At 38.2% G+C, this 116,386-nt stretch overlaps 11 protein-coding genes, 1 long non-coding RNA gene and 5 pseudogenes across 14 annotated transcripts; 6 read left to right on the forward strand and 11 right to left on the reverse strand.

Moving 5' to 3' along the window:
• The first annotated feature begins 7,294 nt into the window (after window positions 1-7,294).
• LOC121761388 lies at window positions 7,295-9,165 on the forward strand (annotated as a pseudogene).
• A 364-nt stretch (window positions 9,166-9,529) lies between these two features.
• LOC121762161 (cold-responsive protein kinase 1-like) lies at window positions 9,530-12,531 on the reverse strand. The gene is made up of 5 exons (XM_042157959.1): window positions 12,511-12,531; window positions 10,778-10,988; window positions 10,097-10,328; window positions 9,878-10,028; window positions 9,530-9,817 (listed from the first exon to the last, which is right to left on the reverse strand). Exons 1-5 carry the CDS (start codon window positions 12,529-12,531, stop codon window positions 9,530-9,532), a joined length of 903 nt encoding a protein of 300 aa, XP_042013893.1.
• A 3,295-nt stretch (window positions 12,532-15,826) lies between these two features.
• On the forward strand, window positions 15,827-22,715 carry LOC121762521 (general transcription factor 3C polypeptide 3-like). Of its 2 annotated transcripts, none has more exons than XM_042158421.1 (19): window positions 15,827-15,952; window positions 16,380-16,708; window positions 16,805-16,919; window positions 17,353-17,460; window positions 17,639-17,820; window positions 18,411-18,606; window positions 19,060-19,317; window positions 19,478-19,624; window positions 19,739-19,817; window positions 19,982-20,095; window positions 20,177-20,340; window positions 20,440-20,558; window positions 20,755-20,878; window positions 20,988-21,056; window positions 21,309-21,429; window positions 21,573-21,687; window positions 21,779-21,966; window positions 22,060-22,172; window positions 22,373-22,715. In XM_042158421.1, exons 2-19 carry the CDS (start codon window positions 16,395-16,397, stop codon window positions 22,637-22,639), a joined length of 2,793 nt encoding a protein of 930 aa, XP_042014355.1. In that variant the 5' UTR covers window positions 15,827-15,952; window positions 16,380-16,394; the 3' UTR covers window positions 22,640-22,715. The 2 variants fall into 2 exon arrangements, with proteins under 2 accessions (XP_042014355.1, XP_042014356.1); XM_042158422.1 differs by having other exon boundaries at window positions 15,934-15,952; window positions 16,377-16,708.
• Window positions 22,716-23,286: 571 nt separating this feature from the next.
• Window positions 23,287-27,104, forward strand: LOC121761331 (AT-hook motif nuclear-localized protein 10-like). The gene is made up of 6 exons (XM_042156984.1): window positions 23,287-23,510; window positions 24,021-24,534; window positions 25,299-25,351; window positions 25,698-25,829; window positions 26,391-26,552; window positions 26,651-27,104. The coding sequence occupies exons 2-6, from the start codon at window positions 24,036-24,038 to the stop codon at window positions 26,873-26,875; spliced, it is 1,071 nt and encodes a 356-aa protein (XP_042012918.1). The 5' UTR covers window positions 23,287-23,510; window positions 24,021-24,035; the 3' UTR covers window positions 26,876-27,104.
• A 6,494-nt stretch (window positions 27,105-33,598) lies between these two features.
• On the forward strand, window positions 33,599-35,041 carry LOC121761821 (probable inorganic phosphate transporter 1-9). The gene is made up of 2 exons (XM_042157498.1): window positions 33,599-34,177; window positions 34,255-35,041. Exons 1-2 carry the CDS (start codon window positions 33,687-33,689, stop codon window positions 35,039-35,041), a joined length of 1,278 nt encoding a protein of 425 aa, XP_042013432.1. The 5' UTR covers window positions 33,599-33,686.
• A 7,903-nt stretch (window positions 35,042-42,944) lies between these two features.
• Window positions 42,945-44,287, reverse strand: LOC121762162 (annotated as a pseudogene).
• A 1,747-nt stretch (window positions 44,288-46,034) lies between these two features.
• On the forward strand, window positions 46,035-47,672 carry LOC121762163 (annotated as a pseudogene).
• Window positions 47,673-53,418: 5,746 nt separating this feature from the next.
• LOC121762164 lies at window positions 53,419-58,853 on the forward strand (annotated as a pseudogene).
• Window positions 58,854-59,445: 592 nt separating this feature from the next.
• On the reverse strand, window positions 59,446-60,609 carry LOC121760225. Its single transcript, XR_006041842.1, has 2 exons — window positions 60,018-60,609; window positions 59,446-59,900 (listed from the first exon to the last, which is right to left on the reverse strand). It is a non-coding gene; the product is annotated as an uncharacterized LOC121760225 (long non-coding RNA).
• Window positions 60,610-66,302: 5,693 nt separating this feature from the next.
• LOC121760182 (RING-H2 finger protein ATL80-like) lies at window positions 66,303-67,104 on the reverse strand. Its single transcript, XM_042155809.1, has one exon. It carries the CDS (start codon window positions 66,958-66,960, stop codon window positions 66,448-66,450), a length of 513 nt encoding a protein of 170 aa, XP_042011743.1. The 5' UTR covers window positions 66,961-67,104; the 3' UTR covers window positions 66,303-66,447.
• A 10,846-nt stretch (window positions 67,105-77,950) lies between these two features.
• LOC121760457 (outer envelope pore protein 21, chloroplastic-like) lies at window positions 77,951-79,846 on the reverse strand. Its single transcript, XM_042156117.1, has 5 exons — window positions 79,631-79,846; window positions 78,938-79,012; window positions 78,493-78,645; window positions 78,306-78,404; window positions 77,951-78,183 (listed from the first exon to the last, which is right to left on the reverse strand). The coding sequence occupies exons 1-5, from the start codon at window positions 79,721-79,723 to the stop codon at window positions 78,100-78,102; spliced, it is 504 nt and encodes a 167-aa protein (XP_042012051.1). The 5' UTR covers window positions 79,724-79,846; the 3' UTR covers window positions 77,951-78,099.
• A 456-nt stretch (window positions 79,847-80,302) lies between these two features.
• LOC121762148 (dolichyl-diphosphooligosaccharide--protein glycosyltransferase subunit 1A-like) lies at window positions 80,303-84,188 on the reverse strand. Its single transcript, XM_042157946.1, has 10 exons — window positions 83,968-84,188; window positions 83,450-83,494; window positions 82,721-83,355; window positions 82,458-82,605; window positions 82,210-82,386; window positions 81,723-81,791; window positions 81,549-81,638; window positions 81,261-81,419; window positions 80,942-81,166; window positions 80,303-80,641 (listed from the first exon to the last, which is right to left on the reverse strand). The coding sequence occupies exons 1-10, from the start codon at window positions 84,070-84,072 to the stop codon at window positions 80,450-80,452; spliced, it is 1,845 nt and encodes a 614-aa protein (XP_042013880.1). The 5' UTR covers window positions 84,073-84,188; the 3' UTR covers window positions 80,303-80,449.
• Window positions 84,189-86,400: 2,212 nt separating this feature from the next.
• Window positions 86,401-89,391, reverse strand: LOC121762165. Its single transcript, XM_042157961.1, has 4 exons — window positions 88,284-89,391; window positions 87,011-88,196; window positions 86,606-86,681; window positions 86,401-86,559 (listed from the first exon to the last, which is right to left on the reverse strand). Exons 1-4 carry the CDS (start codon window positions 89,389-89,391, stop codon window positions 86,401-86,403), a joined length of 2,529 nt encoding a protein of 842 aa, XP_042013895.1.
• Window positions 89,392-89,625: 234 nt separating this feature from the next.
• LOC121762704 lies at window positions 89,626-94,045 on the reverse strand (annotated as a pseudogene).
• Window positions 94,046-94,316: 271 nt separating this feature from the next.
• Window positions 94,317-96,347, reverse strand: LOC121760070 (peptidyl-prolyl cis-trans isomerase FKBP18, chloroplastic-like). Of its 2 annotated transcripts, XM_042155672.1 has the most exons (7): window positions 96,179-96,344; window positions 95,736-95,891; window positions 95,278-95,348; window positions 95,126-95,212; window positions 94,896-95,045; window positions 94,756-94,815; window positions 94,317-94,579 (listed from the first exon to the last, which is right to left on the reverse strand). In XM_042155672.1, exons 1-7 carry the CDS (start codon window positions 96,258-96,260, stop codon window positions 94,517-94,519), a joined length of 669 nt encoding a protein of 222 aa, XP_042011606.1. In that variant the 5' UTR covers window positions 96,261-96,344; the 3' UTR covers window positions 94,317-94,516. The 2 variants fall into 2 exon arrangements, with proteins under 2 accessions (XP_042011606.1, XP_042011607.1); XM_042155673.1 differs by lacking the exon at window positions 95,278-95,348 and having other exon boundaries at window positions 95,126-95,277; window positions 96,179-96,347.
• Window positions 96,348-98,063: 1,716 nt separating this feature from the next.
• LOC121761244 (MLO-like protein 9) lies at window positions 98,064-101,255 on the reverse strand. The gene is made up of 15 exons (XM_042156875.1): window positions 101,133-101,255; window positions 100,611-100,668; window positions 100,279-100,535; window positions 100,072-100,188; window positions 99,899-99,956; window positions 99,704-99,795; window positions 99,560-99,634; window positions 99,401-99,489; window positions 99,267-99,316; window positions 99,159-99,199; window positions 98,910-99,083; window positions 98,810-98,845; window positions 98,652-98,719; window positions 98,513-98,573; window positions 98,064-98,436 (listed from the first exon to the last, which is right to left on the reverse strand). The coding sequence occupies exons 1-15, from the start codon at window positions 101,253-101,255 to the stop codon at window positions 98,152-98,154; spliced, it is 1,584 nt and encodes a 527-aa protein (XP_042012809.1). The 3' UTR covers window positions 98,064-98,151.
• Window positions 101,256-101,667: 412 nt separating this feature from the next.
• LOC121762581 (protein S-acyltransferase 21-like) lies at window positions 101,668-105,845 on the reverse strand. Its single transcript, XM_042158502.1, has 10 exons — window positions 105,501-105,845; window positions 104,890-105,003; window positions 104,677-104,803; window positions 104,344-104,552; window positions 104,054-104,122; window positions 103,811-103,882; window positions 103,577-103,705; window positions 103,391-103,471; window positions 103,066-103,272; window positions 101,668-102,625 (listed from the first exon to the last, which is right to left on the reverse strand). The coding sequence occupies exons 1-10, from the start codon at window positions 105,543-105,545 to the stop codon at window positions 101,756-101,758; spliced, it is 1,923 nt and encodes a 640-aa protein (XP_042014436.1). The 5' UTR covers window positions 105,546-105,845; the 3' UTR covers window positions 101,668-101,755.
• Window positions 105,846-116,386: the final 10,541 nt, after the last annotated feature.

The raw sequence follows: 116,386 nt of genomic DNA on the forward strand, positions 1-116,386 counted from the left end.
ATATAATTACGGACATTTAATATTGCCATTGATTGGTGTTTATAAGTATGAGGAATAACGACCTTTTGTTGTATGAGTATGCGGATTAACCGAAAGGTTGTAAAGTAAATTCTGAGATTATTGCTTCAATGGCCTTCCATTTCATTTTCCAAAATTTATTATACATTTATTCGTTACTCATTTCATACAAATACAATGGCGGAAATTATTATCATTCATTTTCCAAAATTTGATAACATTTACGTATCGCTTAGTTTTTAATTTTTGGGAAATTAAAAGGTTTTAAAATTTTTAATAATAGGTGAAGAAAGTGAAAAAGTTTTGAGGAGTTATCTTCTATTTTTTGGACTATAAATATATGACATTTGGTAATTTATCCACTCACATATTTTTTTTCATCACGTTTTTCACTCCCTCCATATTTTCCAAATCTCTTCATATTGTTTAACATGAAGTTATGATATTCTTTTTATTTTTTTTCTATTATTAAAGTTTATTTTAAAGTGATTAACAAAGTAAAATTGAACTAGGACGGAGGGAGGATTTTATTTATATTTAGCTCATTTGTTGGTCATAATGATTATATTTTAACGTTAAGGGTTTAGGATTTAGGTTTCAAGGTTTGAGTTTTTAGCGTATTAGGGTCACTATATTGCAATGTAATGAAGCTCGACTATGATAAAGTGTAGTACTGATTTAAATGGATACAAAATACAAAAAAGATTACACACAATTTTGTGACAATATTATTCTGCGTCGGCGTTTTTATACTTCAAAATACAATTTTAAAACCGTTTTGAGGTTTGAAAAGCTATCGTCCAATTTTAAAACTTGCAATACTACCAATTTATTTTCGGAATCAAAACTTGATCTTGTGTTAATCAATTAACAATTTAAAATCGTATGATAAAAAAATATTTCATCGTTTCACTCACTCACTCACTATCTTATTCTCTATCTCTATTGCACCGGTCACTTTTCTTACAAACTTTATTCGGCGGTTTCATCTTCCGATGAAACTTTATCCTACGTTTTCTATAAGCGTGATTGAATAGTTTTGATTTAACTCTCACTGTTTATGTAATTGCAGGAATTATAACACACTTCGGCAGTTATGGTGTTGAAGGCAATTGTTTATGTAAGTATAAGATTTGTAGTTTATTTTTTAGAATTGATATTAGCTTTCATTTCAACTATAAATATACAAATTAAAATAATGTGTCTTTTGAGATAATGAAATTTGATGTTGAATCGTCAATTTGTCGATGGTGAGGAAGAAATGGGCTGAGGCATAGGTTGCGGCAGCCGTAGATTGTAGAAGAAATGGGCTGAGGCATAGGTTGCGACAACCGTAGATTGTAGAAGAAATGAACGAATGAGTGAAGAAGAAGATTGACAATGTCTTTATACATGGTCACAATTTCTTTTATTTATTTAATTTGTAACTATTTTAGGTTTGTGCTTAGGGTTATAAGTTTCGGCTTGGTCTTGGATATAATTTTCATGCACAATTATTGAAGCAATATATTTTTTTTTATCAAAACATTAGGGAGGATGTGTGACTGTTTGAAAATTTAAATTGATATTTATATGGTTGATGGTACTTGTGATTCTTTCATATTAATATTAATGATTATTGTTGTGTAGTAGTATTAATTTTTTTTATTTTTATCTGAGTGTTTAGGTTGTCCATTAATACTAATATAGAACTGTGATTGTTATTGTGTTAAGAGATAAGAAAGTGGTTATTAGAAGCTTTGATTAATTTTACAAATAATGCAACTTTATATACTTAAATATGTGTATAGGTTTGGTAGATTTTTAAAGTTGTTTAATTTTATGTTTTGGATTATATATTTAAATTGTATTTACATATTTATTATTTTTAAATTTTATTCAATTTTAAGTAATTAGTTCAAATTATAAAATTATTATTTTTGTTTGGGATTATAATGTGTCATTATAAATATTTAAATGAAATTATAATGTGTAAGGTTTTTATTGTTGTTATAATAAATTAATAAGTTTCGGCTTAGGGTTATAAGTTTCGGCTTGGTCTTGGATATAATTTTCATGCACAATTATTGAAGCAATATATCTTTTTTACCAAAAAATTAGAGAGGATGTGTGACTGTTTGAAAATTTAAATTGATATTTATATGGTTGATGGTACTTGTAATTCTTTCATATTAATATTAATGATTATTGTTGTGTAGTAGTATTAATTTTTTTTATTTTTATCTGAGTGTTTAGGTTGTCCATTAATACTAATATAGAACTGTGATTGTTATTGTGTTAAGAGATAAGAAAGTGGTTATTAGAAGCTTTGATTAATTTTACAAATAATGCAACTTTATATACTTAAATATGTGTATAGGTTTGGTAGATTTTTAAAGTTGTTTAATTTTATGTTTTGGATTATATATTTAAATTGTATTTACATATCTATTATTTTTAAATTTTATTCAATTTTAAGTAATTAGTCCAAATTATAAATTTATTATTTTTGTTTGGGATTATAATGTGTCATTATAAATATTTAAATGAAATTACAATGTGTAAGGTTTTTATTGTTGTTATAATAAATTAATAATTTACGGGAGTGGAAGTGGAAAAGTTATAGACAATGTTAAGAGTTTCAAGAGACATAACAGTTATGATCAATTATTTTATTAAGCAAATAATTTGTTGATCCAAAACTAATTACAGTAATAAAACGTATGCCAACAAAAATGCCATTGTGGAGTATAAGGAGATTGTGGGGTATTTAGGAAATGCCATTTTAAATTTAAATATTATAATTTAGATCAAACTGATTATGTTAATTAATTTACACTACATCATCTTATCCGGCAATTTGTATAGACTATAAATATAAATATTGTCAATGCCCCTGTTACTAGAATATTTAATCTATTAAATTACGAAATGTATGATACGTACTAGAAAAACCAGTTTAAATTATACAGGAAAAGAAACGGTTGCATTTATAGAAGGAATGAAATGAGCGTTTTTGGCCTTTGACTTTCTATCTCTTCTGACCTCTATCACTATAATTTAATGATTTATGATGTTTTAATTTTATGACTTTTCACATCTTTATTTTATCTATATAAAAAGAATAGAATTGTAGGCCGATTACATACCAAACCTTTCTCCCTCTCTTTCTTATGCCCTATACATTTTAAGAGCACTGTATTACTCAAGCTCTATCAAGTTCGTTAGTGCTTAAAAGTTTTGAGATGCTTTTACACACTCGGAGGAAGTCGTCTACTTGAACAACGCATTTATCCGAGAGCATTAGTCGTTACACGAGTATCATGGAAAGATGGTTTTCCACAACTAGACTTATAGTTTGAATTTTTGGTATTTTTATTTTATAGATTATTTTGATGATATATATTCGAGGTCTCGTCACAAAATTGTTGCTAATGGTTATGGAAAGGTCAAATAAAGGTATTTCCTATTAATTATTGTTTTAGTGTTTAGACCAATAGTAATAATAATTGGTTTCTTGATTTGTTCATTTACTAATTGGTTTCTTGATTGTTCATTATTTTTTGTCATCGGTAATTCGTCCATCACTCTATTCAATTTTATATTTTGGTTAGCATGTTATCAAGTATCATATTATTTTTGTTGTTGACGATGATGTTGATCTTTAGGTATGTTTTAATATATATTTATGGATTATTTTGATTACATATATTCAGAATTTATCCCATAATCGTGGTTAATGATAAAATGAAGTTACTTATTGATTATTTTTTGCTATTTAGACCAATAGTAGTAATAATTGGTCTTATAAACAAAATCTCCAAATAGATTTACAAGTGTAATGAAATAAAGATTCAATTTTTCCCCTACTTTAATTACAATCTATCATTATAAACATGCATACAAAATTCTCAAGAATATTAACAAGGCAGGATCTTCCTTTGATTTGAATAAATTTTTAAAATACTAAAAAATAATATTTTTTTAATGCGAATACTAAAATTTAACATATATCAAAATCATATTTTGAGTTTAAATGTCCCACCATTGTTATAATTGAATTCACTAATTTAATCCAATTTGTTGTGAAATATAAAAAATCAAAAATATTCTATACAATATTTATATTAAACATAATTTTCTTTATTAATAAATTTATTGAATGAGTTTAAACAAATGATATTTTAACTTGGTTTTGCACATGTCAATCATGCCCCATTGCATATATATGTCAATAATTTTTTGTTTTCTTTCATTAAACAATAAAGTATATATCGAATACATATCTAAAACCCAAAAATAGAATAAGTGATCAACAAAGTAAAACTGAACTGGGGCGGAGGAGAATTTTATTAATATTTGGCTCATTTGTTGGTCATGATGAATATATTTTAAAGTTAAGGGTTTAGGATTTAGGTTTCAAAGTTTGGGTTTTTAGTGTAAAGGGTCGCTATATTGCAATGAAATGAATCTCGACTAGGAAGTGTCTCACCAGTGCAATATTAAATTATTGCAAAGTAAACTTGCTCCTGCAGTTATAACTCAACAGTTAATTCGTATTTTCACATAATTAAAATGCTTTTTAATTTTAAGTCTGATATTTAAATGTCAAGACTGTTTATTAAAATGTCAACACAAATATGTGTCGAAATTTTAATGTGATTGTATTGACATTTTTAAGAACAGTTAGCATTTAAACACACTCTTGTGGCTATGTGAGGTTAATGTGATTGAAAAAGTATAATCCAAAATAAGAGGATGTCGAATATTTTTTTGTTTATACATAATAAAATAAATACGGAGAAATTAAAATGACCCGTGTATCGCACGGGCGTGATACTAGTATATATAAAAGGTGAGTTTTGACCTTAATTGCAAATATTTATAAGTTTTGGATTGTTAGCTAAAATTGAGATATTTTGGTTGATCAATCAAAAAATGAATTCAATTTATGAATATGGCTATTACATTTTAATCACCAATTATAAAAATTATTTGAATCAATTCATCTAATTATATTTTATCCATATGATAGGCACGGTTACACTAATTAATTTGATAAATGTGGGATGAAAGTTTTCTTCATAAAGGTTTATAAATTTTTAGCCGTTATAATTTTTAATAATTTTGATTTAATCTCAATAATTCAACAATAAGCACTACATATTGATTAACCATGGAATTGGGGTTACACGAATTAGAAGATTTGTAACTTTGTAACCGCCACATGATTACACATTATTAGAAATTGTATTAATAATAATTTAATGTAAATTTCTACACACTATAACTTCTCTATATTTTTTTGTCTATACATCATTCACTATATCATTACTCACTGAATTTTCTGCAAAATGAATTTGTTTTCAATATGATACTTGCTCTTTATCAATAACATCTTTTTATATTTCTCCATTCCATACATTCTTTAAGTGTGATTATTATATTACTAATATTTGTTGTTATGTTCTTACCAGTGAGGATAGTTGAAACCATGGAAATGAAATTAATCTCTCTTAGTGATTTACAATCTATCATAACTTTATCAATCAAAGGTTGAAATCATGGAAGTATTCACCTTGCCAAATTCGGGAATTGGTAAGTATTTTATGAAATTATATAGCACTAAGTTGTATTCACATTATTCACGAACGAAAATATTTATCGAAATTGCAATATGGGGTCTGTAGTTGACTTTGGTCTGAAGTTCTTATCTACATATGAGAGCAAACTAGCTTGGTTGAAAAGATGGTGTCGACGCAGGATGATGAAAGTGTTGGAGACGATGAGTGGAGAAGATGAAAGCTTTTGAAGATAGATGGGGGGCGATGGGGCAGAGCTACATGAGCATAAATTATTTTGGATTCTATATGGTTGAAATTTTTATTTCTTGGTTGCATTCTGATTTATTATTATTTTTATTTCTATTATTAGTCGAATTTCTATTAGTGATATTATTGAATGTTATATGATTAGTAATTAAATGTAAAAGATGCCTTCTAATACATTCTTCTTATCTTCTACAGTATATAGTTTTGTTTTCTTTTTTGATAATTATATTTTAGTACATAATACTGTCATCATCAAATTATTTCGTTTCATAAAAAAACACTCGCCATTTTTCTGACAAAAGAAATACATGCATGCAGTCGCTTTTTAATTACCTTCGACATAATCTATAGAATTAAAATTATAAAATACTATACATACGTCAAATTTTAATTAATACTACTAGTTTATAAGAAAGATATAAATTTGCTATTGAATACACCTATATATATATATATATATATATTATATATATTAATTAAACAAAAGTTTAGTGCAACAATGTTCACCTCGAAAGGGTTTTCGAGAACATATATTGATATTAAATTTATAGAAGCCCGAAAAGTAAGGGGATTGGGAAATGAATTACTAGAAATTATGGAGTATTAAAAAACAAAATGATAGAGTGTGTGACCAAAAATGAAGTTTGTTTGATACCTAATTTATAGACATAATTTGCAAATCAGTTGGACAGTTGGAGTCTTCTGGAGTTTTCTTAGCACCATAGATAAAGTGCTTGTAAGACAGTTGGGATATATATACTTTTAAGAAAATAAAAGTATAGGTTTTTAATAATTTAATTATGGAATGTTTGATCCAGTTGTCGAAGATATAGTTAGTTAACTTATAGGATAGGACCACCTGAATTCACTATATATAGGATTTCTTATTGCAATTTGATCCAAAAGACCAAAACCACATTGTTATTAGACAAAATAATTATTTTTTTGGTTGTAATATATTACTAGTATGTTTTTGTTATCGTTGAAAAGATTCAAGATTAAATATGCACGAAGTTATATATTTATGATGATTATTATGGTAAAATTATGGATAAATTTTTGTTTTTTTTAATGTTTGGGCTTCAAAACAGTCTGCAATTGTGTTGGGCTTTACAACAGCCACACAGGCCTATAGTACATTCTAATATAATTGGGCCCAAAAGCCCAATTCTGTCCAAATTCAAATACTACAAGGTATCTAATTTTTTTTATAATGGCTCGATTTCAATATTAATTGCAGTTTAAATTCTAGGCTTATTGTGAACTATTGAGAATTAAACTTGGAGATGAAACAAACAAGTAGGATATCTGAATAAATCCTTAAAATGAGAATATCTGATGATTATTCTTATTCTTATTAGTATGCTGCTGCTCTATCACGTTATATCTCTTTGCAGCTGCCGGTCCATTTTATGAATTTCACATGTTACCCAAATTTCCACGATCCTATACTATAGTGCCAAATAATAACTATGTGTGGACGTGATGTGCAGTTGGAAATTGGAATCATTTTCTCGTCCAAATATGATTTGAAGATTCGTTTGATTAAATAATACTCCTACTACTCGTACATATAGATCTATACATACATAGATTAGCAATATTTGAGTTATGGAAACAAAATGGCAGAGAAAGGTATGAGTGTTTGTGTAACCGGCGCCGGAGGTTACGTGGCATCTTGGCTCATCAAGCTTCTTGTCTCTCAAGGCTACACCGTTCACGGCACCGTTAGAAATCCCGGTTACTTCTCTCTCTACATATACTACTTTTAATCGAAACCTAATTTTGTTGTAAGAGTCATTTATATGATTATATCTAATGCAGAGGATGACAAAAATGCCCATTTGCTGAGCTTTGAGAATGCAGCTGAAAAGCTGAGACTCTTCAAAGCAGACTTACTCGATTTTGACTCCATTCTCGCCGCAGTCAAAGGGTGTGATGGTCTTTTCCACGTCGCCAGCCCTACTCCTTCTGCATCGGTATCCAATCCTGAGGTACAATCCGTATTATTATTTGCAACATTAAGTAAATTTAAAGGAATCTTAACATATTAATTATTAGGTGGAAGTTGTTGAGCCGGCAGTGAAGGGCACTCTCAATGTCCTAAAAGCATGTTCCGCGGCAAACGTGTCTCGTGTCGTGGTTGTGTCGTCGTGTGTTGCGGTTGTGATGAACCCCAATTGGCCTAAGGGTAAAGTTTTGGATGAGAGTTGTTGGTCGGATACAGATTACTGCAGGAGAACTAATGTAAAAGCTTTTATTTCAAGCCTCCCTCTTTTCTGAATTTCATTAGATTTTGATCTACTCACTGTAAAACTTCAGCATGCTCCTTTTGATGATTATTAATATTCCTATCTTATTATATTCAATTGAATTAATTTTTGCGTGCAGAACTGGTATTACTACTCAAAAACAGCAGCCGAGTCCGAGGCTCGAAAATATGCAGAGACCAATGGGCTCGACTTGATCACCGTGTGCCCAAGCCTCGTCCTCGGCCCAATGCTGCAGCGTACACCAAATTCAACCAGTTTATTCCTCCTAAAGTTATTGAAAGGTAGTACATATTTTTCATACAATTTTTACACGTTTTGTTTGACTATACTAAGAAATAGTTGTCCAATTATATAATTGGCTCATGTAGGAATCTATTTTGTTAATTTGCCATTGCTGAACAATACTAGTCTATGGAAAGGGAGTCACAATATTTAGATGTATTTAACATCAATATTATTGGCAAGTATGAACCACCTTATTCTAATTTTACCATAATCTGATATGGATACAATTTGATTTGATAGAGGGGTATGAGGTAACAGAGAACCACGTACGTGCAATAGTAGATGTACGCGACGTGGCTGAAGCAATCAAACTAGTATACGAGACACCTCAAGCTCAAGGTCGATACCTATGCACTTCTCACATGAGGATTTGGTCCAAACAGTTAAGGAAATCTATCCTAACTATGACTATCCCAAGAGGTAATAAACTTCACTTATCACGCTTAAACTATGGTAAAGCACGATAAAAATTTGAATAATTTTTCCATTTTTTTGTAGGTTCAAAGAAGGTAAGGAGCTGCCGCAGTTGAGTTCGGAAAAACTGCAGGGACTTGGATGGAAATATAATCCATTGAAAGAAACTCTTGCTGATTCTGTTGAGAATTACAAGGAAAAAGGTCTTGTCAATTCATGACCAATAAGAAATTGTGCTGTTTAAACACGTTGTACGCTTGGTTTGAATAATTGTACTTGTATATCAAGTATTTGCATGGCGAAGAACATGTCAACAAAAATACATTCTTAGATAATGCAGACTATGAGATATTTGATTTTGGTGAGTATAGGTGTATATATGTTTACTATTACACTCTCTTGTTAAATGTCTGCGGTTTATATTGGTATGTGGTAGTCATTACACATTTTGTCCGTTAAATTGTGTGCTTTGACTCTGTAATACAATGTTTTGTCTTTCCTCTGGAAGATTAAGACATAGATTTGTGTTTAATCCGTTATGAGACAAATGAAAATGGTAGTTTAGCTAAAATTATCCAACACAAATCGCCAAACTAATACATGGAGTATATATTTATATACATCTTATCTAAACAATTATAAAGCATATAGTATATTATTGATACATGGTGAGCAAAGTAAATGAGAAAACTGCAAAACATGAAATTAATTTATTTATGAAAATATATTTTACTCTGAGGCAGATTCTTGTGTAGAAAGCAAGGCGCCATTATCAATTTGAACTCCAACTTCATAACTGAAAGACGACGTTCGAACAGCCCTCTGCAGCCCAACCGATCCATCACCGGCAAGCATGAAAATAACTTGAGACATGGCTGGCCTCGACGAAGGCGTTGACTGTACGCACAGCATAGCAATTTCCACCAATTTTTTCACTTCTTCCCCTTGATATTCGTTCGAGTTCAACGCTACATCAGCTAGGTTTTGGTGCATGTCTGTCTCGTATAACTTCCATGCCTGCATACATAATTAGGACCATGCTCAAATCTGATCATGTATTGTGTTTGAATATTTTACCTCTTTAAGTAAGTAATCAAAGGTGGAATCTGGGGTGACGTCAGTGGATTTTCTGCCTCTGATGATTTCGAGCATCACAATTCCGAAGCCATAGATGTCGACCTTCTCAGATAAATGCCCGCTGATGGCGTATTCCGGTGTTGTATACCCCCTAATCATGTATATATATTATACACACAAATAGACCAGATAGAGTGATGAGAATGAGGCAACACTTACAATGTGCCTGCAAACTTAGTACTGATATGTCTATGATTCTCAGGGAGAAGCCTCGCCAAACCAAAATCCTCAATCTTAGCTTGGAAGTGGTTGTTGAGTAGGATATTGCCCGGTTTGATGTCTCGATGTATGATGGTTGTGTGGTAATCCTCGTGCAAAAATGCAATCCCCTTTGCCGTCCCAAATATTATATCCACCCGTTGTTTCCAGCTCAACGATCCTCGATTTTGATCTGTTCAAGAAATATACAGAAAATATATCAAGTTAGGGTAAAGAGAGAGAATTAAAATACTTCATCCGTCTCGCTTATGGTGGGATGGAGGGAGTAGTACTATATAAGTTTCACGTACAACTTCACTTTTTAAGATCACGAAGTGACCCACTATTATTCAAGTTTCATTGGCTATTTCACTTATTATCAATAACTTTTAAGATGGAAACTCACGCTTCCCTCATCCCTTTGTAGCTGAGTCGTATTCCTTTTTGGATTGTCCCACATAGTTGAGTCATTTTTTATTTTTGGCAAAAAGAAACACATCTCTTTTCTCTTACTTTATTCTCCCAACTTTACTCTATTTCCTACTCCATTTAACTCACTTAACACGATTTTCTTAAATCAAGGAACGACGAGAGTATATTTACCATTAACGGACCTAACAGTACATCTGAGTCGAAACATACCGTATAAGAATATGTCAAGACTTTTGTTCTCCATGAACTCATAAACAAGAAGCAGGTCGGATCCCTTGGTGCAACATCCTAAGAGACGGACAAGGTTACGGTGATGAACATTACTAATAAGTCTTATTTCGCTCTCGAAGTCTGCCTTTGCTCTACTGTGTTTCATATCCAGCTTCTTCACTGCCACAATAGTCTCATTTTTCAATGTCGCCTACACAGACCACATTCCAAATAGGTGTAAAGCCGGATATCTCACGAACACACAACACACAATGCACATACTCATACACATGAACACAACATTGCATACGCATATGCAACATATATATTCGTACAAACACCTCAAAATACATTAAAAAAAAATTAGAAAAGTCAAACAAACATCAAATTTTGATTAATTTTTTGATATCAAACAAACAAGTTGAAATCGAACAAAGAAGTATAAATTGTACTTATTAGAATACTATTATAAATACAAATATAAAAAGCATGAATTCTGTACACCTTGTAGACGGCACCAAAAGCACCTTGTCCAATTTTATTTTGGTTACTGAAATTATTTTTTGCTTCTTTCAAATCAGTGTAGCTGTATGTATTCGGAAGCTGCAATTGGGTTGCCCCCAATATGTTGGCTGCACAAATTAACAACGGGGGAAGAGATTATGAAGATGAAAATATATACTCCCTCCGTCTCATTAAATATGAAACATTTGGTTTTCGGCACGAGATTTTATGTAGCGTTGTTTTGTGAATTAATGAAAAGAGAATGAGGTAAGAGAAAGGGAAAAAGTAGAGATGATGATATTTTTATTTATAATAGGACAACTTAAAGGAAAACGTCTCATCTTTAATGGTATTGAAGGAGTATAGGGTAGTTTAATTATCCAGAATTATGGTAATGAACCTATTAGAGCACCCACAATGGGGCGCCCGATGGCACGCCCGATGCGTGCCATCGTCCTCGGGCGCGCCCGATGGCTCCATTGTGGGTGCCCGCCCGATGGCACGCCCTACACCCACGCCCTAAGCTTCGGGCGCGGAAGAAGCGCGGATGATGGCCTATTGTCCGCGCCATCGAGCACCATTGTGGGCTCCGCGGACGATGGCACGCGTTTTATATTTTTTTTAAATGCTAAATTCAAAAAATTTGTATAAATACCCCCTACCTCGGCTTCATTTGTAACATTTCATTTCACGATTCCACTCTCGAAACTCACATTTACTACGAAATGGATTCAAGTCCCAATAGTCCGATGTTTAGTGGTGATGCGCGTTGGCCGGGTACAGAACCCGACGAATATCGGCCGTTCGACGCCAACACACAGTACAGATTCGTATGGTTTGTCTGACATGAAGCCGTCTCCAAACCGACCCGCCGCTGCCGCCCCTACCAAAAAGAAGCGGATCCGGCACCGCGCGAACAAGTTGCCACCTCCGGCAATGAATGAAGAGTACGCCCTCGGCCGTACGAACTACCAGCCGGATTAAACCCTCGTCTTGGCGAGGTGTACCAGAAGCAGCTCGCGTACTGGGAGCGCATCGCCGAGCGCTACAATGAGGCGAAGCCGCCGAGCGCGTACAAGCGCCAACGGGAGCAGCTCCGCAAGCACTGGGATCAGGTGAAGAAGCAAGTCAACCTGTTCGCATCGGAGTACGAGAAGTGCGCGAGGGAGCAGGGGAGCGGCGAGAGCTTGAGCGACGTGCGCGATAGAGCGTTGTTGTCGTACCAGTACCTGTACGGTGACTTCAAGCATTTGGGCATCTGGGCGCTCTTGAGGGACAAGCAGAAGTTCCAAGGCCGGATTCTGCACACCGGTGCGACAAAGAGGATGAAGATCACCGCCGCTGGTGGTTACACGAGCAGCGAAAGTGGAACTCGTCCGGTGGACCTCAACTGGACGTACACGGAGGAGGAGAGTTCTGTCACACCGATGTTCTCCCACCGTCCCATAGGCGTCAAGGCTTCAAAGAACAAGGGGAAGGCGACGGCGACATCATCCTCGACCGCCGCCACCCCATCGCCGCTCCCGGTCCCGACCCCGACAACGAACAATGGGCGCAAATTGTTCAGGTTTCATAAATCAGAGCTTTCTCACAGATTACGTATTATTTGGTTTCTCTAAAATGTGTTGTATTTGTGACCTTAGTAATCCATTAGAGATTGTTCCGGTATAGGCTGATAAAAATGCAAGGTTTATGCGAACGAAGTCGTGGCCATTGTGGGAGACTTGGAAGTGTATCTTCGGCAAAGATCGAGCCAGTGGTGGTGGGGCTGAGGACCTGCAAGCGGCTGCTGTCCGCCAGCGAGAAAAAGTCGCTGCTGCAAGCAACACACACGAGAATTCTGAGCTCCCGTTGTCTGAAGACTTCCCCATTCATGAAACTGATCCGGTCGAAGAGCATATGGAGCAGAACGACATCAGTTCAGGAAACAATGAGAGGGTCACGGCTACCACCAAATCTGGTGGAAGAAAACGCAAGAGCACCTCCTCTGATGATGCATTGTTGGACTTCCTAGGCAACCTACATGCCGACACTAACGCACGCTTGGAGGTTATCGCTGCAAGGATCGGCTACGAGTTTGATTTGGGGAAGGCTAGGCAAGAGGTGTTTGACAAGCTTGGGACCGTTGACGGCCTAACTCTTGATGAGAGGGTATGACCTCTGTGACATCCTCAGCAAAAATTATGTGTTCCATCGAGTGCCCCCAAGCAGCCCTGCATAAAAATGATGGCAAACTGTTAGGCACAACAATTATCATTTTACACACACTTGAGCATTTTGGAGAAGTGAATTTCTGACCTTAAACCACCGCCACCGATGGTCTGTACAATCGTCAGAGACAGGCGTGGGCTTATTGAGATGAACAGAGTGAAGACTTAGAACAGCACCCAGGACCTTGTTCACATAATAAGAGACAGTCCCACCCGATCACCAGAATTCAAAACCAACAGCCCTGTTTTTTTTATGGTGCGCAAGCGTCCCAACAAATATGGCAACCTGCTCTTCAATCCCCAAACACTTACCAACGGTCAGACCTCCACGATCTTTAAGAATTTGGCATAACTTTCTAAAAGTATGACAATCCATTCTAAGGTTGGAAATGCAGTCTGCGTTTGTGAGATTAATCAAGCGGCCCATCCGTTTCAATTGTTCTGGTACTTTTCTAATGATGCTAAAAAGTCGAGCATGGTCAAGGAGTTGTCGTTTCTTGCGTTCCGTGCGGGCACGCCTATATCTACGAATGAGAATAGTCGCCTCTACTCGATACATGACCATTAGGTCTTCCAGCATCATAGACAGTTGGGCATAGTTTGATGTATCAGGAGCCATTGTCTGTATATGGCGTTAGATGGGGAACGAATTTGGGAACCTTACACGGCAAGCATATATGTCACAACTACCGAAGATGAAGACTAAGCAATAGGGTATTTTATAGAGGAACAAACAAAAGAATTGATGTTTACCAAACAAAATGACAATCCAAAGCATAACCATGACACAGTAGAGGATTAGTGGGAAATCTATACAGCCATTCTTTCAAATATCACACATACATACAGAAAGTTGCATACCATCTTACTCAGCCATTGATAAAATTCTACAGATCTATACCTTGATGTTGGCACGAAATTAAATTCAAAGTAAATTTCGACATATAATAGCAGTGATAAGTTGTATTACCTCCTGTTGGATGAGTATTTTTAAGACTCCAGAGCTACACAAACATGCATTACCCATTGAAAATGGAAGAATTAGTGGAACGATTTAGCAATGCAAAATCGTAGGAGTTTAAGAAAAATGAATGGAAAGCTATTAAATCGGGATAAGCCAAAAAAATTCGGTGAAAATACCTACAATCGACGGAGGAACCCTGACCAAATGGTAAGCACCTCTGCGGATCTTGTGGAACGCCGTCAGCGACGATTGAAGAAACTCGGGATTGTACCTTTGATGCAACCTCGTAGACTTCTTCCAGTTTCACACACTCAGTTAGTGTGTTCTCCCCTCAGAGGCGACGAGGATCTTTTCCACGAGAAGCCCTAATTTGATATGGGAAATGAGAGATGGAAGGAGGGAACGAAATTGGCAGGGGTAAATGGGACATTTCCCCATCAAATCTTACTTTCCGTCCCGCATCCAGTTTCATATACTAGCCCCAACTAAATATTTTATTTTGCCCATTTCATTAAAGAACAGTACGGGCCTTGGGCAATTCCTTGGGCTTTCAAGTAATGAAACAATGAAGTTGAACGCCAGAACCGCATAAGAAATGGGCCATAATCTGCCTATTTCTAATAACCTGATCGTGCCCTAATTGGCTGTGTTTTGGCAGTTTCAAACAAGGCAGGGGCGTGCCACAAGTGAGTTCGGAGAAACTACAGGGACTTGGTTGGAAATAGGATGTTGAAAGAAACTCTTGCTGATTCTGTCGAGAATTGCAAACAAATTGGCCTTCTCTAAATTCTACTCACTTCAAATTATGTTGTCCTATTGTTGTACTCTAAAATGAATATTGTTAATTTTGCTTATCTACCTGTAAATTGTTTGAACCAAAAATATATTATATCTTTACTTACTAGCTCTATCTATAAAAAATAATTTTATTTTATTTTTGTCTAATTTTAGTAATTTTTTTTCTTTATTGAGGCGAGATTAATTCTTTATTAACAACAACCGTTTTTTTATCTATATCTCTCTTCTATTTTACTAATTCTGAATTAAAATTTTGTATCATCCATTTTCTCTATGTTGAAGTGAGATTCATTCACTATTAACAACCACCACTTTTTATCTATATCTCTCTTTCATTTTACTAATTTTGAATTAAGACTTATATCATCCACAATTGAGATTTTAATTTTTAAAAAAATGAAAATAGTACTACTATAATTTAATAATGACTTAGATTTTCTATTGCCGGGATATAAACTGCCAACATAAAAATAAATATTTGGGAATGAATATTTTTGGAATAAATAATTTTAGTGTGTCTGAGAAATCAAAATAAAAATATTTTCGGGCAATGAATACCCATTTTTGGGAATAATTTTTTATCATTGTAAATGATTAATAGAAAATGCTGGCTTGATTTGTTTATATTTGCTGGGTTGATTTTTTTTATATTTGGGTACCCTCACCGTCGTAATTCAGCTCTCTCTCTCTCTCTCTGTGGTGCGTTTCACATCTTTCTAAGTCGTGAATTCAGCTCCGGTTTTCTTTGCTATTGTTTTGATGTTCTATAATACTAGTATTGAATTGGTTGTAAAGTATGGATTAGTTGAATGATATACTCTTGTATCTGTGACTATGAATGAATATGCTGATTCTGAATTTGCAAGTGCCAAAGAGGCACCATTCAACCAAGATTTATTTGTTTAGTTAGCAGTTTGGTTTATATGTTAGCCTATTTATGGATTATCATTCAAACACGCACAGGATTAAGAAAAAAATCCAGTCTTTGATTTATATTTACCTATTCGCGGCTGATCCAAAATGGTACTGTAAGGAGCTGGGACGACATAGTTAGAGCTTGAATTCATTACAATTTATGAAATAATCTCAATCAAAATTAATCAGGCAGTATATATAATTGAAGCAGTTAAATTCCATACTTATGGAGGTTCACAGCAGCGGAACTCCTCCTTCGGCGGCTGAAAGTTGTTCGGCTCTGGACATGATAGAGGAGCTAGATTTGCGAGAGGATGAAGGGAAAGAGGAAGATGGAGAAACCAGCGAGGTTTCTGAAGATGGAGAATCAGAGAGAGAAGAAGACTACAATTTTCAATTCGAAGGCGAAATGGACCCCCTCTCTTTCGTCGAGGGCGAAGACTCCTCGCGTGTGCCGCTTTACGAGGTTTTCCAGCAGATCGAGGACCAATACAAGGCTTTGGCGGCGAAGAACCGCCCAGCTCCTCACGAGAATGAGAGGTATTTCGTTGCTTTTTTCTGCTTTTGTGTAATTTGATGTAAAACTCAGCAAAATTGATGTATTTATTGATTTTTGTATTTACACCGGGATCGCAGTGAAACACCGGCTAAGAGATTGAGACAAGAGGAGGAAAATGCTGGAGCGACCCGCGAGGAAATTGAGGAGGCTATGAACTTTGGTGTTAGGAAGAGGAGGAGGAGGTCGAGGAAGGTTAGTATGCGTCGTTTGTTATGGGTTCTAATTTGGTATCTTCATTTTAAAGTTCTTTGATTCATTTTCCTGTGGTAATTCCTTAGCCTGGTGTTGTATATATGGTTACTGGTAATTACAATATGTTGGTGGTTCAAGTTAAATTAAAGTCTGTGTGAATTTAATTAAATGTGAAATTATCAAGGAGCTATTATGTAGAAAATGTTTCTCTTATGCATTTGGAACTTTTATGGTTGGGTGTTCAATTAAATAGCTTTTGTAAGGTGTAGTAGTAATTTTGTTGGTTTTTTAGTGATGTCCTGACGATTACTCAATAATATTTTTATCTATCATTTGTTAATTATGATTTTTTTCTTTGTAATGTGCATTTTAGTTGTTTGAGGTCATTTAATTGTATGCGTTATTTACATATTGTGGTTGGTGCCAAACTTAGGAGAGGCGAAGAGGAAGGAGGAAGGGAACAAAGAACAAATTGAACCCTGAAGTGACTAGAAAACTTGGCGATGCTACACTTCATTATGCACAAGGTTACTTTGACAAGGTATGTCTACGTCACGAACAATTTTTTCTCATTTGTCTTCAGATGGCTTATGCAATACAAATAATTTTGTATGAGCAATGAATCTTTCCATGCCTATTGTCATTTCTATTATTGACATGTGGAACATCAACTCTATGCTGCAAATGCTTTTTCTAACTAGTCATGTTTTAAAATGTAGGCCATTTGTCTGTTGCATGAAGTAATTCGTCTTGCCCCAAATCTTTCAGATCCATATCATACACTTGGTCTGATATATTCTGCGACGGATGATAATAAGAAAGCAATGATTTTCTACATGATTGCTGCGCATTTGAATCCGAAGGATGCTTCTTTGTGGAAACTTCTTCTTGCGAAATCAATGTATGATTCCTCTTTGTTCTCTTCTTTATGTTATTAGGTAATACCACTTGATTGGACATGCATCATTTTGTTTTTAGGTTAGTTGTAGCATATGAAACATTCACTTTTATCTTGAGGTATATCCTTATGATGTCAGTCCTCTTTGTTTGCTTGTTTTTTTTTCGAGAAAACTCTTTGTTTGCTTGTTGTTTGTCTGTTTTTATCTTGAATTGGACTGAAATGCTGCCCTCTTGATGTACTTCTGATTATGTTATACTAATAAATTTAAATTTGCAATAGACCTGTAACTCATGTGTCCGTCCTGTATTAGCTTTGTCCCATTGCATAATTTTTTTTATCTTAAGATCAAGATGGCTCTTAGTTTAGATGTCGGACTTCTGTTAAGGTGGCTTTTAATGCCTAGTGAAATAAAAAATCTCACATCCATGTTGAAGAGAGAGCTAAATTTAATTGTTTGAACTTAATAAAACCATCACTTGATTACTGATTACTTCCATGTTTAGAATGTGTTCATAATGTGGCATCATTATACTAATTTGATGGACTGAAATGATACCAGAAAAATATTCTACACTTATTATCATTTGTAGAGAGCACGAAGACATAAAGCAGGCCTATTACTGCCTCAACAAAGCAATAGTAGCAGATCCAGAAGATATTGATCTTCATTCAACCCGTGCTTCGCTCTATGTTGAGCTCGAAAAGTATCAAAAAGCAGCTGAGTCCTATGAACAAATTGCTCGCCGCTGTCCCGATAACATTGAAGTTCTGCAGAAAGCGGCACAGGTTACATAATGCCCTTTAGATTGTTTGCCATCCCCTTGTAGACTTGTAGTGCATGTTTTGATTAGTAAATGAAGTACGGAGTATATTGCTTACCAATTCGCAGTTGAATATGTGTGGTGATTAGGTTTTTTATCCTACGATTCCTTGTGAGTTGTGAAACAAAACATCAAAGTTGAGAAATAGAAAATCTTGCCAATGGGCACCATGATGGAATGATGAACCGTATTAATAGTGTGCACATCCTCAGTAATATATGTGTCTCATCTGTTGGGAAACGTAATATGTTTAGATGTGTCTCGTTGATGTACACATCACTTGTTATGAGACTGATCTTTCCCTAGGATCAGCACAGTACACATTCTTAGGTTCCCCACTTTTGGTAACAACTTGAATGATTCAGGATTAATTAATATTTTCACTACTCGTATCGATAATTTTCATTCTCGGTTTCAGCTGTACCAAAAATGCAAGCAACATGAGCGAGCTGTCAGTATGCTGGAGGAAAGTCTCAAGCGTCATAAGGATGCTGCTAATATAGGTGTAGTTGATCTCTTGGTGTCAGTTCTGATGGATAACGATAAGTATGCCATAGCTCTTGAGCATATTGAACACACACAAAAGGTGTATAATACTGGAAAACAGATGCCACTAGGTTTAATAACAAAAGCTGGAATATGCCACATTCATCTTGGTCATAAGGAGAAAGCAGAGGTTGGTGTTGTAAATATGTCCTCCATTATTTTGGACTAGTTACCAGCCACATATTCCTTTCCTTCTATTATATTCTCAAACTTTCCTCGTTTGGATCTGTTTGCAGCTTTTGATTTAGTATTGTTTTCTTCAATCAACTCAGTGTTTGCTAAATTGACAGGCTTGCTTCAAAGTTTTGAATCAAGAGGCTGCAGCTAATAATCCTCACCTAATCATCGATGTCGCAGACTCACTCATGAGCGTCGGGAATCCTGAGTCTGCATTAACGTATTATTTGATGTTAGAGGAAGACTCGGAGAAGTATAATGTATGCGATGCAAAAAAGAATACAGTATAGTATTCTTACTTCATACAAGTACTTTAAATTTCCAGAATACTACCAGTGATTTATGGTGTGATATTCGAAATTCTGTGTGTTCAGGGCTACCTACACTTGAAAATTGCGAGGTGTTGTGTTTCTCTAAAGCAAAGAGGACAAGCAATTGAATATTATAAAAAAGGTGAATGTCGGATTCAGATTTATACACATGTTTGAAAGTGTGTGAACATGTTGCCTGACTCGATTCTTGATTGTGGAGCTTATAGATCATTTGAAAATGTTTTTCTGTTTTACTTTCCTCTTTTTTAGTTCGTTCAAATCTCTCACCATGTTTATCTCTTGCAGCTATTCGGAAACTTCATGATAGTGTTGATACACGGATGACATTATCGTCTATGCTTCTTGAAGAAGGAAGAGATGATGAAGCAATTTCTGTGCTTTCTCCTCCAGTAGAATCAGGTATCCGTACCTTTTGCAACATTTTTAATAAAATATCCCTGTTCTAGTTGTTGCTAGTAAGTGTTTCGTTCTTCATAGCAGATCCCGACTCAAAATCAGACCAACGGAAGTTGTGGCACCATAGTGGAAAGATCAAGTTAAAGCTTTCTCAGATCTATAAATCTAAAGGGTTGGTTGAGGCATTTGTGGACGTGCTTTTTCCAGTAATTCATGAGACATTGCTTGTCGAACAAAACCAACGGAAGGTACCCTGCTCTATATCATCCCACACCAACCAATACTCTCTATTTTATTTCTCAATTTCAGAATCTTATTGGCATACCAAACTTTTCTCATGGAATAAGGCCAGATCCCGTCCACGGCTGACTGGTAGTGTTCTTTCAGAAAGGACGGAAGTTCTAAAAGATCCTAACTCCGACAGAGTGCTTCTTAAACTTCCTCCTTTAGCTTCTTCTGCAGCTCTGTGAGCATTCTTAAAACCTCTCATACATCTGGATTTTCAAAATCTTAAAATGGTGTAGTACGATGGTTGTCATTCGGTTCCTTATCTAATACAAATAAGTTTTATTCGTTCTGGAATAATATTTCCAGATAGAAACAAGCATATGTTTTGATAGTATGTGCTCTTTTTAGAACTTTGCCTTCCATCTCCTGGTTAGGTCCAAAGCTGCCAGAGCAAAAAAGGTGCTCCAGAAAAAGGCTGCACTCAAGGAAGCGAAACGAGCTGAAGCATTGGCTGCTGGATGTGATTATAACAGTGATGATTCAGACGATGAATCTCAGGTGAGAAATGAGTACTTGTGATGTAATTTCAAGTGTACACTCCTTGCTGTTGCTGGTTCACGTATTTTAATGGCCTGGCTTTGAATATGATGTTTCGTGCACGGTGCAGCAAGTGTCTATGGAGTCTCCTTTGCCAGGCTTTCTGAATGAAGAGAGGAATCATCTGTTGATTGTAGATGTAAGTCTCTTTGCAATCCTTCTCTTATTGTTTGTCCCCCCCTCTATGCGTGTCTTTATGATTTTGTATACCTGTTATCTTATTGAACAGTCAAGTTCCCGTTAAACCATCCACACCCTCAACACGACCATGTACAAACGAACACAACACCTGTCCATTCTCCCATGACATTGCACAGGAACCACCTTTTATTAAACAAATCAAACTTCTTGATTACAGAGTGATAATTTTTGTAATTTACTATTTTTGTAGCTATGCAAGTCATTATCTTCATTGAGAAGGTATTCGAGAGCACTAGGGATTGTAAAAATCAGCTTAAAACTGGATGCATTACCTGTTCAAATAAAGAAGGAGCTTCGGACTATTGGAGCTCGTAAGTTTTGTTTGTTGAAATTTCCTCTTTTATAGTTTATACGCAATGCTCATCTTTGCCTGTACAAAATTTGTTGTGTTTTTCATAAAATAACAATAACTCTTAAAAGTTCTAATGTGTTTCGTGACCTTTCTCGCTTGTAGAATTAGAAGCTTTAATTGCTGATCCTGCACACGGGTGGGATTTAGTACGCGACTTTGTTAGTCGAGACCCTTACAGTTTTTCTGCTTGGAATCACTGCTACAAAGTAATACTCAGGTAATAGTCGGTGCAAATTAGATTATTGAATTTCATATAAGATGGTACAATTTTTATTTTTCTTCCTCAAGTCTGTTCATCACATATTCAGAATGAATCGACTATCAAGACGCAACAAACTCCTTCATTCCATGAGAGTGAAACACACAGATTCTATACCACCTATTCTTATTACCGGTCACCAGTTTACTATGATCAGTCAGCATCAGACTGCTGCTCGAGAATACTTGCATGCCTATAAACTGATGCCTGACAATCCCTTGATCAACCTTTGTGGAGGTATGCATCTTCGCCTCCTAGAATTAAAGATCAGTATATATTACTTGCTTCAGAAAATGGTGAAATTCATTTATGTTCCTAATATTTTTCTAGGAACCGCCTTGATAAATTTGTCCCTTGGCCTCCGACTTCAAAACAAGCACCAGACTTTCTTACAAGGGCTCGCGTTCCTCTATAACAACTTGCGCCTTTGTGGAGACAGTCAGGTTTGTTTCTTATAAGTTCTCTCTCAGTCTACTATCTTTCGAGATTCTAATTCCCATGTTAGCGCTTTAGGGGGAGTTCACTTTTGGATGGTAGTTTAGATTGGCATGACATATGATACAATTGAAGGATGATAAGATCGAACGAGTTAAGATTATTCAATCCATGGAAGCATGACTTTACAGTCTAAATTCTCTTGCAGGAGGCATTGTACAACATTGCTCGGGCGTACCATCATGTTGGCCTTGTTTCTTTGGCTGCTCAATACTACGAGAAGGCACTGACCACCTGCGAAAAAGATTATCCCATTCCAACGCTCCCATACGAGAATCAAAACGCCACCAAGATCAAAATGTCAGGATACTGTGATCTTCGTCGCGAAGCAGCTTACAATCTTCACCTGATATACAAGCAAAGTGGGGCATTTGATCTTGCTAGACAGGTCTTGAAAGATCATCTTGTGTTATGATAGTATATTTATAATATGTATAGTTTTTATGCGGAGAAACTAGGATAGAACAAAGCAAACTAAATGTTTTCGTTAACACTTGATGTTTAACCCCCCCCCCCCCCCCCCCCCTCTTTTTTTTTTCTATATATGTAGCTTTGCCAGTCTCTATTTTTTATGCATTATTATACAGAGATATATAGAGGCGTGGGACTAATAAAATACTAGCATGAATTTATAAATTTTAGTCCCCACATCCATAATTAAGAAGGAAAATACTGATAAAAATCCACGAAGAAATTCATGAGAGAAATAAAATTAAATACTCACTAACATAAGAGAGTGCAATGTCCAATATGCCACCTCCTCCAAATGTAAAAAATAAAACACCGTGGTAATATAAATATAAAATTCAAATTAAATTACTGTATTAGTACCCAAATTTTATTTTATCGAGTAAAAAGTAGTGAAAACTAGTTATAATTGGGCTGGATTATTTGGATTATAATTATAAATTTTCTTTTCAATGATGTAATCCAGCTCAAATTCCACAGATTTAGCCCACTAATTTCCATTAATCATTATTAAGAAAAAAAATACTAGCGAGAGTAGGAAAACGGTCCTACTCGCTGAGTAAAACAGCATAGTAGGTGTTGAGTAATAAGATTAAAACTACAGCCTAATGATGATTTTCCTCTGCTTTAATTTTTGGGTAACGATTTAACAAAATAATAGAGTATATATTATTAAACGGCATATTTATTTACGAAAAGCATTTCTCTTCAAAAACCCTAATTTATTTCTCTACTTACAATTCCTGGGAAATTCGTTGCCGCCGTCTTTTCGCTCTTGTTATTTTTCCAGTGCTGCAGAAAAATCCCCTATTTTCTTGGTAAGTATTCCAGATTTTTCTCTATTTTTGTTGATTTTTTTCTGAATTTTGTCTGATTTTTCGGCTGTTATTTTATTTGTATTTTGTCGGAAATTGTGTATTTTAAGTAACTGTGTATGTTTGCCGAGGCGTAAATTTAAGTATTTTTTGGTATTTTTGCTTGATCCGTTCGCCAGTTTGGTGAATTCTACTGAATTTCGGAGATTTTATATCTAAAAAGCTGTTTCCTTTTTCAACTTGTTTCACTGTGTTTCTTTTATTTTTTACTCCTTTTTTTCAAATTTCAATTTTGCGTTATTTCTGAGCAAATTATTATCTTTATATTATTCAATCTTCGATAAATTAGTTTTTCCTTGTTCGATTTCGGAAGTTATGGATTCCTTTTTCTATTTTGAAAAATTACTGCTTCTGTCCTATAAATTCGATAATTGCTTGAAATGTCATCACTGTTTAGGGATTTGATCTCAGTTAAAGCTGGGATTTTTGTTCACTCCAATTTATGATTCTCAGATTTTGGTGAAAAAAATGTCATCGTCTGAAGCTATGACGTCCATGGCTAACCGGGAGCCGTTCAGCATGAGCTCGCCGACTCCGACGATGAACCCGGCAGCTTCGCAACCGCAGCTGGACCAGCAAATGCACATGTCCTTTATGAATTCTGATGGGGGCGGCGCATTCAGGCAAGTTTCGCCACCGGCGCCATTTCAATCTGTCCCCGCCAGGCAAGTATCGCCGCCACCGGCTCCATTTCAATCTGTCCCCTCCGGTGCTGCAGTGATAAGCCAGTCTGCTGCTGATCAGAAGCGGAAGAGGGGCCGACCAAGGAAGTACGGGCCTCAGCAGCCCAATGCAGCTATGTCGCAGCAGAATTTATCCCCTCCACCAGCGGGTGCGGTGGTTCCTCATTCAGCGCATATGGAGAGCTTGCCGGCGATTGATGGATCGGGCTCGCCCACAGCGAAGAAGGCCAGAGGCAGGCCCCGTGGTTCGAGGAATAAAGCAAAGCAGCATCCCGAAGTTTTAGGTAATTTGATCTATGTTTATGTTATTTATAGGTGTTGGTGTGATCAAGTTACAATCTTTGCAATAAAATATTTTCTTGTACAGAAAAACGTCGGTCACCATGTGCGGGCATGTTTTTCTCTGTGCGTGTGTGTATAATATACTACTACTAATTAATATATATGATAGATTCTGATTGCTATAAGTTGCTTTACTTGACTGGACCACAACTTATTTGTGGCTCTGATATTTATTCTGATGATTCTGTTTTCTTATTTCAATTATACTTTCACGTTTCATTGTGGGAGGATATATTATAGTAATCCAAATCAGTTAATTTATGTATAATTCAACCATGATAGCTTCGAATGCCTTACTACTATGCTGGAACCTTGGATTTCCTGAATCTAAAATTGCAACAAAACCCAGGATCTAAGATTCTAATTTGAGGGAATTTTTCCAGCATGCCCCTGTGTTTCATCTAGAGTCTTTCTTTCAGCAACAATCTTAAATTATTCTAGTGCGTTCTCCTTTGAAATTTTCTAGCTTTTCTATCAGTGCTCAATTGTTCTGCATTTGTATTCATTGAACATGCTTGGGAAAGATCTTAGTTTAACTGGGAGGTGGGAACAGACAATGCAGTTCTGCTGTCTTATTGGGATATTTCCCTTTTTGTTTTGTGTTTTATTATATATTCTTGACCTACTGCATTTTCTCTTCTTAGTAGCATGCACTTCCTGTTATTATTCTCGGTTTATTAAATTCTGACTGAAACTCTGCTTGCAGGTTCAACTGGTATTGGTTTCGTACCACATATTCTCAACGTGAATGCTGGAGAGGTTAAATGTGTTCAATCTTTTTTCTTTCTGATCTGTATTAATTTGTCTTGAGAATCTTTCCCTTGTTAACGCTTCTTTTTCAATCAAAGTTGGTCAATTAATTTACACTTGTTATCCTTTTGCCAGTTGTGTAGCATGCCAACAATAAGCATACATGTAGTACATCTAGTATCTGTTGTCAATTCTCTCACAGTTTGATCTAGCATTAAAATATAGACGATTAGCTGATTTCAATAACTGAATGCTGGTGTGAGGGCTAGCCAATATTCAATTGGACGTTGTGCTATACTGTTCCTTTCCTCCAGGAACTGGAACTGTTACTGAACTTGAGCATTATTTTTTACAGGATATCTCTTCGAAGATAATGGCTATTTGCCAGAATGGACCCAGGGCAGTTTGTGTTCTCTCTGCCAATGGGACCGTATCCATGGTAACGCTTCGTCAGCAAGCAACATCTGGTGGAACTGCCACCTTTGAGGTACTACTTTTCTTTTACCTTTTTCATAATTATCATGCATTCCTCATTCTTTTCGGTGTTCCGCTAAGGATTTATGTCTTATTGTATTTTGATTATGCAACATATCCACTGTTTCCTGAAGATAGCTTCAATCATGTGGTATGAATAACATATATTTCTTTGCACGGATTTGCTTGTTATACTCTATTGCATCCATAATTGGTTAATAAAATACCAATAATATCTGAATGGGTCTGATACTTCAACCAGTTATGCATAAATGTGTACTTTTTTTCAATGTTTAAAAAAAATTGTTCTTAGTGAGTTATCATCTATTTTCCTGGTTATACTTTACTTCTTGCACTTCAAATCAAATTAGGAGCAAAAAGAATTTCGTAATTGATTGACGCTCCATTGAGACAAAATCTAGGCTAGGCTGTGGTATCATAACTGTTTTGCTTAAGCTTTTTCATTACTGGCATTTTTATATCACTATGTAATATGTTCTCCTCTCTTGAATAAGCATCTGTTGTTCTGGTCTCTACTATTCTTGGTTTAATTTTTCTCATTCAATTTGTGTAGGGTCGGTTTGACATCTTATCCCTCTCTGGATCGTTCATGCTAACTGAAGTTGGCGGTCAGAAAAGCAGAATTGGTGGGTTGAGTGTTACTTTAGCTCAACCTGACGGAAGTATCATGGGTGGTTGTGTTGCTGGTTTATTGGTTGCTGCATCCCCGGCTCAGGTAGTCTGCTTACTCAAAGTCACTTAAAACATCGGCCATGATTTGATTGCATCTGTATGTTTGCCTGTAGAAAGTAACCCCACCTCTCTTTTGTCCAGGTTATTGTGGGGAGCTTTCTGCCTGATGGCCAAAGGGATGTTTCGACAAATTATGTTGAACCTTCATCAGCTCCAAGATTGAAGCAAGGTGGTGGTGCTGGTGCCAGCAGCTCCCCATCGCGAGGAACTATCAGTGAATCCTCAGGTGGACCTGCAAGTCCACTAAATTTGAGCTCCGGTGCTTACAACATCACACAAGGCATGTCGGGCATTCCATGGAAATAACTAGTTTTTGCAAAATGCTTCCTTGGAGTATGAAGATTATGTGACATTAGAGTTGCTGTAATATTACTTTGTAATAGAGAGAGAGACGAAAGATGGCATTCCTTGTTTGGAATGCATGTAGTAGAGCTTAGGTTCTTACCCAACTGATGTTCTTGTTTTTCCATTCCAGCTGGTGGAGTTGAGTTGTTGTTGTAGAAACATTTTTTAGTTTAAATCTTCTTCTGACTTAGTGATTTTGCGTTTTCTTAATTATAGTACATGATGTTGGTTTCTTAGTCTATTTTATGAAACTTAAAAATGAAAAATGAAAAATGAAAACTTGCACTTGCATATGTATTAAGCAGCAGACCAGCCCTTTCTCAACTTGTACTTTCTCGATTAATGCATCAAGCTTGTTGTTACAGTACACACTATAATGCTGTTGTTCTGTGTTATACATAGCATAGCCCTCAACTTCATATCCACCTTCAGCTCCACACACAACAGGAACAGGTTAGTACTCATTATTACATTGACAGATACTGTAAAGCTACTACACACATTTTGATATTGTGTGTTTAGTTATGCCCATTTTCAGAAAAAAAATACAAAATTCGCCCTTTAATGATATGGATTTCATTTTGCTTCCCAAAATGATTACTTTTGATTGATACAGAATTTTAAACCTAGTAATTCATTTTAAACATTCATTATTTAACTAACATAGTTCTATTTCATTTTATAAAAGTCCACGACTCAAATTCCTAAAGAAGTGTCTATCATAGTCGAAACTTCGACGAAAGTTCTTGGTATTTTATTAAACCACAATATTCCATTCGCTTATTCTTACATTAACCTGCAATATATTCCCGTAGTCTCGTGAATCATTTTTTTATGTCCCAACACATTTCTAAAATTAGAAAAATTATTATTTCTATTTTTTTCTTTTCTTTTCCTTTATTCTCTTCATTTAACTTACGAAACAACACTATATATATAAAATTTTCTGTTGGAATAGAAATATTTCACCTAGAATGGGACGGAGGGAGAAATAACAACGCAACACCGTTATACGCCAAATATCTTCTCTTGTCTTCTTGTGGCCATACTATATTTTCTTTGAGATAATTAATAAATGATGTGACGTCCAATGTTCTTGGTCATTGGATTGACTAATCATGAATATCAACAATTAGAATAAAAGTTACGTAGTTAGTAATAAAATGTAAACTCATAAATTGTACAAACTCCAAACTTTTCAACATAACTTTAACACAATGTCAACATGGTGTCAACCGTGGACACTGTGTTGATATTTTCTATTGCTATTATTTTATAATCTATTGACATTTTTTAAGAATCCAGATCATAATTTGGAGTTTGTACAATATTTAGAGTTTGCATTTGATTACATTGTACATAATATTTTCCTATAATTACAAAACATAGCGTTAAGAAAAAATAATATAAATTTTAATGTATAATTAATAAAATAAGATAAAAAAGTACATTTTTCCATATAAATAAATATCGACTATTACTGGAATTGAGTGAAGTTGAAAGGAAAATCAAGAGAGAGAGAGGAAGAAGAATGGCGCTGAAAGTCCTTGCAGCTCTAGACTCGGCAAAGACACAATATTACCATTTCAAGGCGATCGTGGTGGCCGGAATGGGGCTTTTCACCGACGCCTACGACTTCTTCTGCCTCCCTCCTATCCTCAAACTCCTCGCCCGCATTTACTACTGTAATGTTATCAAATACGCGACTCAATCTTGCTATCACAACAAGATCGATTCCGGAACAAGAAGAACAAACACTCGATATGAAAATGAATAAAGCTAAGAACAACTCTCGGAGAATTAATGGAAATCTTGTATTCAATTTTGTGGAAGATTACAAACTGATGGATGAAAAATCTTTTTCTCTCACTCCTCTTGCACAGCTCGGTTATTCACTCTATTTGACTAACACTAATCTAACAACCAAAACAAATCCAACGGCTGTCATTTAAGCTAACTAACTAATCGCATCCGACGGCTCACGTTTGTCTATGCATCAGTTAATAACAACGGCCAACACCGAACTCGACTAAGTTCGGCTAATACCGAGCACCTGCAAGCTCGGCTAATCACCGAGCACGATTAAGCTCGGCTAACACCGAGCTGCAATCAATCGCCTAACAGTATATCAGTCCCTGAGCTTTACTGATTGTGCAGTTTTGCCCCAATCCTCATAACAAATCTCCACCTTGGGACACAACTGGACAATCCACAGAGCATATCCATCTTCCACAATCACTCCAGCTGAATCAGATTCACCAAATCCATGCAATACTTCAACTTAAGTCCGGGTAACACCTTTGTTAGCATATCAGCAGCATTGTGCTCAGTAGCTACTTTCTCAATCTTTACTGAGCCCATTTCAACTTCATCCCTCACAAAATGAAGCTTAACATCCACATGCTTGCTCCTCTCATGGAATGTCTGATGTTTTGATAGACATATGGCACTATTTGAATCACATAATACAGTCACAGCTTCTTGATCGACTCCAAAATCCGAGCAGATTCCTTTCAGCCACATGCTCTCCTTTACAGCCTCAGCCATGGAAATATATTCTGCCTCAGTTGTTGAGAGTGCCACCACAGATTGCAAACTCGATCTCCAACTTACAGCAGCTCCATACATGCAGAAAACATAGCCGGATTGGGACTTCCTTGTGTCAATGTTAGTTGCAAAATCAGAATCACAATATCCCAATAGAGGCTGTGTATCAAAATTCTTACTTCCATCAAACAGTATGCCATAATCCCGAGTGCCATTGAGATACCTTAATATCCATTTTAAAGCTTGCCAATGCTGTATACCCGGATCAGCCATGTACCTGCTCACAACACTTATTGCCTGGCTGATATCTGGCCTTGTACACACCATGGTGTACATGATACTCCCCACTATGTTTGCATATGGGACCTTATCCATTTCTCTTCTCTGTTCATCATCTTTAGGGCTTTGATTGCTGCTGAGCTTGAACTGTGAACTCAGGGGCATGCTCACTGGTTTGCTATGATCCATCTGGAATTTCTTGATCACACTACTGATATAATCCCTTTGAGTCAGCCATATCTGCTTGTGATCTCTATCTCTGATAATTTCCATCCCAAGAATCTTCTTGGCATCACCAAGATCTTTCATATCGAATTCAGATTTCAGATCAGCCTTCACTAACTCCACCTCTTCCTTATGCTCTGCAGAGATCAGCATATCATCTACATATAACAGTAGATATGCTACAGCAACTCCACCTCTTCTCTTGATGAACACACAGTGATCATATAAAGATTTTTCAAACCCAATCTTCTGCATGAACACATTGAACCTCAGGTACCACTGCCTTGAGCTTTGTTTGAGACCATAGAGACTTCTTTTTAGCAAACACACTTTCTTTTCATCTCCTGGCTTCACAAAACCAGGTGGTTGCTCCATGTATATTTTTTCTTCAAGTTCACCATGGAGAAAAGCAGTTTTAACATCAAGTTGTTGCAATTCCCAATCTCTTTGAGCAACTATAGCAAGTAATAGCCTGATGGAGCTGTGTTTGACAACAGGTGAGAAAATTTCATTGTAATCCACACCCTCCCTCTGTGTGAACCCCTTAGCCACCAACCTTGCTTTGAACCTGATATGGTTGTTGTTGAAGGCCTCAACCTTCTTTTTGTAAATCCATTTGCACCCTACTGTTTTCTGATCAGTAGGCCTCAGTACCAAGATCCATGTGTGGTTTTTATACAAGCTATCAATCTCCTCTTGCATAGCTAACAACCACTGATCCTTTTCAGGGCTTCTGATTGCTTCTTTATAAGATGAAGGTTCATGGTAATCCATCTGTTCAGCCACTGCCAGTGCATAGTGCATCATGTCATAATCATTAAATCTAGAAGGGAGCTTAATATTCCTCTTTGCTCTGTTTCTAGCAATCACTCTCTCTGGTGTTCTGATTTCAGCTTGCATTCCAGAAGCTCCACCACCACTGACATCAGATGTAGCATTTAGATCAGTCTGAGTTACATCTGTAGTTACTCTCTGGTTCTCCACCTCAAAATGAACTTTCTGATTATCCTTGTTGAGGAAAGGCATTTCAGATTCTTTGAAGATCACATCTCTGCTAACCACCACTTTCTTGTTCCCTTCCTCACAGCACCACAGCCTGTACCCACTGACTCCCATCTGATACCCAATCATTACACACCTGAGAGCTCTAGGTTCCAATTTACCTTGCTTTATGTGAGCATAAGCTCTACACCCAAATGGCCTCAGTTTTGAATAATCCCCATAAGATCCATACCATTTGCTGTCTGGGGTCTGATTTTCAATGGCAGCTGAAGGACATTTATTGATCAAAACAACAGCAGTAGAGGCTGCTTCACCCCAAAATGGTTTAGACATTCCAGACGCTATTAACATGCACCTCACCCTTTCAAGAATGGTTCTATTGATCCTCTCAGCAACCCCATTTTGTTGTGGGTTGTGAGGGACTGTTCTGTGCCTCTTTATCCCCTTATCTTTACAGAATCCATCAAATTCATGGGACAAGAACTCAAGCCCGTTGTCAGTCCTAAGACACCTCAATGGCTTTCCTTTCTCCAACTCAACACCTACACACCATTCTTGAAACCTCTGGAATGTTTCTGACTTGTCTTTCATTATTACTATCCAAACCTTCCTTGAAAAATCATCAACAAAGGATAAGAAATACCTGCCTCCTCCAAAGCTATTCACTGGTGCAGGTCCCCATATGTCACTGTGAACATATTGGAGAGGCTCTTTCGATGTGTGCTTGCCCACTCCATATGGCAGTTTTTTGCTCTTACCAAGTATGCACTCCTCACAAGATCCAATGTGTCTTTGTACATCAGACTCAGACATCTGAATTATGCCTTGTTTCACCAACTGCATCATCCCAGCAACTCCTACATGCCCGAGCCTTGTATGCCAATTGATGGTTTGTTGAGTTGAATTTGCAGAACCATCAATAGGCTCAGCTTGTAGATAATAGAGTACATTACTTCTGATAGCTCTCATAATCATCTGGCCATCCTTTGTAACAAGCATTTCTCCACCATAAAGGGTCAATCTATAACCTATCTTCTCAAGAAGTCCCAATGAGATCAAATTTCTCTTGATGGATGGGATGTACCTTACATCAGTAAGCTTTCGCAGTGATCCATCTTCCATCCTCAAGCATATGTTCCCAACACCCCTTACATCACACACATGATCATCTCCTAGCAACACCGAGCCTTCAGATTCCTTTAAATCTTGGAACCAATCAAGGTTGGAGGACATATGGAAACTGCAACCTGAATCCATGATCCACAGCCTTGATAATGGACTATCCTCCACCACATTGAGAGCTCTTGCCTCTTCAATTTCCTCAGTGATAGCTGCTGTACCATCTTCTTTGTGATTTTCAGCTTGTCTTTTCTTCCAAGCAAAGCAATTTTGCTTGATGTGTCCTTGTTTCTTACACCAAAAACAACTTCTTGACTCCTTCTGATCACCTTCCTTCGCACCCCGTGGTCTCCATTTATCAGATGAGGGTTTCTTGAATTTGAATTGTTTCTTTGATGCAGTCTTCACATTAAGGCTTTCAGCAGCTTGATCGATTTGCTTGCTGACAGATTTCTGCATTCCCTTCAGCTTTAATGCAGAATATACCTCCTCTAAAGTCACCTTCGAATCCCTTCCAAGAAGTATTGAGTCTTTGAATTGCTCAAAACTCTGAGGCAGAGCATTCAATAACATCAAAGCTTTATCCTCATCTTTCATGGCATCATCCACACTCTCAAGATCATCTATGCACTTGCGAAAATCTTCTAATTGATCTGCTAAGTTCTTGGAGTCAGAAAACTTGAAATTGAATAACCTTTGTTTGAGATGCAATCTATTTGAGATCGACTTCTCCATATAGATTTTCTCTAACTTCTCCCAAACTCCTGCGGCATCATCTTCCTTTTGAACCTCCCTCAAGACTCTATCGCTGAGGCACAAGACAATCGAGCTATACGCCTTGTATTCCAGTTCTTGAGATTTCGCCGCATCCATTCCTTGAATCTCCTCCTCATCCGCCTTGGATTTGACATAATCCCAGACTCCTTGCTGCATAAGAACAGCTTTCATTTTCAATCTCCACAGGCCGAAATCATTTTCGCCGGTGAACCGCTCAACGTCGAACTTCGTGGTAGACATTGTTGAATGCGTCGTCCTTCTTCGTTTTCCCACAGACGGCGCCAATTTGTAATGTTATCAAATACGCGACTCAATCTTGCTATCACAACAAGATCGATTCCGGAACAAGAAGAACAAACACTCGATATGAAAATGAATAAAGCTAAGAACAACTCTCGGAGAATTAATGGAAATCTTGTATTCAATTTTGTGGAAGATTACAAACTGATGGATGAAAAATCTTTTTCTCTCACTCCTCTTGCACAGCTCGGTTATTCACTCTATTTGACTAACACTAATCTAACAACCAAAACAAATCCAACGGCTGTCATTTAAGCTAACTAACTAATCGCATCCGACGGCTCACGTTTGTCTATGCATCAGTTAATAACAACGGCCAACACCGAACTCGACTAAGTTCGGCTAATACCGAGCACCTGCAAGCTCGGCTAATCACCGAGCACGATTAAGCTCGGCTAACACCGAGCTGCAATCAATCACCTAACAGTATATCAGTCCCTGAGCTTTACTGATTGTGCAGTTTTGCCCCAATCCTCATAACAACTACTCCGACCCCTACGTCCCCACCGCCGTCGCCTCCGCTATGCTCGCCGCCGCCCTCCTCGGCGCCGCCATTGGCCAGGTCGTCTTCGGCCACCTCGGGGACCGCATCGGGCGCCGCCGCGTCTACGGCTTCTCTCTCTTCCTCATGATTTTCAGCTCGATCTGGTGCGGTTTCTCCGCCTGCACCTCCCGATCCTGCGTGCTTGTCACGCTAGGGTTCTTCCGGTTCGCGCTCGGCGTTGGCATCGGCGGCGATTACCCGCTCTCCGCCACCATCATGTCGGAGTTCGCCAACCGCCACACGCGTGGGGCCTTCATCGCGGCGGTTTTCTCGATGCAGGGGTTCGGGATCCTGGTGAGCTCGGCCGTCACCATGGCGGTGTGCGTCGTGTTTGACCGCGCCACGGGAGCTGACCCAGTCGGAGAGACGCCCCAGGAAGCGGACTTGGCGTGGAGGCTGATACTCGTGCTTGCGGCGGTGCCGGCGGGGCTCACCTTTTACTGGCGGATGATGATGCCGGAAACTGCCAGGTTATTTATTATATAAATCCAAATTGTATTTTGATTAATAGTAGTAATATAGTAAATCGAAACATTAATAAGTGTAGGTTCACGGCGCTGGTGGAGAAAAACGTAGAGCAGGCGGTGAGGGACATGCAGGGAGTTCTGGCCGTCTCCCTCGCCCAAATCGCTGAAGAAGAAGAAGAAACCCTCTCCCCAAACCCCGCATCCTACCCCCTCCTCTCCGGAGAGTTCCTCCACCGCCACGGCCGCGACCTCTTCGCCTGCGCAGCCGCGTGGTTTCTGGTGGACGTGGTGTTCTACAGCATCAACCTCTTCCAATCCAATATCTACAGCCACTACCTCCCCAAGCACCACATGAGCGTCTTCGAAGAGGCCTTCCATGTTGCCAAGCTCCAAGTCATCATCGCCGTCTGCTCAACCATCCCCGGCTACTTTGCCGCCGTCTACCTCATTGACCGCACCGGTCGGGTCAAGATCCAGCTCACCGGCTTTTTTATCATGGCTTTAGGCCTCCTCGCTATCGGAATCCCTTACAAAAACTTCTGGCGCAACACCACCAACATGGGCTTCATGGTTTTATATAGCTTGACCTTCTTCTTCGCCAACTTGGGCCCCAACACCACCACCACCTTCATCGTCCCCGCCGAGCTTTTCCCGGCCAGGTTCCGGGCCACGTGCCATGGGATATCCGGGGCTGCCGGGAAGCTGGGGGCGGTCGTGGGCTCCGTGGGGTTCTTGAGGGCTTCCACCACGGGGGAGGGGATGGCGGCGGCGCTGGTCATCCTGGGAGGGATTTGTGTGGTGGGAATGGCGGTCACGTATTTGCTCACCCCCGAGACCATGGGGAGATCATTGGAGGAGAATGAATGACAAAACGCTACTCTCTCCACTTTTTAATTACTAGATCATTATGTTTTGTCTATTACACGTCCTCTCCTACCTATTCTTTGTAGGAAAATTTGGGGTACAAACTTGTCGAGCGAAAAATACACGGAAATAAAAATAAGGAAATTACACAGAAACAACTGAAAACAAAATTACACGGAAAAGTCTGTGGAAAGCGGTAAGCCGAGTCGAGGAGTCATCTTTCCGCAAGACGAGATACGCCCGGGTAGTGCTCTCGGTTTGGCGTGTCGTCCCCAAATATAAAACGGCTTCAGACGAGATACGCCCGGGTAGCAGCACCCCTAGCAGCAGAGCTTCGGCGAACGAGAGTAAGGCGGGGGCAGAGCTTCGACGAGAAGATTATGCAGAGAGGGAGAGAGCGTGTATGCAAGAATGCTTGTGTATGTTCTGTCTAGAATGCAATGGATGCATGCCTATTTATAGGCCAAGTCCACCCGCATAGGCACTCATGGAGTCAACAACCATTATCTGTGACATGATGGCTTGACTGTAACCGCCGGGGGTTATTGACTGGTGCACTAGCCATTGGGAGCTGAAAAGACATGGCGCACCTGGACACACTACACGACGGGATACACCACGGACCGTCGAGGTCCATCGGAGACCTTTTGTCTCCCGTTATGCGTCGGGGTCCAGCGGGGACCTTTTGACTCCCGTTATGTGTCGTGGTCCAGCAGGAACATGACGTGGACCAGACCCGTCGGGGATAGCGTGGAGTTTGGGGTGGTCTAAAAAGAATAAGCGGGGCTTGAACCACGCTCAACGACCAGCTCCAAAGAACATCCCAAAGACCACCCAAAGACCAATTGCCAAGATCCAAGGCACAAGGCACACGGCACACGACACCCGTCGCTCGGTGCACGTGTCACGGGTCACGGTGTACGGTGCACAGCTCGCGGGCGGTGGCGGCGCGCGCGCGTGGGGTCTGTCACCCGTCTTGTTTCACGATAATTATTACACATAATAATTCATCTTATTAAATACTTCATCAAAGAAGTTTATCATCCCCGATGTGGGATAATTAACACTCAGTTAATTAATCCCTTAATTTTTCTCATAGCTCATTTCTAGCTTTATTGTGACCAACTTTAATATATTATTTCTCACTCACCGGGAATCGGATTTGAGAAAATGAATATACTACGGTCATCTACTCAAAACGTAGATCGACGCTATTGTATTTAATTTTACAAAATTAAATCTCTTGTAACATTTATTATTAGTCAAAGTCGTTTGACCAAGCACGATTCCAACAATTCCCCACATGAGTGGAAATTGCCAAATGCATATGTATGCAGACACAAGCTCAACCCTCACGAGGTATGTAAGCATAAGGATAGGTAGTTTTTGGCTTTGAACCATCCATAGTCAACACCATCGGATACACAAGCGGACTAGTAGCGCGATGCTTTGAACTATTCCTCCACGGCGTGCACCGAGACAATGATGTTAACACTTAAACACCTCAACCTCATCCGTTCTCACGTTTTGTGTCCATTTCAGGCCTTGGACACCACTTTGGATTCATAAGTGTATTGTTTGAAGCGGCCCCACTTCACACTTACATAAGTGATTCCTCGTTAAGTATCTTGTCATACTTGGTCTCCTTGAGAACTTCATCTCAATGAGATCTTTTAGGGATCATTAAAAGTCATAGACTTAACCTCACCACTAGGCAATTTTTTCAACACTTTATTGCTCTCTAGGGAATAGATATAGATGAATGTTTCACACGAACTCTCATAGCTTAGTTTTCCCATTGAACCAAGTTCTTGGGATCTGCAGTCATCATGGTTGGGTTACCACTACGACAATTCTTTAATTTGTGGATTTCAAACCCATTACCTCTAGCAATTTATTCATTTGATCACGATTTAACCCTTTGGTTAGCGAATCCGCTAGATTATCCAATGACTTCATGTAGTCAATTGTAATCACCCCTGTTGAGATCAAATGTCTCACGGTATTATGTCGTCGACGGATGTGTCGAAACTTACCATTGTACAGGCCACTGTTTGCCCTCCCAATAGCGACTTGGCTATCACAGTGAATTAACACTGGAGGCACGGGCTTTGACCAACATGGAATGTCTTCAATGAAGTTTTTAAGTCATTCGGCTTCTTCCGCAGCTTTATCTAAAACTATGAATTCAGATTCCATGGTGGATCGGGCTATACATGTCTGTTTCGTGGATTTCCACGAGACAACACCACCCCCAATAGTAAAGACATATCCACTTGTCGAAAGTGAGTCTTTGTTATCGGATATCCAGTTTGCATCGCAGTACCCTTCAAGTACCGGGGGTATCTCGAAAAGTGTAGCCCATGATTTTGAGTATACTTGAGATATCTCAAAACTCTTACAAGAGCTTTCCAATGCTCTTTGCTTGGATTGCTCGTATAGCGGCTCAACTTGTTCACGGCGCAAGAAATATCAGGTCGAGTGCAATTAGTAAGATACATAATGCATCCAATGACCCGTGCATAATCTTCTTGTGCAACGGGCTCACCCCTGTTCTTGCTTTAGTGAACATTGAGCTCTATAGACGTTTTAGCCGGGATGCCATCATAGGCGTTGAACCTCTTTAATACTTTCTCAACATAATGAGATTGTGTTAAGGTAATTCATTCGGATGTTCTTAGAATTTTCATTCCAAGAATTACATCGGCTAGACCAATATCCTTCATGTCGAAGTTTCTCTTTAACATGGCTTTCGTGTCGTTAATCACTTGGGTGTTACTACCCATGATTAACATATCATTAACATAGAGACACACTATAACGTATCCATTATCAGTGTTCTTAATGTAGACACATTTGTCACATTCGTTGATTTTAAATCCATTTGATAACATCACGTTATCAAATTTCAAGTGCCACTGCAACGACGCTTGTTTCAATCCATAGAGGGATTTAACCAGTTTGCATACATTTTACTCTTGTCCAGGTACTACAAAACCTTCAGGTTGTTCCATATAGATTTCATCTTCAAGGTCACCGTTTAGAAACGCAGTCTTAACATCCATTTGATGAATCTCAAGATTGTGCACAGCAGCAATCGCGAGAAGCACTCGAATTGATGTAATCCTCATTACAGGTGAGTAGGTATCGAAGAAATCGTACACTTCCTTTTGTTTAAAGCCTTTGACTACCAGCGAGCTTTATACTTGTCCACTGTTTCATCGGCCTTAAACTTTCTTTTAAGGACTCATTTGCATCCTAAAGGTTTAGCACCTTCAGGTAGATCAACCAATACCCACGTGTGGTTTAGCAAAATTGAATCAATTTCGCTTTGAACAGCTTCTCTCCAATGCAACCCGTCTGGGCTAGGAAAGGCTACTTGTATCGATGTTGGTTCTTCATCCAACAAAAATGCAATATAGTCAGGACCAAATGTCTTTGGTGTTCTGACCCTAATACCACGTCTTGGTAACGCATCGTTTGGATCAGGCCTTGTTCGCTTGCGCGATACTGGCTCTTCAGCCACTGATTTAGAACTAGTGATTTCATCCCCAATTCTTGTCTCAGAATTGGGTGCAATATTTTCCTTGTCTTTGCGAGGAAATATATTTTCAAGAAATACATCATTTCTTGACTCGATTGTTGTTCCCACGGTCACAATCGGTATTTCAGACTTATGGACAACAAATCGATATGCACTAATATTATGTGCATACCCAATGAAGATGCAGTTAACCGTTTTAGGACCGATTGTAACTTCTTTGGGCGGAGGAACCATCACTTTTTTCCAAACACCCCCACACTTTGAGGTATTTGTAGGATGACTTTCTTCCCTTCAACAACTCATAAGGAGTAACGTCCTTACCTTTGCGTGGGATTTTGTTTATGATGTAGTTGGCTGTCAAAATAGCTTCCTCCCACATGTTCTAGGGCATCCCCGAACTGATTAGTAACGCATTCATCATCTCTTTGAGAGTTCGATTCTTGCGTTCTGCAACACCATTAGATTGTGGTGAATATGGTGCAGTCATTTGATGAATTATACCACTTGCGTTGAATAATTCCTCAAACGGGGCTACGTATTCACCTCCTCTATCACTTCGAATCATTTTGATTTTACATCCAAATTGATTCTCGACTTCGTTCTTATAATTTTTGAACGCTTCTATTGCTTCGTCTTTACTTCTTAAAAGATAGACATAACAATATCTTGTGCAATCATCTATGAATGTGATAAAGTATTTTTTTTACCACCTCTCGTTTGCACCAACTTTAAGTCACATACGTCCGTGTGAATTAATTCAAGGGGTTTTGTGTTCCGTTCAACTGAATGAAACGGTAGCTTAGTCATTTTCGCCTCAAGACAAGTTTCACATTTGTTTTGAGTTTTTACTTCATTTGCCTTTAGTAAATCTAAACTTACTAATCTTTTAATGGCATTTGGATTTACATGTCCCAATCTATTGTGCCACAAGTTAGAACACTCAGCCAAGTAAGAAGAAGTAGATGCATTCTAATTATTAGCCAACGGCTTAGGAACATGGCGTGTAGCTACACTAAGCTTGAAAAGTCCGTCGGTTACAAAACCTTTTCCTAGTGACTTTCCAAACTTGTACAAAGAAGACCTATGGGATTCAAATACAAGTTTAAACCCCTTATTCACTAGTATTGATCCTGACACTAGGTTTTTGCAGATGTCCGGGACGTGCAACACATCCTTCAAAGTGATGGTGACGTCGGACGTCATCATGAGAATCACGTCCCCAATGCCGAGGACTTGAGACGAGGCTTGATTCCCCATATTGATTTTCCTCCTTTCAACAGCGGTGTAGGAGGCGAACTTGCTCTTATGGGCACAGACGTGGGCAGTAGCTCCAGTGTCGATGTACCAGCCACCTTTGTTATCAACAAGGTTGACTTCTTTCGTGACCACAACAACAAGGTCACTTTCATCCTAGTCCTTGAACTCTTTTTCAACAACGTGGGCAGCCGGCTTCTTATTCGGCTTGCGGCAGTTCTTGGAAAAGTGGTCAGGTTTGCCACAGGTGGGCCTAGTCCTTTGCAGTTGGACGGGAGCGTTTGTTAGAGGGACCGCCTCGCTCCAACAGATTGGCCTTTGCAACAGGTGGGCCATGGCCCTTAGCCAATTCATCGCGTTTGCGCACGTCTGACTCGATGCACAGCTTCACGATCAAGTCTTCAAGATTCATCTCCTTTCGCTTGTGCTTAAGGTAGCTCTTGAAGTCCTTCCAGCCGGGTGGAAGTTTTTCAATGACCGTGTCCGCCGTGAAAGCTTCAGACAGGGCCATTCCCTCAACGGCGAGGTCGTGGATGATCAGCTGGAACTCTTGCACTTAGTCCATGATTGGTCGGGAATCAACCATTTTGTAGTCCAAGTACTTGGCTATTACAAATTTTTTAGTGCCCGCATCATCACTACGATACTTCTTATCTAGCATTTCCTACACTTGTTTTGATGTGGGAACAGTACAATACACGTTGTAGAGACTATCACCTAAAGCACTTAAAATAAAGTTTTTACAAAGATAGTCTCATTTGCGCCAAGCATCATACTCGACGTACATCTCAACACGTGCCTCGTCCTCACTTAGCGGGGTTGGCTCGTTCTCCTTGAGGAAGTTCACGACGCCCAACGTTGTTAGGTAGAACAACATTTTCTGTTGCCATCTATTGAAATCCGTTCCCGTGAACTTCGATGGCTTCTCGGCGGGTGGCATCATCCTTGGTGCCATTGGTGCTGAGTTTGTCCCATGAAAGGGATCAAGTCCGTTGCCCACGTAGAAGCTAACAATTGGGTGGAACGCAGAACCCCCCATAGTTGCGTGGAGCATGGAGGATCCAGCACCCGTGCCCCGAAGGATCCAGCACCCGTGCCAACCCCGGAGGGTCCAGCACCCGTGTCGACCCCGGAGGAGCTAGCACTCATGTTGACCCCGAAGGATCCAACACCCGTGTCGTGCCCGAAAGCCCCAACACTCGACCCAATGAAGGATCTAATGGAACCACAGAAAGTGGAACCGACCGATCCACTCGAGGCGAACCCGGTAACCGTCCCAAAGGGGTTGTCAAACACCCAAGGGGTTGTTGAGGAAGAAGTTGAGAAGCCAGGAGTCGGAATCATCGTTATGTCCGACGACGTGTTGACGGGTACAACGGGGGACACAGTGGATGGAACGGTGGCAGCGGCGGTAGACGGGTCAGTCGACATCTCCAAGCAAAAGTGTTGATTAAGTTCAGTTGGTGTGTGTAAATTCCTTTAGTGGCAAGAATATCTCGTCTTGCGATTGTTGGAAAATTTGAGATACAAACTTGCCGGGCGAAAAATACACGGAAATAAAAACAAGGAAATTACACGGAAAAGTCTGTGGAAAGCGGTAAGCCGAGTCGAAGAGTCCTCTTTCCGCAAGACGAGATACGCCTCGGTAGTGCTCTCGGTTTGGCGTGTCGTCCCCAAAAATAAAAAGGCTTCGTCTCTGAAGTAGCAGCACCGCTAGCAGCAAAGCTCCGGCGAACAGGAGTAAGGTAGGGGCAGAGCTTCGACGGGAAGATTATGCAGAGAGGGAGAGAGCGTGTATGCAAGAATGCTTGTGTATGTTTTGTCTAGAATGCAATGGATGCATGCCTATTTATAGGCCAAGTCCATCCGCAGGGGCATTGATGGAGTCAACAACCATTATGGCTTGACTGTAACTGCCGGGGGTTATTGACTGGTGCACTAGCCATTGAGAGCTGAAGAGACATGACGCACCTGGACACACTACACGACGGGATACACCATGGACCGTCGGGGTCCATCGGGGACCTTTTGTCTCTCGTTATGCGTCGGGGTCCAGCGAGGACCTTTTGTCTCCCGGTGCACGGGTCACGGTGTACGGTGCGCGGCTCGCGGGCAGGTGGTGGCGGCTCGCGCGTGCGCGCGCGTGTGGGCTCTGTCACCCGTCTTGTTCTACGATAATTATTACACATAATAATTCATCTTATTAAATAATTCATCAAAGAAGTTTATCATCTCCGATGTGGGATAATTAACACTCAGTTAATTAATCCCTTAGTTTTTCTCATAGCTCATTTCTAGCTTTATTGTGACCAACTTTAATATATTATTTCTCACTCACCGAGAATCGGATTTGAGAAAATGAATATACTACGGTCATCTAATCGGATTTCACAAAATTAAATGTCTTGTAACATTTATTATTAATCAAAATCATTTGACCAAGCACGATTCCAACCCTCATTTCATCATAACATTATACACTCGTTCATTTTCTGTACATATTTTGTTCCAATGTTTTCTTCACGTACATAATTAACAACACATAATTAACCAACTTTTGTGAGAAAACAAACATACTCCGTATACTACATATGCATGTATAAAAGGATTATGTTATAAAAAAATAATCTAAAATCCTAAAGTATCAAAATTAGCAAACCAGATACTTTTATTGGATTAAAAGACTAATATTATTCAATTCATTATCATCATCAATTCATCATAGCTATTAATTTACGCAATTATATTCTCACTTGTTTGATTTAATTCACATATGTAATGTAAAAGTTGACGCATGAGAAGATGGTGAAGCATATATTAGTTTATAAGACGTTTTTTCCTCTGATCAATCAGTTGGAGGTGAGTGCGTGTTGGAGTATGTTTGAGTTGTTACGAAAAAACAATTATGCATGAGATTAAGCTAGAAATGAAACACTAGGTAATCATTAGTACAACCGCAAATGTCTTGAACCCCAAAACAAATTATACTTTTTTCAAGCGAAAGGGAAATTAATTGTCTTATTCCTTAAACATCACAACAAGAACATACTTAGAAGATAATGAGAAAAGTAAAACAACAACGTACAACTACAGCACTTCGAGTATAATTCAATCGAGATATATGCTTTTGGTTGGAAAGGAGGCCATTTTGTTGATACCACACATCCCCTCTGGCTTCCCATTGTTTCTCTTCATTCTTATAAAACCTTTCTCCCCCCATTTTGGATGGCCCCCAAGAATTCTTCACTATCACGTAGTCCAATCCTTTGCTCGTGCCGTATCCCACAGCTGCCACTCCGTGATCAAGATCGGTTCCACAATGCCCGTCAAACACACCCTGCACAAATCAATATAATTAATGCCCCCTTTACACTTTAATTTGTGGATTAATTACTAATTACACATTGAGTAACTGACTTAAGTATACTTACTCCGTTATAGAACTGGAAGTCTCTCCCAGAAGCATCGATGGCCACACTCAGGGGTTGGTTCGCCAGAGCTTTCAAGAAGCTCTTTACGTCGTGGTAGCCATCAATTGTCACAACCTCCGCCTCATCCTAAATTAGAATGAAACTAGCTAGCTTATCAATGGCTCCAAACTAACATACCAACAGTGCATCAGGTTAAAGAAAAAGGAAAATAATATGCCAAAACTCACCCTGCTTTCTTGACAAGTTCCTTCCTCCATGAGGTAAGGGTAGTCGTCTTCCTTATGGAGACCTTTGCTTGAGACGATAAAGGAGAATGCGTAGTCCATTAGGCCGCCGTTGCAGCCATTGTTATAAGCCGTGTCACAATCGATGAGCTCTTGCTCAGACAACTCAGTTAAGTTCCCCGTCACAATTTGGTTGATCCCTTCAACTGCAGCCACGGTTCAAAACGCCCAACAACTGCCTGCATTTTGATTGGGTATTAATTTGAAGGATTAATTGGGCATTTTTTTTTTATCTATTTACATTAAATTTCCTTGTATAAACTAAATGTTACGTACCACATTGACCCTGGTTCTTGATCCGTGTGACGGCTCCTTTCTTCCTCCAATCTACGAATTTAGGCACGTCCACAAAATCCCTATACTTAAAATTCTCACCCCTCTTGGGAATTTGATCGGATTTGAGACCTAAAAACATTTTCTTGAACTCATCATGGCTCAAATCCGAGAACTCATTCAAGCCTAGCCAATAGTTGCTAACAACCTTATTCCTCTCATCAATGTGCTTCAAATTATCCTTAAAAATCTCAAACCTATGCAACTTCTCCTCTAGGGTTTTGTACATCTTGCCATGCTTGTCCACCCATGATTCGAATAGATTGATGAGCTTATCAATGCACGTTAGATCTTCAGGCTCGTAGCCCACGATTGAGAGCTCACGTGCATAAGCTGCGGTGCCGGTGTAGAATAGTGCGAAAGCAGCTAGAATAACTAGCTTGGAATATAGAGAAAGGGACATGTTTTGTGGCCAAAATTGAAGAATTGGTGGTTGTTTTGATGAATGAGTAGATGATGAGAAACAATGGAGATTGTTGAGAAATTTATACATGTATGATGTTGGTGCAGAATAGTAGATATTTAATCATATTAATGTGGGAGGGAACTTTTTCTAAAAAAGGAAATGTGACATCTTTTATGAAATAAATTAAAAAGAAAAGTGTGACATCTATTATGCAACAGAGGGAGTATTAATTAACTATATAAAGAAGAAAGCAATTGAGGTCGACGTCCAAAAAGTTAGTAAATTTAGTGGCTTCAACTTATTCCCACATATCAGTAAAATTTATCATGGGGCAATTTTAATTTATAAGTTCAGTTTTTTCTTCTTTATTTTTTATTCAGCCATGCATATATTTATTTATTTTATTGTAATTCTTTATATTTACTTTATTATGAAAATTTGAGAATAAAATTTTAAAAAAACTATGCATTGGATGTGAAATAGTATAATTCATTATAAAGTTATGTGATTTATTAAAAATAATTAAATTTATGATTGTTTTTCTTTACTTTAAAAATGTTGGGGATAAATTTTTAATGCTAGATTAGAATTTTAGTTGTTCAAGTTACATATTTTGAAGTTGATTCAAATAACATTTACACTCTTTAAAAGGTATAATCAATATGTGACAATACATAGAATTCAATATTCATCGTTTTTTTTAAATAAGTAGTATAAATATAGCATGAAGTGCGCTAATATTTTGATTTGGTATACATTGGACTAGTTTGATGTATTTTTATAGTTGTCGTATTTGTGATTTTTTGTGTGATATATTTCATTGTCTGGCTTAAAAGCGAAGTTTTTTTTAGACATAAGATTTTATGTAGTGTTTTTTGAGATTTAATAAACAAAGAAAAAATATAAATGACGATGTTTCTAATAAAAAAATGTCAATTTAAGGGGAGTCCTAAAAAGAAAACGAGTCATCTTAAGTAGATCATAGGGATATTATTTTATCATATATACAGTGAAGCCCCTGCTAAGAATTTTTTCTGCGTCCGCCACTGAGTTTGATCATTAGTACTATCTTGGATATATTACATCCACATACATATATATAAACATGCAAATGTACGATATATAGCTCACCAAATAATTAAAGAATCTAAGTAACACTCTTACTATTTTTTTATGAATAAACACTCTTACTATTGATATTATAAGATTCATGTTCGTTTCATATTTTTCTAAAATTCATTGTTATCATTTATCAACAATTAATATATTGCAGCATTGAATATCATATCATTGTGTTAGAAAACATGTCAATACTGTTATTAATTTATGTGTATATGAGTGTGTGAAACGTTGAATTAGATCATATCCATCACAGTATTTCATGTTTTTTCAATAATATCACAACATTTAAAATTTGACAAATTTATATACATAAAGTTTTAAAATCGAAAACCAATTAATATATACAATCAAATCATATCTGATACATGCAGGAATTTATCCTCTTAATTTTTATACACAATATAGACCAATAATAACATTATGAACCTTTATCACTTCAATTTCCTTTCAATGGCATCAGCATCTCTTTGTGAAATACGGCTCCGGCCACCAACGGCAGTGGAGGTAGCAGCGGATCCGCCTTTGTCGAGCCTGAGGTGGCATTGGGCGGCGGCGGCGGCTTGACCTGACATAATCTTGTAACTGTTCAAATCTTTACACTTGTGATGAGGGCTTCCTTCTAATGGAAAATCCTTCCATTCGGTTCCTCGTTCATGTTCGTGTTCGTGTTCCGGTTCATGTTGGTGTTCATTTCCGTGACCTACCCTTCTCAGCTGAAGTTGTCCTTCCATTTTCTTTCCTGAAGAAATTTAATGTGAGATATAAGTCTTGGTTTATTTTGAAGTACTATTTTGGTTAAAATTATTAGTTGCCCGCATTTATAGACCCTATAAATCCGTGGCTTTCTACCTTTATAATTGGAAACTACTCCACATAATTATATTTACAAATTGGTGTTCATTAGTTAGTGGATATATATGGAGTAGTGAATAACATGCACCATATATTTATAACATTACTCCTATATTTTATCATAACACTAATATCTGTCTTTTCAATAATGTTAATGCTCAACGTTGCGGGCTTTTGAGCATTGAAGAGTCCACGTTACACACTAGATTACGATATGGAAATACACATATATAGGGATAGGATCAAATATTATTTTGGGCTTTTGAGCATCGACTAGTCCATGTTCAAGCTAGATTTCGATATGAAAATATACGTAGGATGCTACGTATATTTTTCAATGCTAATTTTTTTAACCTTGTGACATAGTATATTACTAAAAAGAAAAAAAATCATTGATTTGAAACGTTATGTATGTACATATATTATTGAGGAAATAATGAAATATATCTCCCTATATAGGGTTTATATATATATATATATATAGGGAGATGATCAAAATAAGTATGTGTTTAAATCCAGAAATGCAGACCAAATCTTGGCCCTAGGATTAGATGATCTAATGGTCAATAATTAACCAAAAACACGGAAGGTCATAATTAAGCAATTTTAGGTCATATTATAATATTTGGGTCTAATGTCATGCTAAGATCGTTTTAGGTCATGCTTTGTTAGCATGACCTAAAAATTACCTAATTATGACCTAAAAGTGACCTAATTATGATATTGTTCTGCGTTTCTGTATTTAAATCTAGTTTTGCATAGATCAAAACCCTATATATATATATATATATATATATATATATATATATATAGGGTCATGATCTATGGCAAACACCTCTTAACCATATAACTAGAGAACAAATCATAGCCACAAGATCAAGAAAATCAAGGGCTAGTATTAATACATGTAATTTTCTAATTTAAGGAGAAATTAATTCCCTCAATCACAAATTTACTCCACAATAACAAGGCGGGGGTATAATTGTCATTGCAGCCAAAATAATGTCATTGGCAAATTCACAAATTCAATTCGTTTGAGAACGAATTCTTCGTTGAGCTCCGAGAATCTGAGCAAGCGGAAGCAGGCGGCGGAGAAGAAGCCATACCGCGGGATTCAGATGCGCAAGTGGGGGAAATGGGTGGCGGAGATCAGGGAGCCCAACAAGCGCTCCAGAATCTGGCTGGGCTCCTACTCATCCCACGTCGCCACCGCCCGCGCATACGACACCGCCGTCTCCTCCTCCGCGGCCCCACCGCCCACCTCAACTTCCCCGACTGCGTCCCCGAGTACTGCCACCAGGACCTCTCCGCCGCCGCCATCAGGAAGAAGGCCACCGAGGATGTTGTACTGTACTGTAAATGCTTCAGAAAGAAGGGGATTATCTCATACGTGGCTAAGTTGTGTTGATGCATTGATAAAATGTGAAGTTTGGCAGTGCTTATATTGCTTGTATAATGTTTTGAGGCTCAAATCTTTGGTTGCTCATCCTCTCTGTAAAAAGCAAGTAATTTGCAGAATGAATAAGGAAGGGTACTTGTGGATGTGATTTTACTTCACTCTCTTGTGAACAGTAAAATCAAAATAAGAGTGATGTCTTTTGTGAACAAGAGTGAAGTAAAATCAGAGTAAGAGTGATGTGTTTTGTGAACAAGAGTGAAGTAAAATCAGAATAAGAGTGATGTGTTTTGTGAACAAGAGTGAAGTAAAATCAGAATAAGAGTGAAGTAAAATCAGAATAAGAGTGATGTGTTTTGTGAACAAGAGTGAAGTAAAATCAGAGTAAGAGTGATGTGTTTTGTGAACAAGAGTGAAGTAAAATCAGAGTAAGAGTGATGTGTTTTGTGAACAAGAGTGAAGTAAAATCAGAATAAGAGTGAAGTAAAATCAGAATAAGAGTGATGTGTTTTGTGAACAAGAGTGAAGTGAAATCAGAATAAGAGTGATGTGTTTTGTGAACAAGAATGAAGTAAAATCAGAATAAGAGTGATGTGTTTTGTAAACAAGAGTGAAGTAAAATCACAGTAAGAGTGATGTGTTTTGTTAACAAGAGTGAAGTAAAATCATGCTAATAGTGATGTGTTTTGTTAACAACAGTGAAGTAAAATCATCAAAATTTTGTGTATTATTTCACATATTGATTTTTTAATTTTACAGCAGCCTAATATAACAATATCGTAATCTATTTTCAGTTATACCATCAAATCAATAACAATAGCCAAGAAGATAATGAAAATTTAATAGATAAACCTATAAGTATTTAGTTTAACACAGCCAAAGCCCGAAGCAAAAAAACACATAGGAGCGAGTTTGTAATTAGTTTTCTATTAGTATCAAATCAAATCTCTAGTTTATAATAAGTATCAAATCTCTGCCGCAGCATCGTCAATGTGACGCGATTGGTGGGACATCATGAACTAGTTCATCTTCTCCTCCATTGCATCGCAGCAAAATTTCTATCCATTTTCATTCCTTGCTCATTTAATTCCTCCCTTATTGGCTACAGAATAATGGCTCCAAAGCGTGATCACCGCCGTGAAACGCCTCCACTTCGGCGCCGCGGAGAAGATAAAAAAGAACGATCTCAGTAGCTCGTTTTTTCTGTTCTGGAGCAGAACATCAACAATCTCAATCTGGAAGAAAACGAATCGCGTATGAGCTAATGAATTTCATAATGTAATTTCCAAAAATACCCTTGGCCTATTTTATATTATTAAAATAAATAATATTTGTTCCATTAAGATGTGTGGCTGAGATTTGTTCTCTAGTTATACACTTAAAATTAGTTATATCTTGATCACTACCCTAGAGTTATGATAAATGTCGAACCAATTTTAAAGACCGAACTAGAGACCAAATCTCATCCACCCATTAATCACATCTAATGGTTATTAATAATTACAAAATATCTGTTTTTTAATTAACAAAAGGGTCAATTTGATAGATCAAATATTATGCAGTTACTGTGTATGCATCTCCTCCTATCTTCCCAAACCCGACCCACTTCTCTCTCTCTCTACAATTCTCACTAATCTCCCACGCCAACTACCTCCGCCGCGCGGCCTCCCCCCGCCCCACCGCATCGGAGTCGAGGAAGAAGGAGCACTCTACGGAGTGGATCTCCGATCTGGTAGAGATGGAGAAGCAACACTCTGAGCAACACTCTGCGCAGTGGATCTCCGATCTGGTGGAGATGGAGAAGCAGCACTCAGCACTCTGCGGAGTGGATCTATGATCTGGTGGAGATGGAGAAGCTCTCCGATCATGCAATGAGGCGTACACGATATCGTAGAACAAGCTGATGAGCAGAATGGATTCATGGAGCAGATTCGTGGCAATTTTCAGGGAGATCGCGCATCTGTAGGGCGTGAACGCAGATATGTTGCAGGCGTTGTACGATCTAGAGATGAGGATGGAGGCATATTGGGAGGTGGTGACAGGTAGGATGGTGGATAACATGGTGTTGTTCTTGATGTTCAACATAGGGAAAGTGGTGAATAAGAAGATGTAGAAGGAGATAATTGATGAGGTTATGGGGCCATAGGGGAACGGGCTGGAGAGGATGTTAGACGAGCTGCCGTCGGTGGTGAAGAAGAGGAAGAAACTGCAGAGCAGTGTGAAAATCGTCATTATTTAGATTTTGATTTTACTTCATTCAACTAGGCTATAACTTCATTCAGTTAGATTATTAGTTCATTCAACTAGGTTATTACTTCATTTGACTAGGTCATTATTTCATTGTTATATTCTATTACTTGATTCAAATAGTTCCATCACTTCATTCAACTAGATTATTAGTCTAAATGATTATGGAGCAGATGAGGAAGAGTGATCACTACTTTATTCACACGTACATTTACTTTATTCTTTGTGTGTTACTTCATGATTGGTTGCCAAATCCACATTATTTGAGTTACTTCATGATTTTTTGTGTTAATCTTTGTATGTGTTTCTTATTCTTTCTTGTTTCGTATTGTTTAGTTGTTATGCAGATTACTGGCAAATGTATAAAGTGGAAAATAAAATACTACTTGAGAGAATTGCTCAAAAAAGAAATGCATATATTGCTTGATTCGGGCTAGAGAAGCTTCGAGAACAATTTATCGTCATCTGGTTTGATTTTGAAGGAATTCTGGTGGAAATCATCGCGGTAGATTGAAGGAATTTTTCAGAGTGGGGAAGAACGGATGGAGAACTGTGTTGTATGTGTAGTTTGCGAAGAATTAATATTGTAATGAACTAAATAACACACTTGATGAAGTTATAACCTTAAGTCATGAAGTTATATGAATTGAACTGTGTTGTAGTTTGCAAAGAATTATTCAATAAAATTATAATCACATGTAATGAAGTAATATGAACTTAATTGTGTTTATGTATAAGTGTGCAGTTGGACTTGTACCTGTATTGACTAAATAACCTAATTGATGAAGTTATAATCTACTGGAATGAAATAATTAACTATTGGAATGAAGTAATAAATCTACTGGATGAAGCAATAAACTATAAATGTACTTTGACAAAAATACCCTCGGTTGAAGTAATTTGGCTACCTAATGAATGCGGAAATTTTCACTACATCATCTCATCTCATCCATTAAAAACTAGATCTAAGGACCCTAATTTGGTCTCTAGTTCGGTCTTTAAGACTAGATTTGTGAATAATGAGACTCGATAACTATAGTCCAATTAATATATCGAAGAGAACAAAAACCCATATCTATTTTTGGTTTTCCCACTAAAATTCACTTGACATTATTATTTTTGCACAACATGCCAACGTTGAACCCTTATCCTTCACACACCAACCAAAACCCAATATCTGGCTTACAAACAACCATCAACTTATCATCACAAATCCACACATCTTTTCCAACCTAAAAAAGAAAGAAAAACAAAACACAAACCCAAAGAATTAACAAATCAACCATTTTGGTTTTGGAAAAAGAAAGAATTGTTGAATCGAATCACGGAATCAAACTATCCAAGTTCAAGAAAGTCCAACACTCAAATCCTTCAGGAACTCAAGGATTTGAGCGAGTCCATATACCAGACTCACACGACAACACGGAGAACTGCCTCCCTAGTCCTCCCCCGAGACTCCCTCCAATCTCGGGCAACGAGATTGGATAGGACAAGGATGAGCTCAACCTCAATCCTAACCCCTGTCGAGGCGGATATCCCTGTCTCCATGGCGATCTAAGTAAAAAATGGACACTGGGGACATCCGCCCCAAGGACCCTGTAAGTCCCAGAAGGGACTTGTATTCATCGACGAAACTCTCACTGCAACCGAGAAAAGGGGCATTTGGAATTGGAAGCCTATACGAGCACTCACTCACATAGGCATGCAGAAGCTGAGCTGTCTATTCTCCGTCGAGGTCGTGGCTGCCGAGGGCCTCCCTGCCTCGATGAACGGGCTCTGCCTCTCTGTCTGTGTCAGCAAAAAGAAGACTAGAGACTGCATGCCCTCTAGAGTCTCGCAGGGAACCACGGATTTTGAGGAGACTCTCTTCACCCTAAGCCACGTGTACTACACCCCTGGCAGTGGGACCCACATGGCCGTTTCTGATCTACGTGGTTGCCGTCGACGCGGATGAGCTGGACTTTGGTAAGAAAACAATTGATTTGAGTGGTTTGATTTCAAGAATCCATTGAAAAGAGCTTTGAAGGGACAAGAATTAGGCAATGGGACACAACCTTTAGCCTTTATGGAAAGGCTAAATGAGGTGAGCTAGTTTTGAAACTAGGATTCCAAATCATGGAAAAAGATGGAAGCATTGGGATTTACACCCATGCAGAAGGTGACAAATCCGGGAAAGATGAGACGCCTTTCGAAGTGTCACCACTTGATGTTGATGGTGGTGTGGATGTTCTTAATTCGGCTGTGACGGTTGAGGAGTGGGTGGGAGGGGGTATGGACTCGGAGGGTGTAATGGTGGCCGTCCTGGTCCAGCTCCGCGACCCCATCAGGCAGTATGAAGGGGTCGGGGGACCAATGGTGGTGTTGGTGCATGCTGGCCCGTGCACCAACAAGGGTGAGGAGGGGGAAGTGAGGTATAAGGTCTCAAGTTTGCAAGTAGGGGTGATGAAGGTGAGGAGTGGAGGGGCGAGGATCGGATGGGACGCGGAGAAGCAGAGGCTAACGGCATTGCAGTGGCTCGTGGCGTATGAGATGGGGAAGAAGAGGGAAGCGCAGCCGGGTTGAAAAGGGGCCGGACGTGCTCTGGAGCGTCTCGGGCGCGGGTTATGGCTGATATGTGGCTTAAATATGTTGGAATAAGGAAATCAATTAATTGGAGAACAAGAAGACAAGTGATGAAGTTATGACAAGAATAAAGAAGGAAAACAATTAAAGATTATGGAAAGTCAAATGCAAAGGATATTAGTATAATTAGAATATATTTTTCATGTATAGTTAGAATTATAGCCTATAAAAGGTTGTGTAACAATTGAGATAAAAACCCAAGTCATTCACAATGTAGTCTTTAAAGTTTTCCCTGTCTTTTACTTTCTACAATAATCTTTTATTTTCCGTATTATATTTTCAACACGGTATCAGAGTAGGTTCGATTAAAGAGATCGTTCACCGTCTCTATATAAAAAATAACAGCGTAGCCATATCCTTCCCATAACAGTCGACAATTTGTTACTCAGCCTACTCTTATCAAATATCCTACGAGCCAAATAAAATCAAAACTATCCCAAATATCCTTCAAAGATGTTCGTGTCTGCAGCAAGAATTTCACCTAAATCCTTCTCAAATCCACCTAACCAACAGCAAACCAAATCAAAAACCACCCCCAAGATCTAAATACCAACCATATTTAAGACAGCTCTTTGCCGACATTAGTGGAGCCGTGATGTCATTGGGAAGAAAAGGAAGCTCTGAGAGCTGGCTGGAGAAGACCGCCAGAAAAGAAGCCGACTATAGAATGGTCGCTGGCCATAGAGGCAACCACCGGAAAAGATGAAGCATCCACCACTGAGAAGGTTGTCACTCATTTCAGAACTGCAATGGTCGGGTGAAGATGGCTATTGAAAAAGAAGAGTTATCCGGCTGAGAGGGCGAGAACCTGACCAACCGGACAGCTCGTAATAGAAACACCCTTGGAGCAAATGACGGAGGAATTGGCGTAAGGGCGCCTAGAAGATTGATGAAAAGAAAAGAGAAAGCTGCCCGTCACTGTAGAGTATTAGTTCCCGAGAAGGGCGAGGCAATGATCGAGCAGATGCCAGTGAGAAACCAAAAGGAGTCTAATGACCAAGAGATGCCCGCCTTGATGAAAGAGTCTGTGGGTGAAACCTCACACTCGGAGACGCTGAGAATGTCGAGTAGGCTGAGTTGGCTAGAGATGTCGCCGCCAAGAATAGTTGTCCACAAACTGTCCGGACAGGTGGTCACTAATGGAGCAGCCGAAAATAGAGGAGTCCCTGGTTTGTACGGTCGAGGGGGAGAGGAAGTATCCGACCGAACAATCTCTCTCCAAATTTATGGACTCCAAATCTATGTTGGCCAAGAAGGCCAAAGATCTGATGAGAGGGCGAGAAACCTACAGATGACGAACCCACACTCCTGAGGCTGGAATGAATCTCGGAGATGCAAAGGGAGCTGATAAAGCAGTGATGCATTCTGAGCAGGATCAGAGAAGGAGAAGCTAAGGCTTCCAGAAAGGGAGCCGAGAAAGCAGTCTCTGATGTTGGAAGTGCAAGTGTACAACACAAAAGCATACCTTATATCTGGAGTAGATCCAAAAATGAAGTCTTTAATCAGTAAATCATCCGAAAGAGAAGGAGAACACTACCATTGTCCGATGATTTTACCCACCGCGAGAAGGCAAGGGATCGGCATAAGGACTATTGGAAGAAGGCTGAGAAAACGCAACACAAAAGAACGTCCGTCCGTCAATGACGGAGGAATAAGGAAGAAGAAAGGTCGAGAGTCGCATTGTGGCTGATGTAGAATTGAATGGGGAGCTATTGAACCTACATCCATAGCCAATTAAGTAAGCAGCAAAGTTTCTTGAGGTGTAATCAAGAAAGAATATTAGCCGGAGAAGAAGGACCTATGGAGCAGAGAGTCTCCACAGAGTTCGACGATTACTCGTCAGAATTGGCGTCGCTGAACAGGTTGTCGCCAAGAAGACAAAATTCAGAAAGGTGAATGAGCTCCTCGACACGAGTAAAAACTATCAGTCAGAAAGGCGAATGAGCTCCTCGATCAGAAAGGTGAATGAGCTCCTAGACACGAGTAAAAAGTGTCAGTCAGAAAAAAATGAAGTGGCTCCTAGATACGAGCAAAAACTGTCTAGATTAGCTCATTGACAAGAGTCAAAACTATCTGAATTAGCTCCTCGACAAGAGTCAAAACTTGTCTGAATTAGCTCATCGACAAGAGTCAAAACTGTCTAAGATGGCTCCTAGATATGAGTTAAAACTATCTAAGATGGCTCCTGGATACGAGCTAAAACTATCTAAGATAGCTCCTAAATATGAGTAAAAACTGTTTAGACAAGCTCTCGGACACGAGTTAAAACTATCTAGATTGGCTACTTGACACGAGTTAAAACCGTCAACAAAAATTGAAAATATGAAAAAGCAATTACAAAGGATATTAGTATAATTAGAATATATTTTCCATGTATAGCTAGAATTAGAGCCTATAAAAGGTTGTGTAGCCATTGAGATAAAAAAATCCAAGTCATTCACAATGTAGTCTTTAAAGTTTTCGCTGTCTTTTACTTTTTGCAATAATCTTTTATTTTCCGCATTATATTTTCCGTAATAATCCTGATGTCAAGTTCAACACAAACACAAAATAAGGGATATGTGAGTATTTGCGTTTGTTGGATTTTGTTTTGTATTGTTAGGTTGGAGAAGGGTTAGGCTTTTCTGATACTATGAATTTTCAATTCATGTATTTGCTCCTATACTCTTTTTTGGACATTTGAGTGATATACATAAGAAGGAATATTACCAATTTCAAAAAATTCGTTATGAGCTGAAAATTTGATTCGAATAATATTGCTTAATTATGAGGTGCAAATTCATAATCAGGCCCATGGGCTGGCATATTGAAAGGGATCCATTAGTCACATCTCTCTATCAGTTATTGACTGAATATTCCATTAGAATATGTTTTATTTTTGAATCAATGAAATATCCTTTTGAGGATGAACATATATTCATTGTTATATTGAATAAACGAATCGAAATTTTGACACTACGTCTACTAGCATTTAACTCATTTATAATAGTATGCACTAGACTCGTACTTTAAAAAAACTCTCGCTATGTTCTATTTAAATTTCTTGTTAGAAAAATATGACAAGAATGACAAAATAAATCAATATAATTATAATTTTTTTGCTTGTAGATCGGACTCTTGGATACTGTAATTCAATGAAACGATTGGAATCTTGCTATCCTAATTTGGAAATTAGGCCAAAGAATGTATTTTGTCTTGTAATAAAAATTAGTATAAAAATACATTACATTTGGAGACCATAACTATGTTTATATCAATTTTAATTAGACAAATGTTATGCGATATAGTATTAATTCGGTTTAGAGCTAACTTATATAATTCGAATTTAAAAACATACAGTATATCATATATTCAAATAATTAAAGAGTGCTATCATTGGAAACAAGTCAATGGTTGATAATTATATAAGCAAATAGTAAATATTAGCAAACAACACTCATACTATATTGAATACTTACTATAACTCTTTTGGCTAATACTGCAATGTGGCATTTTAATAATGAAAAAATGAATAGTGGAGTACTATGTAATGTGGAAGAGCATCCTAAAACCATGGGTTCGTCCATGTTCGTCCATGTTCTATTTGATAAAAATCCATGGGTTCCATCCTAAAACCAATTGGTGATAGGAGGAGTGGCCCATGTGATTTATATACTAGTTTCAGTTTTCTTTTAACACCGATGTGGGACAGTTATATGTTATTTTTCTAGTTTCAATTGCCAACACCCTCCCTCAAACCCTTCAAGGTGAACTTGGAGGGGTTGGACTTTTTTTCTGATCGATTGGACAGCTGGCCCAATTTTTTTTTCGATCGGTTGGACCACTGGCCCAAATTTTAAGCCCAAATATACTGTTGGGTCAGTAATTTTTTTCGGTTTTAACCCCTTGAAGGGGTTGGACTTTTTTTCTGATCGATTGGACAGCTGGCCCAATTTTTTTTTCGATCGGTTGGACCACTGGCCCAAATTTTAAGCCCAAATATACTGTTGGGTCAGTAATTTTTTTCGGTTTTAACCCAGATATACTGCTGGGTCAGTTAAATTTGACCCACAGTCGGCGACCCGCTCTGATACCATGATAGAAATCCATGGGTTCCATCCTAAAACCAATTGGTGATAGGAGGAGTGGCCCATGTGATTTATATACTAGTTTCAGTTTTCTTTTAACACCGATGTGGGACAGTTATATGTTATTTTTCTAGTTTCAATTGTCAACACTATTTCCTAAGAGGGATTATAATGCTGTGGTCACCTAACGTCTACGTCCTGCTCCTAGCAAGGCTGTTGAATGGATTTGTTATTGGGCTTGCTGTTACTCTCGTCCCCCTTTATACATCCGAGACTGCACCCTCGGAGATACGAGGCCTGTTGAATACGCTCCTCCCCCAGTTCACTGGCTCCGGTGGGATGTTTTTGGCGTATTGTATGATTTTTGGGATGTCGTTGCTGGCGACTGATGCTGGGAGTTCTTTCTATCCCGGCTCTTCTATATTTTGCTTTGACAGTCTTCTTTTTGCCTGAATCTCCTCGGTGGCTCGTGAGTAAAGGGAAGATGCTCGAGGCGAAACGAGTGTTGCAGAGACTACGTGGCAGGGAGGACGTTTCTGGTTCGTTTTCTGTAATCAGCAACTTTAATTGTCTCTTCGTGTATGAAATGACACTTAGATTGCTTATCATGTCCTATCGATTAGATGCCTGATTGCTACTTAAACACTGCAACCTCATTATTCACTTAATTTAGTTGGTACTGAGTTCTCAACCATACCTCTCATCCTCGTGACATTCTCGATCAAAATCATGTTCTCGATCATTCTAGTTATCAATTGGCACATCTGGATACATACTAGCCTGTGTTATAATGAGCTAAAGATTTGTGGGACTCAAAGATCTTTGTGAAAATGGCATCGATGTATGGTTTTAAGAGATCGTAATACCTAATGCTATAACGTTGGTACTCTGTGCATATTTGTTTGGATACGAGTTTTAGCATCGTTGCAAATTAGACTCATCATGCTCCTTTCATCCTCAGGTGAAATGGCTTTATTGGTCGAGGGCCTCGCTGTCAGTGGTGAGACTCGTCGATAGAAGAGTACATCATCGGTTCAGCAGACGAATTAGGCGAGGACCAGGAACCAACTGCAGATAGAGGCGCCATCAAACTATACGGACCCGAGGAGGGACTCTCATGGATTGCGATGCCCGTCACCGAGCAGAGTCGTCTCAGCATGGCTTCTCGCCAAGGAAGCATGGTAACTACGAACGTGCCTCTTCCACGAGAAGCTTCCGGAGATGGGGAGCATGCTGTTCCCCAACTTCGGTAGCATGTTCAGCACTGTCGAGCCTAACATGAAGAATGAAGAGTGGGACGAAGAGAGCTTGCAGAGAGAAGATGTGGGCTACACATCGGATGCGGGTGACGTAAGAGTCTGACAATAACTTGCATAGTCCGTTGATTTCACGTTAAACGACAAGCGTGGAGAAGGACGGCATGGTGCCCCAATCCCACGACACCGTCTTGACTATGCGACGCCACAGTAGTCTAATGCAAGGGAATGCCGGAGACGCGAGTAGCATGGACACCCCTCTCCGCATCTAGTCTACTAGCTTAGCTTGTTTCCGAATCTCATTTCATGTTAAACCGAATAACTGTCTACCGTTGCTATCTTTAGGTCACTGCTGCTGACAACAATACCAGTTCTACTAATATCCCTCATAGCCCTCGTCATTGGGAACGTTTTCTATTTCGGAGAGGTCATCCATGCTGTCGTCTCCACCGTCTGTGTCGTGATCTACTTCTGCACGTTTGTGATGGGGTACGGACCGATCCCAAACATTCTATGCTCGGAGATCTTCCCCACCAGGGTCCGCGGCATCTGCATTTCCATCTGTGCATTGGTCTTCTGGATATGCGACGTCATCGTCACGTACACGCTCCCGGTTATGTTGACTTCAATCGGCTTAGCTGGCGTATTTGGGATTTACGTCGTCGTCTCGTGGATATTCATATTCTTGAGGGTTCCGGAGACCAAGGGCATGCCGTTGGAGGTCATCACGGAGTTCTTTGCCGTCGGGGCTAAACAAGGGGTGGCGAAGAACGAGTAGACGACCAGACGGAACCCGATCCGTTGCCCATGCTGACGTGGATGAGGCCATCCCAAGCAGTTTTGTGCAGTGTAGCATTGCACTTTGTATCATACAAATGTTTTAAGCACCATTGTTGTGAAAATCAGTTTCCTTTAGCTGCTATATATTTTAATAGTGTAGATTTAGATGGATCGATTTGATAGTCCAAATAAAATGGTAGTAGTATCCAGCTTTTAAATCATTTTTGCTTTGGGCTAGATTGGGCCTTCATTATATAGTTTTAAACTGCCCGCAGGGATATAGCGCAGTTGGCAACCGAGGGGCAGATCTTGCTGCAATGAGCCTGAGTTCAAATTTCACTGCTGTCGTTTAGTTGCTTCCATCTCTCAGGCGCAAGTGTGAGGCCTTGGGAGATGAGCTTCTGGCCGTCAGTGATGTAGTTGCTTCCATCTCTCAGGCACAAGTGTGAGGCCTTTGGAGATGGGCTTCTGACAATCAGTGGGTTAAGGGTACTCTGATTTGACCCCTCACATGATGTCGGGCCGGAGTGTGGGTGTAACGCCCCACTTTTTGAACCCTAATTTTCGAACCCTAAAACGATCTCTTTTATTTCATTTAATGCCACAAATTAAATGACGAGTGGATTTGTTATGTGACTTCTTTGGTAACCAAATTTTGGTTCGGAGTTATAATTGTGGGTTGACCGAGTCAACTCCGTTGAATATGTGACGTGGATGTTTTAAATAATTGATGTGGGGCGAAATTAAATGTTTTCGAATAATTGATAATTTGTTATGAGAGCTAGAAATTTGTGGAGTGAATCGCAATGCGGATTTAAATAATTCCTTTCCGTGAGGAATATTTATTGGACTCAATTTCGTGTTGGATCCGATAAATTGAATAAATATTACTAAAGCCCAGTCTGGTAGAAAATAAATTATGGGCTATATAATGTAAATAAAATACAAATGATGTGGGCCCAAACAAATTAATCGTGCTAAATAACTCCAAGAAATTAGAAGATCAGCCGAGTTCCTCCTCTCCAAATCTGCCTTATTTCTTCTCCCAATCAGCAAATTAATATACAATTTGAGAATTTGTCAAAGGCAACAATTAGAGTCCAAATTAAATGTGAAATCAACTACACGTTCTTTTTCTCCAATTCTTCAATCTGCTCCAAAATCAGATCATCCATCAACCTTTAATTCCTATTGGTTTGGGAATCAATTACCTGTTTTACGTTCCCTTTCCCACGCTCATAACCGCTCCTCCTTCTTGCAAATCTTTCCTAAATTTTTGACCACAATCAAAGTGAAATCAATCACCAAAGATGACTCTCAACACACAGCTATATAAATGCTCCTACCCTAATCTCTTTCCCTCACACAAACTCACAGCCACTCACAAAAAAAAACCGGCGGAGGGAGCAGTAAAAAGGAAAAAAGGGCCAGAAGCTTCAATCTTCTTCTGTTTCAAGCCAATTGTTCTTTTGAAGGTATAATCTTCTTCCCCAATTCAATTCTTCAATCCATGAACTGCATAGCATGTTTCTCGCTCAATCAAATTGATAATCTGAACAATCTAAACCAAAGATTCAAGCTGTAATTCACGAACTCAATTTAAGAACTTATCTGCTGGGATAATCGGGGTAGAAACAGAGCTGTTTCGAACGAAGTCGAGGCCGCCTGAGCGACACGGAGGCGCTGACCGACGACGGAGCGTGTTGTAAATTTCATGATGTTAGTGCGTGTGTGTTTTGTCTTTGCACGTTTCAACTTGGGAAAAGAAATGGGGGAGGTGAATTAGAGATTTTTAGTTTTGTTCATCAAACGAAATTTGGGTGTGTTCTTCTGAGAATTTTTGGGTTTAGAGAGATAGAAGAGGGAGACGACTTTTCTTCTGAAAAATGAGAGCAATTGATTTCTTTTAATAGTTTTATTACTCTAAGTTTTAGTAGTTGAGGTGTAAATTAAAAGTAGAGGGGAGTACGTGTTTAAATCCTGGGATGGGAGCTTGCTGTTCTACTTTATTTAAAAATTCTTATGCAGATACTTTACTTTTTATTTTGGGTAGGGTAGGGGAGTGTTTTGATATAATTTGTTGACTACTCTAATGTTTGGTGGGGGAGTATACGTGTACTCCTTTTGAAGAAGGGGGTACAAATTTTTATAAAAAAAATATATATATCTCTATATGCCATATTCTTTGTTAGGCTGAAGTGTTTGATTTAAAAATGGAACTGCAGTAGTGTTTACGTATCTTGAACTAGGAGTATATGATTTTCCTATTTAACCCTCCCCTCTTATGTTGGTAAAGAATGGAGATTTTTTATTTAATGTATAGGCCACCAAGGAAGCCGAATTATTTAATTCGTTGGACTGCTTTAATGGATTGGGCCTGTTTTAATATTTTTTTTCTTTGGGAAGCTGGTATTTATAAAAATACCTTAGCCTTTAATCGTGGAAAATTGGTAGTCATGAACGAGGAAAATAATAATTGAAGACATAGGAGGCATGCATCTTATCTTTTTTTTTTACCAAAAAAAAATGTGTGTTGATTTATGTATTATCTAAATGCTAAAGGTGAATCATCGCAAGCGAAACGTGATATCAAGGGGAAGAAAAATACTTGTGATTTGAGCAGTCGAGGTGGGCTTTCTTTTAAATAAGGACGATGCCCTAAATGTTTTTATCGATGAAAATGAAATCGTGTTTATCATGCCTTGTTTAATTTTTAACGTGCCTATCTGATATGGCTTGAAGCCATTATTATATAAATCGAATTCGGGTCCTCGTAGGGCCGCAAACCCTACTTGGATTAGTGTACACCTATGGTAGATCGTGTGCTAGCGTACGGGCTGGCCGGTCTAGTGACCTGGTTTGCGGCCGCATTCCTTGTCATGTATTGGCAGATATGGCTAACGTCTATGGGAAAATGACTGCAGTCGACTTTTACAATGAGAAATGATTTTAGTGCCTCGGGCCTTTCTAAAAGCTAAAATCCGATGGTTACTCTCGTATGGCATGATAAATAAAACTCTTTATTGAAAATGTTTTCGGCATGAGCCCATTGAGTATTATTTTTAGTACTCAGCCCTGCATGTGTTTTCCTTATGTGCAGGTTGAGCGGCGACGAGCGGTTGGCGGTGTTGAGCAAATTAAATGAAGAATTAAACATTTATATATATTTTTTGACTACGAGTGTCGTTGTGTCTTCATACATGACGTCACTTTTCTCTTGGATGCTTCCGCTGAAAACCGTTTTACTTATTGTTGAATTCTCTAAACTATTTTGATTTCGTTTAGAATCTAAAGACATGATATGTTTTGGAATACGTTGAACCCTCGTTATTTCGAAATAAATGATGATAATTTTTTCCTCTATTTAGTCTATCTGTCAAGGCGTCGCTCTGCCCTTTGCTTTTGATTATTTGTCGTTAAATACCTTGGTCAAACCCCTTTTATAAAACCCTAGTTCTTTTTTTTCTTTAATTGTATTTAAGTCAGTTTTAGTCGCGATCGCCGCATTTATTATACCCTAGAAGGGCGGTCGTGACAGTGGGGGCCCCCAAGGCGACGGAATCGCCTTTTCATGTTGCAATTATATAGTTTTAAACGTGTGTGATGTCTATGTTTAATGCATTTCAAACTACAAATCTTAAGATTATTTTTTAAAAATAATTTTAAAATTTATCTATTGTGGGATTTATTAATTTTTTGAAATTATAAAATCTAGTACTACATACTCCTATAAGATTCAAGTATGGACTTAAATGAATTACTATTTGAAAGCTACAAAAGTAATGACTGTGTGTAATGTACCACCATGTGTGCTTTAATTTAAGTTATATACGGAGTAATTTTAAAATTAAAGATTCCAATGTACAATTTGATCTATTTTATAATAATAATAATAATAATAATAATAATAATAATAATAATAATTGATATAAAATGTACGTACTACTCTAACTAATTCATTCGCAGGGCATATTTGACGATTCACAAAGATCGGGCGATTTTCATATTTTTTTATTAAGTATTTTTTGCAATTTTCATTTAACATTTTGAACATCTTGTGGCATACAAGGAAAAGGCATGTTTCCTCAAAACTACCTAAAATAGATGATGAAATTTTTAGCACACAACTTTCCTAAAACAAGTATTTGTGGGAAGCAAAAAATCTCATATTATGCCTGAATTAACAGAAAATTTGAGGTTGGAGCATGCTCTTTGTGTGAGTAGTTTATAGATATACTTACTCTACTAACCTTAGTGATCATGTTGGACTTCTTTTTTCCCCGTATTTTATGATGTTATCACGTATTTGACTCTAGCTGACATTATTAGATCATTTGTCTGATTATTTACAACATGCGCGTTTTTTGGCACAGACACATGGGGAAAGGCCAAACTAGTTTTTAGATTAAATTCTCTGGTAATTAGTTATTCGGATTTATGCAAATTTCGCACAAATTATTACTCCCTCCGTCCCTGAAAATTTGTCACATATTTCCTTTTTCGTCCGACCCTAAAAATTTGTCATCTTTCACTTTTATCATTTTTGGTAGTGGACCCCTACATTCCACTAACTCATTCACACTCACATTTTATTATAAAACTAATATATAAAAGTAGGACTCACATGCCACCAATTTTTTCAACTCACTTTCTATTACATTTCTTAAAACTCGTACCGGGTCAAATGGTGATGAATTATTAGGGATGGAGGGAATATTTAAAAACTCATATCGATGAACTGAATTACTCAAGATTTTGTGTTTGTTACATTGCAAGTTGCATGTGCGATTAGGTCTAGCATGGTAAACTCATGACTCTAGATATTAGTCATAATAGTAGTATCCAACAATTAACTATATGAATGTGTTGCCTATGTGATCTAAAACAAAATTCTAATTGTTTGATGTGATTGTTTCTTGTTTTTAAACTCAAATCGTTTTCACAACAGAAATTGATATTTTGGTTTACATCAACTCTAAAATTATGGCGCCCATCTCGAAAATGATATTTAATTACAAATCAATTATTTAGATAGTAACACTAGCATTTAGTGGCATGAAATTTTGGGTGTAATAATTATGTATACAATCTTATCTTTTCCTTCATCATCGCCGAACTTTTACGCTTTAAATAATTACATCCACTTGGTAAGTCATTTATTAGGTAGTTCCACTATAATACTCCTCTATTTTGGCATGCTAGAGCTACATAACAATTTATAACAATATTACTTATCTACTTAATAATACAAGTAAAACTTAAAAGTTAAACACTATCAACAAATATGTAGATTGTATTTGAATTGCGTAATATACTATGCGAGTGTGGATGTATGAGTTGTATTTGAATAAGTTAGTAGTATATACTCCTATTGGATATGAGTGTGTGGGTTGTGTTCTTGCAAACTATAACCATTTATTGTAGCATTGGAGTACTATAGTATAGTAAACTAATGGTAAGTAGGGTTTGGATGTTTAATTAATGCAAGGAAAAGCGGGTAGTAGTTGGAGTTGAAGTTTATTGATATAGTCAAATTTTCAACACATATTCAATGATACCTTCTCTAATTCTACATTTTGTTTATTCATTAGTTTGTTTACCTAACTTTCTTTTGGTATGTAAATACTTTCGAAAAAAATAAGTAAATGCAAACTAAATATAAAACCACGTGGCTTCATTGATTTTGTAATATTGGGTCTTTAGGTTAGTATTTGGCTACCGACTTAGACTTCAAGTGTCACTAATTGTTTTGACTAATAGATGAATCAAGTCAACCATAATTAAATAACCATATGAAGGTAAAACCAGTACTACCACGCGCGATTAAAATCTTAAACTCTTTATTCACAATAAATACATAAATTCACATATATTATACGAGAACTCCATAGATATATACTAGTATAGCACATTTAAATTTTAAAAATACCTATTACTACTAATTAATACTAATACATACAAATATAATCAAATTAAACCCACCTATTTATTTTACCCACTTCTCACATCGTCGCGATCTATAGCTACTGATAGACTAATATGACCCTACATATATTACTAGTTTAAAACTTAAGCAATTAATTTATACTCTCATCTCTCTCTTGATATATTACTAAAAGAATTAGTATAATTATATCCGTCGGCAATCCATATCTTATGCGTTTTATTAATTTAAAAGGTAGGGCATTTAAATTTGTAATTATGTACATGCATATACATATGAAAAGGTACATACTCCATATTAGATTGACAAGTGATATTTTCCCTAGAATTTAAGTACAAATTGATTGGACATAAACCCCGTATGATTAATTTAAGATAAAAGAAGTTTGTAGCCTTTACTTAAGGAATCTCATTCCAACTAATTCATGTCAATGATAGACAAAATTATCAAGTTTTTTAATTGATACTACTAGTTGTTTATTTTTCCCAATCGACACGTCCTTCAAAGAGAACTTCAAAACACTATTAATATCTTTTCTAAATATTTAGTAACAATATTAGGAATAAGTATGTAGTAGTGTTTTTTCAAAAGGAAAAGGTTTCCCATGTCCATCTAAGCATATAAAACAATAGAATTTCTTGTAAATATTTGTGTATATATCATTCGAATAGTTTACATACATAGGTCCTATTGTTTCTCTCTCTCTCTCCCATGTTACAAACCACCAATGTCCAAGACAAGCTTACATGTTCACCATAACACCTTTCACATTTAATACTAGTATTGATTCTACTTATTTCACTCTTTATGCTATTTTAAATTAATAAATGAAAAAAAGAGAGTATAGCATATAGTCATAGTCAAATCCACTTACCAAGCAAAGAATTAATTAACTCATAAAAAGTACCGCTTCTATATTAGGATTAGTGAAGAATTCTTTTAACTTTCAAGTAGTGATTGATAGATTAAAGGTAGAAATTCATTAAATTGTTACTCAAAATGAATTACTCCATAAAACATCGATTTCAATGAATATAGCATAGCTTAAATGATCTACTACTTTTTAAAGAAAAATTATGGGTCCGTCCATGATCAAATTTGCCTACTCAACGTGGAATAATTACTCTTAATTCAAACTAATATAGTTTTACAATATCTTAAAATTTGAAAAGTGCAATTCTAAATTCAACAAAGGTAGGTGGCTGAATCTATTCTCATAGATAAAATAAAGTAATTTGGAAAAAGTTAAATGTTAATACGGAGTATAATTAATGGTTAGATACTAAGCTCTTGCTTAAAACAAAAGTTAACCAAAATTAAATTAAATGCTGTATTATTATGATTCGACTGAATTTGACAGGAATTCCAAATTATCAAAATCAGAGAAATAAGATAAAGTAAAATATTATATGCAACAATTAAAACGTCATCATTATTTGAAATTAATTGGTCCACATGGAGTCGTCTCTTTCAGACTCACTAATTCTGGATTAATGACAAATCGAAAATAAATGAACGTAAATATATTTAGTTCCGTAATTGTACTACTAATCTAATAAACAGAATTAATAACTCCCACCAGTATATATTCGTATTACTACAACCAATACCTAAAAATACAATAACTCAAGAAGTACATTGAATAAATAATTAAAAATTTATTTATCTTCCCTGTAATTTTGTTTAATTAAATAGTAGTACAGTATTAAATCTACCCAAACACAAATTTTATGATTGCGAGCTTTCAAATTATTCCTCCAAACTCAAATTTCAATATATACAAAAGAAAAAAAAAGGAGAAAAAAATTCGATTTCTAACAGTAAGGGTTCAAATTCGCAATCCCTAATTTTTGAGATATAAAAAATTGAATCTAAGGCAAAAACCTATTGACGTGATTTTCAGGCGGCAGATTGCCGCATTTCTGGCAACGCGCCACCACCAGAATCTGACGGCAGGAGGGGCAGGAGGAGTGCGATCCGAGCCACGTGTCGATGCATCCGACGTGGAATCCGTGTGCGCACTGCGGCAGCACGCGGATTTCCTCTCCGGCGACGAACTCCGCCAGGCAAATGGCGCAGTCGGAGAGCTTCGCCGCCTGCTCCGCGTCCTCACCGTAGGTCTGCTTCGGCAGAGCCTTCAGCACCTTCTTCTTCAGGCCTTTGTTCGCCGCCGACCTCCGCGGATGGGACGGCGGCGCAGAGAGGCGGCGGATCCACGCGCACCGTGCCACGGCGACGAGGCCGAGCACGCAGATTAGCGCGCAGAGGAGAGCCGCCAGGATTACGACGAAGTCGGAGTCCAGAGTCTCCACCGGCGGAGGGGGGGTTTTTGACGGCGACGGCGGTGAGGTTTCGCCGCCGAGCTTCCGTGAAGGGGCGCTCATGTAGAAAGTAGACAAACTGAGCTAGAGAGAGAGAGAGAGAGAGAGAGAGTGTTTGCTCTGCTTTCAGTATAATTTTACTAGTAAGTTTTGAGCTGAAACGTATGCTGCTTTTTGTACTTACTACTAGTTTAATTATACATTTTCAAGTGGGAAATGCTGTTAATACAAGGGTGTTTCTGCAATTTCTGTTCAAATGCCTTTATAATCATTAATTAAACCTTTATTACTATTTCTGGAATTTTTAATTCATTCTAAATATTTATATCATTAAATATATTGGAGATATTGTTCATTTATCCCAATTTTTTTCGTTGATTTATAAGCTTTATATACATATACGTGGCTGAAAATAGGCTAGCGTACAGAAAAATTATAAATAACAAAAGGCTCATTTTGGTCCTTAACATATTGTGATTTTTTTATTTTGGTCCAAAACATTATCTTTTGAATTATTCGATCCTTCATAAATAAAAACTGGTCATAGTTGGTCCATTTTGGAAGATTCCGTCAAAAATTTGACAGTCAATGCCAATTAACTTAATTTTGACTGGATTAACAATTTTAACACAATAATGTATTCTACATATTTGGTCCTAAACATATTGTCTTTGTTCATCCATCATCTCATCCCCTCCATCCCCAAAAAAGGCCCCAATCCACAGTAATGTCCGACAGCAAGACTGGGGAAGTGGGTTGAGGAGATCCGTGAGCCACAAAAGCAAACGCGGCGTTGGCTCAACACCTTTTCCACTGCCGAGTATGCAGCCCACCCCTACAACCTCGTCGCCTACATTCTCGTCGTCGCGGAGCAGACGAATCTGACGTGGTGGCGGCATTTGTGGAACGAAGTGATGGAATTCAGCGACGGATTGGGTTTGTTGGAGACTAGGGAAGAAGTCGGCGTCAGAGGTGGCGGCTGTGATGGCGAGGTCAGCGGCGGCAGGTATGGCGGAGGGGGTAAAGGGGAAAGATGATGTTGGCCTCTAGGGCTCACTGCCTCCCTCCCTCGGAAAGCTCACATCTCTCCAAACTTTGGAGGTCCAAAACAACCAGCTCTCCGGCACCCTCCCGAGTCTCGCCGGGTTGAACTCGCTGAAAACGCTCTCCGTCAACAACAACAAGTTCACCTCCGTCCCTCCCGACTTCTTCGACGGTATGACCTCTCTGCAAGAGGTCTCCATGGATTACAATCATTTAGCTTTGGGTTAATTAGATATTAGACATTAATAAAATATATTTATTAACTTAATCCGGTCAAAATGTAATTAAAATTCGTTGACAGTCAAATTTTTGACGGAACGGTCCAAAATGGACCAAATGTGACCCGTTTTTATTTGTGAGAGACCGAATAAGTTAAAAGATAATGTTTTAGACCAAAATCAAAAAATCGCAATATGTTAAGGACCAAAATGAGCCCTTAGTCTTTTGTGAATAATGGTGCATCTAAGGGCATCATTAACGCGATAGGCCGGGCCGCAAATCGCGAGTCCCGGCCCGAGACGCGCGTTGGAGGAAGTGGATTTCCGGCCTAGTCCTAACCCGGGGCCGCAGTTGCGGCCTGGGGACGGTCCCGGGCGGCCCGGCCCGGCGATGGAGGGAGAGGGGCCGTGACGGAGCTGCAATTTTTGCATTTGGAAGAGGAAGAAGAGGGAGGAAGAGGAGGAAGAGGGAGAAGAGGGAGAGGGGCGATGGAGCTAGAGATGCCCACCGGTTCCGGTTCCGGCGGTTAACCGGCGAACCAGAACCGGCGGTTCCGGTTCCGAACCGGAACCGTGGAAATTTTTCCGAACCGGAACCGTCGCAATTCGGGTCGCGGTCCGGTTCAGGTTCATGATTTTTCGAACCGGAACCGTCACCGAACCGGCGGTTCGGGACGGTTTGGAACCTCCGGTTAACCGGCGGAACCGCCGGTTCGGGCGCGTAAATCAAGGCGTCAGGGATGGGGCTTCCGGCGGCAGCTTTTCAGCGGCAAAACCGGCCGGTTCCGGCGGTTTTTGGACCGGAAACCGGCGGTTAACCGTGAAAACCGGCGGTTCCGGTGGTTTTCCGCCAAAACCGCCGGTTTTTCCGGCGTTTTAGGCGGTTCCGGTTCGGAACCGGCGGTTTCGCGGTTCAGTTGTATTTTTTTTTTTAATTTGAAATTTGGATTTATACAACAAATTGGAACAAGACAATGTATAATTCAAATAGAAATACGGCGAATAAGGAAGAAATGATACCTATTTTATTGAGTTTGAGTTGTAAGTTGTAACGGACAACGATACATTACAATTTACAATATGTATACAAGTATACAACATACAATAATGTAATATAAATTTGAAATTTGAACTTATACAATAAATTGGAACAAGATAATGGATAATTTAAATTGAAATAAGACGAATATGATGAAAATGATATCAATTTTATTGAATTTGAGTTGTAACGGACAACGATACATTACAATTTACAATACATATACAAGTATACAACATACAATAATTTAATATAAATTTGAAATTTGGACTTATACAATAAATTGGAACAAGAGTACAAGACAATGGATAATTTAAATTGAAATAAGACGAAGAAGGTGAAAATGATATCAATTTTATTGAATTTGAGTTGTAACGGACAACGATACATTACAATTTACAATACATATACAAGTATACAATATACAATAATGTAATATAAATTTGAAATTAAATTCTTCCATTTCCCCCCATTTTTTAATCTATAAATACCCCCCTCTATTCTCATTTACATTCACCACACTCTTATGTTAATAAGAGTTTCTCTCTTCAATCTCCCAATTCTCTCTCTTTGTCTCCAATTTCTCATTTGTGCTATTGTGCTTCCATTTAATTACTCAAGTGCTACTCTTATTACGCATTGTTATACACTTATACTTGTTCCCGTAGTTCTTCCATTTTTCCCTCCATTTCATGTTTTTTTATTTGTAAATTATATTACATTGTTGTATGTTGTATACTTGTATATGTATTGTAAATTGTAATGTATCGTAGTCCGTTACAACACAAATTCAATAAAATTGATATCATTTTCATCTTATTCGTCTTATTTCAATTTAAATTATCCATTGTCTTGTTCCAATTTATTGTATAAGTCCAAATTTCAAATTTATATTACATTATTGTATGTTGTATACTTGTATATGTATTGTAAATTGTAATGTATCGTTGTCCGTTACAACTCAAATTCAATAAAATTGATATCATTTTCACCTTCTTCGTCTTATTTCAATTTAAATTATCCATTGTCTTGTACTCTTGTTCCAATTTATTGTATAAGTCCAAATTTCAAATTTATATTACATTATTGTATGTTGTATACTTGTATATGTATTGTAAATTGTAATGTATCGTTGTCCGTTACAACACAAATTCAATAAAATTGATATCATTTTCATCTTATTCGTCTTATTTCAATTTAAATTATCCATTGTCTTGTTCCAATTTATTGTATAAGTCCAAATTTCAAATTTATATTACATTATTGTATGTTGTATACTTGTATATGTATTGTAAATTGTAATGTATCGTTGTCCGTTACAACTCAAATTCAATAAAATTGATATCATTTTCACCTTCTTCGTCTTATTTCAATTTAAATTATCCATTGTCTTGTACTCTTGTTCCAATTTATTGTATAAGTCCAAATTTCAAATTTATATTACATTATTGTATGTTGTATACTTGTATATGTATTGTAAATTGTAATGTATCGTTGTCCGTTACAACTCAAATTCAATAAAATTGATATCATTTTCACCTTCGTCGTCTTATTTCAATTTAAATTATCCATTGTCTTGTACTCTTGTTCCAATTTATTGTATAAGTCCAAATTTCAAATTTATATTACATTATTGTATGTTGTATACTTGTATATGTATTGTAAATTGTAATGTATCGTTGTCCGTTACAACTCAAACTCAATAAAATAGATATCATTTCTTCCTTATTCGCCGTATTTCTATTTGAAGTATACATTGTCTTGTTCCAATTTGTTGTATAAATCCAAATTTCAAATTAAAAAAAAATACAACCGAACCGCGAAACCGCCGGTTCCGAACCGGAACCGCCTAAACCGGCGGTTCCGAACCGGAACCGGAACCGCCGGTTTTCGAACCGGAACCGGAACCGTGAAATAGCCTCACGGTTCGGTTCCGGTTCCGCCTTCGACCGAACCGGAACCGGCGGTTCCGAACCGGAACCGCCGGTTCGTGAACCGTGGGCAACACTAGATGGAGCCCAATTTTCTGATTTCTTTTGCATTTGGAAGATGAAGAAGAGGGAGGGGGAGAGGAAGAAGAGGGAGAGGGGCGACAGTCGACGGTTTTTTTTTTTTTTTTGCATTTTTTAGTTTTTAATTTTTTTTGCATTTTCTAATTTTTAATTTTTTTTGCATTTTTTTGTATTTTTTATGTTATAATATTTAGTTTTTTAGTTTATAATTTATTATTTTGAATTAAAAATGAATTTCTCGTGTTATAATTGTTCAACGTTTTCAATTTTTACACGTAAAATAGGTCGAAGTTGTAAATAATGCCATTTATTAGTTGCGGCCCAGGTTGTGGTCTGCAGGGTTAGAGCAGTTAAGGCCTGGATCGCAACTGTAGAGGAATGATGACATGAAGGGGACTTGAGGCCTGAAACGGGGCCGAGGTTAATGATGCTCTAACGGTACCAAACTATGTTTCTCCATCTCAATCATTGAAGTAATAATTATGTTAGGAAGGAAGCATTTCTCTCTCCAAAGCGACATCAATATTCAAACTAAATTAATTTCTTTACTCATTTTTCCTTATTATCGTTTTATTTATTTATTGGAAGATATTTTGGTTAGTGAATACGAATAATAATATGATAAAGAAATTAAAGAAATTAAATTCCATAATCTGTGGACTAGGCTTAATTTGTACCACTTTTGAGGCGTAGTTGGGCATAAATCACATGATTAATGGTCAAGAATAATATGCTTCCTACTAAACTAATGTTTTATAGTAAAAGCACTTATCTTTTACAAGCTTTTGTAAAACTCAAGTTTGTCAAAGAATTTCCCAACATACTCCAGTTTAGCAATTACTATTTGCTAAGTTAAATCATCATTCAGAGGGAGGGAGACTTAATAAAAAGGAGAAATATATGTATTCGATCTTATTCAATCACAAACTCACCTCTTAATATTATCGAGTGGAAGAGTCTTATCAACTAATCCAAAATCGAGCTAGCTCATCCAATCTAGTTCAAATTTTTGTTCATTCTTAAGAATTAATAGTAGTACTCCTTTTTTCCAATTAAACATTTTACCTTTTGGATTATCCTATTAAAAATAAAATATTTCCTAAAATGAAAATAACATCACCTCTATTCTTTACTCTCTCTCTTTATTAACTCACAAGACAATACTGTATAAAATCTTATGCCAAAAATCTAATATTTCATATTTATTGGGACGGAGGAAGTATTATTTTGAAATTGGATCGATCGATTGACGGGAGGATGGGTAGCACGAATATCATGCATTAACTATATTTCCAATGTCCATACAAAAATGAAATTAAGTAACTTCTGTCTGGACCACTTTTGAATTATTTTAGCCAACTATATATGGCGATTGTCACATTTTGCATGAAGGTGTAATAAATCTCCATCAGTACTAACAGATAAAATGAGATAAAGAAGAAAAAACTCCCAATATCTTAAAAACTCCCAATATCTTTCAGTCCACCCGTAATAATTCTTATACAAGAAAGCAACATATATAAATATCAACATCAATATCAATATAATTATTAATATTATAAATATCACAAAAAATATTTTTTTTTATCGAAACAAAGGTGCAAAAGAAAATATCAAAATACTCATTTGCTATGTCACTTTGTGTAAACATTGTAAATTGTCACACACACAAAGGTTCATTACACTTTATAATCTGAATTTTAAATTGACTTACAAAATGATATTTTCGAATATTCTAAGTCCGAAACTTTTTATTTGCTATTTTCACTGCTATTTTAAAAGATTAGGTTACTTTTGCAACTCAGCCCAAAAGTTGGACCACAGAGTGTTAATTCTATAAATTAGATTAATTGTTAATGAAGGGTATAAGCATATTAATAGGGAGTATATATACATTGTTTGCTAAAAACCAATTCCTTATAGTGGTAGGTAGTAGTCCTATTAATTCTATACATTAATTAATTGACAAATAGCAATACACTGAGGTAAATGCTATTGTACTTAAAGGTGGTGTTCGGTTTCCAATATAAAATAATACAAGATACAATCTAGGATTGAGTTGTGAGATTATTTTAGTCGTAGGGGGTTTAGCTATGACTAATTATCCCATGATTATCCATCTAGGATTGAGTTGAGGGGTTGAATCTCATGAACCAAACGCACTATAAATTTAATCCCGGATACAATATTGCAAACCAAACACCCCCAAAATGGATAAATTACTCCCTCGGAATTGACAGATATTTATTCAGATCTTATTTCGATTGACGAGAAACTATAAATACCTGCCTACTTAATTTTGTTATTCTATAAGAAATGAAAACTTACTTATATATTGCTATATAAAGTTGTAAGAGAGGGGGTTTTGATCTATGCAAAACTAGATTTAAATACAGAAACGCAGAACAATATCATACGTAGGGCACTTTTAGGTCATAGTTAGTTAATTTTTAGGTCATGCTAACAAAGCATGACCTAAAATGATCTTAGCATGACATTAAACCCAAATATTATAATATGACCTAAAATTGTTTAATTATGACCTTGTTTTTGGTTAATTATTGACCATTAGATCATCTAATCCTAGGGCCAAGATTTAGGCTGCATTTCTGAATTTAAATGCATTTTTATTTTGATCATCTCCCGATTTCAAATATTGAAGTGCAAGAACAATAAACTTTGCGACCAAATAAATTAATCTATATCAATGGTATTTTTATAAATATATTTATATCTAAAAAGCATTATAATAAACAATCACGGTGTTATATAAAAAAAAAAACACAATTTATATTTTCCACCACTTTCCATATTATTCATTCTCTATACACATCAAATATAATAATTGTGCACAATTATCATCACATATTAATATGATGATAATGTAATAAGTGGAAATTTTTGCACTTGCATGATATGATTTTAATAAAAAAATAAAATATACGTAGGACATAAACTATGATATTTATCTCAATTGACAGGCGCCAAGAAATTTTAGGTACATGAATGAAAAGAAAAAGAAGTGAAAAGAAAAAGAAAAAGATAAAGGTTACACCAAAATCTCAACTGCAAATAGGATTAAAATCAGTTGTCAATACTTATCCTCATCTCCTTTTCTTTGTGTCTTATCCATTGAAATGTGAACATATGCATACACAGCTTTACATGCATTAACTCAGATTTCCTGTCTCTATTTTTGTCTTTTTCCATAATATAAACACACGCACACACACTTACAAATAGATACTCATAATTTGATCAAAATTTCTGTCAACTGCTCTGTTTTGGACACATCACATGCACATGTTCAAGGTTACAATGAACGGCTGACAAAGAGCGAAAGTGAACACCAACTCCGACTGATTGGGGCAAAGCTGCTTCATCTTGTAATCAACAATAGTTTCATAGGCTAAATTTAATGGAAATTTTTGGTGATAGTGAGGGCACATTATATTTAGTACAGGGTAGAAACGGTGCATGTTTTTTTTTTCTCTCAAAAATTAGTTGGAAAAAGTTGAGATATTCGATTAATTGTGAAAAGATGGAATAATATATAGTCGTTTCATGGAGAAGTACCTAAAATGAGAATCTAAAAGTGGACCAAACCACCACATGGGAAAAAGAAATGAGTTGGGATTAATGCTTCAATAAAAAAGCCTTTGATATTAGTCTCCCATAGAGGAGACTAGAGTTGGTGTGACAGTGAGAGGAAAATGAGACTCCATTTTCAAAGATTGATTTATTCTTCTTTTTCTTCAAATTAAAGTAGATAATAATAATGATTTCGTCGTTATAGTTTATGACTTTATGTAATGTGTAAATATTATGTCTTAGTCATACTTTTTAAGGTGTATCGAAAAGAAAAATATATATACACGACATATCAATTATTTATATATTAATTTAACTCTAAATCAAATGGCGACCATGAGTCGTCATGGGTAAAATGCAGTTTTCAATCAAGTGGTTATATACTGATTTGAAAATGGGTAAAAGTATTACAACGATCATCATGCATTCATTAAATTTCAAACTTACGTCTCATCTAAAATATTTTCAATACTTCCAATCAATATATAACCCATTTGGACTTGCCTGTGTTCATAAAGTGACAACAATCTATAGCAATAGAATTTCTCAAACCTTAATTACACAAGTCAATTCTTAAAGCATATATAGGTCTTAGATTAACTCAAACTATAATAGACAATATATCCACATGATGGATTTTAAACCCATATTTTCATCCAAACAACTAGATCGAATTTGCCATCATAAATTCCAAATCATCACAATCCATTTACTTTAAACTTAACGTCAGTCTAAGAGTAAACGTGACAAAGTCATCAGATATGCTAGCCTGAACTCGGACCGGCCATAATTTAGGAACCCAACCCAACCCAACCAGAAACCGAACGACTCGCTTAAGTCAGGATCGACCTAATTTGTCAGCTCTACCTACTAGTAAAAGTTATGCAGCCTCCAGTGGCGTATAGAAGTGGGAACAAGGGGTACAACTGTACCCCCAAAATTCATTATATTAATACTACATTTATTAGCAATTTACATCAAAGCTTGGTGCTCTAGTGGTTCGTCGCTCATAATGCCTCTCCACTGCTCCGAGTTCGATTCTCGGCTATAGCAAAACTTTTAACTTTTATTCTCCTTCTCTTTTCCTTTTCTTTTTGATTTATGAAAACTACTACCTTTTTATTTCTATACTCAACATTTTCATTTTTGTTATGCATTCTCCTTTTCATTGTTTTAATTATGTTTATGTTTGAATACATTTTTATTTCTGTACTAACATTTTCATTTTTGTTAAAGTACGTAGTAATTAGTTTTTTTAGTTAGTTAATTATTTGCACTCCTACTAACATTTTCGTTATTGTAATGTAGTACTCCAGTAATTAATTTTTAGTTAGGTAAAAATTTGCATTCCTATTTTATTTTATAGATATTAGGATTGTTTACTATACCTTAATTATTTTGATTTTCCCTATTATGTTTGTTATTTCATTTATTTTAATTGTTTTATTTATTATATTGATACTCTAATTATTTTTTTTTATCATTTTAAGTAACGTAACTCGTACTTCAAATAAAAAAATTCTAAGTTTTTTTTATTGCTTTTATTTTTTAATATGAAATTCTTATTTTTAACATTTTAGGTAGTACTCCCCGTTCCCACTTTAGGAGTCTCATTTGAGTTTGGTACGCGTTTTAGAAAATGTAAACAAAAGTTGGTGAAAAATGATAGTGGAATGTGAGTCTCATTTTTATATATTAATATTATAATAAAGTATGAGTGAAATAAAGTTAGTAGAATGTGAAGCCTATTGCCATTTATGGAATATTTTAATCGAAACTCCTAATGTGGGACGGACTAAAATGGTAAACCGAGACTACTAAAATGGGATGGATGGAGTGTTATTTTTATTACAACTCGTACTTCATATTAAAAAATTCTTACTATTTAAATTATTTTTATAATCAATATTATTTTATTTATAATAATTATTCTTCATATAATTCGTACCCCCAAATCAAAAACTCTGGATACGCCACTGGCGGCTTCTAACACGAAAGTTGTGATGATAAATGATTGAAGCATCTATTGTACGATTATAAATTCGACTTTTTAACGTCTACACATATCTTAAACCTAAAAACTAAAAGTGATGGGGACTTACTTAGTTTAATAATCACACAAAATTTGAATACCTAAATTCTTTGTGTGAAAATTTTGATGCTATATTGGTAAGAAAGATACTCATCCATGTGCATGTTGGAGACACGTTCTTTCAATATGAATTGATGCCAAAGAAATCTCTTTAAACACTACCCCTCCAACTAAAAGAACAAATCGATAAAAAAAAGTTAGTATAGTGGAAGAAAAAGACGACCCAAAACAAAGTTGTTTTACAACTTTTTTATATTTTGTAAAAAAATTCACTCCTACTAACTTTTACATTCAGTCGATTCCCTCATATTGAAATATTTATCTTACCTAAATCACATAATTAAATATTCTACTTTTTTCTACAATTTTATTGCTAATAATAGTACTAGTAGAAATAGAATCTTAATACAATAACACAGCCAAGAACTGAGACAAATGATATTATATATTTATTATCAACTTTTATTAAAAAATGATATATCAATCAAAAACACAACTTTATATCATCCAAAATCGCAACTTTGTCATTCCTAATCATCGGCGAAATTACGTACTTGGCCCATGATTAGCATATCTCTCTCTCTCTTGCAATTTTAAATCTTGCACGTCTATAAAGTCCAAATATTTGACTTAGGGGGAAATGATTCCACACGTAATCTGAAGCACTTTGTCTTTGTGTGTCTACAGATGGAAGGCCTAAATTAAAACTGGGTTTTGGGCAGATTAGTATTGCACTTTTCAACTCAAATTTGTCAATTAATGTAAAAATATATACGTGTCTGCATATTAGTTGGTAAATATTAGACCGACCCCCTAAAATTAATTTAAATCCCAACCCACTTTCTTGGGCCCAACTATTCAACCTATCCAAATTTAGGTATTGACACTAGTAAGTAGTAAAGTTACAATAAAGATGATAAAATAGGAATTACTCTAATTTATGGTCTAATCTAAACTGGAGCATTATGATAGGACTTTCACTTATTTATTCAAATCTCAGAGCATCAAGTTCAAATTTTGGCTTATGTTAATGATACAATTAGCATTATGCTCCTACTTATTTGAAAATTTAGCATCTCTTATTAGAAAATTGTCTTACAAAAATGAATTCAGGTTTCGAATCTGTTCAAGATAACACCTACGATCATATGTAGCTAGAACAATCCAAATGAAAGATCATGACAAGCATAGCTATCACATTCCATCTTAAAGGTCATACCTCACAGTCCATCTTCGATTCTGATCAATGTTGAACGTCCAATTGTTTTCACGAACTTGCATATATGGAATCTGCAACCACGACGAGATACAAGCCAAGAGTTACTAAAAAGTCACGTAACAACATGTGTCACAAACAGCTCGACTTAGTGACGTCACGTGATTCAAGAATGGCTCTAGGAGAGCGAACAAACCTTATCAATAACATTGTATCCCAACTTGATGCGTACATCCTGGTCCTTTTTTACATTGAAGATGCTCCAAACAAGCTCGGTAGCAGCAGAATAATCAATCTGTTCCGAACATAATGTTAAGGTTAGCCCAGAAGAAATATCAAGAATCATGGAAATAGCATGCTAGGCTAGTGAGAATACGACTAACCTGCTTCAATTCCTTATTGATATTAGAACGACCCTTAACATTGAAGTTAACAAATCCATCGCCAGTCAAAGAAAATGTCTTCTTCCCACGTATGTGGTAGTGCACTTTATCCCGCCTATTGTACCAAACTCCTACACCAAGGCTAGCCGATAACTACATATGTAGGGGAAGCATGTCAAACTTGATCGCCTCGCCTCATTGAAGAATCAAGACTTTTATACCTCTTAGGAAAGCAAAGTCAATACTATGCTCATGAGGAAGAAAACAACTACAATCACTCGTCTCAATTAAAGAACAATCCACTGACTTTCGTAATCCACTCCCATTATTTTTCTTACACACAATCGGAGCTATATTCTATTCCATGAACTAGTTACCTCTTCAGCTGAAGAGTTGATGAATTGAAATCAATCTAACCAATTGGAGAACACGAACAGACACATACCACGGGATGGAAGTGTCTAAGCATTCCGTTCACGAAAGTAGGAGCTCCAAGCTTCGTGTCAAGCTCCCCTTGAAGCTGCCAATATGAATACACACAATCGAACTAATAGTTTAGTACAAACAAACGAAAGCACAAGTATCTAATCAAACAGGTGAAGTAGGAGGTGACATCAAGCCACCTCTAGAAAACTCATAAATAGAGACAACCCAGACAAAACAAGAAACCAAGAATTCTTAACATAGTACATAACTACATTGTGTGATTAGGAGACGAGCAACTGAGCTGATAGTTAAAGCCATGCTTGAACAAACAGTCGAAAACCTGAATAATCTAATCAAACAAGTGAAATAGATACCAACCGCTTCCAAATCACAACGAGAAACAAGAACCCTCAACATTTCATAACAGCATTACTCAATTGCACACACATCCCTTCATTTCCACCTTATCTCTAACTAAACAAAATACTGACAAGCCCATCCAATTCCCAAATATAACACTTCACTCAAAATTCTTCAAAACGTCATTTTACACTGGAATGTGAGCTACTATTCTACTAGCAATATCCTAATCAACATTTAAAATACAAATTTCCTCTACAAGTAACACAAAGTAAAAAGACATAAGTTAGTAAGCAAACACGATTGAAAAATAGCTCATATAGCAAAAAAAAAAAAAAAAGGGAATTTCAACCTGGAAGATGGAGTTAGGGGAAATGGAGATTTTTTCCTTGGCATGAATTCGGAGAGACTTGGAATCTCCACCATACCTAAACGAAGTTTCCATTTCTGAATCAAACAATTTTTTTTGGTTGAATCTCTCTAGGGTTTGGTTGCAGCTATCAAACCACTGAAGCTGTTACTGTTAATGGATATGGCGGAAATCGCATTTCGATTTAAGCGTCGTCATATTGCAATGCCGCCAAAAATTGTTTAACAACACGACTTTAACTACAGTCAAAATAAATATTTCACTTAATACTATAAAATAAGAAGGAATTATATTTTTTGTCTTAAACATATGGAAGTTACAAAGTTGCTTACGGTTCAGAACATTCACTTTTTTAAAATTGAGTTCCAAATAGATGAAAAATATAGCCGAAGTCGTTTTTTTTACGGAACCATAAAAAAATTGACTGTCATTAGTAAATTAAGACATATTTTAACTGTATTAGCAAATTTTAATTAATATACTAATATTAAATGACAATTGGGAAATCTCGAGCAAAAAGAATTCAATGTGGATTAATTGCTCGACATTCCAACTCTAATTTTACATGGCATTCTTGACATTTTAATCGACTTGTATTATAATACTATTTCAATTCATAAAGTGAAAATAAAAGATGAAAACCAAATGCAAGAATGTCGAACAAATCCTGTTCATATATAAAGCTTAACTCAAAATAAATGAAGATAGTTATCTAAGTCACAACAAAACTTTAACCAAAAAAGAAAAGGTTCAGAGAGTGAAATATGTCTACCACCTATTATGTTATATTTCCATCCTACATTATATCTCATCGATTACTTCAAGAAGATCATCAACCTCCTGTCTCAAGAGTGCGATTTTCTGCTGAACAGCAGCCACGCGATTGTCGATGTCCCGACCACCGGATTTCTTCTCGTACGAATCAACGACCATGGAGTGTTTCAGCATCAACTTCTCTTGCAGTTCCCTCTCCTTGATTACCAATTCGTCCACCTATATATGAACAGGATGAGTAGATAAGAATGTAAGATGACAGAAAGTCGTGCCAATCGGGATCTGCTGCATGTTCGTTTGCTTATAATTCCGGGAAAGTTATACGGTTTGATGAAATATAGCAGCAGTTAAGAGATGAACCACATGAATGTGCAATGAGGAAGTAACTATTAGCTCTAAAATACCAAGAAATGTCAAATTATTCATAATTTACTGCAGTTGCTAAGTTTAGTGTGTGTATATAATCTCAAAAACAGGACTATAGATACTAAAATAAAATATAACAGTACAGTACGTTACCTTGGGCGTTATTTGAAGCGCCTGCGGAGAAGATTGCAAGAACGACAACAGGGGTTTCGACTCCTTCGTTAGCTCCTTAAGAAAAGCGTCTGCAGTTTTGCGTGCTGCTTTGCAAGCCTGGACATCACCTGTCCTTGAAAGGTCACGCAGAGAAGCTTCTAGCTTGTTGTGAATGACCAATACACGGTTCATGATATTTTGGAACTGCTGGATTGCAGTTTTGACCTGTGAAATTCAATAAATCAGCTAATAGTCTAAGGATAGGCGATCTCTATTTATATACCAACCAAAAACTGAGGAAGAGATAATATGGACATACCTCATCCCACTGAAGTTTTGCTATATAAGAAGGTGAAGACTTTGAGATTGTGAAGTCAGCATGCACATATGCTATACATGCGACAAAAAAGAGGAAAAACCCAAAAACCAGCATTAATGGCTCTCTAAGGAGAGAGAAACTGCTGAATCTGTAGTAGACCTGTCCCCACACACAGACAAAGAAGATCGTGATAATGAAAAATTCACGAAAGAATTATTCTCATTCGGTAGACACTGAATTAGAAAAAGAGAGCAAACTAAGCGCAAAACTATATGTCCCATGCATTACCTGAAAATTTTGATTATGTTCTGGGACAACGTTTGACTTTTCCAATACAATGACTGGTCTGCCGGCAATGTCCAGGTGTGAAAGCTTTGTCTGCACCTCAAGAAACAATATATAAGAACAAATGTAGATTTACTGCTTGAAAAAAGTAGGGATTCAAATGTAAATTGGTCACACCTCTCGAGTCTCTTTGATAGAAAATGGAGCCACAACAGAAATATCGTTTGATCCCTCTGGCAAAACAACCTGAAATTGTAGAATTATACAATAATTCTCAACCCATAAGAAAGAAAATCAAAAGATACATAAAACCAATTACGACATAATCCTTCCAACCAATATACTAGTCATCTCTCACTTCATCCATCCCTCTCCAAACAAAAAAAATAGGATATTTGGGCAAATAAGTTACAGGAGACATACGTAAAATCAGCAAAAACTCAAAGTCTTTCTAAGCTAATTTTATCTTGAAACACATGAGAAAGCTCAGCAAAGTAAAATCAGCTCTTTATAGTAGTCTGGCAACTAGTGAAATCAAAATCATGACAAACAGAAAACGTGATACTTATGTCAACAAACTTATTTATATGTTAATTTCATAATCATACTTCTTGGATAAACATAAAGTAAGATCCACAATAGTAATCTAAGATTCATAGAATACCTTCACAAAGAGATTTTCAATGACAATATCATTCATTGGGCAACCAAACGTGATGTCTAGGAAACGTTTTCCCCCTGACTTGAACAAGAAATCTTGAAGTGGCAACCCATATCCAATTGTGAAAGCAGTTCTCCAGCCACCAAACATTGGGTACCGAGGCTCGATTTCAAGAAGTGTCTGCACATCACTAGAATGGTTATCACAACAGGAAATCAAACCAGAGCATTTCAGAGGGAATCGAGACCCACCTTTGTTGAATCACTATATACATTAGAAGTAGATATGTTCCCAATCTCATCCCTGTAGCAAATAGAATGAGCTCTTGCTGGTAGTCTAGCGACAAGACTGCTTAGTGCTGATGCCCCTCTAACATGGGGTCGTGCTTGATAGTCCAGCCTTCAAAAAACGACAGGAAAGAAAAATATACTTAATGTCCCAAAATGATGGCAATCTTTAAACATGATGGGTCAGTTTTGAAAAGAGATTCTCCTGATAGAGGGCATTACTATACCTTGAGAACTCCCCCTTAAGCTCAGCACCAGCATGAACGAGATTATAGTTTTCGGTGACTTGCACATTTCCCCAATGGGAAACCTCTATCTCACGTACCAACTCTTGAGCAACAGAAAATGGTTTATTGCTCACAAAGTGAACTAAAATTGTTGGGAGGGAGAAAGGAGGAATATTCTCATAAGGACCGTATTTTATTTCTGAACCAGAAAACTTGGTATTCTCCAATCTTGTATAAGACTCAACTTTTGGCTCGGGCAATTTTACGGTAAGTGACTGGATCTTGACTGCATAAGGAGACAGATAATGTGCACTATCTTGGAAGGCAACCAGCTGAGCATCAGCCTGAGTAATCTTCTCAGGGAATGGCGTCAGTAGATGAGTGAATGCAGCTTTAACCTCCAAAGTCAAGCTTCCTCCTTTACCCAGTTCCTCAGGCAACGAGACAGCATACCATGTCAACGAAGAAGGCATCCCTTCAGGATGCGAAACATCATGAGGCAGTCTCTCAGAAGAAGTTTTAGTTTTTCCTTTTCCTTCAGTAATTGTCACCGACAGGAAAGCCAAGTTTTTTGCTTGAGTTTCAGAGTAGGGCAACAAAACCTTTGATACTGCTTCGGCGCCATTATTCTCTACCTGCTCCAAGATAATACCAACATTAAGTACCACAACAATGCAAAAAAATCAACATTAAAATAGAATTACAAAAAACATCAATGAAAAAAGGAACCTTGAGTGATGTAGTGAACCGAACTATCTGTGATGATAAATCAATCTGCACCAAAATCATCAATATTTAGTAACCCGGCAACAATAAGTTTCAGATATTCAAACTAACCAAGATCACACTGAGCTCCACAAAAAACAAAAGCATGATCGTCCTAAATCTTTATCCCCCCGCCAAATTCAACATTATTCTCTCAAATTCAGCTCACATTACAGGGATTTCAATTCATACTCATATCCAAGTAATGTTACTGCATTTCTCCATTTAATAACTCCCTTCAATTCTCATTAACCACGCCAAAACTCATAAAGACAAAAAAGGACAGTAACTAAAACCCTAGCCAAGAAAGCATTATCAAACCGAGCTCATCCAATTACACAATACCACAACGAGCTTCATAAACCCTAGCTATCCCACAAACACAAAAAAAATAAAAAGAGTCTTCCAAAATGAACACCAACACCAGAATCTATAAAAACACAGTGAATCTGCTAAATGAAAAAAAGAGCAACGAATGTTACCTGGCGATCCAATTTGGAAATCACGAGATCGGAGCAGACAATGGAGAAAAGCGTAAAAAATCCTAAAACGAAGAGTAGAGCGAGATCGGAACGGAGTCGCTTCATTTCTGCAGTTTCTCTCTCTAAAAAGGTGTCGCCGGGATTATCACTGCAGTTGGAGTGGAACTGAATCCGGAAAATGTAGCTAGCTGGAAACGAAACTGATTCAGACAGACGGTGAATCGCGCTTGACTTTTAGTCAACGTGAAATCAGCTGATCTCGCAATTTTAGTAACACGTTTTCTCATTAACAATAATCTTATTTTTCTTTTATTTTGAAAAAGAAGATTGTGTATATTTACAAATAAATCTAATTGCGAATAGCTACTTTAAACTTTAAACTCAATTACATTGTATAAATTCAACTACCGAATCAAGTTTGGCTCAAAATATGTTTGTACAGAAATGTATTGATCAGTTCTTAGATCGAGCTTGACAATACTGGTGCAGAATTGGGGCTGCCGGAGCTAAGAACGGCCACCGGAATTGCACCTATACAGATAGAACTAGGCGACGGAGAAGATAGATTGAGGGAAGAAGGGCTTTGCATTAATGAGTGAATGAATGAATACAAAATGAAGTTGAATTCAACTTATATAGCTGAATTCGTAACTATCAATGGTTAACAACTGTAACAAACTATAACTAACTCTAACTTCTCTCGTTTCAACTCTCAACATAACTGCACACGTCAGCACTTATTTAGTAGACTTATTTCATGCACCAAACGTCCCCCCCTCAAGTAACCTTGCCCTCAAAGTTGAAAATGAGGAAATCGCTCTTTGATGTCGTGAAGGAATTCCCACGTAGCGTCCTCGGGGAAGAAATTGGACCAATGAATCAACACTTGCGTAGCTGGTTGGCTGCCCCTCTTAACCAAACGACGATCCAATATTTGTACCGGTTCCATAAAGGTTGAGTTACCAATGGAAGGGAGAGTGTCGTGCAGTTGAGATAGCGGGCCAACCTTCTTCTTTAATTGAGAAACATGGAAGACCGGGTGAATTTTTGCATCAGATGGAAGAGCTAGTTTGTAGGCGACCTCACCAAACTTATCAACGATTTTGAAGGGACCAAAGAAGCGAGGACTTAGTTTGTGGAACTGCCTGTCGCGTAGAGTGTTCTAGCGATAAGGTTGTAACTTTAAGTAGACCCAATCGCCAATAGCAAAGAGGCGGTCTGAACGGTGCCGATCATGTTGCTGCTTCATGCGACATTGAGCACGACCCAAATGAAACTTAAGTACATCTAGCATAGCCTCCCGAGCTAACATACTTTCATTAACGTCATGAACAGCAGAATCACCACGAAAATAGGGAATGTGAAGTGGGGGAGGGTACCCATACAGAGCCTCAAAAGGAATGGTCTCAATAGCAGAATGAAAGGAAGTGTTGTACCAGAATTCGGCGAGGCTGAGCCATTTACTCCAATTAGTAGGTTGATCCTCACACATGCACCTGAGATAAGTCTCCAAACAACGATTTACCACCTCGGTTTGGCCATCAGATTGAGGGTAGTAGGCCGTAGACAAGTGAAGTTCAACGCCTTGTAGCTTGAAGAAATCTGCCCAAAATTGGATAAGAAAGACATTTTCTCTATCACTGATGAGTATAGTGGGAAGGCCATGGAGCTTAAAAACATTGTCAAGAAAAACTTGAGCAACAGATAAGGCGGAATAAGGATGTGTGAGGCTCATGAAATGGGCATATTTAGTCAGCCTATCGACCACCACAAGGATAGCCGATTTTCCATGTGATAGGGGAAAGCCTTCAATGAAATCCAAGCTGACTTGAGACCAAGCAGCCTCGGGAATAGGTAATGGCTGGAGTAATCCAGGAGAAGCACAATTATCATACTTAAACCGCTGACAAATATCACATTCTCGAATGAAGTTTCTGATATGCTTTTCCATGTTTGGCCAGTAGAAGAGAGAAGAGAGTCTCTTGTAGGTAGCTAGCACTCCAGAATGGCCACCAGAACTCGAATTATGGAACAATTGTATGATTTTTAAACGTAGGGCAACATCATTTCCAACCACAAGTTTGCCCTTCCTTCGCAACTGACCCCCTAACCAAGAAAATTTAGAAGCAGATGCAGGGTTCTGCTGGAGCCCAGCTATCACCAGTTTCAAGGAGGAATCTGATTCCCAAGTAGCTTGAATTAAGGGATAAAGATCATTAGAGACAGTAGTGATAGCCATACAAAAGATCTATGAGGAATGCACCCTAGAAAGTGCATCAGCCACCACATTCTCCACTCCCTTCCTATATGTAATCTCAAAGTCAAAAGCCATCAATTTGGATAACTAGTTGAGTTGGCCAGGTGTTGTGAGCTTATGTTTCATCAGATGGCTCAATGTTTTATGATCCGTTCTCACCTCAAAAGGCTTACTGCTTAAGTAGTGATCCAGTAAGTGACAGCAAACACTATAGCCAATAATTCCTTATCATAAACAGAGAGGTTCTTATTTTTAGGGGACAAGGCTTTGCTGATAAAAGCAATAGGGTGCCCATCTTGCATCAACACAGCACCAATTCCATAGGCTGGATGCATCTGTTTCAACAACAAATGGCAGTGAGAAATCTGGTAAAGCTAGGACAGGAGGGGAGATCATAGCTTGTTTAAGCTCCAAGAAAGCCTTATCAGCCTCAGCATCCCAATGGAAGGCATCTTTTCTGAGAAGATCAGTGAGTAGTTTACAAATAATACCATAATATCGTATGAACTTTTTGTAATAACCAGTGAGGCCAAGGAAGCCTCTCAATTTGGATACATCAGATGGAGTACGCCAAGTCTGCATTGCTAAAATTTTCTTCGGGTCAGTAGCAACACCTTTCTCAGAAATAATATGACCGAGGTACTCAATTTGGGGTCTAGCAAATTCACACTTGCTAGCTTTAGCAAACAAGGAGTGCTACTGTAATTGTTGAAAGACCAATTTGAGGTGATCAAGGTGAGCATCCAGATCCTATCTATACACTAGGATGTCATAAAAAAAACTAACACAAACTTCCTCAAGAAGGGTCGAAATATATCATTCATTAAGCATTGGAATGTGGCCGGTGCATTGGTAAGGCCAAAGGGCATCACGGCAAACTCATAGTGGCCATCATGTGTTCGAAATGCCGTTTTTGGAATATCTTGCACCTCCATACGGATTTGATGGTAGCCAGCCCGCAAATCAATTTTAGAAAAAACAATGGCTCCTTTAAGTTCTTCCAATAGTTCATCAATGAGAGGAATGGGGTACTTATCTTTAATAGTAATCTTATTAAACCTCCTATAATCCACACACATCCGCCATGTTCCATCCTTCTTCTTACCTAGAACCACTGGGGAAGAAAAAGGGCTAGAACTAGGCTGGATAAAGCCTTGTTTCAAGAGCTCAGAAACTTGCTTTTCAATTATAGTTTTATGCAAAGCTGAGTGCCTATAAGGTCTAGAGTTGACAGGAGTAGCATAAGGAAGAAGAGGGATTTTGTGATTATGAGAGCGCATTGGGGGTAAGGCAGTTGGTTCAGCAAACATAGAGCTCTGTCCATCCAGAAACGACTGAATATGGTAAGGAATAGGGGAATCCTTCTCAGTGTGTTCCTGCCCCATAGTGAGAAGATCAGAGTGGCCTTCAGTATTCATCTGAATACAGCAGAGTTGAATTCCCTCGTGATGAGCAAGGAGTTTATTCATTTCCTTCTCGGATACAGCATGATCTACCTGTTCAGTGGAACCCCCTCTCAGTAAATGCCTCTTCCCATTCAAGGTGAAATCCATGGTTAGATTCTTAAAATTCCAACGGATATCACCTAAAGTTTCCAGCCATTGAATTCCAAGAACCATATCACAACTTCCAAGAGGTAGAAGAAGCACATCAGTTGAAAATGTAGTGCCTCTTAGGGACCATTTCAATCCTTTACACATAGACTTGCACTCCAATCTGTTCCCATCCGCCACATCAACAAACACTGGAGTAACACTAGTGAGTACAAGACCCAATTTCCTTGCAACTTGCAGATCAAGGAAATTGTGAGTGCTACCCGAATCAATGAGAATGTGAAGTGCTTTCTTGCCCATTCGGCCAGTAACTCTCATAGTACGAAAGCTCCTTGAAGAAGAGCCATTAATAGCATGAATGGATATCAAAGGGTTCTCATCCTCAACACTGTCCTCACTAGTCTGATCAGAGTTCAATTCTACATTGAGTAATCCATCATCAATTTCTAACAAGTAAAGCTGCTTCCTAGCACAGCGATGGCCTCACTCAAATTTTTCATCACAACCATAGCAAATGCCCCTAGCTCTTTTATCAGCCATCTCTTCCTCGGCCAGCAAGCGTCTAGACTTAAATGCAGGGGTGATAGGGGTAGAAAGTAAAGGAGCAGTTGTGTGTGAGGTTCTAGTGTCCTGAGGTATAAAACGTCTAGCATTCGGAGGTAAGTTATCCTTCACGGGAACAGACATATCCTGAAGTCTAGCTAGAGCATACGCATGAACTAATGTTTGAGGCATAAACATGCGCACAACCTTTTGAATAGACGGTTTCAAACCATTAATAAAATGGCTAATTGCATACGATTCAGAGAGAGAAACACGTCCTAACAACAATTCAAAACGATCATGATAATCAGCGAAGGAACCTGATTGTTTGAGTGCAAGGAGTTCGGTCATCGGATCTCCCAATAATTGATCACCAAAACGAGCTTCGAGCGCTTGTAGAAACAACGGCCATGGGGTGGACATTGATTGATCCTGATATTTCGACCAGTTTTGAAACCATTGAAGAGCACGTCCTTCGAAATTGATTACAACCAGTCTGACTTTCGACTCCTCCGGTGTTAGATCCACCGTGAAGAAGTGATCGCAACGAAGGATCCATCCGGCTAAATCTTCACCAAAGAAAATAAGGAAACCGACTTTCGATTGACGAGTGGCGAAGTATTGTTGACGTGGTTGGGGACCACCAGCGTACTGCCCAGCCGGAGCACCGCCGCCAAATTGCCCATGGAAATTGCCGTTAGCAGGCGGAGCAAAACGATTGAGGATCTCGTTCTGTTGAAGCTGAAGAGCGAGGAGGCCTTCGCGAAGCTCCTTCATAGCTAGATCTCGAGATCCATCGGAAGTGTCTCGGAGTTTGTCGCGCTTCTCGTGTTTCCGATCAGATTCGGCGACACAGTTGGATAGATCAGCCATGGCGGCCGCGAGCATCTCCTCTAAGCGACGTGAGTCGCCAGAGCGAGTCTCAACCATCACAGGAGCTGGATCGGAGAAGCTTATACCACTTGGTGCAGAATTGGGGCTGCCGGAGCTAAGAACGGCCACCGAAATTGCACCTATACAGATAGAACTAGGCGAGAGAGAAGATAGATTGAGGGAAGAAGAGCTTCGCATTAATGAGTGAATGAATGAATACTAAATGAAGTTGAATTCAGCTTATATAGCTGAATTCGTAACTATCAACGGTTAACAACTGTAACTAACTCTAACTAACTCTAACTTCTCTCGTTTCAACTCTCAACATAACTGCACACGTCAGCACTTATTTAGTAGACCTATTTCATGCACCAAATACTCACTTAGCTCGAGAACATGTATGTACAGACACAACACAGACAGAGAAAATGATGAAATCAATGAACAAGTCACTATCTAACATTAGTGAAAATGTAACAGACAAGAAATAGCAACTGGAAAACCCTAAACTAACATTGAACAATCAAGTAACAAGGAAAACAATACAAGTGAGGTAAAAAGATACTACAAGTCATCAACTTGAAGATCAATCTCAAATGATCTTGTTTCTTATCTCTTCCAGTTTCTTCATGATCTCCCCAGGAGTTCTATCGAGCTCGTCTGCAATTTTCCGTTGCATATCCATAGGCAGAGTTGGGAACTGTTCGCACAAATCTCCATCAATCACATCCTGCAGTCACATAGGAGAGGATTTAGCAAGCACAAAAGACTAACTCAACAAAAGTGTTGCAGATACAAGCCCATGGAGTAAAATCAAAATATAGTAAGGAATGGAGTCTATCGAGGAAAACTGATAAATGTAACACAGCAGCACACTCTATAACCCAACTATGAGATTGAGATAGGCAAGGAAAGGAAGGTAGTGTTGAAAAAGTATAAATTTGTAGGCAGCATTGATAATGAATAAGATCAGGCATGATAGCAACAAATTACTAGAGCAATCTATTATGAGCAGGCAATACAACGAGTTATGACACAAACAACTTAGATTAATCATGAAACAGAGGATGAATCTTGCAACTCACCTTCACCGGGAAGTAGGAAGATCGATAGGCCATGTGGTCCCTGCCACACAAAGGTGGGTACTCCTGTCGCAGGTGCATCTCCAAATGAGAGAAGAAATCAACGTCATCACGTGATGTAAACGGGAGGAATGCCCCTAAACTCCCCATTGTCGTCCCGTAAATGAGGCACTCCCCACCTCCTGGAATCAAAGATGCCTTCTGCAAGCAAGTGACCACATCACCAACGTGGAATTGTACTATTTCCTCCACTTTGTTTGGTGCCCCGTTCAGCTTCCCCTGCTCCCATTTTATCTTACCACCAGTTGGATCTTCTTCGATCTCATCTGAGACATCTTGTGGCAACCGCACAAAGTAAACATTTCCAAATTTGTCTGCCCCGGCCATGGTGTCAAAATCTACATGTTGTGCAGCAGTAAGCCATCTGGGAACTGTGTCGTCAGCGAATATGTACAGCTGGTTTTCATCACGTCTATACTTGCAGTAGTGGAATGACTGCAAAACAAACAGTTACAGTATTTAGAAGAAATTGCAAGAAACTGCACCGAAATCTTAGAATAGAATAGAAGAATTTGCACCCATCAGAAGAATTTGCACCCATCATATCAACTGATCAAAATAGCAACCAAACACACCAATTAATATATAGATGTTCAGAGAGCATACCTCTTGCATATCACCAACATAGATCCGATCACGGTATGTCTGGATAGATGTAATTGAATTAGGGAACAACTTATTCTCACACTTCCTTAGTAATCTTCTTTTCCCCAAATCATATAATCTAAGCACAGGTCCTATTCCAGCCAGCAATCTTCCTTGAAATTGGGCCAAAGCAAGAGGGACACCTTCCACTTGTGTTTTATGCAGAAGTTCAAGAACCTTCCCATCTTCCTTGAACCTATATATATGAATATATCCAGCCTCAAAGGATCTTTTGGGCCAGAACTGCAGGCCTTTTGCTGTTCCGACAGCCAAAAGAGTTCCATACTCCTTGTCATGAAAATTGACAGTGCACATACTAAATGCTGCTTCATTATCCTGAAGCTCAAGTAAACAGGTCGTCTGTGTCGTCTTCGGGTCTAAAACTCTGATACAAGAAACCCACCTTCCAGACTCTGCCTTGGGATAACCATATTGTTCATCCGTAAGTGGATTATTGTTCTCTTCATCGTCACCATTCTCCATCTGCTTTGCATTTCCATTCTCTCCCATCCCAGCAGCCTCGATTCTCGAATGATTCCTTTTTTGCAGCTTCACGTTCTTCTGCAGTGAATGCTCCCTGATCACTCTCGATCATAAGCAAAAGCTTTCGCTTGGGATGAACAACAAACTTCCTCGGTGTATACCTCAGTGGTATAGCAGTTTCATTAAATGATTCTCCTAGTCTCTCTATGGTGAAAACCCTCAAGGCATCCCCAGCGACAGCTACAACACCTTCTGCACACTGGTCCGAGGAGAACGAGGCAGCATATTCAAGTGTCTCATACGACAGAGGCGTAAGAAGGAAGTGACCTTGGTGTATGTAGCCAAGCCAAGGTCTACTTGACAAGCAAAGCATAGCTTGTCGCCCTCTCACAACAATAGAAAAGAGCTTAGGTGCTCTGAGACCTAAGAATCGAGAGCGAGCATCTGAGAGCGTGCCAGTCACCATATCCACAACTGTCCTGTATAAAACTCCATTTTGCAAACCAGCATTGAGAAAGAGGTTAGCGGGGTGGTCTGCTCCATCCTCACCTCCGAATGAAGCCTGAACTTCAAGAAAAAGTAGAGACTCTGGAGGTGATGAAACACTTTGGAGACTCAAAATGTCCATTGTGTCATCGGGGTCTAAAGACAAGATGCGGATTGTATTGTCATAAGATCCAACAGCCAGAAAGCGAGATCTCTGTCGTCCTTCTGGGACTGGGGCAATATCTAAACAGGCAATATCTCCAGACATTTCATGTTTTGCAAGCTCCATCAGCTGCCCTGTCATATCAACTTCGAAATATATTAGCTCCCCTCCACTCAGAGCAATGACAACCTGATTTCTATTAGACCCAACCTTAACAATTGTTCTCTTTCCTGGAGTCCTCCATTCATTGATACGCCCATCTTCTCTGATATGCCTGATACCACCTGGGTGGACTTGCATCAAGGAGTCATCCCCAATCAAAGAAACAGCAAGAGAAGGCGTAGTGTCAAGAAATCCACTATCACTAACTTCTTCAACAGTCTCACCAATGGAAAGTACAAGAGTGGCATTTGCAAAAGAGACAACGATATAGGCATCAAATTCATCATTCACGTTCTTTTTGACGGTCCATACAGCACTTGGGACACCAGGTAATTGTGAAACTGCCATTTCACTAATAGCCAAACCTGGTCTCAGTATCCGCAGAGAAGAACGAGGTCCACGTCCACAAAGTGAAAATATTTGAGGGGTTTCTTCCTCGAATAGATTGGAAACTTTCATATCCATAATAGGCATCAAGCTCTCAATTTGATCGATCCAAAACAGATTCTTCAGCTTTCTAGGCTGGAAGAACACCGGCTGGAAACCTTCGTCTGTTTCCATCAGTGTAGCAGATGAAGCCTCCACATCAGGATCAACACCAATATCCTTAAACTGATACAAGGCATGGTTTCCAAACTCTGATGCAGCAAACAGAAACCCAGATTTCAAGACACACAAGGAAGATGTGACTGGAATAGTATCAAAATACTTGATCTTCAACTCTTTTACTCTATCATTGGCATGGTCCAGTGTCACTTTGAATATATCCCCATATTCAGTTTGCAAGAGGAAGAAAAACATAGATTTCTGCTTATGCATAGCAGCCGAGACAATCAGGACACCACGCTCTGCAGGCAAGTCCTCACGTCTCGGAATAACTGCCCTAACATCTGGGTGCCCCTGATTCTTATATATAATAAAATTTTCTGCACAGACAAGCACACCACTCGGCCCATCCCCGCCACCGGGAACAGTTACAAGCATATTAGCACCATTATCAACCTGTTCTGACCATTTCCTCGACACGTGATTTAGCCCCAAATCCAATTCATAGAAGGTTAAATGCTTCTGCGCCTCGCTAGCAGCCTGGCCAGTGGGATCCTGGTCCGCCTCAGAGTAATCCAACTCTATAGCCGCAAAGATTGGATTGTCGAACCCACAATCCACCCCACAAATCGAGTAAACTATAGTATGGCTCTTTTGCGCTTCCAACGGCGACGAAATTGTCAACCTAGCTGCAGTATCCCTATTCAAAACATAAACAAGCTTCTGCTTCTCGCAGGCACCAATCATTATAGCTCTACCCTTAGGATCAATTGCCAAGTACTGGCCAGGAACTATCCTACGGCATCCTGATTTCCCAAAGGTTTCCTGGTGAACTTTATCGAGCGTGTTCTTCTGTTTATTATACTCAAGTATTACAATGCGCCCCGAATCGGAGCCAACCACTAGGTAATCCTTTTGAGCACCAGTGAGGCGAAATTGAGCTAATGAGCGAATAACACCGAAGATTTCAACAGAGAGAAGAGACTGGAGCTTACCGTTGTCGTCGGGGCGCAGAAGCTCCAGGACTTTGCCACGCGCCACCGCGATTTCCTGCGATTTTCCGCCGGAGAAGCTTCCATTTATGGCGCAGAGGATACCGGTTGATTGCTGAAGGGTTAGACTGTAGATGTACATAGTGATTAGCGGAGAAGAAGAGTGTCAGATTTGAGTGTTGAGAGAGGGGTTTAGAGAAACGAGGAAGTGAAGGGGGAGGGAAATGGGAGAGTGTTTTATTTTATGTTTAATACTACAACTGTAAGTATATGAATGAATCCAAATGCAATGAAATAATAATAGTAATTTATTTGTGTTCATATCGATATCCAACCATTACCTATTTAGTATTTACCTCTTCAACCATAAATAAATAATTGTTGATCTCAAATTATGTTGTCCCCAAATTAATTGTAGTACTATACTAATTATTTTATGGATGTCTTGTCTTATTATCTCATAGTGTCAAACCATGTTGGGGTCTTGTTATGTTATGTCGTAAATGAATCAATTCACTCATTGGCTATGAATAAAGAGGGTCATTGGAGTCTGGTCTTGCTCATCTTATTGCGTACATGAATCAAATTACTCGCGGAGATACATGAGAATATACATGTAACTTTTGATTGAAGTCTTGTCTTGTTCATCTTCTAGCGCAAACGAATCAAATTGCTCATGAACGAAACTTTTGATCGGAGTCTTGTCATTTGTCTTCGGGTGGTAGTACTTCCAGAAGCTCGATATTTAGCTCGAATTCAGCTCCCGGCTGCAAGGTCAAACACGGGATGAGCCCGAGGAAGCTAGCAACAAAACCAAGACGCTAACGTGACATCATCTATGCTATGAATCAATTTATTATTTAACTCAAACCCTTAAAACCAAAGTTCATCGAGCAACACAAGTTGACCTAAAACAATGATCTATAAGGGGTGGAAGTGTTACCGGAATTTCATTCATTCCCTTCGGCCCATAGCCCGCCTCCGGTGGCACAATCACAGTCCGCTACATTCCACAAAGCAATAACGCGATCAAACAAGAAATCAAAAGAAAAAACAAGAAAAAAAAAAAAGGCACAAAAATACCTTCCCTCCAACTCTCATACCCTCAGTAACCACATACATAGCTTTTGGAGGTTTTGGTGCAGCCTGTGCAGAGAACAAACCATTGGGATTGTCTACAAACTCACGCTTTCGCTCTTTTCCCGGCACTGCTCCAACTTGGAACGTGTAAGGCTACTTAAAACGCACAAAGAACACGAGCATCAGCTAATCAACACAACAAGAGGCGAGTAAGAGTTAAGAATGTGAATCACCTGAGCAATGCTTCTATTCCCGGCCAAGAGTTTGGATTCCCGGCTTGACACAGCTGTAATCCCGCGATACAAACAGTCAAAATGCACCTGTTTGGACACCAAAAGGGGAATGAAGGTTTCGTGCAAGGACATGGTAGTGTTCGTTAACGAACCTGCACAGTCGACCCCTTTTCAGCAAGCGGACCCTTCCCTTCAACGAGATCGTAGTACTTAAGCCCATCAGCTGCTCTACAACTGAACTATTAGTTCAATTCAATCTATTTTCTCACATTTCACATCATTAGACAATGCATATTGATTGATTACATCTAAACACAAAATCATATAACCCCACATAGCAGCTAACGCTATGCAATCTCAACATTATAATCAAGAAAAGAAATAAATAGTAAATGAAGCAAAAAAATCAAATCTTGAATCAGAAAATGCAGCATAAGGCACTCAAAAGAATATCACAAATTCATATCTTAATGCATTTTTACTGAATTTTCATTCTCACACTAAATAAGCAATCTTCACCTCATCAAAACCCCAAATCTTATTTTTTTCACAATTATCACAAACAAATCAAGTAGATGCAGATAAATTGGAGAGAGAGAGAGAAACTGACGGGTAGAGAGATAGTCTTCAAGTGGGATGGTCTTCCGAGTGCGTCTCTCTCTAGCTAACAATGTTTGAGGATGAGCGATAATGCAGAATGGCAGAACAGAGATGAGAAGCGCAGACCTTCTGGAAATGGGCAATGGCGGAACAGCAGCATTTAGGTCTGCGTGCAATTAATTGGGATTTTGGGGAATAAATCTTTGGAGAAATACCAAGTAAGCAAAGATGATAATCGTGATGTGGTTTTCTTGTGTTTGTTTTCTACTCTCGAATGAAAGTGAATAGTAAATGAGAAACAAAAAGAATGTGTGGTCAACTTAGACATAAACAAGCTTCTGGTGAACTGGAACTATCCAAAGGTGAACTTTATTCTTCTCTTTATTATACTCAAATAGGCGAAATTGAGGTAATGAGCGAAGATTTGAACAGAGAGGATAGACTGGAGCTTACGCGATTTTCCGGCGGAGAAGCTTCCGTTTATGGCGCAGAGGATTCCGGTGGATTGTTGAAGGGTTAGACTGTAGATGTACATGGTGATTAACGAAGAAGAAGAAGAGTGAGCGGCTGTGATTAGAGTCGCTGTTTCTGTTTTGGATTTAATTTATCTCTTTATTTTAGTACACTTTATATTCTTACCTCTCTATATCTCGTCTTTGGATTTCCATTTGAGAAGTCCTTTCATTTAGAGCATGGCAGTGCCGGACGTCCGCCATTAGGCGTGGGAGGGACGGATGCGGATGTCCGTTGCGGACATCGTAGATCCACAGCTTTTCGACGACGTCCGTCGTGACATCTGCCATTGCGGGTCCTAATTTTTTATTTTTTTTATTTTAAAAACTCTATATATACATCTCGTTGAACTTCATTTCATTCGCACCACTTGTTTTAACGAGTTTCTCTCTCGTTATTATTTGGTGGATGGGATATATCCTATGTGGCCCGTCTTTGTGAAGACGATCAGATGTCCAACAGAAGAAAAGAAGATCTATTTTGCGGGTCGTCAGGTGGCAGCGCACAAGGATGTGGAGCGGGCATTTGGTGTGCTCCAGGCTCGATGGGCGACAGTGAAGGGTCCATCACGACTGTGGTATATTGACAGCATCGTTGATATCATGTACGCATGTATTATCATGCACAACATGATTGTCGAAGATGAAGGTCCAGCACTGACTGATTGGGCCAATGATGATGTTGATGCTGCCGGTCCAAGCCACGGCGTGGCCACCGCCAATGTACGTATGGGGATACCCCATGAAGAGGCCGATCGAGTCCGTGCATTTGCCGATATGCGCCAACGACAAGCCCATATTCGACTCCAGAACGATATAATTGAAGTGCTATGGACGCGGATGGGTTGTCATTGATATTTAGAATGTAATTTGTTGAGACATTTTTGTTGAAATGTACTTTTTTTATTTTTTTATTTAATGAAATTATTATTGCACTTTCTCCGTCCGTATTCGTGTCGAAATTTTAATTCTGTAAATTGTTTAATTCCGTAAATTGTTTAATTTGATGAATTTGTGAATTTTTATTATTGTGGATGTTCGTCGGGATGTCCTTGGGGATGTCTGTCATTGTGCAGTGAGATGTCCTCATGACGTGGCAAGAGGTGTTTTTAGGAAGTCCGTCGGGACATCCGGCCCAGTGCGGATGCTCTTACCTTTGTATCTCTTCAATTTTCAATATCAACGCTGGGAATTTTGGTGATTGCTTTTTCACCATCAAATGGTTGAATAATGAAAATGAAGGAGGGTGGGTTTTGTGTGTGTAATTTCTCTTCCGTTTAACTCACACAATTAAATGCCAGCTAAAATTTGTTGTATGGGTGTAGCAAAGAGAGCATATGCACTTGTTAAATTGTTTGCGACTCTTGAATCTTGAGATACTCCTATTTTATTTGAATTTTTGAATAATTGATTTGGGTTTTTGGCATGATTATCAATTAGAATAAGATTTGGATTTTGTTATATTTCATTGGCTCATGTTTTAGAGTTTGATGCTTTGATCCAAATATGGATAACAGAAAGACAAGTTGTACCTCATTCTCTGAATGTTGTACACGCGATTTATATGTGAGTAGTACAATATACAAGTACGTAAATATGTAGATATAATTTTGAAACTGTTTTCGTTTTACAAAAAGATCATCAACTATCGATTTCGATAATATCATTGTAAGACTCGAACGCAAATATCATGAATTATCACTTATCAAGACTTTAATGCCAAAAAAAAATGAAAGAATGCAAGTATGCAACTGATTACATCACAAACAAAATGAAAGTGTGATTTCCCAAAACATACATACAAACAGGCATGTTTTTTGTTTCTTCTCTAACACCTGCACAAAATGAAGTAAAACAGCTACTACAGTTACAAGCCTGTTCTTCTAAGCTTCTTGTGCTATGATTTCTACCTCCTCAAGGCCCCGATAGCAAGTCTATGTCGGTCATCTGTTCTTTAGGTGAGTTCTCGGACATCTCAATGCTCGACTGAGCAACAGCAATGGCTGCCGCACCTGCAGCCAGGTCGGCGCCTGACTGCTGTGGAGAGTGCTCCGGTGATGAGTCGCACTCTCCTAGCTTCCTCGTGCGGATGGGTGGGACGTGGTCGTGGTCGTGCTTCTTCTTAACCTTGTTGTGCCAGCTCATCAGCGCCTTGGAAGTTTGCTCATCAAAGATGGACTTCTTCATGTGTGATCCCATCTACAAGTTGAGATTTTGGACTTTTTAAACTTCAAATTCTAAGCATTCTTGATAGTTTTTCTTGGTGTTTTGTTACCTGTGTAACGAGGGCGTAGAGAGGGAGTGTAATGTAGCTGCAGACGATCTGCACGCCTACCCTGAGGCGGACGACAATTTGAGCTTCGTTTATCAGAAAAAGGAGCTCGTTCAAGACCGGTGCAGAACACAAGACTTACCCTATGCAAACTCTGATCACAGCAAGGAGGAAGTATCTGTGGAAACATGAATGCAGCCCAAATTCATACTGCACCACACAACACCTTGTTTTAGGCCTTGCCCATCATTTCATGAGAGAGGGAGAGGGAGAGGGAGAGGGAGAGGAGGAGAGAGATACCGTTATCCAAATGAAGTACGTGATCTCGAATGCATTCTACAAGAAACAGAAACAGTGTCAAGAAAACGCAAGTCAAAAAACGAGGAAGAGGGCTGGAAACCTGAAAGAGAGTGAGATGGATCAAGTGAAGGACTAATGTAGGCTTGCTGAACCAGAAATGCCTATCCGAGACTTGCACAAGTGGGATGCCCTGCACCACCGCGTGCTTTTCTTGGATCTCGATTGCCATCTGTGTTATGATCGACTGCAGCTTCGTGCCAACTGCTAAGATTACCTTAATCAACCAACTAGTCAGCTTCTGTTACATCTCATCAAAATTTTAATATTTCAAAGGCATCTATCTCCTTACCAGTAGGGGGAAAATCGACAGGATGAACATAACCTGCCCTCCTGCAAAAAAGGTAGACCAACGTGTTACCAAAAATAACAGTGAGTTTGAGCTAGAACAGGAATGCACCCTTGACGTTCAACAGCAGATACACGCATGATATCATCCACAGATACGGCCTGAAAGAGGCAACACGCCGTTTACTTATGTACTTTATGTATGAAATGGATCATAAGTGGTATTAAGAGGAAAAAGGACCATACGGAATTCCCACAATTACTTTGAAGTCGTCTTCCAACGACCTCTTGATGTATTTCTGAAAGTCAAACTTCGTCCCAGGAGACAGATGGACCTATACAGATGGATATGCAGAGTTTGTTCATTCATGCTAAAAAATGTTTCATAGCTCATCAAATACTCACTGATACAAATCCATGGCGTAGAGTGGAGTAGTCGGGCTTCTGGACCGAATACAGTATGTGTCGAAAAAAACACACCTAAAAACAAGCTTCCACACTCATCAACGGAGCTGATGAAAAAAAAAAAACTAAAATTTTCATCCTTACAATGTAAAATATGATGGGATTTTGCATCAATGGGTTCGAATGGCTTCTGACAAAGGATGTTTCATGTGTAAGCCTGAATCTTGCAGCATCAGCTTAAAACAACAAGGAAAACATAATTCAAACAATGTGCTTATGCACTAGTTTCATCATTTTTCTTTCTCTCCTTCCTTTTGTCATAAATAAGAACAGATATACCAGAAGTTCCATCAGTTTCCTCTGCAATCTGTCTCTCCCATTCCTTCCACCCTCGAATCTACACCAAAAGAGATGAGCGAGACATCCTTAAAGTTCGACACAAACAAGACTAATCCACAACCGCAGAATCATAGGCATGAGAGTGAGATTCGTGCAGATTTTATTAGGCGTACCTTGAGCCTCCCTAGCATCATAGTTATAGCGCTGTAGAAGACGTGAAACACGGCCAAGAAGAAGATGAATATGTGGAGTTGATGAAGTGCACTTACAGAGATCAGAGGCACAAATCCCTACCAAACTCAATACACACAAAATTATTTTTGATTATTTTGATCAATTAATCTTTCACATATATATGAGAAAGGAGATGGCATTGTTACATCATGACAGCCTTTGGGTGTGTCGGAACCTCCTCCCAACATCCTTCGTTCGAACGAGAGGAGCCTCCTCCGATGGGCCGCTTCCTGACTTGGAGCCTTCGCATCCGAACCACCACCACCACCACCCTCCTCATGATGATCATCCTTGAACTCACATGGCAGCATTGTCCTTGAGATTTTCTCGGGGATGCAGACTTGCGTGATGTAAGTTTGCCCAAACGTGAGGAGTAGGGATATGAATCCGAGCACCATAAGCTCTGCAGATTGCACATGAAAAATGGAAGATGATCAACTCAGAGAAAAAGAGAGAGAAAGAAAGAGAGAGGTCTTGCCTCCTTTGATTTTCTCAAGAGCTTCAACCAATGCCATTCTCCTCCTCTTTTCAAAAGCCTACAAATACAAAGACAATTAGGGTAAACAAACATTTCAATAGAAGAGTCTAATGTGGAAGAAAATGGATCAATAATTCATCAAAAATCAAGAATCATTATATCTGCAGAAGCCTAAAATAGCTCTCACCATCTGACGAACCAACAAAGAAACATTTAATCATGATAAAACACACACACGCACACAAACATACATCTATTCCAAAAAATATGATCTTGGCTTTTCTCAAAGCCAAAAACAAGACCTCAATTAAGAAAAAAAATTGTTGCTAATAGTTATATCTACATAAGTCTTAAATAGTTTTTATCATCATCTAAACCAAAATGGAAGCATTTAATCATAATAAAAAAATAAATTTTCCCAAAAGATTATGATAATGGCTCTTCTCAAAGCCAAACATTACAAAACTTCAAGAAAACAAAACAAAAGAAAAATCAAGAGGAAGAATTTAGTTTCAGAAATACATGTGATGTTTTATGAATGGTCTTCTCCAATATGATCAAAATCACAATGATCACTAGAGTGACGAGCGCCACCGCCCATGTGGGGGTGGTGTCGAGCTCCCTCCCTCCTCCGCCTCCGCCCATAGTCAATAATCAACAAGAAAAGGAAAGGAAAAAAGAGTCAAATTTGTTGATTTCTCATGTCTTTTTTCAAAGTACGAATGAAGAAAATTCAATGTGAAAGAATCATTTTTTGGTAGGCTTTTTTCCAATAATAGTAAGATGAAAGAGAGTTTTTGAAGGAAGAGTAAGGCCGGTTCAAGGAAGTTGCAACAGAACTGAACCGGGATGAGTTATATATTGGGGCATGGAGTTGAGGTTTAATTACAAGAATGCCATTGTGAGAAACTCGTTGGTAGGGATTTTGTTACTTAGCTGATGGTGGAAAAGTGACTTATAAACGAAAGAAAATAGTTTGGGAATTAATAGAATTATTTATCTATTTATTTAAATGCATGAGATATAAATGAGAGTGAGAAAGAGACAGGACATGCCATTGAAATTGAAAGAAATTATGATAACTTGAAGATTGTAACGATCTAATTCTACTGCTCAAATTAGTAATAGAAACATTAATCAAAATGCTACTCTAAATTAGAAGAAAATTTGTTTTGCTGCTGCTGCGAATCACTCGGTACAAACACAGGAAGCTGCCCTCCACGCTGCGACCTCCCCTGCTGGTAATAGCTTGCCGTCGAGCTCCGCTGCGGATGCCCAGTCGAGCGCCTGCTCCTGTTCAGCTGCTCGTTCACGAGCGGCCCTCCAAAGAATATCGACTGGCCCGAATACGTGAGCTCCGTCGCAGAAGAGGAGCCACCAACACTCCTCGAGGCGGACGAGACAAACCTTCCCGCCTCCGGATCCCAGTACACTGAGGACTTTGCCCCGTCTGTGGGCCCCACGTTGTTACTGTTGTTCTTCCTCGCCGGGATCCGAGGGGCCTCATTGGTCTCGCTGGCCCTTGCCGACAAGGGCGAATGCACAACGGACGACTGGTACATCGGGTTGAAGTTCGACGAGTGCTGCCCTGCCATCGGTGAGGGCGTGAGGTTCGTGGGGTGAGGGCTGCTCAGGTTGCTGACGCTGTGGGCGCATGTGTCGACATCGTCCCGGCTGGCTCGGCTAGGTGGGTACGAGCTCTTCGCCGGTGATAGTCGGGATGTGCCCGCTCGAGAGTCGTAGTATCCGTGTCTCGTGCTAGTAGGGCTGCTCATGGTCGTGCTCGACATGTGGTCGCCGTCGTGCGGATTAGGTCGGGAGCCGATGGGGCGTAGAACGGAGGACGACGCTCGGGCCTTTGCACCGGCTTTGATCGCCTCATGGGAGTCCAGTTTCGCCAGCTTCCATGCGCTGATTCTGATGGGGCGCTGCGGCGCTTTTTTGCCTTGAACTACGTGATCTGGATCGACCGTTGATGGCAGCCGACCAGGCTCGAGGTGAGGCACGATTTCATCCTGCAAATCAACAAGGCAACAAGAAACCTAAAAACAACGAGCTTTCCGACACAATCAATGCGATAAATGATCAGATGATGAACAACCGACTCCACATTCAACGCAATAAACGATCAGACGACGAAAAATAGAACAGGCTTCGAGTATTCATTCAAGAATTGCAGGTTCTCAAGTATAACGAAGAGGCAAATAGATTCTATTAGTACTCTAATCGAATTTCAAAGGAAGACAGCGTCCCCTCGCCTACAATATTTTTTTTATGGCCTCCTAATAACCGAACAAATCTTTAGAACACATACAAGCAATGTATTAAGACGAGTTTTTGTAGTCCTACAGGTAATACAGTATAACCCAGCTTTTTCACCTAAAATCAGCAATGTCTAGACGCAACACACGAAAATGAGGTCAAAATTCAGCATCTAGAGAAGCATCATTCTTACCTGATGATCCATAAATATCCTCGGTGGAGTGCACCAAGCGCCTTTATATTGCAGACCCATTCCAACCGAACTTCTACTGCTAATGGCGGTCACAGCAGAGCTGGTTGGCGAAGAGGGTAAACTTTGTTGATCTCCTCCCTCTACAGAAGGTCCGGGGGGTTCACTTTGGGTCCTCATGGCAACGACATATTCATACGTCGTGATACCCTGCAGAATTAGGCAAAAGAACATAACATAACCACGCTGCCAACTTTGATTATTCCTGACACGCAACTCTTGGAGCATGTCATGGAAGGACAAATAAGAATATAATCTAACGGCCCACCTTTCGGATAAGAATGATGTGAAAAAAGAATAACTCTCCCAAAGGAACAGTTGCGAGTAAGGAAACAGCTGTACATAGCGCCTGAAAAGGAAACACACACCGCGATAATTGAATCTTAGCTGCAAAATACACAAGCCAAATTACCTGAAAAAGAAGATAAATATACAAAAGGTTTTAATAATATACCACCACAGTAGCAAACGGAGGATGAGAAAATCCATCTCCGAGCCTGTCCACGATTGCGTTCTCAGTAGCTTTTCTATCAACAAAACAGCGAACAAGAACAGCAATCCCCACTGCGCATTCAAATACGAGCTGGAACCAAAAAGGCATGTATGTTAACTAAAAAAGTGGTAAAACGGGATTGGCCATACAAGCAAGACTGACAAAGGACTAGCATTAAGATCTTAGTCATCTTACCCAGGCAAGGCTTGCAGCCATTAAGCATACAAACGATATGTAGTTTTTCCTGCCCACACAATTATTCAGCCACTGCAAGCATCGGAAAATCCAACAATGACAGTAAAAAGCCATTAGATGTGAAAGTAACGAGTAACGGTACTCATCCACAAAAATAAAAATCTGTCTGAGGCTTTGATAATCTATAGGAGCATAATACACGACATGATTATCCATCGCATCAAGTGAAACTTTTTCACTCACCCGGCAGTGATGATCGAATCCATCAACACATTTGTCACAACTTCTGCAATGTTTGCTGAACTTCCTCACCTAAGAAATGAAAGCCTAGCAAATATTAGACATATACTTAACTAAATCAGCAATTCGTTACCGCCACTAATAAATTATAACTGTAGAAGAAATTAGCAAGAAAATAATCAATAGGAAACCATAACACCTTCCCCATTCCTCTGTAATGGAGTACTCCCAAAACTTCATGTTACTAATGCATAACTACCCATCCCCTTAAATAGACCAAACAGCTGCCATACCTCAGCATTGCACAATGTGCAGAAGAAAGCCTCCTCCTCGCCATTTTCTTCCTCTAAACTAATTTCATCCTTGCGACAATCCTCTTTCACAAGACAATAGCAAAGGCAACATCCGACATTCAAACAACGACGTGAATCATGTTCATATGATGTTCCTGCATTCCTCAACCCTACAAATTTACCGGGCTCTTCAGTTGCAGACAACGTACCTAATCCCAGCCATCAAGGTTCAAAAGATTAGGCTAAACTAGCAATGTAGCCATCGCAAAGAAACCAAATGCAGGTATATGAAGTTTTCACTTTGTATATTAGTACTCTGTTTAAGTTACTCACCAGTCAACTCTGTGCCAACATGTGATGTGTGCGCCGACATCTTGTCATTGTCTACTTCAATGAGAATCCCAGGATCAGCAGGATCAATAGCCGTGCATCGCACATAAAGTATAAACACAGAGAGAGCCTAGAAGAATGTTGGAACATGATTAGAGTGGAAACATTTGATTTGAACAGACATCAAAAGGAATAATGAGCTTCAGTCACACTTACCAGGAAAGAATAGATGCCTGTAGCAATGTACTCATAGATTTCCTTCCCCAAAAAAGGAGCGAAGAACGCATAGAAAGCAACAGATAATAGGAAAAAAACTGTTATTGCCACAACCTGCATAGGGAAGGAAAATTTTCAAGAATGTGGACACCAGTAGCATATTCCAAATCAATTGATATAATACTATTAAAATTCATTACAATCACTAATTCAGCATCTACTAACAATAAGCACTAGAAATAAGAAAATGACACCTCAATTTGATCATATTTCAACTCAATTTCATCCCCCTCAATATAAATAAGCAGAAGTTACTAAAAATCGGCAAGCATCACTTTCCAAATTTGCTCAAACATGCATTATCCAAATAAATCTATATAATCTTCCATCATCCATAATTTTGTAATTGCTCCATGGAAACTACTAAAATCAACACAACAATCCCAAAGATGGAAACGTTTAGCAGCAAGAATCAACACCAAACTAGAAAAGATGGAAACTTTCGAACTCTCAGCACACAAAAAATATAACCCACATTCAGAAACCTCAACCAATCAGAATGTAGAAAAAGGATTCAAACAAAAAGAAAGAGAAAAACTAAAAATTCAAACCTGAAAGGAGTGAGCTGGGAGTTGCCACCCATGACGCCTCGCCATAGATTAAAAAACAGTGTGAGATTCGATACCATTCACACTCTAACAAATCAAACTTCAACTATGCCAGAGTCCAAAAACAGAGGTGAAAAAATGAGACATAATCTACAGTAACCATATATTTCCTCCCAAAAAATTGAGCAAATAAATGAACCCACAAACTGCAATATCCCTCAATAGCTTCTAATGCTGACCCAGATGCAAAAATCACAATTTGGCACGACCCATTCAGTTTTTCTCTCTCTCAGAACTCTAGGGCTTCTGCATTTCGATTTATCGATCAATGAGCTATCTTTAAGATGAAGAAATTTAAAAAGAAAATAGAATATGGATTCTGTTATTTTAGTCTTCTAGTAAAAAAAATTGACTATTTACTAGAGAGTTGGTCACTCAGGTATAAGCAGTTTCTTCATCTTGAATTTTCACCAAATCAACTTCTACTATTATTATTTTCATTTATTGTTTATGTGAGGGTGTATTATTTTGTATTTTAAAATCCATTTACATTGTAATTCTTATTATTTTATATAGTCAAGAAAAGAATGATCAATGAAAAAATAAATAAATCTATTTCCTTATGGGGATAACTTATCTAACAATATTATAAAGGGTTGAAGAGAATGACCTTAATGTGTATAAGAGAGTGCTGCATTTTCTTAGTGGTTCATCTATAACTTTACGTGTTACATTTACATATAGCCATGAATAAATTCGGCAGAAATAACTACTCAAAAGATTAATTTTTCAACTAATACATTCTCACAAATTGTGTCAACAAACAAATTAAAAGCATCTTGATTATTGTCTACACTAATCTTTTATTGCACTTGAAATGTACTACTACCTTTGTTTGGTAAATTATCCACATCATATTTAGGTATATTAGAAACAAAGACTCTACTACTTTTTTTTAAAACTAAGACACAAAACAAAAGCTTACTTAGTTTGCGAAGAAATTTTCATGATTGTTTGACTTTTATATAGGCTTAAAAGCATTGTGATTCAATCATTTTTTCAGAGGATAAAAATTGTCATGATAATTTGGCAATAATTCTCTGCATCTATTATAATTTATTCAAATTGTGAGCAATAATTATAACCATGTGGGGTGTAAGTATTTGTATCAACTAATGGTGTTTTAAAATTAGTTGCTCCTTGGAATAAAATATTTGGTGTTAAAGTTGGATTTATATACTTCTGTTTTAATTGTATAATATTTTGTGTTAAGTTGAAGTTAGATACTTGTCCGCAGCATTATGATGCTTTATCGGAAATTATTCAAGGAAATAATAATTTAATCTATTTTTTTGTAATCTTTCTTACCATCGATTCTTTTGATTTGTTTAAATAAATAGCTCTGTCGGAATCTTTACAAATCTTATTCAATTTGGATCTTGCGTTGGGCTTTATTTATATGTAAAATGACTTTAACTCACTTTCTATTAAATTAGTCGTACATTCAAGAGATGATTTTTTTTCATTAAAATGAGGACTCAATTTGTATTATAAAAAATGGCAAAATTATGTAACCATGGAAAAGTAAATTACTTTTTACAAAATAAAGACAAAATACAAATGTAGATCTTTTTATTTTTACTTTATTTCATTGAGTGAACTTCAAAAATGGTCCCTGCACTATGAGTTTATCTCGCCTATAGTCCCTGGATTTTAAAAATATCCCCAGTAGTCCCTGAACTAAGGATTTATCTCGAAATTGATCCTTTTGCACTGTTTTCAGACGAAAATACGATTTTGAGGGTTTGAGCAATTTGGACATTTCAAATTTCTTACTGTTCACTGAGTCAGCACATCATTGATTTTGTGCAGGTTTTGTAATGATTGTTTTCTCTCTCTCTTGCCTCTCTTTTAAATATGACCCTATTCTCTCTCATATCTCACTTCCCTTCTTCTTCTTCCTCTTGTGTCAACCATTCCCTCCGTAAAAACTCGACGCGATTCTTCTTCTTCTTGTTCCTACTTCCCTCCGCAACGTCGAGCTTGTCTTCATGTCTTCGTTGTCCGTTAAAAATTCAGCTGATGGAGGAGGAGGGAATGGTTGTAGGTGGCCTCGGTTTGAGTATGAAATTGTATGTGCCGACAAAGAGAGATTCTCAAAATCATTGTCGACGCAAGAAAGCCATCAAATGGAATGTTGTATTTCGTTTGCGAGAAAAAGGGCAAGGTTGGAGGCTGCAATTATTTTCGGTGGTGTCATCCCAAGTTAGTGGATTTTGAAGGCTGCAATTACTTGGTTGGGAACAGTGGGCGTGAAGACGAAGTTGGATAAGAAGACGAAGTTGATTCTGAAGTATATCCAAAGCGGTGTGAAGGTGGAAGTAAAGTGAAAGTATTTTGATGTTATTTGCTGGGTTTTCATTGTTAGTTTCGTTTGTAGCCATTCTGGTGAATTTGATGAAGTAGGTTTTGACAAGTAGATTGCAGTGTGGGGGGGAACAATTAGGTGAAGAAATATTTTGTGAAGAAGAATTGTAATTTGAAGTGCGTGATCTTGGGGAAAAATTGGAAGTGTTTAAATCGATGTAATTTGATTTTGTTTGATTTATGTGTTCTAAGTATGATTTTTTTGAAGTTTCAAGTTTTAGTTTTTGTGATTTGAATAATTTAATTTGCCGATGAAATTAACCATGGCGGAAATGGGTATTCTTCGATGGGTATGAAATGGGTATACGAGGGTACCTAGTAAGGAGTACTATATCTCGTTGGAAATCTTACTGAGTTGCTGAAATATATCAGATGTTGTATACTATACGGCTAAAACAACACACAAAAAAATATCAAAATTGGCTACCAGAGGTGGTTCCAAAAATAATATCAAATGCAGTATACCATACAGCTAAACCAACACAAAATAATATCAAAACTGGCCATCAGATGTAGTAGATAAACTAATATCAGATGTAGTACAATAGTGTACTGTACGCATAAAATAATATCAAATAGGATACCCGATAGTAATAATTGATACTTCAAAAACTAATATCATTTCGGGTTTTAAAGAAATATCAGATTTAGTCCCTGAGTATTGGGCATTTTATTGATATTTCAAAAATTTAACTTTTTCAATCTGTCAGCCTCACCCGGATTTGCATGTACGCACATATATACACATATGGGGTGTTGACACGTAGAGAGAGAGATGAAAATTTGAGTGACTTTCAAGAAACCCTTCCATCTTCCCACCATTTTCAACCGTTCATCTTCCTTCCCTCACACCAACCCTCCATTTTCCCTCTCATTTTCCTCTCACCTGCTTCTAACATATGCATTTTCGCACTCTCACTCCTCTCTGTCGTGACTGGTGACCAAGCAAATCGCCGGTGCCCACTCTCCAAAAGTTGTATCGCCAGCCACAATCTCGAAGGGGACGAATCAGCGACCGTGATGCCGCCGAAAAAAGGGGATGAAAGAAGAAAAACGATGATGGTGCTAGGTCAAGTCGAAATACGCCGAACAATGATGGTGTTGGGTCGAGTCGAAATACATGGAACAATGGTGGTGCTGGCCCTAGCCGTCCTCGGGTGATAATAGACCTTGAGCAGGAGACATGGCAACTCCGTGGTGGACATATCTCCATCTTCCACTCGGAGCTTGAATAGGGTACGCATTTTATCCTTTAAAAGTGTTCTACTATATACTTGAAAAAAATGAAGAATTTGTAATTATGTAATGTTGAGGTTAGGGTTATGTGAACATTGATCGATTTTATGCATCCGAAAAAGGTAGACATTTTTGAATTAATGGATTTTGTTGTTTTGCGTGACTTAAGTAACGGTTTTAAGGAGTGTATTGTGAACTTGATATACCACAAACCCATAGGTCCAAAGGATTCGCTAGATCACATGGTCTAGGAGATCGTGGAACCTTCAGAATTCGGTCATTGAACACACACTTTTCCACGAGGCTAGTATAGAGAAGCAAATGATCGATCCCACGAGGATAGATGTGTTAGCATGCATTCAGAGGGTTTTGGGAAGGGTTGGTTGCTGCCACGCAACAAGTGGGTCGAGAAATTTAAACTACTGGGTCACGAGAATTAAAAAAACACTTCAAGTACTAGACCTAAGAACAGCGAAACACAAACATGTTCATGATCTGAGAATTTGAAATTGACAATAGTTGGTTTATCAAACTACTAGGTCAAGTAAAAAGTTTCCCAAAATGGTTAAGCAAAAGAGCATGAAAAAGCAGTGGGACAGATTCCCGATTTAGCTACTGCGACAAATAAAGCTGTAAAAGCAAACAAACGATGAATCTGGACTCTAACTACCAACGATCTTCATCTTCTTCAGCAAATAAATATGAACTCGAACGAAACAGAGCATCAATACAGAACAAATTCAAATCGGAAGTCAAACATTACGATTAAGCAGAAAATCATCAGATCTAAAACTATTGGGTCGAGTAATCGAAAGCAACAGTTAAAATAGCTATAATCATGCAGATTCAAATCGCCACGTACCAAATCCACAACTCCAACTCGCTATCCACTCCGGATCCAACCGATCCAATCTCAACCACATTCATATCCATCTCCTTCAACTCCGATTCAAACAATTCCACAACTAACCCACTTAGATTCAACCAATCTCAACTCCAATTCAACAGTCGATTGCGAAAAGCATCCAAAATCAGTAAACCAATACCAACATCAGAAAGTAAAACAGAAAATAGAAATTCCCATAGCTCTCGGCAAGGAAGTTCACGGCAAGAATAAACGACAGAAAATAAAAAAACAGATTGTATCTTCGCCCTCTTGAGGACGATGTTACACCACAGAAACTAACTATCGCCAAGCCTGCCCAGAATATCCAATCGGTGCCAAGTGCGTGTGTGAAGTGAGCTAAGACCAGAAAAATGAAACTAAGGAGACTAAGAGTGAAAGATAAAAAGTGATAAAAAGATGATGATCTTCAAAAGGGGTCGTCCCTTTATATAGGCACGGGTCCCTAGGGCACTCCTTCTTCATAATTTGTCTTTTTTGCCCTTGATCCTTATACTTGCTCCTTGCTCCTTGCTACATTTTTTTGTATTCTGCCAGCGTTTCTTTTCATTTCCTTGGTCTGGTAAATTGCAGGCGTTTTTCATTTCATTTTCCTCTGCCCCTGGTAATTTGTATGCGCTTCCTGGCTCAGCAGATTTTACACGCACCTGAACTTACAAACACTTATTAGTTCACTGAATTTACAGAATTTAACCACATAACCAATGCATGAAATGAGCCAATGCCAATGCATGAAATTTGTCACACTTAAACCATACTTGTCCTCAAATATGAAAGACAAAATAGAAGAAATAAGGCAAATTTCAATGCATGGTTATCACTTGACTAACTCTATAGAAAAGACTTAAACTCCTAGACCCAGACGCAAAAAGACATAGACAAGAAAACCGAACAAACACACAAGAACAAACAAGACATGAGAAACAAAAACAAACACAAATGTATAAACTGGTTCAAGTTCTAGCAGTCGTCCCACATGCTTAAGGTCAATCCAATCGTCTACAGTCTCAGATTCCTCCCCCTCCCTTCTTCTATCGGGTCAGTTTGTCAGTTCGTCAAGACAACCTCTATTTTCACAAAGTTGTTGGATTCACTCGTTCACTCATTCCTCACCAAAAATGTTAGGACCATTCACTCATTCATTTTTTCCATACCACTGATGCCTTGAGTTCTACTGACACAGGAAAAGTTCCTTAAGGTCTTTGCATTTGGATGTAACGGGGCCAGGGGATTGTAGTGTAATTAGGTGGGAATCCTAAGGGGTCTAAGTTCTGTATTTGCAAGTTAAAGCATATGAGGGACATGTGAACTCAGAGACAAAAGGATGGAAACAACCTCCCTTGTTACAATCTAAACTTCCCAACTTGGAGCTGTTCCCTGGCCATTTTGGCTTTATTCCTCTATTCCTTTCATCTACCGGGTCAGGTTACAAAATTTTTCCTGCCCTGAAATTTTTCTAACACTTTTTCCATTTTTTTCTTAGGTCAGGTTACAACTTTTCCTGCTCATTTTTCTTTTCTTTCTAACTTTTTTTTTCTTGGGTCAGGTTACAGAATTTTCCTGCCCATTTCCTTTTCTATTTCTTACTATTACCTTGTTCACAACCTATTCCCTACCCCAATTTGGTGAGCTTCCCTCACTCCGGCCCCCCTTTTCACATAGTATGCAAGGTGAGGTTTCAACAGGAAGGTCAATACCACAAAGGCTAAACTTTGCTAACTAAGGGGTGCCCTTACAATGAGGCTGGTCCAGCAAGTTCGAAAGAAATAAGCTCAACTGGTTTCTCCTATTGCCTTTAGTCCTTACTCCCCTATGTCATTTCTCCCTAAGCATCAAGTGACAACCTCTTTTTTTTAGTAGAAAATGTTCTACTCTTATACTTTTAACTCACTTTATAGAGAGCTTCACAACAAGATCAAATTAAGGCCTTTCTATCGTCCTTACTTCATTCAAACCGATTTTGATTTATTAAGAGTCTTGGAGGCGTAAAAAATTACATAACTCTTCCCATCAATTCTTTGACCTAGCACTGCTCCGACACTGCTCCGACGACGTAGTCGCTGGCATCGCACATCACCTCAAAGGGGTGATTCCAGTCTGGAGCTCTGATTATAGAGGCTGATACAAGCTTGTCCTTCAAAAGTTGGAAGGCCCCTTGACATGCCTCGTCGAAGATGAAGTCCACATCATTCTGCAATAGGCGGGTAAGTGGTTGCGTGTTTTTTTGCGAAGTCTTTGATGAACCTTCGGTAGAATCCCGCGTGGCCCAAGAATCCCCTCATTTCTTTCTGATTTGCAGGACAAGGAAGCCTTGAAATCACGTATACCTTTGCCTTTTCCACCTGAATACCTCTTTCCGAGTCGACGTGGCCCAAGACAATTCCCTCCAGCACCATAAGTGACATTTTTCAAAATTCAGCACCAAATTTTTCTCTTGACATCTCTTTAGTACTAGATCCAAGTTAGCTAGGCAGGTTTCGAAGGAACTCCCATAAACTGTAAAATCATCCATAAAAATTTTGATACACTCTTCCAGCAGGTCCGAGAAGATGCTCATCATGCACCTTTGAAAGCTTACTGGTGCATTACACAGGCCAAAGGGCATCCTCCTATACGCATACGTCCCAAAGAGACACGTAAAAGTCGTCTTCTCCTGGTCTTCCGGATCTACGTATATCTGGAAATACCCACTGTAGCCATCCAAAAAGTAGAAGAATTGCTTGCCCGCTAGTCTCTCATGCATCTGGTTGATAAAGGGCAACGGAAAGTGATCTTTTCGTGTAGCCTCGTTCAGCTTACGGTAGTCAATACACATCCTCTAGCCCGTTACCAGTCTTGTGGGCACAAGCTCATTCTTTTCATTCTTCACCACTTGTATCCCCGACTTCTTTGGCACCATGTGGACTGGGCTTACCCGCTCATTGTCTGGGATCGATTAGATGATTCCCAGGGACAGTAGTTTCAGAACTTCCTTCAAGACTTCCTCCCTCATGTTCGGGTTCAGTTTCCTTTGTGAATCCCGGTAGGCCTTTGCTCCTTCCTCCAAGCGAATATGATGCATACAGAGGTCGGGACTGATTCCCACTAGGTCTGATAGAGTCCACCCTATGGCTTTCTTGTTTCTCCTGTTCACTTCCAGTAACTCATTTTCCTGTTCCTGGGTCAAGTTACTGTTGACGATCATAGGGAACGCCAACTAAAGCAGTTGAACAAACTGATGAAGTTCAAACTGCATCTGATGTAAATGTGTCTCATGTTGATGAGGTATTGTCATTGATAGATATTTAGATTTAATTTTAGGATTGAATTGAATACATTATGATTGTTATGGTTGCATAGTTACTAATTTGGCTATTATGTTGTGTTGGTATGCATGTTGTAGGTGGAGAAAGTACTTGGAGTGGGAGGACTACAAGATCAAGTTGGACCATCGGTTGGAGATAAGCTTCAAAATGCATCTCAGGACATCCAACCTAATGTTGATGAGGTATTGTTACTGTACTGTGATTGATTTTGAGTCCTAATGTTGATGAGGTACTGTTACTTTCATGTGATTAATTTTGAGTTTTGTGTTTGAAATTGAATATTGTATTGTTTCACAATGATTTTGTATTTATTTTGATATTAGTTTTCATGCATAGCATATTGATTTTGATATTATGTTGTGTTGGTTTTGAGCAGGGGATTGGTGTGGTTAACAAATGCGTTTTGGTTGAGTTTGCAGCCAACTAAAGTAGTTGAACAAGCAGATGAATCAGAATCAGTTTCATATGTTGGTAATGCACATACAGATGATGATGTGTACAAGCCAATTATGGATGGTTTGGAAGATTACGTGCCCATTTAAATCACACTCAAAAGGGCAGTTTGTGCCATACTTTGACTAAGGTTGAGGAGAAGAACAATGGAGGAGGAACAAGATTTCCACCTATGGTTAAGGAGGTGAACACAGAGGAAAACCAGGGAGGAGAAAACACAAATGGTGCTGAGGATGTGATCAATGGATGGACAAGAATTGCACCTGAGGAGGATGTGAACATAAACTTGCAAGACGGCCAGGTCAAGGACGACGATGACGACGTAGACATAGGTGACTGCCCTCTGCACAACGAGGGTTTTGATATGCATAGTGTGTTAGGGTTTTGTATACTAGAAATCACATTTCGAGTGATTGGATACTGTAAAACTCTAATTGTTATTTTCCAATAAATGCAACAGATTATTTTTTGTAATAATGTTATGTTTTACATTTAATGGTTGTTTATTGCATATTTAAATGTATAAGCAAACGTAACAAAGTCTAAGTCTTTGTTTTAGTAGACCGGTTGTGGGCGTCGTCCAATTTAAGGTAACACGGTCAGTTCTAAACAAAAAAAAGAATTTCACAACCTAGATAGGCCTAGACTACCTATCGTGAAAGGTTGCAATGTCAATCCGATTATTTCTAAGCCTTATTGAAATAAGATGACGTTGGTGTGGTATAGCACTGAATGGATCTAACAGCAAGACGAGTCTTTATGCTATCTACTTAAAGACGAGGTCTTGATAATTAATTTCTTAATCAATGTACGTTAGCATTGAGCATACGATATTGAGTATCTACTACTTTGACTTACTAAAGGTGCGGGTTTTTCGTCACCCAATGATCCAGGTATATTGGGTAGTGGCGATCATTATCTAGCGGTGCTAGGATTGCTATTACGTTGAATCGTGCGCGAGGAGAGTCTCGTTTGATAACATCCACAAGAGGAGCTCGAAACAAGGTTTTATTATTCGGAACCTAGCTAGTTGGAGTTTAATTACTCTATGAATAATAAATAAGAGTTTCTTGCTAAGTCCACTCTTGGAGATTAAAATATGTTAATTAATTAAATCCACAGCAGATAATAATTAATTAATGGATGTTTCTATCTTAAGCGCGGGAAATAAATTAAATGCAATTAAAGAAAACCCGGAATACTTGTAATTTCGGATTTGGAAGACAGTGCAATATTACTTCTGTAGTGGCTGCTTGTAATATTCCAATATAAGCTTATATTAAATTGTGGGTTCAATTTAATTAGTAAAAAGCTAATTGGGTGAGGCCTGTTCCAAATTCTTCCTTAGATCCCTGGCTGGGCTCAATATGTGAGTCAAGCAAGTGGTGATGGGAGTCAAGAGCCTGACGCGCACAGGGACCGACCGCCTCGCCTTCCTACGGAGACAACTGCTGGGCCGAGCCGTGCTGCTTCGTCATCAACCCATGTTCGGAAAGCTCAGAGGTGTGGTCGTCGGAAGGCGGTTGATTGAATTGAATTGGCCTCTAATATGAAACTGTGTTTTTTGTGAATGGCATTGCAAATCTCTAAACTTAACTTAATCGTTTTTTGTTGTAAATCACATACAGTCTGTGTCTCTACCCTTTAATACTTGGGTTGCTACTCCTTTTTATTTATTTTTGCCCATGGACTAGTAAAGGGATGTGCAGACTGATGATGATTTTGGTATGCATTTATGTAGGATTGCATAAATAAGTTAGGAGTTCCCCGTATGTACATAAACCTTCTACTTGATGTGCTATTATTTTGTGGTATACACTACCTCTCACATCTCAGATGACTATTAGTATGAAGTATGATATTATTTTGTGTTGTACTTTTTGCCATCTACTACATCTGATATTACTATTAGTACACAATTTGTTATTATTTTCTGTATTGTACTAGTTTGTGCAATAGATTTGATATTAGTTTCATATGATATGTGATATTAACTATCAGTAGCCAATTTGATATTATTTTCATATACTGCATCTGAAATGATTTATGTATCAGATCAGGCGTTAAGACGCGTTGGATTCATCTATCTTCCAACTTCCAACTAACTCATTTAATCTTACCCCATCAACCAATATAAAAACCTGCACAACCAAATACATACGCCTCAACACAACACAATGGAGACTACCACAAATCCAAATCCAGTCATTGGTGAAAAATTGTCTAACGAAAAGTTGAGAAGTATCTTTGCAAGATTAAAGCGACCCCAAAATGCAAGCGAAACGAAGCCGACAACATCGAAAACTGAGTTTCGTTTCTCAGCACTGGTCTCACAAACTGCCGCCAATGCCACAGTTGTCTCAAGCTCAACTATGACAGCGACGTCGAACAATCAACACCCATTCGAATGGGCAATGGAATGGGAACAATGGGTGGAAGATGTCGAACAAGATCCATTCGAGTAGATGTCCAACAACATCAATTTAAGTAGGATTTCCAACATGATCCATCTCAGTAGCCACTATATTATTACTAGGTACTATTAGTTTTATTTCTAGATTTCG

The sequence above is a fragment of the Salvia splendens genome, chromosome 13, assembly GCF_004379255.2.
Source record: "Salvia splendens isolate huo1 chromosome 13, SspV2, whole genome shotgun sequence".
Lineage (NCBI taxonomy): Eukaryota > Viridiplantae > Streptophyta > Magnoliopsida > Lamiales > Lamiaceae > Salvia > Salvia splendens.

What these genes read in the sequence shown, in the direction of transcription:
- LOC121762521 (XM_042158421.1), top strand. Translation starts at nt 16,395, where the DNA reads ATGGAGGTTCACAGCAGCGGAACTCCTCCTTCGGCGGCTGAAAGTTGT. An exon ending in TCGAACAAAACCAACGGAAG is followed by an intron (nt 20,341 to 20,439) that starts GTACCCTGCTCT and finishes TCATGGAATAAG; the next exon opens with GCCAGATCCCGTCCACGGCT. An exon ending in ATCATCTGTTGATTGTAGAT is followed by an intron (nt 21,057 to 21,308) that starts GTAAGTCTCTTT and finishes CTATTTTTGTAG; the next exon opens with CTATGCAAGTCATTATCTTC.
- LOC121762148 (XM_042157946.1), bottom strand. Translation starts at nt 84,072, where the DNA reads ATGAAGCGACTCCGTTCCGATCTCGCTCTACTCTTCGTTTTAGGATTT. An exon ending in AACATAATCAAAATTTTCAG is followed by an intron (nt 81,420 to 81,548) that starts GTAATGCATGGG and finishes GTGTGGGGACAG; the next exon opens with GTCTACTACAGATTCAGCAG. An exon ending in CAAAACTTCAGTGGGATGAG is followed by an intron (nt 81,167 to 81,260) that starts GTATGTCCATAT and finishes TGAATTTCACAG; the next exon opens with GTCAAAACTGCAATCCAGCA.
- LOC121761331 (XM_042156984.1), top strand. Translation starts at nt 24,036, where the DNA reads ATGTCATCGTCTGAAGCTATGACGTCCATGGCTAACCGGGAGCCGTTC. An exon ending in TCAACGTGAATGCTGGAGAG is followed by an intron (nt 25,352 to 25,697) that starts GTTAAATGTGTT and finishes TATTTTTTACAG; the next exon opens with GATATCTCTTCGAAGATAAT. An exon ending in TTGCTGCATCCCCGGCTCAG is followed by an intron (nt 26,553 to 26,650) that starts GTAGTCTGCTTA and finishes TCTTTTGTCCAG; the next exon opens with GTTATTGTGGGGAGCTTTCT.
- LOC121760182 (XM_042155809.1), bottom strand. Translation starts at nt 66,960, where the DNA reads ATGAGCGCCCCTTCACGGAAGCTCGGCGGCGAAACCTCACCGCCGTCG.
- LOC121760070 (XM_042155672.1), bottom strand. Translation starts at nt 96,260, where the DNA reads ATGTACATCTACAGTCTAACCCTTCAACAATCCACCGGAATCCTCTGC. An exon ending in AAAAGGGGTCGACTGTGCAG is followed by an intron (nt 95,213 to 95,277) that starts GTTCGTTAACGA and finishes GTGTCCAAACAG; the next exon opens with GTGCATTTTGACTGTTTGTA. An exon ending in AGGGAATGAATGAAATTCCG is followed by an intron (nt 94,580 to 94,755) that starts GTAACACTTCCA and finishes TTGACCTTGCAG; the next exon opens with CCGGGAGCTGAATTCGAGCT.
- LOC121761244 (XM_042156875.1), bottom strand. Translation starts at nt 101,255, where the DNA reads ATGGGCGGAGGCGGAGGAGGGAGGGAGCTCGACACCACCCCCACATGG. An exon ending in ATCCCATCATATTTTACATT is followed by an intron (nt 99,635 to 99,703) that starts GTAAGGATGAAA and finishes GCTTGTTTTTAG; the next exon opens with GTGTGTTTTTTTCGACACAT. An exon ending in TCCATCTCACTCTCTTTCAG is followed by an intron (nt 98,846 to 98,909) that starts GTTTCCAGCCCT and finishes TGTTTCTTGTAG; the next exon opens with AATGCATTCGAGATCACGTA.
- LOC121762165 (XM_042157961.1), bottom strand. Translation starts at nt 89,391, where the DNA reads ATGCGAAGCTCTTCTTCCCTCAATCTATCTTCTCTCTCGCCTAGTTCT. An exon ending in AGCTAGGGGCATTTGCTATG is followed by an intron (nt 88,197 to 88,283) that starts GTTGTGATGAAA and finishes TACTCAATGTAG; the next exon opens with AATTGAACTCTGATCAGACT. An exon ending in CCCTTCTTGAGGAAGTTTGT is followed by an intron (nt 86,682 to 87,010) that starts GTTAGTTTTTTT and finishes TGATCTTCTCAG; the next exon opens with AAAAGATGCCTTCCATTGGG.
- LOC121762581 (XM_042158502.1), bottom strand. Translation starts at nt 105,545, where the DNA reads ATGGCGAGGCGTCATGGGTGGCAACTCCCAGCTCACTCCTTTCAG. An exon ending in TGTTGGCACAGAGTTGACTG is followed by an intron (nt 104,553 to 104,676) that starts GTGAGTAACTTA and finishes GGCTGGGATTAG; the next exon opens with GTACGTTGTCTGCAACTGAA. An exon ending in CTCCGTTTGCTACTGTGGTG is followed by an intron (nt 103,472 to 103,576) that starts GTATATTATTAA and finishes TTTCCTTTTCAG; the next exon opens with GCGCTATGTACAGCTGTTTC.
- LOC121762161 (XM_042157959.1), bottom strand. Translation starts at nt 12,531, where the DNA reads ATGCTTGAAGTCACCGTACAG. An exon ending in ACTAAGTTTGCAGGCACATT is followed by an intron (nt 10,029 to 10,096) that starts GTAAGTGTTGCC and finishes ATACATGATTAG; the next exon opens with GGGGTATACAACACCGGAAT. An exon ending in TTGATTACTTACTTAAAGAG is followed by an intron (nt 9,818 to 9,877) that starts GTAAAATATTCA and finishes TTATGTATGCAG; the next exon opens with GCATGGAAGTTATACGAGAC.
- LOC121760457 (XM_042156117.1), bottom strand. Translation starts at nt 79,723, where the DNA reads ATGGAAACTTCGTTTAGGTATGGTGGAGATTCCAAGTCTCTCCGAATT. An exon ending in CCCCTAACTCCATCTTCCAG is followed by an intron (nt 79,013 to 79,630) that starts GTTGAAATTCCC and finishes TCATATTGGCAG; the next exon opens with CTTCAAGGGGAGCTTGACAC. An exon ending in TCAATAAGGAATTGAAGCAG is followed by an intron (nt 78,405 to 78,492) that starts GTTAGTCGTATT and finishes TGTTCGGAACAG; the next exon opens with ATTGATTATTCTGCTGCTAC.
- LOC121761821 (XM_042157498.1), top strand. Translation starts at nt 33,687, where the DNA reads ATGCTCGCCGCCGCCCTCCTCGGCGCCGCCATTGGCCAGGTCGTCTTC. An exon ending in ATGATGCCGGAAACTGCCAG is followed by an intron (nt 34,178 to 34,254) that starts GTTATTTATTAT and finishes TAATAAGTGTAG; the next exon opens with GTTCACGGCGCTGGTGGAGA.